Here is a 144,179-nt window from a genome sequence, read left to right on the forward strand (position 1 = left end):
CAGACACCTCACCTGTAGCAGCACCTGTACCTGGGTCTGATATTTCAGCAGTGATTGGCTCTTTCTCACACAGTACTCCGCACCCCTGGATCTCAGACACCTCACCTGTAGCAGCACCTGTACCTGGGTCTGATATTTCAGACCTGACTGGCTCTTTGTCACAAAGTACACCGCACCCCTGGATCTCAGACACCTCACCTGTGACAGCACCTGTACCTGGGTCTGATATTTCAGCACTGACTGCTTCTTTCTCACACAGTACTCAGCACCCCTGATCTCAGACACCTCACCTGTAGCATCACCGGTACCTGGGTCTGATATTTCAGCACTGACTGGCTCTTTCTCACTCAGTACACCGCACCCCTGGATCTCAGACACCTCACCTGTAGCAGCACCGGTAACTGGGCTAGATATTTCAGCACTGACTGGCTCTTTCTCACACAGTACACCTCACCCATGATCTCAGACACCTCACCTGTAGCAGCACCGGTACCTGGGTCTGATATTTCAGCACTGACTGGCTCTTTCTCACACAGTACACCGCACCCCCTGGATCTCAGACATCTCACCTGTAGCATCACCTGTACCTTGGTCTGATATTTCAACACTGACTGGCTCTTTCTCACACAGTACACAGCAACCCCGGATCTCAGACACCTCACCTGTAGCAGAACCTGTACCTGGGTCTGATATTTCAGCACTGACTGGCTCTTTCTCACACAGTACTCCACACCCCCGGATCCCAGACACCTCACCTGTAGCAGCACCTGTACCTGGGTCTGATATTTCAGCACTGACTGGCTCTTTCTCACACAGTACTCAGCACCCCTGATCTCAGACACCTCATCTGTAGCATCACCGGTAACTGGGTCTGATATTTCAGCACTGACCTGGCTCTTTCTCACACAGTACACCGCACCCCCGATCTCAGACACCTCACCTGTAGCAGCACCGGTACCTGGGTCTGATATTTCAGCAGTGATTGGCTCTTTCTCACACAGTACTCCGCACCCCTGGATCTCAGACACCTCACCTGTAGCAGCACCTGTACCTGGGTCTGATATTTCAGCACTGACTGGCTCTTTGTCACAAAGTACACCGCACCCCTGGATTTCAGACACCTCACCTGTGACAGCACCTGTACCTGGGTCTGATATTTCAGCACTGACTGGCTCTTTCTCACTCAGTACACCGCATCCCCGGATCTCAGACACCTCACCTGTAGCAGCACAGGTACCTGGGTATGATATTTCAGCACTGACTGGCTCTTTCTCACTCAGTACTCCGCACCCCCGATCTCAGACACCTCACCTGTTACAGCACCTGTACCTGGGTCTGATATTTCAGCACCGGCTGGCTCTTTCTCACACAGTACACCACACCCCGATCTCAGACACCTCACCTGTAGCAGCGCCGGTACCTGGGTCTGATATTTCAGCACTGACTGGCTCTTTCTCACTCAGTACACCGCACCCTCGGATCCCATACATCTCACCTGTAACATCACCTGTACCTGGGTCTGATATTTCAGCACTGACTGGCTCTTTCTCACACAGTACACCGCATACCGATCTCAGACACCTCACCTGTAGCAGCACCGGTACCTGGGTCTGATATTTCAGCTCTGACTGGCTCTTTCTCACACAGTACTCCGCACCCCGATTTCAGACACCTCACCTGTGACAGCACCTGTACCTGGGTCTGATATTTCAGCAGTGATTGGCTCTTTGTTAGACAGTACTCCGCACCCCTGGATCTCAGACACCTCACCTGTAGCAGCACCAGTACCTGGGTCTGATATTTCAGCACTGACTGGAACTTTCTCACACAGTACACCGCACCCTGGACCTCAGACACCTCACCTGTGGCAGCACCTGTACCTGGGTCTGATATTCCAGCACTGACTGGCTCTTTCTCACACAGTACACACCCCCCCGATCTCAGACACCTCACCTGTAGCAGCACCTGTACCTGGGTCTGATATTTCAGCACTGACTGGCTCCTTCTCAATCAGTACTCCTCACCCCGGATCTCAGACACCTCACCTGTAGCATCATCTGTACCTGGGAATGATATTTCAGCATTGACTGGCTCTTTCTCACACAGTACACCGCACCCCTGGATCTCAGACACCTCACCTGTAGCAGCACCTGTACCTGGGTCTGATATTTCAGCACTGACTGGCTCTTTCTCACACAGTACACTGCACCCTGATCTCAGACACCTCACCTGTAGCAGCACCTGTACCTTAGTCTGATATTTCAGCGATGACTGGCTCTTTCTCACACAGTACACCGCACCACTGATCTCAGACACCTCACCTGTAGCAGCACCGGTACCTGGGTCTGATATTTCAGCACTGACTGGCTCTTTGTCACTCAGTACCCAGCACCCCCGGATCTCATAGACCTCACCTGTAACATCACCTGTACCTGGGTCTGATATTTCAGCACTGACTGGTTCTTTCTCACACAGTACACCGCACCCCCTGGATCTCAGACACCTCACCTGTAGCATCACCTGTACCTTGGTCTGATATTTCAACACTGACTAGCTCTTACTCACACAGTACACAGCACCCCCGGATCTCAGACACCTCACCTGTAGCAGCACCTGTACCTGGGTCTGATATTTCAGCTCTGACTGGCTCTTTCTCACACAGTACTCCACACCCCAGGATCTCAGACACCTCACCTGTAGCAGCACCTGTACCCGAGTCTGATATTTCAGCACTGACTGGCTCTTTCTCACACAGTACTCAGCACCCCTGATCTCAGACACGTCACCTGCAGCATCACCGGTAACTGGGTCTGATATTTCAGCACTGACTGGCTCTTTCTCACACAGTACACCGCACCCCCCCCTCGATCTCAGACACCTCACCTGTAGCAGCACCGGTACCTGGGTCTGATATTTCAGCAGTGATTGGCTCTTTCTCACACAGTACTCTGCACCCCTGGATCTCAGACACCTCACCTGTAGCAGCACCTGTACCTGGGTCTGATATTTCAGCACTGACTGGCTCTTTGTCACAAAGTACACCGCACCACTGGATTTCAGACACCTCACCTGTGACAGCACCTGTACCTGGGTCTGATATTTCAGCACTGACTGGCTCTTTCTCACTCAGTACACCGCATCCCCGGATCTCAGACACCTCACCTGTAGCAGCACAGGTACCTGGGTATGATATTTCAGCACTGACTGGCTCTTTCTCACTCAGTACTCCGCACCCCCGATCTCAGACACCTCACCTGTTACAGCACCTGTACTTGGGTATGATATTTCAGCACCGGCTGGCTCTTTCTCACACAGTACACCACACCCCGATCTCAGACACCTCACCTGTAGCAGCGCCGGTACCTGGGTCTGATATTTCAGCACTGACTGGCTCTTTCTCACACAGTACACCGCACCCCTCATCTCAGACACCTCACCTGTAGCAGCACCGGTACCTGGGTCTGATATTTCAGCACTGACTGGCTCTTTCTCACTCAGTACACCGCACCCCCGGATCCCATACATCTCACCTGTAACATCACCTCTACCTGGGTCTGATATTTCAGCACTGACTGGCTCTTTCTCACACAGTACACCGCATACCGATCTCAGACACCTCACCTGTAGCAGCACTGGTACCTGGGTCTGATATTTCAGCACTGACTGGCTCTTTCTCACACAGTACTCCGCACCCCGATTTCAGACACCTCACCTGTGACAGCACCTGTACCTGGGTCTGATATTTCAGCTGTGATTGGCTCTTTGTTAGACAGTACTCCGCACCCCTGGATCTCAGACACCTCACCTGTAGCAGCACCAGTACCTGGGTCTGATATTTCAGCACTGACTGGCTCTTTCTCACACAGTACACCGCACCCTGGACCTCAGACACCTCACCTGTGGCAGCACCTGTACCTGGGTCTTATATTTCAGCACTCACTAGCTCTTTCTCACACAGTACACCGCACCCCCTGATCTCAGACACCTCACCTGTAGCATCACTGGTACCTGGGTCTGATATTCCAGCACTGACTGCCTCTTTCTCACACAGTACACCCCCCCCCGATCTCAGACACCTCACCTGTAGCAGCACCTGTACCTGGGTCTGATATTTCAGCACTGACTGGCTCCTTCTCAATCAGTAATCCTCACCCCGGATCTCAGACACCTCACCTGTAGCATCATCTGTACCTGGGAATGATATTTCAGCATTGACTGGCTCTTTCTCACACAGTACACCGCACCCCTGGATCTCAGATACCTCACCTGTAGCAGCACCTGTACCTGGGTCTGATATTTCAGCACTGACTGGCTCTTTCTCACACAGTACACTGCACCCTGATCTCAGACACCTCACCTGTAGCAGCACCTGTACCTTAGTCTGATATTTCAGCGATGACTGGCTCTTTCTCACACAGTACACCGCACCCCCCACGATCTCACACACCTCACCTGTAGCAGCACCGGTACCTGGGTCTGATATTTCAGCAGTGATTGGCTCTTTCTCACACAGTACTCCGCACCCCTGGATCTCAGACACCTCACCTGTAGCAGCACCTGTACCTGGGTCTGATATTTCAGCACTGACTGGCTCTTTGTCACAAAGTACACCGCACCCCTGGATCTCAGACACCTCACCTGTAGCAGCACCTGTACCTGAGTCTGATATTTCAGCACTGACTGGCTCTTTCTCACACAGTACACCGCACCCCTGATCTCAGACACCTCACCTGTAGCAGCACCAGTACTTGGGTCTGATATTTCAGCACTGACTGGCTCTTTCTCACTCAGTACTCCGCACCCCCGATCTCATATACCTCACCTGTCACAGCACCTGTACCTGGGTCTGATATTTCAGCACCGGCTGGCTCTCTCTCACACAGTACACCACACCCCGATCTCAGACACCTCACCTGTAGCAGCGCCGGTACCTGGGTCTGATATTTCAGCACTGACTGGCTCTTTCTCACACAGTAGACCGCACCCCTGATCTCAGACACCTCACCTGTAGCAGCACCGGTACCTGGGTCTGATATTTCAGCACTGACTGGCTCTTTTTCACTCAGTACACCGCACCCCTGGATCTCATACACCTCACCTGTAACATCACCTGTACCTGGGTCTGATATTTCAGCACTGACTGGCTCTTTCTCACACAGTACACCGCACCCCCTGGATCTCAGACACCTCACCTGTAGCATCACCTGTACCTTGGTCTGATATTTCAACACTGACTAGCTCTTTCTCACACAGTACACAGCACCCCCGGATCTCAGACACCTCACCTGTAGCAGCACCGGTACCTGGGTCTGATATTTCAGCAGTGATTGGCTCTTTCTCACTCAGTACACTGCATCCTGATCTCAGACACCTCACCTGTAGCAGCAAAGGTACCTAGGTCAGATATTTCAGCACTGACTGGCTCTTTCTCACACAGTCCACCGTACCCCCTGGATCTCAGACACCTCACCTGTAGAAGCACCGGTACCTGGGTCTGATATTTCAGCACTGACTGGCTCTTTCTCACACAGTACACCGCACCCCGGATCTCAGTCACCTCCCCTGTAGCAGCACTTGCACCTGGGTCTGATATTTCAGCCCTGACTGGCTCTTTCTCACACAGTACTCCACACCCCCGGATATCAGACACCTCACCTGTAGCAGCACCGGTACCTGGGTCTGATATTTCAGCACTGACTGCCTCTTTCTCACTCAGTACACCGCGCCCCTGGATCTCAGACATCTCACCTGTAGCAGCACCGGTACCTGGGTCTGATATTTCAGCACTGACTGGCTCTTTCTCACACAGTACACTGCACCCCCGAATCTCAGACACCACATCTGTAGCAGCACTGATACCTGGGTCTGATATTTCAGCACTGACTGCCCCTTTCTTGCACAGTACACCACACCCCTGGATCTCAGACACCTCACCTGTAGCAGCACCTGTTCCTGGGTCTGATATTTCAGCACTAACTGACTCTTTCTCACACAGTACACCGCGCCCCTGAATCTCCGACACCTCACCTATAGCAGCACCGGTACCTGGGTCTGATATTTCAGCACTGACTGGCTCTTTCTCACTCAATACACAGCACCCCTGGATCTCATACACCTCACCTGTAACATCACCTGTACCTGGGTCTGATATTTCAGCACTGACTGGCTCTTTCTCACACAGTACACCGCACCCCCTGATATCAGACACCTCACCTGTAGCATCACCTCTACATGGGTCTGATATTTCAGCACTGACTGGCTCTTTCTCACACAGTACACCGCACCCCCTGGATCTCAGACACCTCACCTATAGCAGCACCGGTACCTGGGTCTGATATTTCAGCACTGACTGGCTCTTTCTCACTCAGTACACAGCACCCCTGGATCTCATACACCTCACCTGTAACATCACCTGTACCTGGGTCTGATATTTCAGCACTGACTGGCTCTTTCTCACACAGTACACCGCACCCCCTGATATCAGACACCTCACCTGTAGCATCACCTCTACATGGGTCTGATATTTAAGCACTGACTTGCTCTTTCTCACACAGTACACCGCACCCCTGGATCTCTGACACCTCACCTGTAGCAGCACCGGTACCTGGGTCTGATATTTCAGCACTGACTGGCTCTTTCTCACACAGTATACCGCACCCCGATCTCAGACACCTCACCTGTAGCAGCACCTGTACCTGGGTCTGATATTTCAGCACTGACTGGCTCTTTCTCACTCAGTACTCCTCACCCCGGATCTCAGACACCTCACCTGTAGCATCATCTGTACCTGGGAATGATAGTTCAGCATTGACTGGCTCTTTCTCACACAGTACACCGCACCCCTGGATCTCAGACACCTCACCTGTAGCAGCACCTGTACCTGGGTCTGATATTTCAGCACTGACTGGCTCTTTCTCACACAGTACTTCGCACCCCCCAGATCTCAGACACCTCACCTTTAGCAGCACCTGTACCTGGGTCTGATATTTCAGCACTGACTGGCTCTTTCTCACACAGTACACCGCACCCCGGATCTCAGACACTTCACCTGTAGCAGCACCGGTACCTGGGTCTGATATTTCAGCACTGACTGGCTCTTTCTCACACAGTACACTGCACCCGCGGATCTCAGACACCTCACCTGTAGCAGCACCTGTACCTGAGTCTGATATTTCAGCACTGACTGCCTCTTTCTCACACAGTACACCGCACCCCTGATCTCAGACACCTCACCTGTAGCAGCACCGGTACCTGGGTCTGATATTTCAGCACTGACTGGCTCTTTCTCACACAGAACACCGCACCCCGATCTCAGACACCTCACCTGTAGCAGCACCGGTACCTGGGTCTGATATTTCAGCACTGACTGGCTCTTTCTCACACAGTACTCCGCACCCCGATCTCAGACACCTCACCTGTCACAGCACCTGTACCTGGGTCTGATATTTCAGCACCGACTGGCTCTTTCTCACACAGTACACCGAAGCACGATCTCAGACACCTCACCCGTAGCAGCGCCCGTACCTGGGTCTGATATTTCAGCACTGACTGGCTCTTTCTCACACAGTACACCGCACCCCCTAGATCTCAGACACCTCACCTATAGCATCACCTGTACCTGGGTCTTGTATTTCAGCACTGACTGGCTCTTTCTCACACAGAACACCGCACCCCTGATCTCAGACACCTCACCTGTAGCATCACCGGTACCTGGGTCTGATATTTCAGCACTGACTGGTTCTTTCTCACACAGTACTCCACACCCCCGGATCTCAGACACCTCACCTGTAGCAGCACCTGTACCTTAATCTGATATTTCAGCACTGACTGTCTCTTTCTCACATAGTACACCGCAACCCCCCCCGATCTCAGACACCTCACCTGTAGAAGCACCGGTACCTGGGTCTGATATTTCAGCAGTGATTGGCTCTTTCTCACACAGTACTCCGCACCCCTGGATCTCAGACACCTCACCTCTAGCAGCACCAGTACCTGGGTCTGATATTTCAGCACTGACTGGCACTTTCTCACACAGTACACTGCACATCGGATCTCAGACACCTCACCTGTGACAGCACCTGTACCTGGGACTGATATTTCACCAGTGATTGGCTCTTTCTCAGACAGTACTCTGCACCCCTGGATCTCAGACACCTCACCTGTAGCAGCACCCATACCTGGGTCTGATATTTCAGCACTGACTGGCTCTTCCTCACACAGTACAACGCACCCTGGATCTCAGACACCTCACATGTGGCAGCACCTGTACCTGGGTCTGATATTTCAGCACTGACTAGCTCTTTCTCACACAGTACACCGCACCCCCCCCCCGATCTCAGACACCTCACCTGTAGCAGCACCGGTACCTGGGTCTGATATTTCAGCACTGACTGGCTCTTTCTCACACAGTACACCGCACTCCCGGATCTCAGACACCTCACCTGTAGCAGCACCTGTACCTGAGTCTGATATTTCAGCACTGACTGCCTCTTTCTCACACAGTACACCGCACCCCTGATCTCAGACACCTCACCTGTAGCAGCACCGGTACCTGGGTCTGATATTTCAGCACTGACTGGCTCTTTCTCACACAGAACACCGCACACCGATCTCAGACACCTCACCTGTAGCAGCACCGGTACCTGGGTCTGATATTTCAGCACTGACTGGCTCTTTCTCACACAGTACTCCGCACCCCGATCTCAGACACCTCACCTGTCACAGCACCTGTACCTGGGTCTGATATTTCAGCACCGACTGGCTCTTTCTCACACAGTACACCGAAGCACGATCTCAGACACCTCACCCGTAGCAGCGTCCGTACCTGGGTCTGATATTTCAGCACTGACTGGCTCTTTCTCACACAGTACACCGCACCCCCTAGATCTCAGACACCTCACCTATAGCATCACCTGTACCTGGGTCTTGTATTTCAGCACTGACTGGCTCTTTCTCACACAGAACACCGCACCCCTGATCTCAGACACCTCACCTGTAGCATCACTGGTACCTGGGTCTGATATTTCAGCACTGACTGGTTCTTTCTCACACAGTACTCCACACCCCCGGATCTCAGACACCTCACCTGTAGCAGCACCTGTACCTTAATCTGATATTTCAGCACTGACTGTCTCTTTCTCACATAGTACACCGCAACCCCCCCCGATCTCAGACACCTCACCTGTAGAAGCACCGGTACCTGGGTCTGATATTTCAGCAGTGATTGGCTCTTTCTCACACAGTACTCCGCACCCCTGGATCTCAGACACCTCCCCTCTAGCAGCACCAGTACCTGGGTCTGATATTTCAGCACTGACTGGCACTTTCTCACACAGTACACTGCACATCGGATCTCAGACACCTCACCTGTGAAAGCACCTGTACCTGGGACTGATATTTCACCAGTGATTGGCTCTTTCTCAGACAGTACTCTGCACCCCTGGATCTCAGACACCTCACCTGTAGCAGCACCCATACCTGGGTCTGATATTTCAGCACTGACTGGCTCTTCCTCACACAGTACAACGCACCCTGGATCTCAGACACCTCACATGTGGCAGCACCTGTACCTGGGTCTGATATTTCAGCACTGACTAGCTCTTTCTCACACAGTACACCGCACCCCCCCCCGATCTCAGACACCTCACCTGTAGCAGCACCGGTACCTGGGTCTGATATTTCAGCACTGACTGGCTCTTTCTCACACAGTACACCGCACTCCCGGATCTCAGACACCTCACCTGTAGCAGCACCTGTACCTGAGTCTGATATTTCAGCACTGACTGCCTCTTTCTCACACAGTACACCGCACCCCTGATCTCAGACACCTCACCTGTAGCAGCACCGGTACCTGGGTCGGATATTTCAGCACTGACTGGCCCTTTCTCACACAGTACTCAGCACCCCTGATCTCACACACCTCACCTGTAGCATCACCGGTACCTGGGTCTGATATTTCAGCACTGACTGGCTCTTTCTCACACAGTACACCGCACCCCTGATCTCAGACTTCTCACCTGTAGCAGCACCGGTACCTGGGTCTGATATTTCAGCACTGACTGGCACTTTCTCACACAGTACACTGCACATCGGATCTCAGGCACCTCACCTGTGATAGCACCTGTACCTGGGACTGATATTTCACCAGTGATTGGCTCTTTCTCAGACAGTACTCCGCACCCCTGGATCTCAGACACCTCACCTGTAGCAGCACCCATACCTGGGTCTGATATTTCAGCACTGACTGGCTCTTCCTCACACAGTACAACGCACCCTGGATCTCAGACACCTCACATGTGGCAGCACCTGTACCTGGGTCTGATATTTCAGCACTGACTAGCTCTTTCTCACACAGTACACCGCACCCCCCCCGATCTCAGACACCTCACCTGTAGCAGCACCGGTACCTGGGTCTGATATTTCAGCACTGACTGGCTCATTCTCACACAGTACACCGCACTCCCGGATCTCAGACACCTCACCTGTAGCAGCACCTGTACCTGAGTCTGATATTTCAGCACTGACTGCCTCTTTCTCACACAGTACACCGCACCCCTGATCTCAGACACCTCACCTGTAGCAGCACCGGTACCTGGGTCGGATATTTCAGCACTGACTGGCCCTTTCTCACACAGTACTCAGCACCCCTGATCTCACGCACCTCACCTGTAGCAGCACCGGTACCTGGGTCTGATATTTCAGCATTGACTGGCTCTTTCTCACTCAGTACTCCGCACCCCCGATCTCAGACACCTCATCTGTCACAGCACCTGTACCTTTGTCTGATATTTCAGCACCGGCTGGCTCTTTCTCACACAGTACACCACACCCCGATCTCAGACACCTCACCTGTAGCAGCGCCCTTACCTGGGTCTGATATTTCAGCACTGACTGGCTCTTTCTCACACAGTACAACGCACCCCTGATCTCAGACACCTCACCTGTAGCAGCACCGGTACCTGGGTCTGATATTTCAGCACTGACTGGCTCTTTCTCACTCAGTACACCGCACCCCCGGATCTCATACACCTCACCTGTAACATCACCTGTACCTGGGTCTGATATTTCAGCACTGACTGGCTCTTTCTCACACAGTACACCGCAACCCCTGGATATCAGACACCTCACCTGTAGTATCACCTGTACCTTGGTCTGATATTTCAACACTGACTGGCTCTTTCTCACACAGTACACAGCACCCCCGGATCTCAGACACCTCACCTGTAGCAGCACCGGTACTTGTGTCTGATATTTCAGCACTGACTGGCTCTAACTCACATAGTACTCCACACCCCCGGATCTCAGACACCTCACCTGTAGCAGCACCTGTACCTGGATCTGATATTTCAGCACTGACTGGCTCTTTCTCACACAGTACTCAGCACCCCTGATCTCAGACACCTCACCTGTAGCTTAACCGGTAACTGGGTCTGATATTTCAGCACTGACTGTTTCTTTCTCACACAGTACACCGCACCCCCCCCACGATCTCAGACACCTCACCTGTAGCAGCACTGGTACCTGGGTCTGATATTTCAGCAGTGATTGCCTCTTTCTCACACAGTACTCTGCACCCCTGGATCTCAGACACCTCACCTGTAGCAGCACCTGTACCTGGGTCTGATATTTCAGCACTGACTGGCTCTTTGTCACAAAGTACACCGCACCCCTGGATCTCAGACACCTCACCTGTGACAGCACCTGTACCTGGGACTGATATTTCAGCACTGACTGCCTCTTTCTCACTCTGTACTCCGCATCCCCGGACCTCAGACACCTCACCTGTAGCAGCACCGGTACCTGGGTCTGATATTTCAGCACTGACTAGCTCTTTCTCACACAGTACACCGCACCCCTTGATCTCAGACACCTCACCTGCAGCATCACCGGTACCTGGGTCTGATATTTCAGCAGTGAATGGCTCTTTCTCACACAGTACACCGCACCCCCCCCCGATCTCAGACACCTCACCTGTAGCAGCACCGGTACCTGGGTCTGATATTTCAGCACTGACTGGCTCTTTCTCACACAGAACACCGCACCCCTGGATCTCAGACACCTCACCTGTGGCAGCACCTGTACCTGGGTCTGATATTTCAGCACTGACTGGCTCTTTCTCACACAGTATACCGCACCCCTGATCTCAGACACCTCACCTGTAGCAGCACCGGTACCTGGGTCTGATATTTCAGCACTGACTGGCTCTTTCTCACTCAGTATTCCGCACCCCCGATCTCAGACACCTCACCTGTTACAGCACCTGTACCTGGGTTTGATATTTCAGCAACGGCTGGCTCTTTCTCACACAGTACACCACACCCCGATCTCAGACACCTCACCTGTAGCAGCGCTGGTACCTGGGTCTGATATTTCAGCACTGACGGGCTCTTTCTCACACAGTACACCGCACCCCTGATCTCAGACACCTCACCTGTAGCAGCAGCGGTACCTGGGTCTGATATTTCAGCACTGACTGGCTCTTTCTCACTCAGTACACCGCACCCCCGGATCTCAAACACCTCACCTGTAACATCACCTGTACCTGGGTCTGATATTTCAGCTCTGACTGGCTCTTTCTCACACAGTACACCGCACCCCCTGGATCTCAGACACCACACTTGTAGCATCACCTGTACCTTGGTCTGATATTTCAACACTGACTGGCTCTTTCTCACACAGTACACTGCACCCCCGGTTCTCAGACACCTCACCTGTAGCAGCACCTGTACCTGGGTCTGATATTTCAGCACTGACTGGCTCTTTCTCACACAGTACTCAGCACCCCTGATCTCAGACACCTCACCTGTAGCATCATCGGTAACTTGGTCTGATATTTCAGCACTGACTGGCTCTTTCTCACACAGTACACCGCACCCCCCCCCGATCTCAGACACCTCACCTGTAGCAGCACCGGTACCTGGGTCTGATATTTCAGCAGTGATTGGCTCTTTCTCACACAGTACTCCGCACCCCTGGATCTCAGACACCTCACCTGTAGCAGCACCTGTACCTGGCTCTGATATTTCAGCACTGACTGCCTCTTTGTCACAAAGTACACCGCACCCCTGGATCTCAGACACCTCATCTGTGGCAGCACCTGTACCTGGGTCTGATATTTCACCACTGACTGGCTCTTTCTCACTCAGTACACCGCATCCCCGGATCTCAGACACCTCACCTGTAGCAGCACCGGTACCTGGGTCTGATATTTCAGCACTGACTGGCTCTTTCTCACACTGTACTCCGCACCCCTGGATCTCAGACACCTCACCTGTAGCAGCACCTGTACCTGGGTCTGATATTTCAGCACTGACTGGCTCTTTCTCACACAGTACACAGCACCCCTGATCTCAGATACCTCACCTGTAGCAGAACCGGTACCTGGGTCTGATATTTCAGCACTGACTGGCTCTTTCTCACTCAGTACTCCGCACCCCCGATCTCAGACACCTCACCTGTCACAGCACCTGTAGCTGGGTCTGATTTTTCAGCACCGGCTGTCTCTTTCTCACACAGTACACCACACCCCGATCTCAGACACCTCACCTGTAGCAGCGCCGGTACCTGGGTCTGATATTTCAGCACTGACTGGCTCTTTCTCACACAGTACACCGCACCCCTGATCTCAGACACCTCACCTGTAGCAGCACCGGTACCTGGCTCTGATATTTCAGCACTGACTGGCTCTTTCTCACTTAGTACACCGCACCCCCGGATCTCATACACCTCACCTGTAACATCACCTGTACCTGCGTCTGATATTTTAGCACTGACTGGCTCTTTCTCACACAGTACACCGCACCACCTGGATCTCAGACACCTCACCTGTAGCATCACCTGTACCTTGGTCTGATATTTCAACACTGTCTGGCTCTTTCTCACACAGTACACAGCAACCCCGGATCTCAGACACCTCACCTGTAGCAGCACCTGTACCTGGGTCTGATATTTCAGCACTGACTGGCTCTTTCTCACACAGTACTCCACACCCCAGGATCTCAGACACCTCACCTGTAGCAGCACCTGTACCTGGGTCTGATATTTCAGCACTGACTGGCTCTTTCTCACACAGTACACCGCACCCCTGATCTCAGACACCTCACCTGTAGCATCATCGGTAACTGGGTCTGATATTTCAGCACTGACTGGCTCTTTCTCACACAGTACACCGCATCCCCCCGATCTCAGACACCTCACCTGTAGCAGCACCGGTACCTGGGTCTGATATTTCAGCAGTGATTGGCTCTTTCCCACGCAGTACTCCGCACCCCTGGATCTCAGACACCTCACCTGTAGCAGCACCTATACCTGGGTCTGATATTTCAGCACTGACTGGCTCTTTGTCACAAAGTACACCGCACCCCTGGATCTCAGACACCTCACCTGTAGAAGCACCAGTACCTGGGTCTGATATTTCAGCACTGACTGGCTCTTTCTCACACAGTACACCGCACCCCCTGGATCTCAGACACCTCACCTGTAGCAGCACCAGTACCTGGCTCTGATATTTCAGCACTGACTGGCTCTTTCTCACACAGTACACCGCACCCCCTGGATCTCAGACACCACACTTGTAGCATCACCTGTACCTTGGTCTGATATTTCAACACTGACTGGCTCTTTCTCACACAGTACACTGCACCCCGGATCTCAGACTCCTCACCTGTAGCAGCACCTGTACCTGGGTCTGATATTTCAGCACTGACTGGCTCTTTCTCACACAGTACTCAGCACCCCTGATCTCAGACACCTCACCTGTAGCATCATCGGTAACTTGGTCTGATATTTCAGCACTGACTGGCTCTTTCTCACACAGTACACCGCACCCCCCCCCGATCTCAGACACCTCACCTGTAGCAGCACCGGTACCTGGGTCTGATATTTCAGCAATGATTGGCTCTTTCTCACACAGTACTCCGCACCCCTGGATCTCAGACACCTCACCTGTAGCAGCACCTGTACCTGGCTCTGATATTTCAGCACTGACTGGCTCTTTGTCACAAAGTACACCGCACCCCTGGATCTCAGACACCTCATCTGTGGCAGCAGCTGTACCTGGGTCTGATATTTCAGCACTGACTGGCTCTTTCTCACTCAGTACACCGCATCCCCGGATCTCAGACACCTCACCTGTAGCAGCACCGGTACCTGGGTCTGATATTTCAGCACTGACTGGCTCTTTCTCACACAGTACTCCGCACCCCTGGATCTCAGACACCTCACCTGTAGCAGCACCTGTACCTGGGTCTGATATTTCAGCACTGACTGGCTCTTTCTCACACAGTACACAGCACCCCTGATCTCAGATACCTCACCTGTAGCAGAACCGGTACCTGGGTCTGATATTTCAGCACTGACTGGCTCTTTCTCACTCAGTACTCCGCACCCCCGATCTCAGACACCTCACCTGTCACAGCACCTGTAGCTGGGTCTGATTTTTCAGCACCGGCTGGCTCTTTCTCACACAGTACACCACACCCCGATCTCAGACACCTCACCTGTAGCAGCGCCGGTACCTGGGTCTGATATTTCAGCACTGACTGGCTCTTTCTCACACAGTACACCGCACCCCTGATCTCAGACACCTCACCTGTAGCAGCACCGGTACCTGGGTCTGATATTTCAGCACTGACTGGCTCTTTCTCACACAGTACTCCGCACCCCTGGATCTCAGACACCTCACCTGTAGCAGCACCTGTACCTGGGTCTGATATTTCAGCACTGACTGGCTCTTTCTCACACAGTACACAGCACCCCTGATCTCAGATACCTCACCTGTAGCAGAACCGGTACCTGGGTCTGATATTTCAGCACTGACTGGCTCTTTCTCACTCAGTACTCCGCACCCCCGATCTCAGACACCTCACCTGTCACAGCACCTGTAGCTGGGTCTGATTTTTCAGCACCGGCTGGCTCTTTCTCACACAGTACACCACACCCCGATCTCAGACACCTCACCTGTAGCAGCGCCGGTACCTGGGTCTGATATTTCAGCACTGACTGGCTCTTTCTCACACAGTACACCGCACCCCTGATCTCAGACACCTCACCTGTAGCAGCACCGGTACCTGGCTCTGATATTTCAGCACTGACTGGCTCTTTCTCACTTAGTACACCGCACCCCCGGATCTCATACACCTCACCTGTAACATCACCTGTACCTGCGTCTGATATTTTAGCACTGACTGGCTCTTTCTCACACAGTACACCGCACCACCTGGATCTCAGACACCTCACCTGTAGCATCACCTGTACCTTGGTCTGATATTTCAACACTGTCTGGCTCTTTCTCACACAGTACACAGCAACCCCGGATCTCAGACACCTCACCTGTAGCAGCACCTGTACCTGGGTCTGATATTTCAGCACTGACTGGCTCTTTCTCACACAGTACTCCACACCCCAGGATCTCAGACACCTCACCTGTAGCAGCACCTGTACCTGGGTCTGATATTTCAGCACTGACTGGCTCTTTCTCACACAGTACTCAGCACCCCTGATCTCAGACACCTCACCTGTAGCATCACCGGTAACTGGGTCTGATATTTCAGCACTGACTGGCTCTTTCTCACTCAGTACACCGCATCCCCCCGATCTCAGACACCTCACCTGTAGCAGCACCGGTACCTGGGTCTGATATTTCAGCAGTGATTGGCTCTTTCCCACACAGTACTCCGCACCCCTGGATCTCAGACACCTCACCTGTAGCAGCACCTATACCTGGGTCTGATATTTCAGCACTGACTGGCTCTTTGTCACAAAGTACACCGCACCCCTGGATCTCAGACACCTCACCTGTAGAAGCACCAGTACCTGGGTCTGATATTTCAGCACTGACTGGCTCTTTCTCACACAGTACACCGCACCCCCTGGATCTCAGACAGACACCTCACCTGTAGCAGCACCAGTACCTGGCTCTGATATTTCAGCACTGACTGGCTCTTTCTCACACAGTACACCGCACCCCCGGATCTCATACACTTCACCTGTAACATCACCTGTACCTGGGTCTGATATTTCAGCACTAACTGGCTCTTTCTCACTCAGTACACCGCACCCCCGGATCTCATACACCTGTAACATCACCTGTACCTGGGTCTGATATTTCAGCACTGACTGGCTCTTTCTCACACAGTACACCGCACCCCCTGGATCTCAGACCCTCACCTGTAGCATCACCTGTACCTTGGTCTGATATTTCAACACTGACTGGCTCTTTCTCACACAGTACACAGCACCCCCGGATCTCAGACACCTCACCTGTAGCAGCACCTGTACCTGGGTCTGATATTTCAGCACTGACTGGCTCTTTCTCACACAGTACTCCACACCCCAGGATCTCAGACACCTCACCTGTAGCATCACCGGTAACTGGGTCTGATATTTCAGCACTGACTGGCTGTTTCTCACACAGTACACCGCACCCCCCGATCTCCGACACCTCACCTGTAGCAGCACCGGTACCTGGGTCTGATATTTCAGCACTGACTGGCTCTTTCTCACTCAGTACACCGCACTCCCGGATCTCATACACCTCACCTGTAACATCACCTGTACCTGGGTCTGATATTTCAGCACTGACTGGCTCTTTCTCACACAGTACACCGCACCCCCTGGATCTCAGACACCACACCTGTAGCATCACCTGTACCTTGGTCTGATATTTCAATACTGACTGGCTCTTTCTCACACAGTACACCGCACCCCTGGATCTCAGACACCTCACCTGTAACATCACCGGTAACTGGGTCTGATATTTCAGCATTGACTGGCTCTTTCTCACACAGTACACCGCACCCCCCCCGATCTCAGACACCTCACCTGTAGCAGCACCGGTACCTGGGTCTGATATTTCAGCAGTGATTGGCTCTTTCTCACACAGTACTCCGCACCCCTGGATCTCAGACACCTCACCTGTAGCAGCACCTGTACCTGGGTCTGATATTTCAGCACTGACTGGCTCTTTCTCACACAGTACACTGCACTCCTGATCTCAGACACCTCACCTGTAGCAGCACCGGTACCTGGGTCTGACATTTCAAGATTGGATTGTGGTGCACCCACCACACCTGACTTCCCCACACACATAAGTGCATAAATGGGACTAGTATGATGCAGCAATGTATTGCAAGTCCAGGAATTACATTACAGATCATATAATAACACTCACATGATGCATCCACAATTCATTTGCTCAATAATGGCCTGCCAGCAGATCATGGTGTGGACTTGTGTGGGTTTAGAAATGATATCTGCTTCCACTCCATGTGGGAACCTGCTCAGAGTCTGACAGTCCAGAGCATTCTAACACATGAACTGATGATGTACTGGAGCGTAATCTGTATCTGACTGAGACGCGCGGGTTCTATCTTCCTCTGCTGGAGACACAGAGTAGAAGGTTCTCTCTTTATAAAGCACCTGTAAGCTCCGCCCGCTGAGCCACGCCCCGTCCACCTCGAAGTAGGTAAAGGAATTCCCGCTTTTTACCAGGATGATGGACATCTTTCCAAAACGACCCCAATGCGTTTTACCGCCGATTCCGGTGGTGCGTTGTTGATGCTCAGAAGCACAATGACATCTCCACAAAGACGCACTAGTAACAATCACATTGCCAAAGGCACACAAGGTTGCTGGAGACGTTTACCCCGTGGCCCATCACGTACCCTTAGTGTACAATATAAACGGGGCGTATAAAACATGCTAGGTTACGCTTACTGACATACTCGTAGAAAATACTCCGGTTGGGTAGGCCACGATGCTCATTTTACAGAAACTAAACCTCAAAGGAAGCACTTACAAAATATAATCGTAGCAGGTGCCCCAGTTAAAGCTCAGCTTCTGGAAAGGACAAGCCACCCTAACTCTTGGGCTTGGCAAAGATAAAGCAGGGCTGTGCGCTCAGAGATCCCATAGCAGAAAATGATCTAGAATCCATCCTGGAGGTGAACTGATGATGTACTGGAGCGTAATCTGTATCTGACTGAGACGCGCGGGTTCTATCTTCCTCTGCTGGAGACACAGAGTAGAAGGTTCTCCCTTTATAAAGCACCTGTAAGCTCCGGCCGCTGAGCCACGCCCCCGTCCACCTCGAAGTAGGTAAAGGAATTCCTGCTTTTTACCAGGATGATGGACAGCTTTCCAAAACGACCCCAATGCGTTTTACCGCCGATTCCGGTGGTGCGTTGTTGATGCTCAGAAGCACCATGACATCTCCACAAAGACGCACTAGTAACAATCACATTGCCAAAGGCACACAAGGTTGCTGGAGACGTTTACCCCGTGGCCCATCACGTACCCTTAGTGTACAATATATACGGGGCGTATAAAACATGCCAGGTAACGCTTACTGACATACTCGTAGAAAATACTCCGGTTGGGTAGGCCACGATGCTCATTTTACAGAAACTAAACCAATAACAATAAAATACACACACACTCTTTTAAACCTGTCTGACTAAGTATTTTTTACCCATGATTCTAATTATGTATTCTATGTGCATATGTGTGTGTATTCATGTGTGTGTGTGTACAAATATATATATATATGTGTATGTATGTGTATATGTTGTTTCTGTGCCTGGCATGTTTGTGGATCATTGCATGGCTCCTGTTTTTTTGGGTTGTTATACTAGATATCTACGAATTTCTGCTCTCTTTTTATCACACTTATCTTCTCATCACTCTTATGTCATGTCTCTATCAAACTATCCTCCATTCTCACTCGGACTCATCCCAAATCCCTTCGACCACTTTCATCTCCTAAATATCTCTGCCTAAGCTCTTCCCTCCACCTCCACATCTAACTCACCAAACCTCACTCTACCTCTGTGACCTCCCACACAACCCTACTAAATTCTCCTGCATTCATCTCACCCTGCTACTATGCTCTCCCTAACCCTTCCACATCCTCTTTCCCCTCCGCTCCCCTTTTATTCATCTCAAGCCTTTGGATTGAGTAAATGAAGGATAAACTCCCAATTAACACTTCTGGATTTCTTTCCTCCTCCACCCCTCCATTACTCCAGTCAATCTAACTAACAAACTCTCATATCCGCAACTCGAATTAACTCATAATAATACTAAAACTGTACTCCTTATTAAATTATACTAATCCATCACTAATTCTTGTTGGGTACCGGAGTAGCGTGCTACTCATCGAAAAGCGCTTCGACAACTCGTCAGGGGTAGTAAGCGCTATATAAATACGATTACAATACAATACAATACATGCTATTGGAGGAATGACAGTTCTAGACCCAGGCCAGTCCACACTGTGTGCAAAGGTGCTCCTTATCAGACTATGGTACAGAGTCTAACTACAAGGTCTAGAATTAATCTCAAACCTGAACTTTCCTCAATCCCTAATGCTGCCCACCACTGGCAGAGTGTGGTCCTTGGTACATTGAGGGGATCCGTGTCATGACTGTGTCCATCTTTGGTAAAATGCCGGCCACACAATTATGGTAGCAAATGATGGCATATTAGGTCACATTGCACAATGGTTTAATGTTTACCCTGGTTTTCTATGGATAATTCTTGGCCTAATGTCAACGTTCATAACACTTTGGTGCCCACCCCTGATATAATATTGGCCATGGCATGAGGGCAGTCACGTTTTTCATTCCTGTGGGCATCCATTACATGTGCCACAATAGTGCCCACCCCTGGGAGAATACCTCCTCTAGTATAGTGATAGTAATTCTTGACATAAAATGGGCATCTTTTTTATATCGATGCCCACCCCTGACATAATGGTGGTGAAAATATGTGCCCTGCAAAGACATTCTTTTCACACGATGGCGATGTAACTCTGTCCACATGTGAGACACTAACTCTGAGGACCAAGCACATATGTACTAAAAAACGATTAAGAACAGTAGTTTAGGTAAATATGATTTTTTTCATGAAAAGAGCATGTTCTTATTTGAGCTGATTGAACTTGTTTTTCTCAAACAAGAACACATAATTGAAAGCAGAGTCTTCACATTTCCAGAGGGAGTGTGTGTGAGGATGAACTGAGTGCAACTCATGCTGAGCTCAGGGGACTAGTTGTTGGAGTTATTTTCCTTCGCATTTCCCTTTCATGATTGGTGAAGACATTTCATCAACTGTGTATATCACTCTTCTATTGACATTATGTAGGAAAGTACCATCTTGCCTGGCATATTACCCCCATATTTCACTGTATATATGTTGTTTTAGTGTATGTGTCACTGGGACCCTGCCAGCCAGGGCCCCAGTGCTCATAAGTGTGCCCTGTATGTGTTACCTGTGTTATGACTAACTGTCTCACTGAGGCTCTGCTATCCAGAACCTCAGTGGTTATATGGCATACTGGAACACCCTTATAATTCCCTAGTATATGGTACTGAGGTACCCAGGGTATTGGGGTTCCAGGAGATCCCTATGGGCTGCAGCATTTCTTTTGCCACCCATAGGGAGCTCTGACAATTCTTACACAGGCCTGCCACTGCAGCCTGAGTGAAATAACGTCCACGTTATTTCACAGCCATTTACCACTGCACTTAAGTAACTTATAAGCCACCTATATGTCTAACCTTTACCTGGTAAAGGTTGGGTGCTAAGTTACTTAGTGTGTGGGCACCCTGGCACTAGCCAAGGTGCCCCCACATTGTTCAGGGCAAATTCCCCGGACTTTGTGAGTGCGGGGACACCATTATACGTGTGCACTATACATATGTCACGACATATGTATAGCGTCACAATGGTAACTCCGAACATGGCCATGTAACATGTCTAAGATCATGGAATTGTCACCCCAAAGCCATCCTGGCATTGGGGAGACAATTCCATGATCCCCCGAGTCTCTAGCACAGACCCGGGTACTGCCAAACTACCTTTCCCGGGGTTTCACTGCATCTGCTGCTGCTGCCAACCCCTCAGACAGGTTTCTGCCCTCCTGGGGTCCAGCCAGGCTTGGTCCAGGAAGGCAGAACAAAGGACTTCCTCAGAGAGAGGGTGTTACACCCTCTCCCTTTGGAAAAAGGTGTCAGGGCTGGGGAGGAGTAGCCTCCCCCAGCCTCTGGAAATGCTTTGATGGGCACAGATGGTGCCCATCTCTGCATAAGCCAGTCTACACCGGTTCAGGGATCCCCCAGCCCTGCTCTGGTGCGAAACTGGACAAAGGAAAGGGGAGTGACCACTCCCCTGACCTGCACCTCCCCTGGGAGGTGCCCAGAGCTCCTCCAGTGTGCTCCAGACCTCTGCCATCTTGGAAATAGAGGTGCTGCTGGCACACTGGACTGCTCTGAGTGGCCAGGGCCAGCAGGTGACGTCAGGGACTCCTTCTGATAGGCTCTTACCTGTGTTGCTAGCCTATCCTCCTTCCTAAGTAGCCAAACCTCATTTTCTGGCTATTTAGGGTCTCTGCTTTGGGGAATTCTTTAGATAACGAATGCAAGAGCTCATCAGAGTTCCTCTGCATCTCTCTCTTCACCTTCTGCCAAGGAATCGACCGCTGACTGCTCTGGACGCCTGCAAAACTGCAACAAAGTAGCAAAGACGACTACTGCAACCTTGTATCGCTGATCCAGCCGCCTTCTCAACTGCTTTCCTGGTCGTGCATGCTGTGGGGGTAGTCTGCCTCCTCTCTGCACTAGAAGCTCTGAAGAAATCTCCCGTGGGTCAATGGAATCTTCCCCCTGCAACCGCAGGCACCAAAACACTGCATCACTGGTCCCTTGGGTCTCCTCTCAGCACGACGAGCGAGGTCCCTCGAATCCAGCAACTGTGTCCAAGTGGCCCCCACAGTCCAGTGACTCTTCAGTCCAAGTTTGGTGGAGGTAAGTCCTTGCCTCCCCATGCTAGACTGCATTGCTTGGTACTGCGTGATTTGCAGCTGCTCCGGCTCCTGTGCACTCTTCCAGGATTTCCTTTGTGCACAGCCAAGCCTGGGTCCCCGACACTCTAACCTGCAGGGCACGACCTACTGAGTTGTCCGCCAGCATCGTGGGACCTTCCTTTGTGACTTCGGGTGAGCTACAGTTCACTCTTCTTTGTAGTGCCTGTTCCAGCACTTCTGCGGGTGCTGTTTGCTTATGAGTGGGCTCCTTGTTTTGCTGGGCGCCCCCTCTGTCTCCTCACGCAATTGGCGACATCCTGGTCCCTCCTGGGCCACATCAGCATCCAAAAACCTTAATCGCGACCCTTGCAGCTAGCAAGGCTTGTTTGCGGTCTTTCTGCACGGAAATACCTCTGCAAGCTTCTTCACAACGTGGGACATCCATCCTCCTAAGGGGAAGTTCCTAGTCCTCTTCGTTCTTACAGAATACACAGCTTCTACTATCTGGTGTCAGCTTCTTTGCACCCTCAGCTGGCATTTTTTGGGCATCTGCCCACTCACGACTTGAGTGTGACTCTTGGACTTGGTCCCCTTGTTCCACAGGTACTCTCGTCTGGAAATCCATCATTGTTGCATTGCTGGTGTTGGTCTTCCTTGCAGAATTCCCCTATCACGACTTCTGTGCTCTCTGGGGAACTTAGGTGCACTTTGCTCCCACTTTTCAGGGTCTTGGGGTGGGCTATTTTTCTAACCCTCACTGTTTTCTTACAGTCCCAGCGACCCCCTACAAGGTCACATAGGTTTGGGGTCCATTTGTGATTCGCATTCCACTTTTGGAGTATATGGTTTCTGTTGCCCCTATATCTATGTACTCTCATTGCCATCTATTGTGACTGTACATTGCTTGCATTGCTTTCTATTGCTATTACTGCATATTTTTGGTATTGTGTACATATATCTTGTGTATATATGCTATCCTCATACTGGGGGTACTCACTGAGATACTTTTGGCATATTGTCATAAAAATAAAGTACCTTTATTTTTAGAATATCTGTGTATTGTGTTTTCTTATGATATTGTGCAAGTGACACTAGTGGTACTGTAGGAGCTTCACTCGCCTCCTAGTTCAGCCTCAGCTGCTCTGCTAAGCTACCCTTTTCTATCAGCCTAAGCTGCTAGACACCCTATACACTAATAAGGGATAACTGGACCTGGTGCAGAGTGTAAGTACCCCTTGGTACCCACTACAAGCCAGGACAGCCTCCTACACATTATGATTGCCTCTGTTGGAGTCCAGGGTATATGAAGGGTCCTCTTAAAGATGTGCATGCCATGCCTGTATGAAAAGTGTGTGTCTGTGTGTGTGTGTGTGTCTGTCTGTCTGTCTGTGTGTGTGTGTGGCTGTGTGTGCTGGTATGTGTGTGAGAGAGTGTGCAAGTGTGGGTCTGTGCATGTTTGTGTGTGTATTAATGGAATGACAGTGAGAATGGAATGACAGAGGGCATGAGTGGAAGGGGGGAGGAGAAGGTTCACCCGGAGGAGGGCTGTAAATACACATGTGCTAGTGAGAGAAGGGGGAGCGTTGAGTTGACGTGAATCATCTCAGAGATGTGAGCCAGGGCTGCCCTGATGGGTGAACGCTGACGAGGAGCTGAGGCTGGGATGAGCACCGAGGTACAGACAGTGTGTTATTGCAGAGGTTTCACAGCACAACATTCACACCACAAGGAGTCATACACTTGGACCAGGGTTGAGGTAGGGCTGGTGGAGGGAAGGGCGAGAGACAGATGGAGCCCGACCCCAACGCCCTCATACTGCACCCCAAGTAACGCTGTCCGTAGTCCGTCCGCAGTTTTTACATCCCAGGTGGTATATTCTCCTGAGCTGCCCTGCTCCTGATTTCCGCACTTCTGGCCGATGTCGTATGTTTCCTGCCCAGCAGGATCGTGCCCTGAGCTCCGGATGATACCATCTGTGGGCCCTGCAGAGCTCAGGGGTGGGATTTCTAATCCCCAGCACAGGGACTCAGTCTATGCACTGATAGGATCAAGACGTTCAATGTGACTGCAACCCATACTCAACCTGCCGAGCAATCCTGCACAGGGAGTGTCTCTGGCAATGATCAGTCCTAGAAGATTAGATCAGGGATGGAGTCCAGCACCAGACGTGCATTCAGTATTCACTAACGCACACGCAATCGCAGAAATAAAGAGGGGCGAGTATCTCTGATTTTTTTTATTTAAAATCATGGTTTAGTGCATAAACTGTAAACTGCCCCCACACCATTGCCTACAATGGCCGGCTGCAGCAGCGAGAACATTCCTCACCTGGTTATTGAGTCTTAACATCCTAGCGCCCAGAAGCCGTTTCTAGGGACGAGCCACAGCTCACAGAAGCAGCAGGGAGCCAGCCTGGGGTTTGACTTTCTTAAGAAGAATCTCTTCTTGTACCTGTTTTTGTTAGAAAAGTACCAATTCTCCATCAGCTTTACCTGGGAACGAATGACAGTGCTGGGCGCACCTAAGGCCGCCATGTCGCACTGTTCCCAACGTGGCCCCTGACTGAGGCTGGTGATGCCTCTGAACTGGCGCGAGCTGTGGCTTGATGGTCCCAGCGCGAGGCGCCTCCAGTGGATGGTCAGGTGCCCGGGCTTCTATGGCATCTGATCCCCAATCTTCTCCTTATGTGGATAAAACAAAGCTGCAGGTCAGACACTGACGTATCGACGACTCTAAAGGACCTGCGTCATCTCGATTCACATATTGATTATATTGTCCTATAACCAAAGACAATAAAAACACGTCACCTGTCATAGCGAGCGGTCATGATAATATGGCAGCGTCCAAAACCAAAAAACTGAAACATGCCAGCAGCCTAGATAGTAGGCAGATATGATGCCAACATCTCTGCATCTAAGAACTTCACACTCTCTAAAAGAGATGAAAGATTCTGAATGCAGACACGAGATGAAAATAGAGAAGGCATACATGGGAACTATCACAGTCTTCAAGCCTGAGAGGCCCCTTGGTGGATCTCTGCAGAATCCCGCGGAGAGAAACTCCGCAAGCTCCTCCCACCGCTTCTGTAGACCTATTGTGGCATCCTTGATGGAGCTGAAAACCTGTACCTGCTGACATTGGGATGAATGCATTTTTCCATAATTCATATTGTTATCATCTCACCAGGGAGACTTGAACAAAGGCTGATAGGCTGACCTACAGGGAATTTTAGTCTCTATTTTTTGACCCCTCCCATAAAAAAAGCAGCAAAAAAGTCTAATATTTCCCCAGTCCTTTCCAATGTTCATCTGGGTCACAATGTGAAAGTGACCACTTCAGACACGATTCCATTAGTGGCCACCGTGTGCGAGATTACTGACAGCGATGTCTAGAGAGCATCAGGCGTGGTAGCCAGCAGCAACTTAAAAAAGGCTTTGGATGCCTTTATACGGGTAATATATCCCAGCCACAACTGCAATGCCCTTGGCACCAAGGGAATGATATAAGTAATAAGTCTACCCAATGCCACATGAATTATCACTCAATTGTCAGCTTAAATATGTTTTCGAAATTCAACCATTTTTTCTGGAATTATGAGCTCTGAAACCACACTTGTTCGTCTCTGATACACAGCCTGATTTGGTATCTATATATTAGTTTAATCAAGCAAAAGCAACTTGTAGGAAAATGGAGCATTATGTAATGAGTCTGGTCAGGCTTCGCTATGCAAAACTCTTACAATACCTCGAACTGTCTGTTTTGGATTCACTCAATAGTCCCTAGCTCAGTCCTGGTATTATGGCTTAGAGCAGTCAGACTTTACTAGAGGAACATGTGCTAAGCATATCAGAGCACGATCATGGATGATAAGTAATAGACACAACAGGAAAAAAATCCGATACCAGTTCATAAGAGTAGAGCAGGATTTAACATAAATTTAGACACCAAACTTAGCACAGTTAGGTCACTATAACCAGAGATATGGATTTTAGAAGGACAAATAAATCAGTGAATTCACTACTGTAGAACTTTAACATTGCAGTCAAAGGAGAAAACGACTAGTGACAATTGGTCACTTGCAGGTCGAGTCCAGTGGAACCCACTCGGGGGTAAGGGGATGCGCGACCCAGGACCAAGCCGTGACAATCAGTTGAATGTTACGGGGCTCCTACGGCCCAGGTGCAGATTTCTCCTGACCGTCCTTAGTGCTGAAGAGGGAGCTGAGGGGGTGCTGGTTTTGTCACTTAGATGATGATGGTGAGGAGATGAATGCAAAGACTCAATAACGGGGCCAATGAGGTGGCTGGTTGCTACAAAGTTCCCTCAGGATGCAGCGTCGAACAAAGGCGGTGGTAGCATGGCCATCAACATGCCTTGGCAGAAGCAAACACAGCATACTGTTACTGCACCATCCTGGAGTCAGGAGGGGAAACAGTAGTCTTCTGAAAGTCACTGGAGTTTAGCACTACATTTCCCACAAAACACTAGATCATTTACTTTTGGGCAATTCCTTGGCAGGCCCGACGGGCAGTGATTCTTAGGCTCGGGAATGCGCTTGACCTGCGGGCTGCAGGGGACTAGTTCCACTAGTACCTCTAGTCCAAGGGGTCTCCGGAGGTGCTTTTGGTGCTCAGAGACATTCCCCTTAATGTTGGAGCTGGTCTCTGATCCAGGTCGAGTCATGACGTTGTAGTGTGGTAGTCAGAGGTGCGGGGTATCCCACCTTTGCTTTGTTCTGGTCTTGAAGTCACAGACTCAGGTCTCTTCTTTGTCCTTCATTGCAAGTCACATCAAATCTGAGGTTCTGGTGCAATGGGTGACCATTAAATTCTAGGTGTAGGGGCTTTAGGGGTGTGGGTGCAAGCAGCCAAGGGGCTACTAGCCCCCCCAGTGGCAAATCTGCCCCTGAGGTGACTATATCCAGGGGTGTGTGCCACCTTTCCTATCCAGAACCCTCTATTTTGCCATTTTAAAAATGGCAGAACCTTTCTTGGGCAGTACTCGGCAGGTAGCCCTCCGTAGATGTGTGGTTTGTCTTCTGGGGTGTAAGCCTCCTGACTACCTAATTGTCCCACCTGCCCGGGTGCAAATCTGCTTGGTGGCAGGGGATGGCTTTGTCCTCCTCTAGAGGGTACCCTACGTGCAAAACGGAGGTGGTATGGGCTTTGAAGATCACCACCTTGATGTGCCACTTCTCTTGCCATCCTGTCAGGGAGGGAGATTACACCTCCAGTCCACGCAGGCCTTTGCTTCTGCATCCTGGGAGTTTTCACACCTCCTGGCAAGGGGTCCAATGTCTGACTTGGTGGCAGCAGCTGCAGGCTTCCTGCCAGGGCTCAGAAGAGGCTGAGCAGCCAGGTGGTCAACCTCTAAGGTAGGCACCTGCCTGATTCCAAACATAACACTCTTCAGTGGGGCCATAACAGAGCTGGCAACCTCGAGATGCCCAGGTGCCAGCATATGTTAGCCTATGGCCCCCTGATCCCTTACAGTAGCACTTAATGGAAAGAGGCTACAATGGGGACATATAAGCTTGCACTTATATGTCCACACATTTAATATAATACACCCTGCTTCCTGTGCTCAGGGTGCCTACCTTAGGAGTGGCTGTCACACATTAAAAAAAGTGCTTTGACCTTGCAACACATGGTGAGGGCAAGGCTGAGTTTGAGCAGTTTGCATCACTCCTGCAGTCTGCAATGGCAGGACTGCTGTCATCTGTTTACTTGGGTCACTCAGTGTGGCTCGATCAGTGCTTAGGCCCTGGTGACTCCTTTGACTCCCATGCCCTCCCTGCGTACCCCTGGTACCATTTACCAGGGACTTATAAAGCCCTTGCCAGTTGGGGATACATCATATTTCGGGAGAGAGCACTGGCACTGAGGCCTGGTTAGAGGGCTCCAGTGCACTTTTAGAGTCATAACCATCAGCACTTGGGCACAAAAGTGGGGGGGGGGGGTAGTGACTATAAAAAAGGGCACTTCCCTGCACATCTTATTTACTAGGCTGGTCCGCACATAGGAAAAACACTTACAGGCCTTCGGAGAGCTGCCAGTAGCTCATGAACTACAAGTTGTAGAAGCCTGGTGTAGGTTAAGTGAAAGAGTTTAAGAAATAATTGTAGAAAGGATACACACAGCGAGTCATATTTCACTGTGATATCTACCCCGGCATCCAATCTGTCTACACCTCATGAGGAGAAAGCAGCAATGATAGCCCCTGTAGTCAACATTTGTCAAGGTCCAATACTGGACATTTTTCTGAAGACCATCTTTTACCGTCCATTGACAGACCATCAGTGGACCTTCAATAGGAGGGGGGAACCCAATCATGAAGAATTACATTTTTGGTGGGTGATATTCTGTAGTGGAAAGTGGAGTGTTATTGAGTTAGTACAGGTTCTCTCTGCTATGTACATATTTGTGTTTATTCCTGTGAAAAGTGCCTGTCTAAGTTCTGAGTGCTGCTGTCAAGTATGCCGAAAGCAACTGTTTAGTCTGACAGTTTTCACTGCAAGCTCAGTCCACTAGTGAAGAACACCCCAGATCCACAGAACTATATAAATATGGTAACTTTAATAAAATAAAATACATAGGATCTTCCTGTGAAAGGGCCCTTTTATACCTGTACTCTGGTGGAGGACTAACTTTCAGGAAGATATGAAGAAACCTCAGGGTGACACTAAGCATTTTATAAGCAATCCCAAGATTCTCTGCCCAGGTCAGATTTCCAAAATCTTTTGTAGCGTATTTACCGGGTCCCATGTGACGCACCCATGTAACTGGTCACCCATGTAACTGGTCACAATGAGGACCGCCTATAGATCATAAAAAGGAACTGTTGGACCCCGCTGAAAGATTATTTTTGAGTTAAGGTGCCCATTTCAATACTTTACTGTGTGTGGATGATTTAGTGTTGTTTGGGTGGTGTGTTGCTTGACTGTGGCATCAGTGAGCTGGGATTTCACCCCTGCTAGAACCAGACTTCCAGAGGATGCTGCCATGATCAATCACATCTTTGAAGCATTGTGGCCCGTGTTGGCCAAAGAGGCGGCCAGGTTGGGTACTGGACTGTTTCTGCAGCTCATTCTCACTGTGCCAGCTTAGTAAGAAAGCAACCTGAATATTAAAGTCAGAATATAGAGGGAGGCAAATATTGAGGACAAAAGATCAAATCCAAAACATCGAAAGGTAAGTATAAGTATACGAACTCCACATATCTGCACCTAATTATATATATATCTGCAAGGTACATAGATATTGAGTTAGGAGTAGTAAATCTATACTTCCTCTACATGCACTTACATTTCAATATTTTGCCCTTAAATATTTTTTCACGATATTCTCTTTCCACGATAGTCATATCCTCAATATTCAGTAGTACAAGCAAATCATTACCACAAAAGTCACAGCTACCTCGGAACTTTTCACACACATGACACTGTCAGTACTTTAGAGCAGCCATGCACACGTGTGTTCACTGAGATGCTCCAGGCCTGAATCTAGTCTGTAAAGTTGCATGATTGCATACATCTTGTTGCTTTAGGCATTGATTGACTAATCAGAATTGTTTATCTATTGCTCTACTATTGAACCAACTTGCCAATAAAACCTTTTTTTTCAAAGACTTGGATCTGAGTAGATATTCAGAAAATTGTAAACTAATGATTGTGTTGACTTTACCCGGGGTCCTTGCCCTGCATTCTCTTTGAAGAGTGAGCTTTGACCTCCTCACAGAACCTACCGTCTGAGAGGATTCCCTAGTACCTCAGAACCTGTTTGACACCCTAACTGCAGAATCTCTTTGCCCTCTTCACCCTCTCCCTATCAGTAACATACATGTCCATCCATGACCTCTCACCGTTTCCTCTCCTCTCACTGCCTCCTTGATGCAGCCTCATGTCCCCCCTTCCTCGGCGTCCGATTGCTGCCTCTTTACACCTTATTCACCCCCTCTCTCTGCATACTCAATGAATAACCGTGATCTTTACCTGTAGTCTCCAGTACTCCGAACCCCCTCCCCTCATCCTTCCTGCCTCATGCCTGTCTGCTTCTCCGGCCTCTTTGGCTGTGTTAGACACAGGCTGTGACCCACGTATTGATCCCGGAAGAGTGAATGTAAAGGATTTAAAGCTCCAAGTTTGAGACAAGAGCTTGTGTCTTCTGCCTCAGCAATGCACATCAATCTTCCAAGTGCCTGAGAATCATCCTTTTGGCCCTGATCACAACCATGTGTTTTGATTGATACTGGTGGTTACTGACTCTGGGTGGTCGCCTGGCACTGCTAACGAGTCTCAGGGACAGCGTTCTGTTTAAAAGGTATATGCAAATCAGTAAAATTATAATTGGCTCTGACAACCTACCTATAAGTCCCTAGTCTATGGTAAGGCATGTATGTTTAGGGACCCCAGTGGAGTTAGGGCACCCATGGGTGCACTGCTGTTGTGTCTGGTGTCATTTTAAAGGCAGTCCTGCAGAGCTGGCTGCTTTTAAGTTAAAGTTAACCCCAAATTCAACTTTGCAATTTAAAGTACTTCCAAAGTCATAAACTATTTTATTTTTATATGTAAGTCATCCCTAGGGTCTGCCCTATGTGCCCCAAAGGGGGGGGGGGGTGCAGTGTAAATATAAGCAGGGACATTATAAAGGATGTTTTATAAGCCACATTCATTTCCCCCCATTTTAGTACATTGGCTCCATAGGCTGAACCAAGCTACCTTCATGAGAAGTGAAGTGGCCTGGGCTGAAACAAAGGAAACATCTGGTGGGTGGAGAACTGCTGTAGCAGATGGCAAAGGAGGAAGGGGGTAGAGAGGCCAAAGTGGTTTTCAAAGGAGGGAAAGCCACCTGGGACAGAAATGAAACATCCCACTTTCCTGCTCCCCCAGCCAGATGCCAGCCCCAGTAATTAGATTGGGAGAGGAGCTTAAGGGGGTGTGCTAGGGTAACAGCCACACCAGTGGGTGGGCTCAGCCACATGCAACCTCCAAGGAGAGTTTCTCCATCTTCAATTTTTAAAGAATGTTGCCTTCTCAGGTTGATTTTTGCCACACTTTGCAGAAAGTGGTCACCCTAGAGGATGACACCCTTCACCCCATTGGTCAGGGGCCGTGCCCCCTGATTTGCAACCCATGAGCAAGAATAAATATGGAAGAGCTCCCAGCAACTAAGATATCTGCTAGAAGAAGAACAGAAGAAGAAGGAGTGCGCTACTGAACCCCTGGTCTGCACTTGAAGGACTACACCCTCAAGGAATGCACCCTCGGCACACTCTGGGCTTGACCACAAGAAGGATTTTGCCTTGCTTCTAAAGATTCAGGAGTGGACTCCCTGTAAACAGCTGGCACAAAGGAGCTACCAAGAGTTCCATGCATCAGGTCCTGCAAGAAGAGCCCAGCTGACCTGCGTCCAGTGGCCTTTTGAGGATTCTGGCCAGGTGCATTCTGGGATTTGTAGTCCTAACTCCCAAGGAGCAATGCAGAGCTTCTGGAACCTTGTGTCAAGTTTGTAGACACTGCAAGACCACAAAAAGGACTTCTGGGAGAAGGTCCAGAAGTTCAGAGAAGTGTGCAGCAACTTTGGCAAAAAAGCTCCATAAGGTGAGAGACTCGTCAATGAGAGTCAAGCCGATGATGTCGAACCGCAACTAGGCCTCAATTTCAGGTTTGTCCAGATGAAGCTCCGGAGCATTTCCCCGGTGACTAGATTACCATAAGTTGACTGATACCTCATGCTTAGCCAAGCCGATGACGTCACATCGTAAGTCAGCCTGAAGAAGAGCCTTTCTCGATGATGAGAGAAAAAGCTCCAATAAAAAGTCTAAGGGGCACATTTAAAAGCCCTAGCACCACCTTAGTGTCATTATTTTTTATTTTTATGCTAAGGCGGGGCCAACCAGTCCCCCACCCTGCCTCATATTTACAAAGTGGGGCAATGCAAACATTGTGCCACTTTGTAACCCCTTGCAAGGCAGGCATTCCCTCACAGGGAGGCCCAAAAAATGGCGCAGTGAAATTTAAAATATTTCACTGCACTATTCTAGCGTCATTTTTTAAAGACTGTTCAGGGAAGGCGTTAACCGGTTCTGTGCTGAAGACGTAATGGTTATGTCCTGGGGCACAGTGCTGCTGTGCCCAGGACGTAACCATTACGTCCTGGGCACCCAGCCCAGAGAGAGCGCTAGCGCTCCCTCTGTGGGGTTTCCTCCCACCCCCCCAAGTCAGGGATGGAAGGGGAAGCCCTTCCCCTTCCACCCCGACCCCTCCAAGCTCCCCTGCGCGCTGATTGTCACAATGCCTCCTCCTTCGCGCTGGAAGCTCAGCTTCCAGCGCGATGATCGGAAGAGAAATGCAAAGTATTTCTCTTCCGATCACGTGGAGGAGGCAGAGAGGCTTCAAAGGGAAGGAAATGTATTTCCTTCCCTTTGAAGTCTCTCTCTGCGTTTTGGCAGCCGGATTGAAAGCAATCCGGCTGTCAAAACGCCCACTAGACACCAGGGATGTCTTTTTCAAAATGGAAATGGACATAAGGGAGCGACCCCTTGTGCAAGGGTCGCTCCCAGGGGGTGCGTTTTTTTTTAAGGCCTTTTCTGCCCCCCTGGGGGCAGAAATCTCTAGGCACCAGGGATATATTTATTTTTTTTGGTTTTAGGTGTGGGGAGCGACTCTTTAGGCAATGGTCGCTCCCATAGGGGGGAAATTATATTTAGGCCATATCTGCCCCCCTTGGGGGCAGATTGACCTATTTTCATGAGGCCAATCTGCCCCCAAGGGGGGCAGAAACCACTAGACACCAGGGAGGTTTTTTTTTTGTTCGTGAATTTCATGTAAGGGGAGCGACCCCTTAGGCAAGGGTCGTTCCCCTGGGGGGGCACATTTATTTTAGGCCATTTCTGCCCCCCAGGGGGGCAGATCAGCCTATTTTAATTAGGACGATCTGCCCCCAGGGGGGCAGAAACCTCTAGGCGCAAGGGCTAATTTTTTTGTGTGGTTTTTTTTTTTGTTGTTGTTTTTTTTAGAGTTGGGGAGCGACCCCTTAGGCAAGGGTCGCTCCCCTGGAAGGGCAAATTGTATTTAGGCCATTTCTGCCCGCTTTGGGGGCAGATCGGCCGATTTGAGGTCAATCTGCCCCCAAGGGGGGCAGAAACCACTATGCACCGGGGATTTTTTTTGTTGTTGTTGTTTTACAGATGGGGAGCAACCCCTTAGGCAAGGGTCACTCCCCTAGAGGGGCAAATTGTATTTAGGCAATTTCTGCCCGCTTTGGGGGCAGATCGGCCGATTTAAGGTCAATCTGCCCCCAAGGGGGGCAAAAACCACTAGGCACCAGGGATCTTTTTTTTTGCGCCGTCAGGCAAGGGGAGCGACCCCGTAGGCAAGGGTCGCTCCCTGGGGGAGGGGTGAGGGGGCACATATATGTTTAGGCCATTTCTGCCCCCCTTGGGGGCAGATCGGCCTATTGTTATTAGGCCGATCTGCCCCCAGGGGGGCAGAAACCTCTAGGCGCCAGGGCTAATTATTTTTGTGTGTGTTTTTTTTTTTGTTTGTTTGTTTTTTTAGAGATGGGGAGCGACCCCCTTAGACAAGGGTCGCTCCCCTGGAGGGGCAAATTGTATTTAGGCCATTTCTGCCGCTTTGGGGGCAGATCGGCCGATTTCAAATCAATCTGCCCGAAACTATTAGGCACCAGTGATCTTTTTTTGGCACGTCACGCAAGGGGATCGACCTTGTAGGCAAGGGTCGCTCGCCAGGGGGGGGACGGGGGGAGATTTATTTTAGGCCATTTCTGCCCCCCTGGGGGCATATCAGCCTATTGGTATTAGGCCGATCTGCCCCCAGGGGGAGCAGAAACCTCTAGGCGCCAGGGCAATTAAAAAAAAAAATTTTTTTGTTTGTTTGTTTTTTTAGAGATGGGGAGCAACCCCTTAGGCAAGGGTCGCTCCCCTGGAGGGGCAAATTGTATTTAGGCCATTTCTGCCCACTTTGGGGGCAGATCGGCCGATTTTAGGTCAATCTCTTGGGGGCAGAAACCACTAGGCACCAGGGATCTTTTTTTTTGCGATGTCACGCAAGGGGAGCGACCCCATAGGCAAGGGTTGCTCCCCGGGGAGGGGGGGAGCAAATTTATTTTAGGCCATTTCTGCCCCCCTGGGGGCAGATCAGCCTATTGTTATTAGGCGATCTGCCCCCGGGGGGGCAGAAACCTCTAGGCACCAGGGCAAAAAAAAAATTGTGTTTTTTTTTTTTCATTGTTTTTTTTAGAGATGGGGAGCGACCCCTTAGGCAAGGGTCGCTCCCCTGGAGGGGCAAATTGTATTTAGACCATTTATGCCCCCCTTGGGGGCAAATCAGCTGATTTTAGGTGAATCTGCCCCCAAGGGGGGCAGAAACCACTAGGCACTGGGGATCTTTTTTTTTGCGCCGTCACGCTAGGGGAGCGACCCCGTAGGCAAGGGTCGTTCCCCGGGAGGGGGGGGTAAATTCATTTTAGGCCATTTCTGCCCCCCCTGGGGCCGGCTGAGCCAGAGGCCAAAATCCACAGGTAGGCACTTTGCAAAAAACACCTCTGTTCTCTGTGAAAAAATTTGATATGTCCACGTTGTGTTTTGGGCCATTTCCTTTCGTGGGCGCTAGGCCCACCCACACAAGTGAGGTACCATTTTTATCGGGAGACTTGGGGGAACGCTGGGTGGAAGGACATTTGTCGCTCCTCTCACATTCCAGAACTTTCTGTCACCGAAATGAGAGGAAAAAGTGTTTTTTTGGCCAAATTTTGAGGTTTGCAAAGGATTCTGGGTAACAGAACCTGGTCAGAGACCCACAAGTCACCCCAGCTTGGATTCCCCTAGGTGTCTAGTTTTTAGAAATGTGCTGGTTTGCTAGGTTTCCTCAGGTTGCGGCTCAGCTAGAGGCCAAAATCCACAGGTAGGCACTGTTTTCTGTGAAAAAATGTGATGTGTCCATGTTGTGTTTTGGGCCATTTCCTTTCGTGGGCGCTAGGCCTACCCACACAAGTGAGGTACCATTTTTATTGGGAGACTTGGTGGAACGCTGGGTGGAAGGACATTTGTGGCTCATCTCAGATTCCAGAACTTTCTGTCACCGAAATGTGAGGAAAATGTGTTTTTTTAGCCAAATTGTGAGGTTTGCAAAGGATTCTGGGTAACAGAACCTGGTCAGAGCCCCACAAGTCACCCCATCTTGGATTTCCCTAGGTCTCTAGTTTTCAAAAATGTGCTGGTTTGCTAGGTTTCCCTAGGTGCCGGCTGAGCTAGGGGCCAAAATCTACAGGTAGGCACTTTGCAAAAAATACCTCTGTTTTCTGTAAAAAAAAAATGGGATGTGTCCACGTTGTCTTTTGGGCCATTTCCGTTTGTGGGCGCTAGGCCTACCCACACAAGTGTGGTACCATTTTTATTGGGAGACTTGGGGGAACGCTGGGTGGAAGGAAATTTGTGGCTCCTCTCAGATTCCATAACTTTCTGTCACCGAAATGTGAGGAAAAAGTGTTTTTTTAGCCATATTTTGAGGTTTGCAAAGGATTCTGGGTAACAGAACCTGATCAGAGCCCCACAAGTCACCCCATCTTGGATTCCCCTAGGTGTCTAGTTTTCAAAAATATGCTGGTTTGGAAGGTTTCCTCAGGTTGCGGCTCAGCTAGAGGCCAAAATCCACAGGTAGGCACTGTTTTCTGTGAAAAAATGTGATGTGTCCATGTTGTGTTTTTGGCCATTTCCTTTCATGGGCGCTAGGCCTCCCCACACAAGTGAGGTACCATTTTTATTGGGAGACTTGGAGGAACGCTGGGTGGAAGGACATTTGTGGCTCATCTCAGATTACAGAACTTTCTGTCACCGAAATGTGAGGAAAATGTGTTTTTGTTAGCCAAATTGTGAGGTTGGCAAAGGATTCTGGGTAACAGAACCTGGTCAGAGCCCCACAAGTCACCCCATCTTGGATTTCCCTAGGTCTCTAGTTTTCAAAAATGTGCTGGTTTGCTAGGTTTCCCTAGGTGCCGGCTGAGCTAGGGGCCAAAATCTACAGGTAGGCACTTTGCAAAAAATACCTCTGTTTTCTGTAAAAAAAAATGGGATGTGTCCACGTTGTCTTTTGGGCCATTTCCGTTTGTGGGCGCTAGGCCTACCCACACAAGTGAGGTACCATTTTTATCGGGAGACTTGGGGGAACGCTGGGTGGAAGGAAATTTGTGGCTCCTCTCAGATTCCAGAACTTTCTGTCACCGAAATGTGAGGAAAATGTGTTTTTTTAGCCACATTTTGAGGTTTGCAAAGGATTCTGGGTAACAGAACCTGATCAGAGCCCCACAAGTCACCCCATCTTAGATTCCCCTAGGTCTCTAGTTTTCACAAATATGCTGGTTTGGAAGGTTTCCCTAGGTGCCGGCTGAGCTAGGGGCCAAAATCTACAGGTAGGCACTTTGCAAAAAAACACCTCTGTTTTCTGTAAAAAAAATGGGATGTGTCCACGTTGTGTTTTGGGCCATTTCCTTTTGTGGGCGCTACGCCTACCCGCACAAGTGAGGTATCATTTTCATCAGGAGAATTGGGGGAACGCTGGGTGGAAGGAAATTTGTGGCTCCTCTCAGATTTCAGAACTTTCTGGAATTCCACAGGCAATGGGATAGTTCCTGCGTGCTGAAGCATCTTCTCATTCTGAAGCACAGGGCTCCGCTCACCTTCTCTGCACCTCTCAGTCCATTGTCCATCAGTCATATTCAGATGTGGCTTCAGGTTCTGTGGGGTGCTTTACAAAAAAACAGCTGATAAACACATAATAAATATAGGCCCCACAATCAAGCAATCAGCCTCAGCCAACAGTACATCCCCCAGTGCTTGGTGTAAGTGCCCCTCCCACAAAGATGAGTGGTGTACAGTCCTTACAATGCTCTGTAAAGCCTAGATGATGCTGATGTGTCCCTGTGTTGCTGGGCTGCGGATGTTCTTGGCTCCAGGGCGTGCTGTGTTCCTAGAATTGCCCTCCATGTTAGGCTGTCTCCATCTGCTAAGCTTTGGGTCTCTCCTCCAGGTCAGCTGCTGTCCTCTCCTGGGCTCTCAAGCAGCTTCTCTTCCATTTAGGCTACAACAGCTGGACTTCACCAATGCCCTGGACTCAGAAATCACTTAGATGAGACCTGCAACAAGAAGCCCTGACGCGGCCATGGTCCGACTGAGCTGGGTCACAGCTCTCCTTTCAAAGTCCACAGAAAGTAATAAGACCCGACTCTGAGTTTGGAGGGCCAGTTCCTCCCCAGTCCTAGGGCCACAAGTGTGAGGGAATAAATAAGAGCGTTTGTCGTGTTGAAAACAGGGGTAGGTGGTAAACTCCAGTGGCAGAGCGCAGAGTTCTGGAAAAACTCTGTCAACAGCCATGTGGAAAAGTTTTTTCCTGCACATGGTTTGCCAACATTTAGTTGGCAAGCACAAGCAAGAAAAATAAGCGCTTGACTACCTCCCAGCAAGATTTCTCAACACGAGCAGTCTCAGTAAGTCGCTGCCTCCTGCATTGAAAAAGCTGCCGCTTTAGTAGAACATCTACTTGAGAAGTGGTCCGTCTGGCATGCAACCTGGTACTGTTCGAACTGATTGTGCAGTGCAGGATAACCTCTTGGCACTAACAATCAGTGCCAGCAGCCTGACGTACAGAATTCCACTGCTCGCCGAACTCTACGGAATCTCGCAGAGTTTTCAGCTATCTCCGCGGAAATACGCGGAGTGAAACTCTGTGAGTTCCACCCGCTCCGAGCTGAGAATTCATAATTATATTTGTTGCGTCGAGACTTCATAATTCGAATCAGAGCAGGGCATATCTTCCTCACTGGAGGAGACGTCGCACAGGAGCAGACTAAGGGAGTCTGTATTGGATAAATACTGCAGAGTATTGATAAAACGTACTCCTGTATTCCTCGTGATTTGATGCATTTGGCACCTGTACGTCACAACTTGCAGTGATGGATTTGATAATCAAATATGAATGTTGTTGTTTTGTTATTTATCTGGAGTGCCCTTTAATTTCCAGACATCTGCTTAGTTCCCTGACTCTGGTGGACTAGAGGCCCTTGAATTTGAGGTAGTTTATTTGCATATATCCCTCCATCTTGCAGGAATGTGTAGCCACGCCCTCAGTGTTGTTCACAGGAGGCCTGATTCTTAGAAGTTAGGGCCACGTGTACAACAATTCGTTTTTGCGACTCGCAAACTGCGAGTTTTAGCGACTAGGAATTTGTGACTCGCAAAACTGGATACTTTACACTGTTTGCAATTCCCAATGGGGTCGCAAATGACCTACCTCATGAATATCCATGAGGTAGGTTGTGACCCCATTGGGAATGGCTGCCCTCACAGGGACGGAGGCCTGCTGGAGACAGCAGACCACCAGTTTTTTTAATGCAGCCCGTTTTCCTTAAAGGAAAACGAGATGCATTTCAAAAACAAAAATGAAAAGTTTTCTTTTCATTTTTTCGGATCAGGCAGCGGTCCGTGGGACCACTGCCTGCTCTGAAAAAATATTTTCGCTGCCATTCACAAAGGGGAAGGGGTCCCACAGGGACCCCTTCCCGTTTGCGTATGGGTTAGCACCAGATTGAAACTGGTGTATTATTTTGCGACCACATTCGCGGTCACAAAACAATCATACATACCTTTTGGATTTGGTATTACGAACGGACGCCCTTGTCACGCCTCTTCCTAATACCAAATCGCAAAAACCCAAACTGCGATTCGGAAACAAGTTACCGAATCGCATTTTGGGCTTTGTACTTCCCACAAAACATTTTTCAAGTTGCAAACGGGCCAATTCTGCGAATTGGCCTCTTTGCGATTTGAAAAATGCTTCATACATCTGGCCCCCAAAAGCGTCCGCAGTGTGCTTATATATTGTATCTTTTTCAAGGATATCTTGCATTATCTCTGTTATCTAAGTTTTGTTGGAAGTAACGAGTTTCTATCATGTTTATGCTTAATATGTTTGCAAATAGAGATGAATGTGTTCTTGGCCTTAGCTTTCCAAGCTCCCACTGGCCCTTTCTGTGCGAGGATTCTGGGGGTCGAAGTGAGAACTGTTTCTTCTTTATTTCTCTATTTGTTTGCGCTGCTTGCTGTTTTTGCACATCACACGAGTTAGACAGTACAAAGACCTTTGTACCAAACAGTATCTCTTGAATCCTCCATCACTGCTTCCATCAGAGAGGCCAGTGGGGCTGAGGCGGGATCAGTCATCGCATCTCTATACAGACAGAAGGGGCTGGCCCTGCTGTGACGCTCCTCTGTGTGTGCTGATGGAAGGGGCTCTGGCAGTGCTATGTCAATATCTAGCAAAATATTCTATTTAAAAATAAATACAATAAAACTGTTGTGAAGGAAAATATTCATTGGTCAGTACAGACTGACTATACTTAGCTGTGCAAGCATATGTTACATACCCATCTTTAAGGCACTTTTATGTGGAGTTAAGTACAGTAAATCTATACTTACTTTCATGACACTTTGGTAGTCTATACTTAGTTTATAATATTTTGGTTCCACACGCTCTCTACCACTCTTCTTAGTTGCTGTAAAGTATACAAATATTGATAATTGAATGCTTGTATTAATCTCAGCCATTGATAATCACTCAGGCCTCATCCCAGTCCATCGTTGTTTTGCACACTGTGCCACCTCAGTTTGGACCCACCGTATGCAAATCAGTCTTAATTGCCAGTAGCTGAGATTAATTCAAGCATTCCATCCACCACTTTTTAGTATACTTTAGCGGATCTCCTTCGATGCGCACTACCTTTCATAAGATTTATTCCATTCTTAAATCACCCCTTCATGCTGGTTCCCAAACCTTGGACACCCGCTGCCCTGATGCTGTGTGTCAAACAGCGGTTGTGCCCTCCTCATGTCATGTGCCAATCCATGCCCTATGGGCGTCCTCTTCTTCCATCCTGTGAACCCATGGTGCCCTCAGGGTGCTGTCGCCCCTCCACGGCACTAGGCATGGCTCAGGACCCTCTTGGAGCTGTTCGCCGGTCCATGCCGACGACTTCACAATGCTGCATCCAACACCATGGCTGCATCCTGATGGTATGTTATATGGAATATCTCTTAAGTGATTTCCAGGATAAGAGCTGAGCAGACAGACAGCATGTGAAGTTACAAAATATAAGATTTCCCTCAATATACGCAAATGTTAACATATCTTTGAAGTATAGTGCCCCTGTTTACCTGTGGGTGCCGTGTTTCACTATATTTGGCTGCTTAATTTGCTAAAATGCGTCCCGCAGCTAATTATGAGTCTATCTTTATCAGGTAACAAATGTGGAAATATGTCATTTTACCACTAATATATTCCAATAAGATGGACAAAAAATAAAAATTGATAAATACAGATGGAAATGTTACAAAAATAAATACCATCAAACCGGGAGCATTGGCTATGTTATCTGGTGTTATTTCATTTTGTGTTATGTTGCTATGTTATGTGGTGTTATTTTATGTTATGTTGTATTATGCCATGCCATTTTATGTTATGTTATGCTATGCTATGTTATGTCATGTTATGCTATGTTGTGTTATGTTACACTACGTTGGGTTGTGCTATGTTATGTTGTGTTATTTTATGTTATGTTATGTTATGCTATGCTATGTTATGTTATGCTATGCTATGTTGTGAGATGTCATGTTATGCTATGTTGTGTAATGTTACACTAGTTTGTGCTGTGCTATCTTATGTTATGTTGTGTTATTTATGTCACGTTATATTATGCTATGCTATGCTATGTTATGTTATATGTTATGTTATGTTATGAGATGTTGTTATGTATTCTATGTTGTGTTATGTTACATTATGTTATGCTATGCTATGTTATGTTAGGTTATGTTATGCTATGCTATGTTTTGTTGTGTTATTTTATGTTATGTTATTATGTTATACTATGTTTTGCTATATTATGTTATGTTATGTTTTGTTATGCTGTGCTGTCCTCTGTTGTGGTATGTCATGTTATGCTATGTTGTGTTTTGTTATGTTATGCTGTGCTACGTTTTGTTACGTTATGTTATACTATTATGCTATGGTATGTTATTTTATGTTATGTTATGTTATGCTATGCTATGCTATGTTATGTTGTGCTATACTATGTTATGTTATCGTATGGTATGTTATGTTATGCTATGTTATGTTAAGGTATGTTATGCTATGCTGTGTTGTGTTATGTTATGCTATGCTATGCCATGTTATTTTTTGTTATGGTATGTTATGGTATCTTATGTTATGTTATGTTATGCTATGTGATGTTATGTTATGCTATGTTCTGTTATGTCATGTTATGTTTTGCTATGTTGTGTTATGTTACGTTATTTTAGGCTATGCTATACTATGTTATGTTCTGTTCTGTTATGTTAAGTTATGTTATGTTATGTTATGTTATATGTTGCTATGTTATGCTATGTTATGCTATGTTATGCTATGTTATGTTATGTAATGTTGTTACGCTATGCTATGTTATGTTGTGTTATTTTATGTTATGTTATTATGTTTTGTTATGTTATTTTTTATGCTATGTGGTGTTGTGTTATGTTATGTTATGCTATGCTATGTTATGGTATGTCATGTTATGCTATGTTGTGTTTTGTTATGTTATCCTGTGTTACGTTTTGTTACGTTATGCTATGCTATGCTATGCTATGTTATGTTACGTTACGTTATGTTATGCTATGTTATGTTTGTAGGAAAGTACCATCTTGCCTGGCATGTTACCCCCATATTTCACTGTGTATATGTTGTTTTAGTGTATGTGTCACTGGGACCCTGCCAGCTAGGGCCCCAGTGCTCATAAGTGTGCCCTGCATGTGTTACCTGTGTAGTGACTAACTGTCTCACTGAGGCTCTGCTAACCAGAACCTCAGTGGTTATTCTCTCTCTGCTTTCCAAATTGTCACTAACAGGCTAGTGACCAATTTCACCAATTCACATTGGCATACTGGAACACCCTTATAATTCCCTAGTATATGGTACTGAGGTACCCAGGGTATTGGGGTTCCAGGAGATCCCTATGGGCTGCAGCATTTCTTTTGCCACCCATAGGGAGATCTGACAATTCTTACACAGGCCTGCCAGGGCAGCCTGAGTGAAATAACGTCCACGTTATTTCACAGCCATTTACCACTGCACTTAAGTAACTTATAAGTCATCTATATGTCTAACCTTCACCTGGTGAAGGTTGGGTGCAAATTTACTTAGTGTGAGGGCACCCTGGCACTAGCCAAGGTGCCCCCACATCGTTCAGGGCAAATTCCCCGGACTTTGTGAGTGCGGGGTCACCATTACACGTGTGCACTGTACATAGGTCTCTACCTATGCACAGCGTCACAATGGTAACTCCGAACATGGCCACGTAATATGTCTAGGATCATGGAATTGTCACCCAATGCCATTCTGGCATTGGGGGGGACAATTCCATGATCCCCCGGGTCTCTAGCACAGAACCCAGGTACTGCCAAACTGCCTTTCCCGGGGTTTCACTGCAGCTGCTGCTGCTGCCAACCCCTCAGACAGGTTTCTGACCTCTTGGGGTCCAGCCAGGCCTGGCCCAGGAAAGTAGAACAAAGGACTTCCTCAGAGAGAGGGTGTTACACCCTCTCCCTTTGGAAATATGTGTCAGGGCTGGGGAGGAGTAGCCTCCCCCAGCCTCTGGAAATGCTTTGATGGGCACAGATGGTGCCTATCTCTGCATAAGCCAGTCTACACCGGTTCAGGGATCCCCCAGCCCTGCTCTGGTGCGAAACTGGACAAATAAAAGGGGAGTGACCACTCCCCTGACCTGCACCTCCCAGGGGAGATGCCCAGAGCTCCTCCAGCGTGCCCCAGACCTCTGCCATCTTGGATTCAGAGGTGTGCTGGCACACTGGACTGCTCTGAGTGGCCAGGGCCAGCAGGTGACGTCAGAGACTCCTTCTGATAGGCTCTTACCTTTCTTACTAGCCTATCCTCCCTCCTAGATAGCCAAACCTCCTTTTCTGGCTATTTAGGGCCTCTGCTTTGGGGAATTCTTCAGATACCGAATGCAAGAGCTCATCAGAGTTCCTCTGCATCTCCCTCTTCACCTTCTGCCAAAGGATCGACCGCTGACTGCTCAGGACGCCTGCAAAACCGCAACAAAGTAGCAAAGATGACTACTGCAACCTTGTATCGCTTCATCCTGCTGGCTTTCTCGACTGTTTCCTGGTGGTGCATGCTCTGGGGGTAGCCTGCCTCCTTTCTGCACCAGGAGCTCTGAAGAAATCTCCTGTGGGTCGACGGAATTTTCCCCCTGCAACAGCAGGCAACAAAAGACTGCATCACCGGTCCACTGGGTCCCCTCTCAGCACGACGAGCATGGTCCCTGGAACTCAGCAACTCTGTCCAAGTGACTCCCACAGTCCAATGACTCTTCAGTCCAAGTTTGGTGGAGGTAAGTCCTTGCCTCCCCACGTTAGACTGCATTGCTGGGTACCGCGTGATTTGCAGCTGCTCCGGCTCCTGTGCTCTCTCCCAGGATTTCCTTCATGCACAGCCAAGCCTGGGTCCCCGACACTCTAACCTGCAGTGCACAACCTTCTGAGTTGTCCTCCGGCGTCGTGGGACTCCCTTTTGTGTCTTCGGGTGAGCTCCGGTTCACTCCTCTTCCAAGTGCCTGTTCCGGTACTTCTGCGGGTGCTGCCTGCTTTTGTGAGGACTCCCTGACTTGCTGGGCGTCCCCTCTGTCTCCTCATCCAAGTGGCGACATCCTGGTCCCTCCTGGGCCACAGCAGCATCCAAAAATCCTAACCCCGACCCTTGCAGCTAGCAAGGCTTGTTTGTGGTCTTTCTGCATGGGAATACCTCTGCAAGCTTTTTCACAACGTGGGACATCCATCCTCCAAAGGGAAGTTCCTAGTCCTCTTCGTTCTTGCAAAACACCAAGCTTCTTCAATCCGGTGGCAGCTCCTTTGCACCTTCAGCTGGCATTTCCTGGGCATCTGCCCACTCTCGACACTGTTGCGACTCTTGGACTTGGTCCCCTTGTTTCACAGGTACTCAGGTCCGGAAATCCACTGTTGTTGCTTTGCTGGTGTTGGTTTTCCTTGCAGAATCCCCCTATCACGACTTCTGTGCTCTCTGAGGGTTGTAGGTGCACTTTACACCTACCTTACAGGGTCTTGGGGTGGGCTATTTTTCTAATCCTCACTGTTTTCTTACAGTCCCAGCGACCCTCTACAAGCTCACATAGGTTAGGGGTCCATTCGTGGTTCGCATTCCACTTTTGGAGTATATGGTTTATGTTGCCCCTATACCTATGTGCTCCTATTGCAATCTATTGTAACTTTACACTGCTTGCATTACTTATTTTTGCTATTACTGCATATTTTTGGTATTGTGTACATATATCTTGTATATATAACTTATCCTCATACTGAGGGTACTCACTGAGATACTTTTGGCATATTGTCATAAAAAATAAAGTACCTTTACTTTTAGTATATCTGTGTATTGTGTTTTCTTATGATATTGTGCATATGACTCCAGTGGTATAGTAGGAGCTTTGTATGTCTCCTAGTTCAGCCTAAGCTGCTTTGCCATAGCTACCTTCTATCAGCCTAAGCTGCTAGAAACACCTCTTCTACACTAATAAGGGATAACTGGACCTGTTACAGAGTGTAAGTACCCCTTGGTACCCACTACAAGCCAGGCCAGCCTCCAACAATGTTATGTTATGCTATGTTAATGTATGCTGTGTTGTGTTATGTTATGTTATGTTTTTATGTTATGCTATGCAATGCTATGCAATGCTTTGCTTTGTTATGTGCCTTTATGCTATGCTATGTTATGGTATGTCATGTTATGCTATGTTGTGTTTTGTTATGTTATGCTGTGTTACGTTTTGTTACGTTATGCTATGCTATGCTACGCTATGTTATGTTATGTTACGTTATGTTATGTTATGTTATGTTATGCTATGTTATGTTACGTTATGTTACGATATGTTGAGTTATGTTATGCTGTGTTGTGTTATGTTATGTTATGCTATGCTATGTTATGTTATGTTTTTATGCTATGCAATGCTATGCTTTGTTATGTGCCTTTATGCTATGCTATGTTATGGTATGTCATGTTATGCTATTTTGTGTTATGTTACGTTATGTTATGCTGTGCTATATTATGTTGCGTTATTTTATGTAATGTTATGTTATGCTATGCTATGTTATGTTATGTTATGGTTGGTCATGTTATGCTATGTTATGTTATAGTATGTTGTGTTGTGTTGTGTTATGTTTTGTTATGTTGTGTTATGTTTTGTTACATTATGTTATGCTATGTTATATTAGGTTAGGTTATGCTATGCTATGCTATTTTGCATTATGCTACATTACGCTACACTACGGTACGTTACACTACGATACGTTACATTACGTGGTGTTATTTCATGTTGTGTTATGTTGTTCTATTATTTTATGTTGTTAATTGTGTTATTTTATGTTGTTGTGCTATGTCATGTCGTGATGTTATGTTATATCATGATGTTTGACAAGAGTGTTGAGCTTCTTCGCTTCCTCTCTGCCTCCCCCCCAGCCGTGTCCTACCCCTCGGCGGCGGGTACCGACCCTCCCTGCGGTGCGTCCCCTCCCTTGCAGAAACCTCTGGACTGTGGGCACTTGTTCCCTCCTGTGCCCGTTGCACTGCCCCTCCTGCACCTCGCTTCTTGGCATGGGGCTTTCAGTGCAGTGCCCCCACCTCTAACTCATCTGGGGGGCCCTGGCACCCCACCTCACCCGGAGTCAGCCTCTCCCATGCCACAGGGAGCCCCCCTCTCTCTCTGTGAGCCCCTCTCTGTGCTGCACACCGCCACAGCGCCACCTAGTGCTCAATTGGGGGACGAGCAGGAAGGAGCAAAGATCCAGTGGTGAGTGGGAGACTTGGAGAAGGCTTGGCCTATTTTATTTTTAATACTTTTTATAATCATTTTAAACCCAAATATGTGAGGACTAACATATAACTGCAAGAAGCGTGTAGATGAAAATGAGGGACTGCATTCATTCAGCATCTTACTACATGACCCAGCTGCGATGTAAGATTGTAGTGGTCACTGGTGCCTTGGAAGGGAGGTAGCAAGTCAAACACTTCAGTCTGCTCCTTTGCACAAGTTACACTAAGGAATGTCAACGGACCTGGCCCGATTCACAAGATAAATTGCACATTTGCATAATTTACACTTCGGAGTAAGTTTACTACTTACAAGATCTGTTTGGGAATTTCCTCCAAAAGTGTATCTTGGATCTCCACACCAAGTCCAATGGTCTGGGACTCTTCACAAACCGCGGGGGCTACTCACAAAAGCCATCTGCACCTCTGAGTGAATTACACATGTAATTTACTCTTACACTTTTGAGTAACTTTACACTCTGCTTTTCTGACTTGCCAAAAGTGGCAAAGTTACTCTGGAGTGCAAGAGTAAATTACATGTGTAAATTACTCAAAGTGTAAATTACCTTTGTGAATTGTACTAGGCACATACTACAAAATGCAGTTTGTGAATACCCCCCTCATTATGGCGGAGGCATGTAAGTTACACTTTTGGAGTACATTTACACTTGCATTTTGTGAATACAAAAAAAAGGAAAGCTCACTCTAAAAGTTTAACATACTCACAACGTTAAGTTACCTTTACGAATCAGGTCCTTAGACTTCTGGGGAAGTAGGTGGGGGGGGGGGAGTGGTGGTGCCCTGAAGTGTGTGGGTGTGTGTGGGGGGGTGCTCTTTTATTTCTAAGTAACCTGTCTGGTAGACACTCGCTCCTCAGAGCGTCACGTCTAATGAAGCCTCAGTTAAAGTTGATTTTATTCCTGCCTATTTGCTGCCAGATGAGTGTTTTTTAGGTCTGCTATTTTAGGTAGCGGGGGTATCATTTATTTTGGTCTGTCTTCAGGTGTGCCCGTCTTCAAGCCGGTTTTATAATGTGATATACTTGTTCGTTTCAGCTCCGACTGATTTTTCGTCGCCAATGAGTTTTTTCCTTAACAGTTTTTAGCAAATCTAATTGTTTAAGCAACAATTTGCGTCCCATTATGTACATTAATTTAAATGTGTTTTTTCGAAAATTGCCTTGTTTCATTAGAAATCGATTTTTCTTTCATAAATCGATTTCCTGCTGTTGCAAATACATTTTGTTGTCGGAAAGTTGAAACGCGTCTGCGCTTTGAGCGCCGCCTTGCAGCATCGAACACAGGACATTAGACTCCTGCTTATTAAGACTCGCTGTGAAATACATATGTGTGTTTCACGAGTCCTTGGCTCACAAAGTGTTTCTGCCTCAAATTGTATTTAGTGTCCTCGAGCCACAGGGGTGCGCGCGTCAGGACCTCTTGCTGTCTAATCTAAAAGGGACTGGCGCAGTTTGCTCTGTCTTAACTCTACTCTAAGACATATTGACAGTTGAATGGACATTTCTTAAACTCTATTTTCAGTTCAAGCATCAGCCGAGGAATTTTTGCACTTGGTAGCAGCGGCGCAACGAAACTTGAAGGCCCCCTTGCCAAGAACATGGAGCCCCCCATCTGGACTCACTTGGAAGCTCTCTGGCCAGGGTGCTATGCTAAGGGGCCCCCTGGAGCTCGCCCCCCTCGCACTGGGGGAGGCGTGTGATACTCCACTGGCTGGTGGGTGAGAAGGACCTCTGTAGTTACTTTCAGTGCCTGATCCAAAAATTGGACTTACCTCTGGGACTGCGGCAGCTGTGGGGAGGGGTCAGCAAAGCTGTAAATGTGCTTTTTGCGACAGTGTCTAGGGTATGAAGTAAGTTAGAAATGGGGTCTTTGGTTGGCAGTCAGGTTACCCCCTGTCCAAGCAAGGACCCTCACTCTAGTCGGGGCAGAGGAGAAACACACCTGGTTAACCCCCACTCATCCCCTTGGTGGCTTGGCACGAGTAGGCAGGCTTAACTCAGAAGCAATATGTAAAGTATTTGTCCCAACACACACAGGAATACAGTGAAAACACTACAAAATGGACACCACACCAGCTTAGAAAAATAGGTACGATGTATCCAAATCAAACAAGATCAAAATTACAAAAATTCAACATACACAAGTTAAAATATGAATGTTCAAAAGAATAAGAGTCTTACTCCATAGCAAACAATGGAAACGATGATTTTGCACAAAGTACTTGGTTAACATCAAAAATAAAGCTGCACGGGCGAGCATGTGTCAGAAAAAGCAGCGATGCGTTGATTCTTTACTCACAAGGGAGGCCGTGCATTGTTTCTTCTCCGTTCGGGTAGGCGATGCATCATTTTTCTCCCTCGCAAGAGAGCGATGCGTCGATTTTCGGATGGGACACTTCTGATCCACGCAGAGTCGGGTTGACTTTGACGCCCAGGGATGATGCGTGGAAAATCCTGTTGCACGGTGTCAGAAAACCGTGCTGAGTGGGGTTTGCGTCATTATCATCAGCCGCAAGTGTGTGTTGCGCATCATTTCTCCAGCCGTGATGCATCGATCTCCCAGCCGCGATCCAGGTGGAGCGTCAATTTATCCGCAAAGCTGGTGGAGCATTGTTTATCATTCACATTGCAGATAATGCATCAAAAATTTCCCTGCACAGCGTTCTGTGTGTGGATTTTCAGCTCTTGTCTGCCAACTCTACCTTCCAGGTGCCCAGAGACTGGATAGGACACCACTTGGCAAGGCAGGAGTCTCAGTGGAGAGTCCACATGTTAGTAGAGGAAGACTTTGATGGCCCTGACACTTCAAAACAGGAGACAAGCTCAACTCAAGCCCTTGGAGATTCTTCACAAACAGGAATATAAAACAACGTCCAGTCTTTGCCCCCTTTCACAGGCAGAAGCAGCAACTGCAGGACAGCTCCACAAAGCACAGTCACAGGTACGGCAGCACTTCTCCTCAGCTCTTCAGCTCTTCTCCTTGGCAGAGGTTCGTCTTGAATCCAGAGTGGTCAAATTTTCAGGGGGTTTGGGTCCAATACTTATACCCCTTTCTGCCTTTGAAGTAAGCCTACTTCAAATGAAAGTCTGTGTTGTTCACAAGATCCTGCCTTGCCCAAGCCAGGCCCCAGACGCACACCAGGGGGGATGGAGACTGCATTGTGAGAGGGCAGGCACAGCCCTTTCAGGAGTGAGTGACCACTCCTCCCTCCACTCTAGCACAGTTGTCTCATCAAGATATGTAGGCTACACCCCAGCTCCCTTTGTCTCAATGTCTAGAAAGGATTCCCAAACAGCCCATCTGTGAAACTGACCCAGACAGACAATCCACAAACAGCCAGAGTCACAGAATGGTTTAAGCAAGAAAATGCCTACTTTCTAAAAGTGGCATTTTCAAACTGACAATCTAAAAATCAACTTCACTAAAAGATGTATTTTTAAATTGTGAGTTCAGAGACCTTAAACTCCATATTTGTATCTGCTCTCAAAGGGAATCTACACTTTAATAATGTTTAAAGGCAGCTCGATGTTAACCTACGAGAGGGATAGGCCTTGCAACAGTGAAGACTGAATTTAGCAGTATGTCACTTTTAGGACATGTAAAACACATCAGTACATGACATGTCCCACCTTTAACATCAATGCGCCCTGCATATGTAAGCTACCTAGGACCTACCTTAGGGGTAGCTTACATGTATAAAAAGGGAAGGTTTAGGCCTTGTAAGTGGGTACAGTTAGCAGTTTAAAACTGCACACAGACACTGAAGTGGCAGGTCTGAGCCAGGTTTACAGGGCTACTAATGATGTGGGTGGCACAACCAGTGCTGCAGGCCCACTAGTAGCATTTGATTTACAGGTCCTGGGCACCTCTACTGCACTTTACTAGGGACTTAGTAGCAAATTAAATATGCCAATCATGGATAGCCAATTACACATATATTTTACATAGGAACACTTGCACTTTAGCACTGATTAGCACTGGTAAAGTGCCCAGAGTATCAAAAACAGAAAACACAAGAGTCCAGCACACATCAACAACCTGGGAAACAGAGGCAAAAAGTTAGGGGAGACCCCGCCAAGGATGTCAAGTCTAACAAAGTGCTATACAAACACAACACAATACAATACCATCTCAACATTGTTCTAGTAGAATCTATTCCAGTGCTGAGGCTGAGACAGCATTTTCAAGCTTGCCCTGGGGAGATCCAGACTGCACAAATATGAATGTACAGTGCCCTGTTGGGTGTGTGCCCCTACATTGACGTCACGCATCCCTGCATGGATGTCACACACCCCTGCATGGACGTCAGAAGTCAAGCCAGCGGAGTTCAGCAACATCCAGCAATCCTACCTCGTGCCACAGCTTCCATCTCATACTATATCACTTATTGCCTGGAGTCGGCTGATATTTCAGTTATGAGACACTTAGGCCCTCATTACAAGATTGGCGGCAAATGCCGCCTACCGCCACGGTTACGGCAGCCAACATACCGTCTCCGTGGCTACCGACCGTCCATCGAAATATGACCGTAGCTGGAATTCCGCCAGAAGGCTGGCGGAATTCTGTCTACGGTCATGGTGGCGGATGGTGGTAAGGTGGCACTGATGCCAGCAGCAGTGCCACGCCAGCAAAGCGCCGCCAGGCCGTATCATGGGACATGATACGGCCTGGACGTGTTTTGCTGACGGACGCTGTTGCTGGCAGCAGCTCCGCCTCCCGTCTCCTGCCCCTGCAAGCAGGTAAGTCAGGTTCTCCGACAGGAGAGGGGGGTGGGGTGTTGTGTGCGTGTGTGGTGGGTGTGTGACTGTGTTTGAATGTGTGTATGCATGTGTAATGCGTGTGTGCATGAGTGGGTGTGTATGTACGTGCATGTTGTGTCATGTGATTGCATGTGTGCCTGGATGTATGTTCGTGAGTGTTGCTGTGAGTGTGTATGAATGTATGCATGCTTGGGTGAATGTGTGAATGTGTCTATGTGTGTGTGTATGTGCGTGTATGTGTGAATATGGGGGGTCCGGAGTGGGAGGGAAAGGGAGCGAGAGGACTCTGGGGAGGCGGAGGGGGACGGCGGAGACCCTTATCAGTGCCAGTGAAGGAATTCCCTGGCACTGATAGTGCCTACTGCCATGGTTTCCGTGACGGTACAGAAACCACGGAAACCATAGCGGTGGGCGGGATCAAAATGCCATGGGCGGCCGAGTGACAGCCGCCGGGCTGGAGACTGTAGTCTCCAGCCCGGCGGTCGTTACCCCCATGGCGATCGGTGTGTTAACTTGGCGGTTTGGCTTTGGCCAAACCACCAATGTCATATTAGTGGTGGCATGTACCGCCACTATTACACCGACGGCCGGGGTCATAATGACCCCCTTAATGCCTGGTTCACAGAGATTAAGAAAAACTCAAACTTGAGTCAGGAGTATGTTGTAACAGCAAGGTCACCTGTAACTGACATTTAATCAATTAATCAAAGATGTATGAATCACGCGTGAGGTTCTCAAGGCGCTGGAAGTGTTCACTGCTTTGTGATGATCTGTTCATTCCAAGAGCCATGTCTTGAGTCCTATCCTGAATTCCTGGAGCGAGGCCGTGTTCCTGAGATGCAGGGGAAGCTTGATCCAAGCTATGGCTGCCAGGTGTGGAAGGAATGTTCTCGGATGTTGCCTCCGCACATTCGGGGGGGATGTCTGCAAGTATGAAGGAGGCGTATCTTAGGTGTCTGGTCAGTTGTTGTAATGTCATGCGTTTGTTTAAGTCAGGAGTAAGTGATTTCTTAGTCAAAATTTGCTCACCTGTATAAAATAATTTAGTATTTCTAAAGCGTAAACCTAGGTAAAAGGCAACAGAGCACCATACCGGGTCAAAAAACTAGCATAAAGTCAACTAGTGATACGACAGGTTTGTGAATGGTTAATACATTGCAATGTAGTATCTTTAAAGAGGCGAGTATTTAACTCTTTCCTATGTTGGAGCAGCGTTGGATAGGGGGTTGTAGTTTCAGATCCTCATGCTTTTTATACTTTTTACACTTCTTACTCTGCAGTCTGATGGTGTCCTGGCTGCGGGTGTGTTGGGAACCAACAGAGATGGTGAACTTATCTGCAAGATAAGCAGGGGTGCTGGCCTTGAGTAACTTGCATGTAAGTCAGGAGTAAGATACAGCAGAATCAGAAGTAAGTCCTATCCAAGTCATTAGTAAATCAGAAGTATGTCACAGCTAAGCATGAAGGAAGTCATATCTTAGCAGTAAATCATACTAAAGTCAGAGGTAAGCCACTCCTAAGCCTGGAGTAAGTCACACTTCAGTGAGTAGCAAATCACTACTATGACAGGAGTAAAGCACAACTAATTACAGATAATGCTAGCTGAATATGTCCCTAGGGATCATGTGCTACAGATAGCTGGCCTCAGTCCATGCTCAGTCATTACCTCCCTGCCAAGAAAGCCTGAATATTGCCAGGCAGCGCTTTCAGACTCCAAGGAGTAAACAGTTGAGGTGATTTCAGCTCAAGGACACCAGCCTGCGTCACAGCATTGGCAACAATTCTTCTTTCTGGAAATACCTGGCAGTGTGTTCGAGACACACCGTCTCCAAAGGGAGTAGGTCAAGCCCTGGAACAATATGATTTCCTGAATTTCTATCGAGGAGGCAGATATACTGAGTTACCAAAGGAACAGGCTAAGTAGGCCTGGCTCACAGTCAGATGTCCCTTCAGCCCCCCAGGATAGGATAGCTCCATAATGTTTATTCCAATGCTGCTCCAAGATAGATTCCATGAAACCTTTGTTACCCCAAATTATACCCACAAACCCCCACATTTAGCTTGACCATCTCTCAATGTGGCCTCTCCTACTAATTAAAATCTACTGGAGAATTATGCTAAGTTTTTGGTAAAGCTGGTAATATGGTAAACTAGCCGGTTTAAACCTGATATAGACAGAGAGACCAGTCAGCTAGGACCACCACAGAGAAGCTGTAGTTACTGATATTGTGACCAGCTGACTCCAAGTACACGGATTTTGGGGTGGCCCGAGAGCAGTGCTTAATTTGAGTCGGTGGTTTCTGGTGCAGGGTACCACAGTTATTTTTGAGGGCTGGCACTTATTTCCTGTCTAAAGCACTTACTGAGAGAAAAGACACATATGGGAAAGACGAGAAAGAGAAAAATGAAAAAGCGTCACACGGGGAGAAAGCAGAAAGCTGCAAGAGTAAGCAGAAGGGGCAGGGAGTAGTTGTAAATGGATTCAAAATGCCTGAAATGGCTTCAGGATTACGCTGCCTCAGTATTCCGTGTTTGCACATTTAATTGCAGCAACCACGTGTTTCAGAGGAGGGCTGTGGGCACCGGCATGTTTCTATTTACAAATTAAGCATTGCTCAAGAGCCAATCCTTCTAAACAACTCGCAGGAAACCCTACGACAAGCAGAAGACACTGAGCTCAGAAGGGCATCAGCGGGAGCGAAAAAGCAGACTTTGCGTTTTGTCAAAAAAAGTGTCAAACATGGGCTTAAATCAACATGGACTACCAGATCCAACAAAGAGTTCTGTGATTGGTATGGAAATTGATCAACTAGCAAGTCCTTTTCCACCTGTCAGACCTCCAGGGCTGTGATGTGAAAGCGGTTGGTGCTATCTGCCCTAGACCCCACTCTCTTCAGGCCCTAAGCTTTACCTGCTACATATATATATATTTAATACCAAAGGAAGCCTGGCCTACTTTTGTGTGTGGTACATTCATGGTGAGGCAGGTCACACCTACCACTGCTAATTTCTTCTATATTTTGGTGCTACCTCTGAACTAATCAGGGATGTTGTATTCCTTTTGAACTAGTGCCTTCTGCACCAGAGAGGGGCCCTTCTAGGGCCCCACATAACACCTCATAAAAGCTTCCGACAGGCCTGCAGACCTCTCCGATTTCAATAACCAGTCACACACCTGTAGTCCTGATGGAAATTGGTTATCCTAAAATTTTGCTTCGGGAAATAGGGAGGCAGGTATTTAAAAGTGGCAGTAGCAAAACTCTGGAACAATATCCAGAAAAACATACAGCTAGTCAACAACTTGACCAGCCTAATTGTTAACTAAGTCAGCATCTAAGGGTATAAGTAGCAGGAGTGTAGTTGTCAGTGGTGCAGCCAGTGCAGCGGCACCAGGATCCAGAGGTGGGAGAAAGGGCCAGTCTGCTGTGTGTCAATCTCTGTTAGATTAGAGGTCACTGTCTTTGAAATATTTAAAAACTGAGCCTGCCTCAGCCCAGGCACAGTTTATTCTGGGATGCGGGGCATGGCACTGGAGTGGATGAATTACAGAGGTGAGTTCAGAGTATACGTGAGAGTACCCTTCCCACTGGGTGACAAAAGCAAGCAGCAGGATCAAGACTGATTTGCATCTGGCTGGGACCAAACTTGGGTGGCATGGTGAGCAACCAAAATGATGTATTAAACCCATATCTCTTACTGGGGGTGAATGTTTGATCTGTTCAGCAATCCATCACCATCTGTTCTTTTTGCTTTTGTCACCCTAAGGTGGAAGGGTATGCCCAGACGTGGGTCCTGTGCTCACTGTGCTACTGGATTGAATCTACCCTGGCTGATGAGGGTTGGTATCTCAAAACTTGTCCCAGGATACCTGGTTCTGGTCCAAGTAGGACCTGGCTTTTTCAATTTGGGCTGGACTGGTCCCATGGGTAGCATGGTCAAGACTGATTTATATATGGCTGGGTCCAAACTGGCGTGACCTGGTGAGTACAACAATGATGGATGAAACTCAGATCTGTGATCAGGGGTGAATGTTTGATTTGTTCAGCATTCTATCCATCATCTGTTCTTTTTGCTTTTGGATGGGCATCAGGGCATCCACCCATATTTTTAAAAAAGGCAGGCTCCCACCCGGGGAGCCAGCTGAGAGTGCATGGGCCCTGTGTCTCCCCGGCACCCCCCAACAAAAATTGGAGCTGTGGGTGCTCTGAGTGGGCACCCACTTCATAAAAAACATGTTGGTTCCATCTGTACCCGCTAATACTAATGGCTGTGGAGCCAGCTGGGGCCACGCCGGCCTTGGGGATCCCACACAGCCCCAAATAAAACGTGTAATGTGGGTGTTAAGGGTCGGCACCAGGACCCCCACGCAGCAGCATGTTTTTTAACAAAGTAGGAAATAAATGAGAGGCAGGAGCTACTAATTTATTATTCACTGCCCACTGAAGGAGTATCCCATAATGCACCACGAGGGCTATTTATGTATTTTTTAGCTTGGTGATAGACCTAGAAGGAGCAGGGTCACCACCAAGCACTTTTAATGTTTTAGGGGGTTTCAGGGAGTACCACAGTGCCCCTGCAACATTAAAAAATGGTAAGTCTTGTGGGTCATTAAATGCATGATGCTAGGGGAACTTACCATATATCTTAAAGCACTCCTACCTGAAGCTTTATGCCCTTCAACTGGAGGGCAGGGCCCCCTTGTGGCTGTTTTAATAATTGCATTTTGTTGCCTGCAAAATGTTAAAAGACTCAAAGACATGTTAGTTTTATTTAGTTGGTTGTAATTCTATCTTACTTTACATTAAAAAAAAAAAACATTCACTTGTGCCACAAAGTAATTATAGCTTGCACCCTTGCCATGCACTGCTAATAACCCACATATTACATCACTCATGACATGTTCTGACATCACTAATACCATCACTGCAACGTCTGAAATGTATAGAAACTCACACATCTATGTTCAATGCTCATATATCTGTAGCTCCAAGTTACGTAAATGTAGTACTAGGAAAAGTAAATCTGCACTTACCTGTATATACTTACCTTCACACTATTGTGGTACGCTGGCTACAATGTGTTGTAGTTGACTACTATTGTGCACATGTTTTCACATACAACCTGCAGCAGTGTTAGAGTCTGTCAGAAGCATTTCCAGGTGCTGCAGCTAATGTAGTTTACAGATGCCACAATATAGCTCACTCTTCAAAGACTGGCCAAGCAAAGCAGAAGCAATAACATATTGATGTTTTGACTCATAAAGCCATTTGTATGAGTAAAACCAACAGGTCTGTTGAATTCACTTGTGTAGGAGGCTGGCCCTCTATGTAGTGTACAAAACTAGGTACACTGTGTTTGGTGGTCCAGGCACCCACACATTGGTTTCCAGAAGCAAAAACTAGATCACCCAGTGCTCTAATTTTTTAGGTAGCTTGGTCGAGCAGTTAGGCTAATCTTGGAGAGGTGCAAAGCATTTGTTGTACTCACAGTATCCATCATGCATCTCACACATTCAAAGGAATAATTTGAGACCAATTGATGAAAATACTTCAAATTTTTATATAGATTTTAAGACCACGATTATCAAAATTGGTTAAGTACTTTTTGAGTTATGAATTTTTGAAGTTTTAATAAATGCAGTCTTTCTGTGTGTAATTACGCACCCTAGGAATGAATAGGCAGGCACTTTAAAAATGCATATAAAATCGCAGAGTTATGTTACCAGGTTCCGCTTTTGCAGGTTGGTCGCGGGCATCAGTGGCACACTGTGCCAGCTGGAGAGACTCAGTGGCTCCCGGTTCCGGTGTGAGCAGCGCTGGAAAGTCTCTTAGAGTAGGGACAGGGTCATTAAGGGGGACCACTTGGAAAAGGGTGGTTCTTACAAATGTAAAGGTGGTGCCTTGTGTCCCCTTTTGGTGTTGAAGTTGCAAGGGGTGTGGGATCCTGGGGGCACAGCTGGTACCTCACTGCAGTGCACTGGGTGGCCGGGTGCAGGGCGAGTTGTTGATCCAGGAGCTGTGAGCAAAGGAGAGCCTTGGAGCTGGAGATAGGTCTATTTGAGGGCAGCTTACAAGACAATGGGGGCACTCTGGTTGGAGGTCCAGGGTGTTCCTGAAGTCCCTTAGCTGGGGCTTCCTCCTGGTCTTTTTTCAGCTCTGGGGGAGCTGGTTTTCTTGTTGTTCTGTGTCACCTGGTAAGTACCCAGTGTACTGGTACAGTACGGCCACCAGAGGGTGCAGTGCCACCAAACTTGGCACACCTTCAGGGTTTGTCCTGGCAATTGTCAGTGTGTCGTCGGATCTGGCTGCAACTTCTGGTTCGGGAGATATCGGCCAGTCAGTGAAGTGACCCTCACTGACTTGTTGGTTCTTTGCTGGTTGCAGAGTGGTACCTCCACTCAGAAGGGAGATCTTGGGTGATTTGTGAAGCCTAGAGATCCTCTGAGTTTCTTGAGGTCAGTCCAGTGTCCAGCTCCTCTGCAGTGACGATTGTTGGGTCCTGGGTGCAGCATAAAGGGTTTGGCCCCTTTTGCTAGTGCAGCAGGTCCTCAGTTCTTCGTGCCTTGGATCTTCTTTGGGCTAGTCTTCTTTGTCCTTTAAAATCTGACATCTTGGTCTAGAGGTGCCCACTAAATACTGTATTTAGTTGGCATTTTAAGGGGACACTTGTAGTGTCCAATGGGACACCTACCTTTGGGTCGCTACACCCACTATAGTGGCACTTCCTGTGGAAAGGGTCACTGGCCTAAACCTAATTGGCTACTTTCTCTCCACTCAAGATGGACAAAAATGTAAAAGAGGGTCCACCTCGCAGGCAACACCTCAGGGGTGGTATATGCCAGGTGAGGCCACTCCTCCTACCCTTTGCTCACACCAAAAGTGGGGGTTTGCAAAGGGGGATGCCATCTGCTACTAGCAGCGGGCTTGGGTGTTGGGTTTCAAGGGCGGTGGCCCTTTGAAGCTCACCGCCAGGACAGTGCACATTCCTTAGGGAGAGGGCGTTAGCTCCTCCACCCAGGATGGGCATTATCTTACAAACCGGAGAGGCAGGGCTCTTCCCCAAGGTTTGTGTATTGGTCGTCTGGAGGTGGCAGCTGGATAGGACCAGTCAGTAACCATGCCAGGATAGTTAGCTTTTGCAGGGGGTACCTCTAACGTGGCCCTGGGTACATTTAGGGATAAATCCAATACTGGTACCAGTTTGGATTTATCATCCTAAGTTGTTTGATACCAAACAACCCAGGGTGCAGTGTGGCCATCATGTAGCTGGGGAACGCATGTTTGATAAGTGTCCAGTACATGCATAAAAATGACTGCTCTGTTCACTCACTATGTCCCAGGTTTGGCAAGGACACAGTGTGGGCATATTGGTCAGGCAGCTATGCCCTCACATATAGTATGATGCACCGTGCCTTAGGGCTGTAAGGCCTGCCAGAGGGGTGTCTTACCCATGGTAAATGCAGTGTATGGTGGACAGGCACACAGGTAGTGCGCCATGTCGAGTTTATGTTTTAGGTATGCCCCAGAACACTCAGCCTGCAATGGCAGTGCTGGGTGCATCTGGATGCATGGCCCTAGAGGGTGGCACAACCAGTGCTGCTGCCCTCAGGGGCCGACCCATAGTACCCCGTGCCCTGGGTATATAGGTACCCCCTTACTCGGGACATATAGTGATAGTTAAGGTTGTATCTAATTGTGCCAATGCATCACAATATATTTAGGGAAAAGAGCTCTGGCTCAGGGAACCTGGTTAGGAGGGGCCCTGGGCACTACAATGTCTAGGACACATGAACATCAGACAAAAAGTGGGGGGATAACCATGTCATAAAGAGGCCCTCTCACAACCTGTAAATCCATTTACCCAAGTGCAATGCAAGCCCTGCTGGTGTAACATGAGGTACTTAATAACCAGAATTCCAGGGTTCATTCCGGGGGGGTTTCAGAATGGGGATGCCTTAGAAAGTTTGGGGCCACCTACAAAGCCAAGAGTTTGAAATGCAAACAAACTTTTTATTTCTCACGATTTGTACCTTGGAAATAGTAGATTTACTGTTGTTCAAGGTGGGGTTAATTCAGTTTCAAGGTGGTAATGGGGTTGGATCTCTCCCAAAACTAGTGGTAGGGTAGAGAAAAGGGTTTTACACAAGGAAAAATATGTTCCCTGTAGGGAAAAAAAAAAATTCAGTTGCCCAAATGTGATGACATTTGCCCATGAGCAATAGTACACGGTGGACAATAACAAGTGAAGAAAGCCCTTCACATTTTCATCAATCAGAATTTACAAAACATTTCCAGGAGTACTTCTGGATAACGGTAACCATCATGTGTTTATGGAAATATTTTTGAAATCCTTAGTGATTTCCTGGTATTTCTAAATTTTAATCCAATCAAGATCCTAAACTTGTGGGAAAAGATTTAGAAATAAACTGGCCTCTGTTGTGCCGAATAGGCCTGAGAGAACTTTTAATTACGCCAGAGTAATTTCAATAATTATGCATTAACCCTGTAATGTGAGATTACTGAAATTACGCGATTATGCCAGTGTGAGTAATTTAGAGCAATTTGGGGCAAAGATCCTACTGCAGAAGCATGAACAATTAACTAAGAGAGACTGAGCGGCTGCGGCTACTTCTGCTCGGGTCCTGTAGAATGTAGGCCCAGATCTGCAAGGTCCTGGCCCCTCCTCGGACCACATTAGCACCATTTGTTTTACGCTAATGAGGTGCGAGCAAGGCATTTCTGATGCCCCATATTTACAAGGTGGCACAATGCTAACATTGCGTTACTTTATAACCCCTTGCGCCACCTTAGCGCTTACATAGCATCATTTATTCTATGGTAAGGTGGCGCTGAGGTTGCTCTTCTGCTGAGCCATATTTACAAAGTGGAGCGATGCTTGCATTGCATCACTTTGCAAGCCCTTGCGCCACATTATGCCTGCGCCAGGCATAATGTATGCAAGAGCAGCATACCCCGCAGGGAGGCCACAAAAAATGACGCAGTGAAATGTACAAGATTTCACTGCCTAATTTTTTGTGTAATTTTTGACAACTGCACATTGGAGGCGTTAAAGAGACAGGCCCATAATAGCCTCTGGACCTCCCTAGCGCTTGCTGGGCTAGTGCCATAATTAATGGCGCTATTCCGGCAAAGCACCAGAATGGCGTCATAAATTCTCACGCTATTGTGTTAACGTGCGCCATGGTGAGCTGGAATGTAAATACGGCGCTGCCGTGTTGACGTTAGGGGGACTAAGGGCGGCGGAAGTAAAGTGGTGCATCAGTCCCGATGCGCATCTTTCTTGTAGATCTGGCCCTTAGCGTTATTTTATTAGCGCAAAATGCATCCTCAGGCCCATTTTGGAGGTTTGGGTGCATTTCTGAAAATAGCACAAAATGCTCAGTTAGACTTCTCAGGTAATTATGTATAATTTTGAGTAATCTTGCAGTGATCACGAATAATTGAGCTAGAGAGAATTACGCCAGGCATGTGCACATCTGGTGTAGCCCTGAGGCACAAACACCAGGATGGCGAAGCTTAAAGATGTAAAGTGTCAGCAACTTGCTGGAACCCGAGGCAACTAAGGCACTTGGAGCAAAGAGTGAGTAGCCACTCAGAAGGCAGACACCAGCCAAGCAGTGACTTGTTGAACTGACCCCAGCCTCTGCAAGTCCAAAGATGGGCGATGAGAGGGCTCAACCCCCAGGCCTTGGTGTCTAGGCCAGTGGTTCCCAACCTTTTGTCTTCTGTGGGCCCCCACTTTATCAGTACTGGAACCCGGGGACCCCCAATGAATCATTACTGGAATCCAGGGAGCACCCCCCCATGAGTCATTACTAAAAGCTGGGGACCTAATCTGTTAATATTATTACATTTCCTAAGCAGTCACGGACCCCCTGAGGAGGCTTTGGGGACCCCCAGGGGTCCCCGGACCACAGGTTGGGAACCACTGGTCTAGGCAATGGAGTGAGGAAAGTACCCTGGCATCTAAGGGCCGACTGCATCTCAGGTGGTGAGCAGTGGGCACCCCCTGAGGCCTCTCCACATCACATGCATGTGGCCTCCGTGGTGGACACCTCAGAGCCACAGTGAGGGGCCAGGGAGAGGGTTCATGGACTGGTGTCTTTCACTTAAGTGACATTACCAAACTATTTCTGGACTGGGAACTTGGCTGATCAATTCACTTTAATGAATGCCCAGCTACATTGCTTTTAGGCGCTATCTGGAGTAGCAACAGTAAATCACCTCCTGGATGTTGTGTCCGGTATGGAGTCCAAACAAAGAACTGTGACATCAGCTGGGGTCGTGTGAGAGCAGCTAGCCTGCCTTGTGATGGCCTCTGCCCCAGCCCTCCCGGTCTGTCATGGACATCAGCCTAGTGAGCAGATGAGTATCCAGGCGCTATCCCAGCCACACATAACAGGTTTCTTTTCTGCACCGCTAAAGGCCTCCTTGCAAGACCCGGATGTATGTCTCAGATCACACCGATCAGTCCACAGACCTGAGAAGAAATGACCCTAGTCATCCTCTTCAGCCCCCACCCTCCTCGTCCTCGGTGGACACGAGCCTCTTGACTTCAAGTGAGAGACGGCAGAGAGGCCTGTGACCCTCGGCTGAAAGGAGAGAGTGTCCCCTTGTGGGAGGAGAGTGGCTGGGACGCGGGTCACTGCCTTTCCCAGGCTCTGCACCCGGTCCCTGCCGCAGAGGCTGCCAACCTCCCGCCCGCTGGACCCGGACCAAGGGACGAGCGCCAGGAAGCAGCATAAACCCTGCGCGGCGCTTCCTTCCTTCCTGCGGATAAAAGGAAAATGTATGAGCGACGAGGCGCTATGAGTGGAGGACGCCCTTGATGTTCAGAAGAGGCGCTGTCCGCAGCGCTGGGAGTGTCCAGTGAGTCACCGTGTGAAGGCCTTATAGGGACAGAGTAGACTCAGCCATGGACTCTCTGCCCTCCGTCAGGGCTCAGGCGCCTGTCCTCAGTGTGAAGACACTCCCGGCCTGTCCAGTGAGGCACCGTGTGAAGGCCTTGTAGGGTCAGAGTAGCACCAGACATGGACAGTCTGTCCTCAGTGAGGGCTCAGGTGCCTGTCCTTAGCGCTAAGACACTCCCGGCCTGTCCAGTGAGGCACCGTGTGAAGGCCTTGTAGGGTCAGAGTAGCACCAGACATGGACACTCTGCCCTCAGTGAGGGCTCAGGCGCCTGTCCTCAGTGTGAAGACACTCCCGGCCTGTCCAGTGAGGCAGCGTGTGAAGGCCTTGTAGGATCAGAGTAGCACCAGACATGGGCAGTCTGGCCTCAGTGAGGGCTCAGGCGCCTGTCCTCAGTGTGAAGACACTCCCGGCCTGTCCAGTGAGGCACCGTCTGAAGGCCTTGTAGGGTCAGAGTAGCATCAGACATGGGCAGTCTGGCCTCAGTGAGGGCTCAGGCGCCTGTCCTCAGTGTGAAGACACTCCCGGCCTGTCCAGTGAGGCACCGTGTGAAGGCCTTGTAGGGTCAGAGTAGCACCAGACATGGACAGTCTGGCCTCAGTGAGGGCTCGGGCACCTGTCTGCAGCGTTAGGACAGGACCTACAATTGGCATGCCCTTACTTCAGCCACCTTTCAGTCAGAGGTATTTTTTAGTGGTTTTACTTTCGAGGACAGTCATTCAGATTAATATAATTAAGGTTGCTAAACGGTTATATTGGGAACTTCAGCATTCCCTAGTTCCACCCACCCCTAGACAGTTAAATCCCTCGCCACTCTAAACTTTGCCAATCACTAGACCCTAAAAACTGCTCACCACCTCTAAATTCCACCCATTCCCGAACCCTAAAACCACTCAACACCCCTAAACTTCACCCATCCCAGGCCCACAATACTGCATCACCATCTATAATCTCCACCCATTCCAGGCCCCTAAAAAAACGCGCACTATCCCTAACGCCGCCCATACCCGGCCCCTAAAATCCCATCACCAGCTCTAAACTCCACCAGTCGTTGAACCCTAGAACCCCGCACAACCCCTAACCTCTACCCATCCCTGGCCCCTAAACATCCATCACCATCTCTAAACTCCACCAGTCGTTGAACCTTAGAACCCCGCACAACCCCTAACCTCTACCTATCCCAGGCCCCTAAAATCCATCATCATCTCTAAACTCCACCAGTCATTGAACCCTAGAACCCCGCACAAGCCCTAACCTCTACCTATCCCAGGCCCCTAAAATCCATCATCATCTCTAAACTTCACCAGTCGTTAAACCCTAGAACCCCGCACAACCCCTAACCTCTACCCATCCCAGGCCCCTAAAAATCCATCACCATCTCTAAACTTCACTTATTCATGGCCCCTAAAACTGCATTACACACTAAACTCAGCCCATCCCTAGACCCTAAAAAGTGCTAACCACCCCTAAATTCCACCCATCTCCAGTCTTAAAAACATTCACCATCTCTAAATTCCACCAATCTGTGGCCCATAAAAACACATCATCACCCTTACACTCCACCCATCCCAGATAAATCATCCTGCACTTGTAAAGCTCAGCTAATCACCCGTGGGGGTCCCAAGATACCACATTGTAGGAACAGGGAGGTTAAGTTAGTTGCCCAGAATCACAGCATGTTGAGCCAACACCAAGACTCGAACCTGGAGCCCCAGCTCTAAAGTCAGCGCTGAGGCCATTAGCCACATCCTCCCATCCCTGAACACTTCTCACCCCTTAAACTCCACCATTCCTGAGCCTGAAAAAGCCCATCACAGCCCCTAACCTCCAACCATGACCTCTAAAAATCCATCACCCCCTAAACTGCACCCATTCCAGACACCTAAGCCCCTCTCTACCTCTACCATTCATTCGCCCTGATCCCAAAAAAACTCACCATTCCTAAAACTCCAGCCAGCCCCCCACCCTTAAACCCCAGCCACTCTGAACCCTAAAATAACTTTTAAAATATTTTCTGCCTTTGAACTTCACTCATCCTTGATGCCTAAAAACCCCTCCCCTATTCCTGACCTATAGGAACCCCTTATCACTTCTAATCCATGCCCATCCCTCAAAACCCTATCCTGCCATGCATGCAGCTAATCTCTGACCCCTAATATCTATCTATCTATCTATCTATCTATCTATCTATCTATCTATCTATCTATCTATCTATCTATCTATCTATCTATCTATCTATCTATCTATCTATCTATCTACCTACCTACCTATCTATCTATCTATCTATCTATCTATCTATCTATCTATCTATCTATCTATCTATCTATCTATCTACCAAAAAAAGCAAAGGTTAACATTGTGTTATAGTTAGGAATTGTAATTATATCTTTCTTTACATTAAAAAATCCTTAGAAATTCACAGAAAAACAAAAGGTTACAGCTATAGTTACATATTTTTCATGGTGAGGGGGGCGCACAGTCCCCCTCCCAAGTCTTTACTGCCCTATGGACCCTATCCCAGAGCCCTAATGTGGGTGCCCCAGTGCCCACGTGGGGCATCCACAAGACACAATGGTGAGGCCGTGGGGGTGCCCCAGGGTGACTTTGGCCCACTGACTCCCTGCATGTACCCTTCCTGGGTGCGTAAGCCAGAATTGCTCCTGCCTGGTGGGAGCAGGTGCTTGGTAGGAGCAGGTTCCTTTCTCCGCTCCTGCTGGACAGAAGCAGGCTGAGGTTCCCTGCCTGCAAGAGCACGGGCAGGGAAACAAATGTCTGCTCCCACCCAGCGGGAGCATTTTTGCAGCTCCCTCTAGGTGTAAGCAGACATGTTTTCTCTACCCACATTATATATTTAGAATGATCAAAGTTAAGAATGTATTATTTATGCAATTTGTAGATTTCTGTTGTTTAAATTAGTTAGGTCAGCTTTTATTTTAATATATTTAATAGTGATTTACATAGCATGTTCTAGCAGGTAGGTTAGGCCTTGGCTGACAGTCAGACTTTCCTTGCTAGCATTTGGTGCATTTATTTATTTGTTTGGATGTTTACATTTCTGTTCTAGTTTTACTTCTTGGTAGCTTTGTTGTATTTTGAGTATTTCTAGAAATTGGTCCAGGGTGGCTTCCTCCTAGAGTTCCATGGGGTGGATTTTGCCACCCTTCCTCTGCATTCTTAGTTTTTTCTCCTTGAGAGATGTTGCTGTTGTAGACAATCCACTGTGGGGTGTGAAATTAGGGTTGGCACCTGTGTACTGATTCATGCAGACAATCAACCCAAGTGCCTTTAAAATAGTTCATTGGTTGTGAGAGTTTGTTTTTATTTTTTAGTTGCATGGCGATCCTATGAGCGTCTTGTGGTGTTTGGTTAATTCTGTTATTTTTTATTTTATTTTGGAGGCCAACTCTGCTTCTTTACATGTATTACATGCTAAGTGTATATTTGAAGGTGCCTCGAGATACTTTGGTTGAAGTGGTTGTAGCATCCTTGTATTGCTGCATCTGGTTAAATGGTTAGGATAATAGAAATCATAGGGTGGTTGAGGATGGTAGTTATTTGTTTTTGTTTGATTAGTGTTAAGAGCTCATTTTAGGTTGCACTCTGTGCATTCGGCAGCGGTGCATGTATTAAAGGGATGTTTGTATAACAGTATTGTCTATGGATACTGTACATTTGTCTAACTTTTGGTGAGCAGGATTTAAGTGCCTCTCCCATCATCTATGTTTTGCACTGTTTAGGATTAGTAAATTATTGTTAGTTGCATATACAGTTGTTATGCTTTCCTCATTTGCAGTGTCATGCTGTAAGACATCTTGGCTAGTATGTGTTATTTTTTAATTTTGGGGGATTCGTATTTCGTCGGATGCTCTGGGTGCTCTTGATGTTTCCTTATTAACCCTCCTTGTTCTTATATAATTCTTTTGCGGTTTTCTATGGCAGGGAGGTACCCAATTGCTTTTTCAGCAACTTGGGAATTATATTTTTTAATATAGTTTTTGTGGGACTTGTGAACTTGTGCTTGCTTCTCTTAAGACACGCAGGCCATTCCTACTTTGCAGTTCAGAGACATTTGGAGGGTTATTGTGTTCCCTTACACTTTCAGCAATATCTTCTGTGGTGTTAACTTTGCACAGTATGCAACAGAGCAATATTTAGTGCATTTCCAATTGGTCCATTCACTGAAAGTGCTTTCTTTTCTATAGGTAAATAATGGTAGTTTCCTCTTTGTGATTTGATGTTTGTTGCAGTTTTTGACAATATCTGTGGATTACACAACTATTAAAATACATATTATTTTGATATGTACTATATGTTATTTAAAATTATCATATCATTTTTACAACATGTTTCACATGATCTACTTTTTGTTGTTTTATCTTTTTTGGGGTAAATTTGGTCTGTGTAATTTGATGGCTGTTCTTTTTTCCTTTCATTAATGTTCTTTTTTTTAAATTCTACTGTTGAGTAAAATAAATATTTTAGTTATTGTTTTCCATTTAATTTTGCAGATTTTTTACAGTTTTTACCTATCACTAAATGGAAAACATGTTATTATTATTTTCTTCTAGTGGCTAAGTTTTCATTTCTCTATTATTATCCTTACATTTCTTTCCTCTTCGTAACATTTAATTTTGTAATAGTTTTGTGGCTGGCTTTTCTTTGTGCCTTTGTTGGTGTCATTTTTGATGGCCATAGAACTTGTGTTTTATAGATATGCATTCAAAATAATTGTTCTTTAAATGTTTGTGTATTAGAAGATTTAAATTCATGTTGCTGCTAAGTTTAAATTACATTCTAATTCAGCATTTACTTTGTAAATGTAAGGGCCTTATTTTTGGAACGTGTTGCAACTTTTCAGTGATGTTTTCCAGACATGGTGGCTTCTTCTGTAGCAGTTACTTAGAGATTTGTTTTAACTTTTTAGGTGTTTTTTGGGAAATTGCTTAATTTGTTAACTGTTTTTAACTTTTATTTCATTGGCAGTTGGTTTAAGTGTTTGAAATGTTCATTTATACCTTGTATGACAAATTCTTATAATTTGTTTCTGCTGTTATATTTCACTTAATTATATGTATTTAAAGAAAATATAAATATAATAATTTTTAATGATTTATAGAGACACTGTGTTAATGCGTATTGTGTTTTACTGCAATCTCAATATTTCATATTTCATAGTTTTGTTTTCAATATTTAGGTATTTTAGCTATTTTTGTGTTCCTGTGTTTTAATGTATAGGATGGCAATATTTTTGAGTTCTCAGTAATATTTTACATATCAATATTATTTATGTTGATATTCTGTCCTAAATGCCTACACTAAAGCGGTGTCTTACATTCTTAAATTCATACAAACCGGGTTTACATTCCTAACTGTAAAGTAACCAGGTTAGTTAGAATCTTAACGCTATACTGACCAGATATGTTATATTTCTAACTATGCTAACCAGGCTTGTTAAAATCCTAAATGTATACTAAATGAGTTTGTTACAGTCTCAACTCTATGATCACCAGTCTTATAACAATCTTAACTCTATACCAGCTTGACTTGTTGCATTTCTATCTGTATAGTAACCAAGCTTGTTGCATTTCTAGCTTTCTCTAAAAAGGCTTCTTCAGATAATATCTCTATACTAAAGAGGCTTCTTACATTCCTAACACTACATTAACCAGGCTTTGTACATTCTTAACGCTTTATAATCTGGGCTTGCCTTCCCAACTTTATAGTAACCTGCCTTTTTTCAATTGTCTTGTTACAGTTTTAACACTATACTAATGGGGCATGTTACATGCCTAACTGTATACTACTCAAGCTTCTGTCAGCCTCAGTGACTTGCTAATGGGGTTTGTTATAATTTAACTCCATACTAATAAGGCCTGTTGCATTCCTAACTCTATTTTAATCATTGTTGCCATAATCTTTACTTAAAGCTGCTTTGTTAAATTCCTTAATTTATACTAATTGGGCTAGTTGCAATCTTAACTATATAGTCCCAGGGCTTATTGCATTGCTAACTCCATACTAACTGGGCTTCTTACATTCTTACTTCTAAAGTAAGTGTCAATTTAACATCCCAAACACTATAATAACCAAGATGGTTACATTCTTGACTCTACACAAACCAGGCATGTCACAATATTGACTCTATAGTAACAGCTAGTTACAAAGGTAACTCTGTTCTAGATCAGTTCTGACATATTGTCAATTATGTATGCCATATGTTGTTGCACTCTTAAATATAAAATGACGAGGCCTGTTACACTGCGAACTGTCTACTAGCCAGGCATGTTACATTCTAGATCCTAACCAAGTTTATTACATTCATACCCATATACTATATACTAACCGAGTTTCATACATTTCTTCCACTGTACTGTTGTAGCATGATACATTCCTAACTCTATAATGCATGCACTTGTTGTATGACATGATTCGGAATGTACTCAGGACAAGGAATGCAGGTTACATTACAGTCCTAACCATATCTTAACAATGGTTATTAAATTGCTAACCATATACCGATCAGACTAGTTACATTCTTGTATTAACCAGACTTGTCTCATTTCTAATGCTTCATTAACTGGTTCTGTTAAATTGCTATTTTTATCCTAACTGGGTTTGTTACATTTCTTACTATATGTAGATCAAGCAGGTTACTTCCCTAACTAAATACGGAATCCTAATCCTATAGTGTTCTTGGATGAGGCTACGCCTCCCTTGCCAAGGACTGTGACGAAGAAGATGGATGGCAATTTCAGATTCTTTGGAGCCTTCATTGAATTCCATAGCCCATCCCTCAATATGAGGTGGTTTATATATTACTTAGGTTTCCTATGTCCAAGTACAGCGTGCAGATTTAGAGTGCACCCACTCTTCTTTACAAAATGTTTGTGCTTCGACATTCCAAGAGTTTAAAATGGGAAAAGGCCACTGCTTACTATTGAGGTACTTGCCCCCGTTGAGAAGGGTTGACATTGCCTGGTAAAGGTATAGTAGGTCTACTGAGAAGCACTGGCACTGTCTGATAAAAGCATTATGGGTTTGCTGAGAAGTGTTGATGCTGTCTAGTAAAGGTCAAGGGTTCTGCTGAGAAGTGATGATGCTTTCTAGTAAAGGTATGGGGGTCTGCTGAGAAGTGTTGATGCTTTCTAGTAAAGGTATGGGGGTCTGCTGAGGAGTGTTGATGCTGTCTAGTAAAGGTATGGGGGTCTGCTGAGGAGTGTTGATGCTGTCTAGTAAAGGTATGGGGTCTGCTGAGGAGTGTTGATGCTGTCTAGTAAAGGTATGGGGGTCTGCTGAGGAGTGTTGATGCTGTCTAGTAAAGGCATAGGGGTCTGCTGGGAAGTGTTGATGCTGTCTAGTAAAGGTATGGGTGTCTGCTGAGAAGTGTTGATGCTGTCTAGTAAAGGTATAGGGGTCTGCTGAGAAGTGTTGGCAATGTCTATTAAAGAGTACATTGGTTCTTTTAAGAAGTGTTGGAGCTGTCTATGAAAGGTTTTCTGAGAAGTGCTAGTTTTGCCTATTAAAAGTCGAGGGTGTCTGCTGAGAAGTTCTGGTACTATCCACTATTTATTACTTTATTTATTCCAAAATTCCTTTGTGAATTGACCCCCTAGTAACATAGAAACAAAGATATACAGCAACAATCACTAATGCACATAGTTAAGTACAGTGACACAAATGCATTATTGACATAAAGAATCATGGATCAAAAAGCCAAATACAAAAAACACAGAAACATGCAGAAACATAAGCATATAAATAAAAAGGTGAAGGGCCAGATGTTCTAAACCATTCAGTGATTGTAAACCCTGCGACTTGCAAAATTAGAGGGTTTGCGACTGGAAAATGGTTTTCTAGGATTCACAAAACACATTTTGCAATTCAGTAAAGTCTTACCGAATCGCAAAATGTGTTTAAAAATGGATATCGAATCACAATTTGCAAGAGTCTTGTGTAGCCTCCAATCCAAATTGTGTTTCAGTATTAGATATATTAACAGATTGCTACTGCAGTTCTGGTCACAAACCATTGAAAAGTTACTGACACCTCAATAGACCTGTGAACTGCTTAGCAAAAGGGACCCTCCCCTTTGTGAATATTAAAAAAAGTTTGCTTGGGAGTTGGCAACTATGTACAAGCCCACTACCGACTCTCAAACTGTAAAATTAAACTTTTCTTTTAAAATCAGCCGCAATTCTTTTAATGAAAACAGCCCTCAATGAAAAAAAAGACTGACTTTATTTAAAGGTGATCACAGACATGGTGGTCCGCTAACGCCAGCAGGCTACCATCTCTTTGACGGTAGGTTGGATTGCGATCCACTCTGAATGCAAATTTTTTGAACCGCCCTATTAGGTCATAGGTTGGTTTGCAAAGTCAGAAGCAATTCGCAAACATTTGGTGCACAATTTGTGAGTGCTTTTTGCAAATCAATTCATCGTGCCTGGCCTATGGAAGAACACATCAGGGCGTAATCACAAACTGTATTTTGTAGTACGTTAGTAGTACTATAATAGTATTACTAGCGTACTATTAAATTCTCTGCACATACTCCTCTGCCCCTTCTATCTTTTCTGTCTGGAGATCTCCACCAGGGATGGGTGAAAAAGTCCGGAATCTTGTGGAGTTTTTATGGAACTCTGCAGAATTCCACAGTGTGAAACTCCATGAGTTCGCCCACCCCCAATCTCCACACACTTAAGCATAATTTTTAGTAGTAAATGTGAGCGGTAAACGTGAGAAAATGGGTAATAGTTATTACTAAAGAGCAGGTGTTAAGGGAGGAGTAGGGAGGGGTTACGAGAGGGTTAGGGAGGTGTTTAAGAAGGGCCATGAACCCACGTAGACAAACAGTAACCCATTGCGAATAACACATTGCTATCTTTATGACAGCCGAAAGGACCCAAAGCCATTGTAAATGTACTCCAGCTCAGAGCTGGAGTAATCCAGTGCACCACACCTGGCCGACCACTGGTACTGCAAGACTGCCTATAGAAAATAATGAGGGTAGTGTCTTAAAATAAAAGTCCATAGTAATTCTAGAATAAATTACATTTAAACTACCTAAGAATCTAAAGACATTTATGTTAAGGTGTATCATATTTGGGATTTTTAACTCTCTCCACCTCCTATTTCACAATACAAGGGAAATATAAATATCATATATAAATACATAACCCAAACCTGCTCACCTGACAGTTATATTTAGAGGGCTCCCTAAAAAACATAAAATAGCAGGATCAAATGTCAGAAGCCCCCAAAAAGGTGTCTAAACCCAACGTGTCTCCAAAATGTGGTGGATGTTTGTGCACCCTTGAGCGGTGGAGGGTGGAGCACTCCTCACGTCTCTGCCCAGACCCCTCCTTGACCCAGACACCGCTAGTCTCCAGGCAGACATAGCCCAAGTCTCTGTAAGGACCCACAGCTCCCTGTCTGATTCCTGAGACAAACTTAATACTTGAACCTTGCAAGAGGTGAAGATATGATGCAACAGGATCCAATTTTTTTATAAAATGAAGACATCAACCTCCAGACTAAGAGTAGTATGGTTTTAATGCAAGCATTAATAATGGGTGACTAAGATAAAAAAAAATCCTAGACTCCATCACAAATAGGCATCTGGTGAAGACAGTGTGTTACAGTCTCAATAAAACTTTATTATGGTGGTGGTTAAAATCTGTGAGCGGAAGAAATAATATCAGACAAATGAGTGTCATTATGTGTCCGAGGCAGGTCAATATGGAAAGGCTTGCTGTGGAGGCCTGTGGGTAAGCTCAGTGGGGTAAGGCTTGCTGTGGAGGCCTGTGGAGGCCTGTTGGTAAGCTCAGTGAGGTAAGGCTTGCTGTGGAGGCCTGTGGGTAAGCTTGGTGGGGTAAGGCTTGCTGTGGAGGCCTGTGGAGGCCTGTGGGTAAGCTTGGTGGGGTGAGGCTTGCTGTCGAGGCCTGAGGGTAAGCTCAGTGGGGTAAGGCTTGCTGTGGAAGCCTGTGGAGGCCTGTTGGTAAGCTCAGTGAGGTAAGGCTTGCTGTGGAGGCCTGTGGGTAAGCTTGGTGGGGTGAGGCTTGCTGTGGAGGCCTGTTGGTAAGCTCAGTGAGGTAAGGCTTGCTGTGGAGGCCTATGGGTAAGCTCAGTGGCGTAAGGCTTGCTGTGGAGATGTGTGGGTAAGGTCTGAGGGGTAAGGCTCTGTTGACGCTATCCACAGGATGTTCGGGTTGCCAGTCTCTGTTACAAAGCCACATGTGAAATTCAGTGGGACAGGGCTCTATTGTGGAACCCCTCTTGATGTTCAATGGGACAGGGGTGTGCTGCAGAGCCCCCTGAACATGATCAATGGTGCAAAACTCTTTTGTGGAAGCCCTGTGAGAAGATCAGTGGGGCAAAGCTCAGTGGCTGGATCCCACATGGTGCTGAGGAGGGCAAGGGTCTTTTCCAGGACCCCTGAGGATATGTAGCATGGCAAGGATTTGCTGTGGAGCGATATAGGGGCAAGGCTGTACTGGGAACCCTGTGGGATGTTTACCGGGGCAAAGCTCTGTTGGTGAGCCCCATGGGGATGTTAAGCAGGGCAAGACTGTGTTACTGAGATGTTAATCTGGGCAAGGCTCTGTTGTAGAACCCTGTGGAATTTTCAGTGAGGCAAGGCTCTCTTACAGTTTCCCTTGGAATGTTCAGGGGGGCAAGGCTTTCTTACAGAGCCCAAAGGAATGCTCAACGGAACAATGCTTTCTTGTAGAACCGTATGGGATGTTCGGTGGGGCAAAGCTTTCTTACAGAGCCCTGTGGAATGTTCAGTGGGGCAAGGCTCTGTTGTAGAACCCAGTGGGATGTTCAGTGGGGCAAGGCTCTGTTGTAGAACCCAGTGGGATGTTCAGTGGGGCAAGGCTTTCTTACATAGCCCACAATGTGTTCACTGGGTCAAGGCTCTGTTACAGAGCCCTTTACGGTGTTCAGTGTGGCAAGAGTCTATTATGGAGCCATGTGGGAGGTACAGCGAGGCAAACCCCTGTTGCTGAGCACCACAAGGTGTTCAGTGGGGCAAGGTTCTGTTACAAAGCCCTGTGGGATGTTCAGCAGGGCAAGGATCTGCTGTGGAGCCCTGTGGGATGCTCAGCAGGGCAAGGATCTGCTGTGGAGCCCTGTGGGATGTTCAGCAGGGCAAGGATCTGCTTTGGAGCCATGTGGGATGTTCAGCAGGGCAAGGATCTACTGTGAAGCCATGTGAGATGTTCCAGTGGGAAACGGATCTGCTGTGGGGCCCTGTGGGATGTTCAGAAGGGTAAGGATCTGCTGTGGAGCCCTGTGGGATGTTCAGTGGAGAACGGATCTGCTGTGGAGCCCTGTGGGATGTTCAGCGGAGCAAGGAACTGCTGTGGAGGCCTGTGGGATGCTCAGCAGGGCAAGGATCTGCTGTGGAGCCCTGCAGGATGCTCAGCAGGGCAAGGACCTACTGTGGAGCCCTGTGGGATGTTCAGGTAGGAAACGGATCTGCTGTGGAGCCATGTGGGATCTTCAGCAGGGTACATATCTGCTATGGAGCCCTGCAGGATGCTCAGCAGGGTAAGGATCTGCTGTGGAGCCCTGTGGGATGTTCAGCGGGAAATGGATCTGCTGTGGAGCCCTGTGGGATGCTCAGCAGGGCAAGGATCTGCTGTGGAGCCCTGTGGGATGTTCAGGTAGGAAACGGATCTGCTGTGGAGCCCTGTGGGATGTTCAGCGGAACAAGGAACTGCCGTGGAACCCTGTGGGATGTTCAGCGGGGCAAGTCTCTGTTAAGGAGCCCTGCTGGGATCGTCACTGGGGCAAGGCTGTGGTGTGACCCATCATGTATCTCACTGCAGTGGACCTGAAACGTTATGGACACGGCCATTTAAAACATAATTATGCAGTTACTGCTTTTTCTACAACATTATGGAAAATCTACACCCAATGGGGAATTTTTAATAAAATATACTTAGGGCATGATATTTATGTTAGACATCATTTCTGGTCCTGTACTCTAGAATACAACGCAGTGTTCTAGAACGCATGAAGAGCTATTATAATCGCTGAACCCTGTGTGAAAATGACAGACACTTTACTGAAGTGTTATCTTGACCTTTCACCTCTAGATTGCTACAGCCTGACATTTAAGGAGGTGACAGTGTTGCCCAGATTGTGAAAAAATACCCGTGTGATTGTCTTAGAGAACGGCCCTTGTATGCAGCAGAAATCAAACATGTTAAATACTCAAATGTGATTCCACCTGAGTGGGAACATAATTTCATTTTCATATAAAATATGTTGTTAAGCTGTTCAAAGAAATTCATATTTAAGTCACAGGCCCTTCTCTTAAAGTCGTAGTTATGTCAATTGGACCACAGAGTACATACTAATATAGGCACATACATGATAAGTTTACATGTACAGCGCCCCCCGCAGGGCTCCTTCTCCCTAGAAGAAGCTGCTCCCAGGGGCCTGTGCATGAACACAAGGAAACCAAAGACGGAAGAGAACTGAGGGCATTACTACTATTCAACGAATAAATGCGGAAACCTCTCACTGCAAGGAGTGTGTAGCTGTAGGCCTGTGCACACTGTGTGTGTTTTACACACTCTGTTTTACCCGGGAGGTAGAAAGGACGGTCTTAACAGAATGAAACCCTTCTGCCTTCATCCCAGACACAATTTTTCGTGAATTCTATTTAGCTGTGTTTAACCTGCTCGATTTTAGCGCACTGGTGTCAGTGTCGTATTTTTGTATCTGTGTGTTCACATTTCATCATACTATAAAGTGCCACAGAACGTGGTACATAAGTTGCCTACTGGATCACCGTGCTTCACGAACGCGTGTGCACTGAAAATGTAGGTACAAGTGCGAGGATCCTAGTGCTTGTGTCCAAGTTTCAAGGCGCTTTGAGAATAAGGTAAATGAGTATCAAATGGAGCCTTTATTATTGTGTAGGCCCTCATTACGAGTTGTTGGGATGTATACACAAGCCAGATACCCCTTCTGACTACTAGTAAGTCCAGTTTTCTGGACGCGAAATTGTCAGGTCTGGAAATTCTTGTGAACTCCTGAAGGGCGGTGCACGTGCAACCACCAGGGGTAAACACACCCCACGCCTTACCCAAGCCCAGTTTGAGAAGAGCGCACAAGGGAAAGCGGGAAACGCCTGGTTTCTGCCCTCGGGAGCATCTGCCCCGGAGCCCACACCCGAGCTGCAGAAACTCTCGTTTCCACGGTGGCCCTGGCGCACTTTGGCGGTGCCAGGCTCGAGTCGAGCCCGCCTCCTTCCGCTGTCCTAAAATAAGCCCTGAGAGGCATCCATTATTCAAGAGTTCACCTTCGCAGCTGAAAGCACCGGTAACTCTACGCCACAGGCGGTAAAAATAGACCCCAGGGCGAGGAGAGGCCCGACCGCGGCACAGGGAAGAATATCCAGCCACCGGCATCCTTCCTGGAGACCTGCCCTACTGCCATGGGTGGCACAGTACCCACAGGCATCCTTCCTGCAGACCTGCCCTACTGCCATGGGTGGCACAGTACCCACAGGCATCCTTCCTGCAGACCTGCCCTACTGCCATGGGTGGCACAGTACCCACAGACATCCTTCCTCCAGACCTGCCCTATGGGTGGCACAGTACCCACAGACATCCTTCCTGCAGACCTGCCCTACTGACATGGGTGGCACAGTACCCACAGGCATCCTTCCTGCAGACCTGCCCTACTGCCATAGGTGGCACAGTACCCACAGACATCCTTCCTCCAGACCTGCCCTATGGGTGGCACAGTACCCACAGGCATCCTTCCTGCAGACCTGCCCTACTGCCATGGGTGGCACAGTACCCACAGGCATCCTTCCTGCAGACCTGCCCTACTGCCATGGGTGGCACAGTACCCACAGACATCCTTCCTCCAGACCTGCCCTATGGGTGGCACAGTACCCACAGGCATCCTTCCTGCAGACCTGCCCTACTGCCATGGGTGGCACAGTACCCACAGGCATCCTTCCTGCAGACCTGCCCTACTGCCATGGGTGGCACAGTACCCACAGACATCCTTCCTCCAGACCTGCCCTATGGGTAGCACAGTACCCACAGGCATCCTTCCTGCAGACCTGCCCTACTGCCATGGGTGGCACAGTACCCACAGACATCCTTCCCACAGACCTGCCCTCTTGGCATGAGTGTGGCAGTAACTACCAGGACTCCTCCCTGCAGACCTGCTCTCTTGGCATGGGCGGGGCAATACGTAGCAGGACTCCTCCCTGCAGACCTGCTCTCTTTGCATGGGTGGGGCAATACGTAGCAGGACTCCTCCCTGCAGACCTGCTCTCTTGGCATGGTGGGGCAATACCCACAGGCATTCTTCCTGCAGTCCTGCTCTCTTGGCATGGTTGGGGCAATACCCACACACCTCCTTCCTGCAGACCTGCCCTATTGTCCTCGTGCCACGGGTGGGACAATACCTACCAGGCCTCCTTCTTGCAGACCTGGCCTCTTGGCATGGGGGTTACAGTACCTACCTGGACTCCTCCCTGCACATCTGCCCTCCTGCCGTGGGTGGGGCAATACCCACAGGTCTCCTCTCTGCAGACCTGCCCTCCTGCCATGGGTGGCAGAATACCCTCAGGACTCCTTCCTTCAGACCTGCCCTCCTGCCATGGGTGGTGCAATATCCACCAGGCCTCCTTCCAGCAGAACTGCCCTCATGCCATGGGTACACAATACCCAAGGCCTCCTTCTTGCAGACCTGCCCTCCTGCCATGGGTGGTGCAATATCCACCAGGCCTCCTTCCAGCAGAACTGCCCTCATGCCATGGATGGTGCAAAACCCACCGATCCTCCTCCCTGCAGAAATCTCTCCTGCATTGAGTGGCAGAATACCCACAAGCCTCCTTCATGTAGAACTGCCCTTCTGTGATGGGTGGCACAATACCCGTCAGGTCTCCCTCTTGCAGACCTGCCATCCTGCCATGGGTGGCACAATACTCACCAGACTTCCTTTTTGCAGACCTGCCCTCCTGCCAACGGGTAAGGCCATACTCAACAGGCTGAGTTCACCACATCGAGTCTGCTAGCAGTGCCTCCTTGCCACAGACATACACTGTTGGCTTCCAAAGGATAAACCACACCCACAAGGCCCATTCTACCAGTGATGACACCTTCTTCCATTAGATCTTCCTTCCTGTTGCGTGCACCATGCACACCAGGCTCGGTGCCATATCCACCAGGGCCAGCTTACCTCGTCACTGAAGACTATCCTCCTACCATGGGTGGTGCCACACCTTCTAGGCTTGGTCTACAAGAGGTCTCTCCTTATTGCAGACCTGTCCCACTGGTTTTCAAGAGCTGAGTCCACCAGACCTAGTCTGCCAGAGGTGCCTCCTTCCCGCAGACCTGCCCGCTGGCTTCCAAGAGCTGAGTCCACCAGACCCAGTTTGCCAGAGGTGGTTCTTTCCCACAGACCTGCCCACTTGCTTCCAAGAGCCAAGCGTGCCAGACCTAGTCTAGCTCTATAATTCTACTGCACATAATGCTTTGATTTTGTCTACCGATGTGACCACACACCCAAAATGTAAAGTGTTCAGTGCTCATGGTATACCTCGCCTGAAGCACAATGGCTTCACCAATGTGGCTGAGCTTAATTTCTCTGTGGCCCTGACATGAGAGCATTAAATGTCTTGATTCCTTCGGCAGCATCTGCTGAACTGTAAAAAGGGGACGTTGCAGCAGTTACTCACCACACACAGCACGCCTAATGTGCACCACAGTATGACTATTGTTGCCTACCTGAACCGACTTTCAAAACATAAACTTCATTTATCACATGTGCCACCTCCTCGACCAGAGGTGCCTCTCTGTCACTTTGCTCCTTCCAGTGGTGCTTTACTGAACCCCACCTTTGTATTATTTGGCAATAAAAACACTGTTGCCTTACGTTACTGTACCCTAGCTGTAACCTGCTGCAGCCAGATGTGGGGATATAGTCTACAGTGATGTTGTGAAACCCTACAGGATCTACAATAGAAAGACACAGCTGAATTGTAGTCCAAATCCAGAAAGACAGAACAAACTTTTGGGTTATTTAAAGATGTTCTGTCCTCCTCTACGATTGGTCTGCCTGATTATCTAAGCCTTTCATGCTATACTGCCATGAGGGGACAGAATTCACCCTCTAGGTATTGATGGAAGAACATGGTCACAAAAACAAGCCATGTGCTTATAACTCTGGAGCCCGTGATGCTGTGGTGACAGACCTGTCTGTGTGCCAAGGATTTTGGGATCACATCTTACTGTCGCTGTGCTTCATGTTCTGGTTGGTTTATGACTGCCCACTAAAACCCAGCCCCTACAAATGTGCATGTTATCTAAATAAGGCATTCTCTTGTTTTTTGTCTCACAAGTTACCTTGGTTGAAAGAACTTTCTTAAATCCAGCCTGGTTCGGTTTGGCCACACCTCTCTCTGGAAGCTTGTTTGGAAAGTTAATCATGTGGCTTTGTCAGGAGGGAGTCAGCGGTGGGCTCGAACTAGCCCATCACACAGAGCCAAATGCTTTTCCTCAGAAGAAGTAATCAATTTCCAAAGACAATACTTTCCTACAAGTCCCAGATTAGTACAAAGAGGACCTAAGCCTTTCTTCATACTGGCTGTGTGCTCTCTGACTCCTTTGGGGATGCCCCATGTGCCCACTGATTCCCAAGGGTGTTTTGCCCATGATCTCAGTTCCTTCTGGTGGGCAGTAAACACTTCTCACCAGCGTAGTTCGCAGAGTTTTGCCCACTCAGTGCTCCGCTTTGAGTGCAGAGTTCAGGATAAACTTCACCAACCACCGTACAGCAGAGCTTATCTTACACCTGACTCACCACCGTGAAGGTGGAAAGCAAGAAAAAAAAAACACTTGACCGCACCCTTCTCAATGCGGGTGGTTCTTGCAAGTCACTACCGCTCGTGTTGAGAAACTTTCGGCTCACTCTGCGAAAGCTGCCAGTCGATTAGAATGTCTACTCGAGTGGCTGAAAGAAGCAGCTCCCTGTGACGTGCTGCATGGCTCCATTTGCACTGATTTTACAGCACAGGACAAGCTCCCAGTGCTAAAAATAGGCAGAACAGCATGAAATGCCATTGCTTGTGGAACTCGGTGGAATCTTGCAGAGTTTTTAGGTATCAATCTATAGAGTAAAACTCTGGGAGGTCTGCCCACCCTTAGCGAACAATGCATTGATCTGGACTGTCATGGGCACTTTGTTCCTCAATGGTTTAATTATACCACTCGTGTTACGCTCAAAGACTTGACACTTCCCCTATCTAATCAGATTTTATCCCATGCTGCCCATTTAGCACCAGCTGCCCTAAGGCAGAGCTTTCATGGGGCATAGTAAATGGCACATGACTATACCACAAATGCACACACCCAAATCCCTCTCAAGTTTTTACCTAAGTTGACATTACAAAAACTATTTTTACCCTCTGGTTTGTTGTTTACATGAAGTCATATCTGTGATCAACCTGGAAGTTTCTATTCTGCAGAAACAGAGCTTATGACTCCCTGGCACAAAGAATTGTAATTTTGCAGAACAGAATGGCAGTCAATTGTACAGTAGTGTCTAATGCCTGAATTTGCCCAATTTTTGGGGTTGAATTTGGCACCTACATCCCTGACACTTTTGTAGGGATTCGTAAGCATAGTATTATGCGAGAAAGTGTCAAGGACTGTCATACAGTGGGATCTCCTGTCCTGGTTATAAGGTATATTCAGAGACTGTGAAATACAAATATTGAGGGTTCTCCTGCAGATATACGTTCTCATCCAGGTCTGTATTTATTTTATAGGAAGTTTTCCCAGAAGTAAAGGAAACTTCACAACTTATTTCCTAATGGCCTGTGATGATGGGGATGATGATACGTTCTAAGAGGGGAGCGTATGAAGCAGAGCAGATGGACAGAGGCAGGAAGTTCTTGGACCCATGAGTATTGAGCTGTCTTGATGATGTTTATGACTGTGGAGTGAATCAGCAGGTGAGGGTCTTACATTAACCTCACTGTAACCTGCTGCAGCCATGTTTTCCTGCTCATGCTAACTTGTCCTACCTGGGGCTATACAACGTGTCCCAGGGGTGTAGCGGGCACGTGCACCTGCTTTGCATGCCCGAGGCACTTTGGTATCACAGAAAGGGCTGCAGATGCTTGCGCGACCCTTTCTGTAATACAGATGGCGCTGGAGTATTTATAGCGCCAGTGCTATCGCCAGAGGGTGTCCCTTCATTCGCACCAGGCCGTGGAGCCATCCAAATGAGGGAATCCCTTTGCCTCTGCACTGCGCCATATTATAGACATGGGTGCAGAGCCAAAGAAGCTGTTGGGGGCGCACTGACAGTGTGCCATCTAAAAGCTAGCCCCCTGGAGGGTGGAAAGGGGATCCTAGGGTCCCTCCATACAATCCCTTGCAGGCAGGTGCAGTCACTCGCTGCACCCGCCTGCAAGTGGATCTCTAATCCTCCTTAAAAGTGCAGGGGTTGCTGCCTGCACAGTGAAACATGGAGAGGATGCTTCAAAGTCGCTCTATTTTTCACTTGAATGCTTGCCGCCAGGGCAGGACAAGTTCACAGATGACCTGGGGGCAGCACATTCAGTGCAATAGGGCACACTTTCTCGCTATCGCTCCTGTTTTAAGGAGCGCCATGGCACAAGCAGAGAAAGTGCACCCTATATGTAATAGGTCCCAGATGAGTCAGCCTCCAGGAGAAAGCACAGGGCCCATTCCTTGCATCTGAGGGTGAACACCTGTAAACCAGTTTGCTCAGCTGAAAGCAGTGTACCTTTTTACTACCCCTGAAGGGCATGCACTAATTCTCATTCTCTCAGCCAGGCATCTGCTGATGTTTCTGGTAAGAATGGAATCATATGAATGAGATCTGAAGCTGCACGGAGTAAGGTAGTCTAGGAGAGCTTGCGTCCATTGCTGATACATAATGTACCACGAGGTCATTTCTGTCTTTCACAGACCGATTGTTTTTGTGGAAGAAATTTCACAGGCTCCGCCTAACGACAAGACAGAAGTGTGCTTATCTTCACATTGGAGAAAGTACATGGGAGTCATTACACTGAATACGTTTGAGTCACTGCTTTCCAGCTAAGTACCAGTAAGTATTAAAAAATTAAATTTACTTAACTTTTTACAAATATAATAAATATAGATATATTATAAATGAAGATCGCAGTGATCAAGACTCCTTGGAGAGTCAAAACGCGTAGGTTGTTGTTGCGTGCAATAAAATACACGTGCGATTGAACCTCATGGAGTGTGGTGAAATTCTTTGTTTATAAAATATTTTCGAGATTGGTCTTCTCCATCACTTTGCACCGGCAGTGGAGTGCGCCGCCCAGTAACCCTTCGACCACATTCTTTTCATATATATATATACATATTCACTGAAACAAACACATTTAACTGCTGAGTTAAGGTTCTGGCTTAAGCGTGGAAAACGATTTAAATTTTCCAGTTACGGTTAACAATGAATACCTCGGCGCCCCCACTATTATCATCATAGGCTCCAGCGCGCAGTGTTTTTTGCAGGTAAGGTGGGGGACACGAGGGTGGAAGACAGGAGTACAGGGGGGGCGTAGCCAGCAAAGATTAAGCAGGAGGCCCGCAGAATTGCCCAGTTGGATTAATATCCGATTATAGGGTTGGAGCGGGGCTTGCTTGGCATGCAAGTGGTGGCAGGAATTTTTAAAGCAACCAGAAGAGGATAAATATATATATATATATATATATATATATATATATATATATATATATATATATATATGTATATACATGTAGATAGATAGATAGATAGATAGATAGATAGATAGATAGATAGATAGATAGATAGATAGATAGATAGATAGATAGATAGGTAGATAAGAATAGAAGAGCTTTCTAGATTGCAGAATTGTTTATGTGATCAGCACGCTTTGTCTAGATAAGCGGCATTAACACGTGGAAGGACTGATAGAAAGCAGGCGATGCCCTGATTCTCAATGTGTAATTGTCTTTAGTAAATGGAAGTGCCATGAATTTGTTTGGGTCTGGGTTATATTTACAGTGGGGTCAGAGCTTGTTTGGCCCCATTCTTTATGCATGCTTAGGTCACCAGGTCATACCCGGTTGGCTTGGTCAGCTTCCACCCACTAACAAGTGTTTATGGGCTGATGGCTTGGATGGTTGGTGGGGCTGGGCTAATAACAAGATCAACATTAAAAAAATATATATACATGAGCTGGCATATATCTCAATATGTATTACAATGCTGATACCCTGCCACGTTGCATGCTGCTCCATATGTGTATGGTGTTGTTTTACTGTAAACATGCAATTGGTTGCTTTTGTAGCACAGAGGAGGTTGGTGAGTACCCCCCCCCCCCCAGTACAAGTGAGTCTTTTTTTAATGCATACATGTGATTACATGTAGAGCGCTAAAGGGGGGGTTGGTGAATAACGCCCCCCGGCTGCAATTGTGTGTTGGGTGACCAGGTTTGTTAAGCATGCTGGTTTGATGAAGTTCGGCAAAAGGGGAGTTGGTGAGTACCCCCAAGGGTGCAGTGGTCGTATGTCAACCTCGGGCGGTGGGTGCAATTTTTGGCACCGGGACATATCTAATTCATCCTTCTCTCCTTCTGTCTAGTTAACCCACGCCTAAGCGGGATAGCGCAGTCATGGCAATCACCAATTGCTTCTGTTAGCATGGACCCCAAGCGTGCTCGATCAGCATCCAACACCATCATGTCAAAGGAGGACTTACGCTCACTCAGCGAGCTTTGGAGGATGGCCAAGACCCATAGCATGGACTGGGCCCTACAGAAGCTGTCGGGAGCGCCTAAAAAGAATCCGCAGTCTGGACAAGATCACCCCTTCCAAAGCATCAGAGAAAGGTCCCAGCGCATTACAGGGATTCCTTTTCAGGGCCTACAGCGACATGCAGCACTCAACCAAAGGACACAGCTACTCAGGGAGAGTCCACAGGGCATCCCCCAGCAGAAGTCTGCAAAGGGACGGGTGGTCAATGCTACCCAAGCGGCCAAGGCCCAAAGTAATCCACGTGAGCCGGGCCCCCAGGAGGGTCTTTCCCTGGGGCAGACAAGGCTCAGATAGCAGTGCAGCCCCTAGGGGGGCTCAATACACATCAATCTATTTCAGGTGTTCAAAGCACAGCAATAGGTTCCTTAGCGTAAACCCTGGAACAGGTGGTGGTCGAGCAGGTGGGTTTGATTCAGTCCCTTATTCAGGCAAATTCATCAGGCGGGCAGGCATGTGCGGCGGTGCAGGTATGTGTGCCACTCTCAGGGATAAATCCCTTGGTCCCAACCACCCCTGTCCAGTCTCCACTGTCTACCAGCCCATTGTTCCTGCGGCAATTGACTGGCACGTTCCTGCGGAGACTAGGGAGAAGATTCATAAAGGAGAATACATAGACGTATTTGACTTGATTAACTCGGATGTAGTCCCAGGGAAGGCTAGATCAGGAAAAGATGGGGAATTCAGATTGAGAAAGGTTTGGATAGAGTGGTCCCTGAAGAATTGGGTGACAGGGTTTTCCATCTACGCAGTGATCCTGATAGAGATATATCCATCCTTGGCCCCTCAGCTGTTTTCATACAACTCGCTTATTCATAGTGCAGCTTTGGAATTTTAGGGTTCTGCTTGGCTTCAGTATGCTGTTAAGTTCAGGCAGAAGAAGGTGGTCAGACCAGAAATGGCGTGGGGCCAAAGGGAGATTAATTTGTGGCACTCCAAATTCACTCTGTCCCCCTATGGAGCAAAAGCAGGGCAGCCCTTTCAGTCAGATAGGAGCACGGGGGACAAAAAACTTGCCTGCTGGCAATATAATGAAAAAGGAATGCAGTAGGGAGCCCGCCTGCAAATACAAACACATGTGTTCGTTCTGTGGGTCTCAGGGACAACTCAAAGCCAAATGCTTCAAGAAGCATGATAAGCCAAATGAATCACAGCCGCCCAAAAACAGACAGTAGCAATCATACTGGTCAACTCCCTACACCCATATGTCTCCACATTCTGGCTCATCTGCTCAGTAGATACAACAATGCAAAAGATGCCTGTAACCCATACCACGGTTTTAAAGAGGGTTTCAGCATACCTTCTAGTGCCCCCCATATCCCAGTCCCAGCTAGGAACCAGTTATCAGTCCTGAGACACCACATATAGGACAGAAAAACATCAGGAAAGAAGTTCAGGCGAGGAGGGTGGCAGGCCCCTTTCCATTCCCACCTTGTGAGGGATTGGTCCCAAAAAGAGAGCCAGAGAAATGTTGCCTTATCCACAATCTATCATTCCCAGAAGGTACATCGTTCAATGATGGATTAGCCCAAGACCGATGCACTGTGCGGTACACCATTTTTGATGAAGCTCTAGGAAAGTTGCAGAAACTAGGGAGGGGGCTTTGTTGGCCCAAGCTAACATCAAATCGGCCTTTTGCCTCCTGCCAGTGCACCCAGAAGATTCTTGCCTACTGGGGTTCACATTTGAGGGGCAGCATCATTTGGATCTCTGCATGCCCATGGGATGTTCCATTGCATGTTCGGATTTTGAGTCTTTTAGTAGGTTCCTTAAACTTTCCAGGTATGGTTACCAAGTATTGCAACAAATGCTTGGTTTGAACATGGCAGGCATGTTTTGTGTGCATTGGAAACCATAACTGGCCAAATTTCACTTGTTTTCTGTGTTTGAGTCACAACAATAATTCATTTTTAACTGTGTTTTTTCAGTAAATTTCATTATTTGAAATTTTCAACCCCTCCTTTCACTGTGCAAGGCATTTCATCATGCTCAGTGAAGGTTGATGCTCGCAGCAGGCAGCAGAACCCCCACACATGGTCAAAGACTGTGCACAGCAGGAGTTGGCAGAAAGGCTTGGCACACAGTAAGGACCTGCACACATATTGGTGCCAACAGCCAACCAATGGGGTGAATGGCCATTTCCCATAAATACTGGGGGATGGACAGCCTAAAGCCAGGTCCTGCACCAGAATCATTGCATGCAGCCACCCTCTACTGTACATAAAGGGTAGCCCATGGACTTTATCCTTCATCTTGGTGTTATTGATTCTTTTTTTTGTTTCGTAGGTTCTATTTTGGAATCTCAAATCCAGGGGTGCTGGAAACCCAGGGCAAGTCTCACCCATACCTCCCTTTGGTTTGCTGTTCCAAATCCCTATCAGAAAATCCACAATAGACGCGGTATGGGTTGGAGAAGCTTGTCTTGAATTCATGGTGCCCAGTCATGAAGCTTGCCTTGGAGTCACAGTACCTATTTATGATCTCTGGCATCATTAATCCCAATTGGCCTTAGGTACATGTGGATCCTGAAAAGATACCACTGACCATATTTTATCTGAAGGACCTTTAGGGACCCACCCATGTTTGACTGGAGGCCACGGTAGGTCTACCTTGGGCCTTTTCATGGCCTTTTATTTTTTGTTCAAAGAATGGGAACTGCCCCTCTCATCCTAAAATGGCTGCTGCAAGAGAAGTTGTTCTCCTGTGGCAGCCTATCAGATCACTCAAATCCACAGCACTAACTCTGAAATCACTCAACCGAAAGGGTTGATGAAAAGAAATGTTCCCTCGCCAAATTGGATTTCTTTGCTTTTTGAATTCTGTGACTCGTGGAGAAGTTGCGAATTCCAAACACCACCAATATACTAAGGTGTGTTATTTTAAAGTCATCTTTGTAACTTATTTAAATACTTACACCTCAAAAACTTCAGAACAGACTTAATCTAAACCAGCAAAAGCACAGAATCTAAGTGAAGGTCTGTTTTCATGCAAAGTTTGGCATCAATCTGTTCAGCAGTTTGGGCTGTAGACATGAGTAACAATGTCTATGGGAGCTAAAATGGAAAAACACATTTATTTTCACTCCACCCTTTAAAATTGCCCCCTGTAGGGATCTGCATGAAAATTGGCATGCAGGTCCTTAGCTGCCTATGGCAAGTGATTAATAAAATTATGTAAATCCATTTATATGATCTAAAGTTATAGGAAAACCAAAAAAATGACTTTTCAATGGAAAGTGCAGCTGAACCATAATTGCTCAATAATGACCTCCACTGTGTAATATACATATATTTGTGTGTGTGTGTACACGTAGATATATAGAACTATTTATAGATCAAACATTCCTGCAGCAAGGCAGGTCAGTGTGAGGAGTGCTAAATGCACCATCCAACTTCACACACACAAAGGAAGTGCTTCTGATATCTCTCATACAGAAACTACTTGCACTCCAAAGGTGTTGCTGTCTCAAAATACATTTATTCCACCACAATGGTCATCACATTTTGGCCATGTTGGCATGTTCAGACATCACAAGCAAGCGCTGTCTGTTTGGGAGTTAGCAGAAGTACCTTCAATATATTTAATATTTTTGCCATCAATGAGTATACAGGTTTGTGCACACATAGAGGCATTTAGATGAAAAACTAAATTTTAAATTATAGAAGAAACAACAACATGTTTCATGTGATAGCAATGTGAACCGTTTCGGTCCTCTTTCATGGACCTTTCTCAAACAACTTTGCACTGTATTACTTCCTCAAAGAAATAAAAAAAACTTCATATGAGTGAACGCTCATTTTTTTAAAAGTGAAGAAAGACTTTTCTACATTGTCTAGTCATGCAATGTATTCTGAAAAGACCATTCAATTGAGTTCCTGCGAATTTATTAAATACAGGCAATAATTAATGTGTTTTAAATTTGTGACATATAATTAACACAATTTTCCAAGCCACATTTCTTATCTAACGTATAAGAATAATCTCTCACTTGTTGTTTATTTTGAAAATCAACCAGTGCATCCGATGTGTGCCTGATTTCATTTTATACATGTAAATATTGAGTTCCCACATTAAATGAAGCAAAAATACAAGAAATTCCGATGAATGGGCATAATCAGCATAGCCTTCACAATTCTTAGATTGACTCACAGTTATTAATATGTTTCTAAGAGGAAAAGTTTCTTTTTGACAAATTGTAAAACGTTTTGTGACAAAGCAATAACAAAGTTTTATAAAAAAGTTAGAAAAATAATACAAAACATTTAGCTGGTAAATGAGTCACACGATGTCTCTCATAATCTGTCATAAGTGAACACTTTTTAGAAAGGATGCACATACAGTTCTTCCTAGACATTCAAACACATTGGATGTTTATGTTTTCAAGGGATTTCACCATGTCAGTCCCATAAAAGGAGGATAAACCAGAGTAACTTTCATGTTTTAAATGGAAATGACAGGCTACCAGATAGGTTAAATCATTGCTCTTGATATTAAGCGTGTTCTCCATAATCTGTTTTTTTGTAGTGGGAAAACGGTACTTCTTATATATTTTGGTGGCAGCTTTGAGCCAGCAAGAGCTCCGTGCCACAGATCTCTTTGATAGTAGGTGTATCTAAAAAATAGACACTGTAAAAAACGAATATATGTGGACATGTGCATCCTGATCACGGAAATTGATTGAGTCTTAAAGACAACCAGACCCCAAGATCAATGAGATGATTAGTCAGGCATTTGCTGAACAAGGGGCCAGACTCATACAGGTAACTTGACATGTTTCCTCCCTGTGGTAGAGCCTCCTACAACAGGATTTGGTTCTAATAACCTTTCAAATATAGGTAGAGATCCTTCTTACCGGGACAGAGAGCAGCCTGTGGGAAAATACAGCAAAATATTAAAATGTATTATTGTCTAAAAAACAGCTCAAATATATTTCAATGTAAAATATGAATGTAAAATGATATAAAATATTTATTATACAGGTAGAACTGTTAAATTAAAACATTGCAACCCACAACCACATGAAATAAATGTGTATTTAATCATTCATTTGTTAAGATAGGTTTATTTAATTTATAAATAATATGCTTTAAATAATCATTTTTACAACATTCTCACCTAGAGGAAAAGCTTTATTTTGCTTAATATATATTACATTTTGTTTAAAGTTTCCATAGAGTTAACTTAAATCATTTGTAATGTAACACAAGTTTAATAGATGAATTTCATTTTCTTTTGAAATTGCATTTATTATTACATTATTTAATATTTAAAAAACAATTCTAACATTAAATTATATATATACATATATTACCCAGTGGTAGTCGCCACTGCATAGTTATAGTTAGGACCACATTTCTATAGTAAACTCATTTTTTGTTTACCCAATAACTTTGTCCCCATTTGTTTAATCTTCACAAAATAAAAAGAATAAAAACTTTTTTCCACCTCACCTCCTTCCTAGAAAATTTCAGCGTAAATCGTCAAGCAGGTGTCATGAAAAAGGGGGCAAAAACATGTTTTTTAAATTAATTTTTTCATAGGAACTTGGGACACAGTCCAAACCGCTGAACAGATTTATACCAAAATTGGCAGAAAGCTAGATCTCGGTCCAGAAAGAGTACTTTGTGATTTGGTGTAAATTATTTCTTCAGTTTCTAAGCAATTAATACTCTCACTTTGTATATATCATGCCTTGGAGGATCTACAGACCTGACTGATCTCAAGATGAGATGCGATTGGCTGCCACCACATCTACAACGAGGCGGAAGCTATCTTAGGACTCAGTATTCAGTCCTGAGTCCTATGAAAAACATAAAAAAGACATGCAGGGGCAGAGTAAAGATACCCTGACCTCCTATCCTTGGGACCAATAATTATTATTTTGTCACAAATTCTTGAAGCATCTGCCAATTCTGCTGTAAATGCTTTTTAAAAATGTGGAATCCCGCCTGATAAAAAACAATACAGTTGGGGCAGCCCAGAAGGAGTTGGACATGTAATTTACGAGGAAAAGGGTGAATGGCCCCCCACCCCAAGCTAAAAAGGCCCAGGACCCCATCCCCTGGAGCTGTGTCAATAAATAAGGGGAGCAGACAAATATCCCCCTCCCTGAGCCTCTGACGGTCTCATGGACCTTATTCCCCAGGCCCACTCAATTACACTTTCCCGGGAGCCCACCTGAGGACAGAGTAGTTTTTCTGCCCACATCATTACGGGGAGGCAAACATATGTTTCTCTCCGATCTGGCGGGAATATTTAAATCTCCCACCAGGTGGCAGCAAGCACGCCTTCCCTGCTTGCAGCAGTGCATGTCTCCTCCCAGCCGCCAGGAGATTGAAACATGATCTGCCAGTTGGGAATAGATTTCTGTGTTCCTGCCCACACTCCTTCAGGCAGGGAAACATATATTGGTCCTGCCTGTAAGCAGCAAGCATAAATAGATACTCCTTCTGTGTTGGAGGAATGCTACCTCCCTCAACTTGCAGAGAGCTGGCTGGGGCCATGTGGTCCTGGGGCTCTCCACAAACCCTCCAACTTGTGGTTTATGGGTGCCCTGAGTGGGCACCGGTGTGCCTACCTCTGGCCCCAATCGTTGGGGTCCCTGGGCCTGAGAAGGCTTGGGGAGAGGGGCTGTATTCCACCCTCCCCTTAATAATGTCATGTGAACCCAAGGTTAGGGACCCAGGGACCTAATAACTCTCAGGGAGGAGTATTAATGTTGGCCTCGGGGAATGGGGTCCTGGGAGCTTAATAAGGCTTGGAGAGGGGGGCTGTCGGTCATCCCCTCTATTATTAGTGATTGGCCATGGGGAGATGGAGTCTCTGGGCCCCTTAAGGCTTGGGGTTGAGAGCCACATTCCCCCTTCCATAATTAACGCAATTCAACCCCAGGATGGTGTCTCTGCGGACTAGTAAGGCTCAGGGATGTGGTATGCGTAGCCCCACTACCCTTTTTAATGACATTCAGTCCCAGGATGAGGCCACTATTGACTTGGGGAAGGGGTCTGGTGGTGGTTGGCTGGCTCATGCCCTAAGGTAACTTTAGCTCGAGCCATGCACTGCTAATTACCCCACATATGACATCACACATTACATTACATCGTCTATGACATCATTAATAATATCGCTGTAACATTTGCAGTGAAATTATTGATAAGAAAACCGTGCATGGCGGAGGCATGAGTTCTGCTTATAGTTACCTTAGGACATGTGTTATATTTACCATAGCTAACAATAACTGATTAATTTTAGGGGTTTTGTATATTTAAAATGTTGTGCTGTCACTGAAATTCTTTACAGGGACGTTATAGTTAGGCTCACATTTTAAATGTAACAAAACAAAGAAATTCACATATTTTAGTTAGAGTTATATCAAGTAACTATAACCCATGCCCTAAGGTAATTATACACAAAGGTATCCAATCAGACTAAGGTGGAATTATACACTATTTTATTTGTGAGTTTCTAGGGCCATTCAATGTACAGCTTTCTGTCACAATCTTTAAAATTTCATTATCTGTAACAAGATCAGATACGTGGAGCAGCCTGTACTCTGCAGGTGTTTCTGTGACTATCTGACCAATTATAACATTCCATGTTAAACAGGCTAAAAGGAAAACATTTCACATGGGAAAAAAAGCAAAAGAACATTGTCTTTGTTGATTAATACTTCAGTTTTACCTAGAATTAAATTGTTGATGTGTCACAAAGCAAGATGGCACCCGGGACAAGGCCCAGGGTTGTGGCGGTCCACAGGGCCATCAGTGGCTCCCTAGGGCTGCTGGGGTCCGAAAAGGACCCCCTTTTCTTGTTTTAATGTTTGCCTCACGGAAGTGGTGGTACCCGGGGCTGGGGGGAGGGGGGCCACATGGCCCCCTACACATATGACAGAAATGCCCCAGGGATGTGGTGGTCCCCGGGGCTGCGGGAGGGGCCTGCGGCCCCCCAGCATCACTTTACTGTTTGTGCCCCAGGGAGGTGCCAGTCCCAGGGGCTGCAGGAGGGGCCAGCGTCCCCTGGATTACTTTATTGTTGGTGCCCCAGGGATGTAGAGGTCCCCGTGTCTGTGGAGGGCTGGGTAACCTCCCCCACACTGAATTTGCTGTGTGCCCCAGGAGATGGCAGTCTCCGAGGCTGCAAGGGGGCCACACGGTTCACCTTCATTGAATTTACTGTGTGCCCCGGGGAGGTGTAAGTAAATATTTAATGCCCCCTGGACCTGGCCCACCCAGAGGCTCCAGAATTAACAAGCAAGGGAACCTGTGCTTTTTATTTTTAGTATTTTCACTGGATATGCTACAAATTGTGACAAAAAATGCTTTTAAGCAGGTGGGGTGTAAGAAAACTGGGCTGATTGCAGAAGCCCCTTAACTTTTTATCCACATTTTTCACTTTTTGCTGGTGTTTTCCTGACTCCGACGGTGACCTGGGCACTACTAACCAGTCCCAGGTCCTGTGCTCTGATTAAAATGAGTATGCAAATCAGGCTAAGTATAATTGCCAGTATCAACCTACCTATTAGTCCCTAGTATATGGTAGGGCATGTAAGTGTAGGAACCTCAGCATAAGTAGTGCCCCCATAGCTGCTCTGCTGAGGTGCACAGGGTAATTTTAAAGGCAGGCCTACCTTTCTGGCTTCTTTTAAATTAAAGTTACATGCAAATCCAACTTTTGAATTAAAAGTACTTCCGAAGTCTTAAACTTCCTTATTTTTACGTATAAGTCACCCCTAAGATGTGCCCTAGGTGCCCCCAGGGTTGAGTGCAGTGTAATTATAGGCAGATAACTCATAAAGTATGTTTTATAAGCTCTGGTGACGAAAAATAGCCAAATTCATTTTTCTCTCATTATAGTGAATAGGCTCTATAGGGTAATATGGTGAGACTTTATTTTAATTGATAAAGTCTCCAAAGGAGCTAGATATGTCAAGTTTGGTCTCAAACCAATTGTTATCATACATACAACAACTTGCCATTGTTGGAGTTAATATTAATAGTTCAGGGAAAGAGTTTTAGGACTCTTCCTAAAAGTTACTAGTTTCAGCTCTGTAGTGCTCTTCTCTGATTGGCCAGTCTCTGACAGCGTCGCCAGGCTACCTTGATGAGGTGTGAAGCGGTATGGACTGAACACAATGAACCTGCCTGAGGGAGAAGATCTACCTCAGCAGATGGCGAAACAGGATGGGGGAGAGCAGCCAAACTGGTCTTCAAAGGAGGAAAGGACATTTGGAGCAGCCGAGGACCTCCCCAATCTCCTGCAAACCCAGACAACGAGATTCCCTCTTGATTAGATTAGGAGAGGGGTGTGTTAAGGATTTTTAGCCACACCAGTGGGTGGGTTTAGCCAGACCTAACTTCCAAAACCCTGCCTGACTTGCAGGTTTGTTGTGCTGAAAACCTATCGAGTCCCAGAGTTCCAGGATTTCACAGGGGGCTCCTGGAAAGGTGATTTAACAACCTTGCATCAAAATTGGCTTGCTGAGGAGGGTCGAGCCCTGTCGGAAGGAAAAACTCCCAAAAAGTGACAAAGTCCGAACGTAAAATGTTGACCGGGACGTCCCACGCAGTGTATCCGAGAAGGGCTCCAGGGATGTCAAATCAAGGTTTAGCTTTGGCCCGGACAAAGATTTCCATCCTGAAAAATTGTCTAAGTCCAAAGGTAGAATTCTTCACTAAGGCCTTCTGCGACTTATTCAAAGAGACCTCTAGGGAGGTCAGATCGGATTGGTGACTTTGTCCTGCTGAAGAAAATTTTCAAGAAAAAGACCAAGGGCATCATCTTGAGTTTGGCTCATTGGGCTGGAAAATGCCACTCCGGTTTTCCCCCTGCTGGCCCTATTACGAGTTTCCCTCTGGTGGGCTAGAGGAAACTCACCACAGCATTGATGCCGGCTCAGAATGTTGCGGTGTGTCGTGTGTGACTGTAATTCAGGCAGTGAAAAGCGCGAAGGAGCTGGCCATGTGGGCCCCTGTACGCCGCCTCTGCTAGCCTTTGCATGGCAGTGTAACCGCCATGCAAAAGCTGGCAGACACGGGGTTTGGAATCCTCAGGGCAGTGCTGGTAGCAGAGCTGCCCTGGCAGATTAAGACCACAGGCACCGCCAGGCCATCGGCTGGCCTAAAAGTGGCGGTGCGGCTCGGTCTGACCGTGGCTCCTTAGCCACGGTTGTAATTTGAAGGTCGGACCTCCAGTTGGGGGGCGGTCTGACAGCCACCGCGAGTGTTGTGGTCTTAAGACTGTCACACTCGTAATGAGGGCCTAAGTCCGAAGGTAAATCTTTGACCGAGGCCCCCTGGTCTGGTGCTCAGATTGGCCACCCAAATACAAAACAACACAACATTGGCCTAAATGAATATCACACACCTGACGCTGATGCACACACCACACCCACCCACCCACAGCACTATAAAACGCACACCCACATTACCCACAACCCTTTACGAACACCAATAATTGCCACAAGACTAACACAAAGACCACTGAGACAACTGTACACACACACCACGAACACCCCTTCATCCGTCATACATCCCACATCCCACACCCCACCACATTACTCAACACCCTCTGCACAACCCACACCACACAACACCCATGTCCCCTCTAAGGCACCCCCATTTCACTGATGAGGAGTTGCGGGTCGTGGTGGAGGAAATAGTCAGGGTAGAGTCACAGCTGTTTGGAGCACAGGTCCATCAAATATCCATTGCCAGGAAGATGGGACTATGGCGGAGGATCGTGGACAGGGAGAACACAGTGGGACAGCATTCAAGAACAAGGAACGACATCAGGAAGAGGTGGAACGACCTACGGGGGAAGGTACGTTCCGTGGGAGCAAGGCACCAGCTCGCAATCCAGAGGACTGGCAGTCGACCCACCTCCTTCCCCACAGCTCACAGCATGGGAGGAGCAAGTCTTGGCAATACTGCACCCTGAGGGCCTGGCAGGAGTAGCTGGAGGACTAGACACTGGTGAGTCAATATTTACTACTTACCACCCCTATACCTGCATGCCATCACACCCCCTCGCCCTCACTCTCATCACTCCACTCCATCTCACGCACTGCACCTACACATCTAACTAACCCCAATGCCAAGCCCTGCATGCTATACCAATGCATGGACGGCCCTCCCAGCCCTGCATGTACACCCATCACCAAAGCATGCATAGCATGGAGATCTAACAATCCCACAATACATCACCATACGCAAACAAAGGTGGCAGGGTGACAACAACGATAGAGGGGAAGCTAGGGATGTACAATATGTCACAGACATGAAGCATAATACATCACTTACATACCCACAGGTGCCCCAGCCAATGTCAGGAGCAAGGAGGTGCCATGACTATCCAGTCCCCCGACAGAAGATGCCCCCAGTGATGACAGTAACACTGGACTTCAGGATCTGGAAGAACTACCTGGCCCATCAGGGAACACTGGTCAGTCGGCCACCCCAGCCCACTCACAGTCCACCACAGAGCCTCCCCATCAGTATCCAACACCACAGCACCCACCTAACGTCCCCACACCTCTGTCCTCGGGACACATCAATCAGCAGTGTGCCCACCTGCACAGGGACCCCAGTTTACACCTCACCCCCAAGACAATCAGGAACCTGGGGTCAGTGGCAGAGGGCACACTGTTTGGGGAACCACAGGCCCAGGTGAACAGGGACACTGGGAGGACCGTTGTGCACCAGGGGGAGGACAGGCCCAGGAAACCGACTATCCAGGAGGCACTAACTAATGTCCTGGGGGCTTACCCTCCTGAATGTCCCCATTGTGTCCCACCCTGTCTCCTTGTCCACTTTGAACTGCCATTGCTCCCCTTCCTATGGTCCCTTGGACACTGGACCTGTGCTACTAACAGACTGGAACAATACCCTGGACTTTCCTCTACCATCACTCCATTCCATTGCACTTTTCCGTCAATTACTTGCACTACAATAAACACCCTTGAACACAACTTGAGTGATAGTGTTTTAGGTGAGGAAAATGTGCATTTATGGAAACAGTTACATCTTGTGCAAATGATCTGAACACTGTGATAGCATACAAGTAATGATCTGTAGTTGTCTGTAGTCATCACATCAGTACACAGTTGTTATATCACCAACATCTGCAAAATTAGAAGGCATAGGTGACAGTAAGTCGAGATGCAAAGGAAGTGAATGCCATCCTGCTACTGCACACAGAAAATATCAATATTCAGAGGAATGGTCAGTTCCACTGTCTCACCTGTGCCATCCTGCTACTGCCACACAGAAAGTGTTTCTTTGAAAGTATTGACGTACAACTGTTGTTCTGTTGTCTACATCCTCATCCTCTGCCTCCTCATCCTCACTGTCCTCAGGGTCCACTGCTGCCACAGGCGCATCTCCAGTACCCTCCTCCTGCAGAAAAGGTGCATGCTGTCCAAGGGCAAGGTTGTGCAACATGCAGCATGCCACTACCATCTGGCAGACCTTCTCGGGTAAGTAGCACAGAGATCCACCTGTAAGATGGAGGCATCTGAACCTGTCCTTCAGGAGGCCGAAGGTCCTTTCATTAATTTTCCTGGTTCACCCATGAGCATCATTATAACGATTCTCAGCCCCTGTCCTGGCAATCCTCAAAGGGGTCGTCAGGAGCCACAATAGGTTTGGGTAGCCAGAGTCACCTGCAAGTATTGAGGGACAAACATTAGCCTTACACAATGGTATGGGGTTACCATCAAAAGGCATACACTGACATACATTGGATGGGGACTCAGGCTCACCTATTAGAAACACCCAGTACCTCTGTAGTTGTGCCATCACATTTGGGACGCTGCTATTCCTCAGGATGAAGGCATCATGCACTGACCAAGTATACTTGGCAGTGACGTGGGAGATGCACTGGTCCACTGGGCATACAAATTGCACATTGAATGAGAGGAAACTCGTCCGATTCCTGAACACCTGTTCATTGTGGCGGGATGGTCAAACGCAATGGGACAAACGAAATATGTGTACCATCAATCGCCCCAATAATATTGGGTATATGTCCCATTGCATAGAATCCTGCCTTCACAGTGGCCAAATCTTCCACCTGGGGGAAAGCAATGTAGCTGCACATGTGTTTGACCAAGGCAGACAAAAACCTTGCCAGCATGATTGAGAACATTGGCTTTGACATTCCTGCTGCCAAGCCCACTGCCACTTGGAAAGAACCAGTTGCCAGGAAATGGAGCACTGATAGAACCTGCACAAGAGGGGGGATCCCAGTAGGATGACGGATAGCTGATATCAGATCAGGCTCCAATTGGGCACACAGCTCTGTGATTGTGGCCCTGTCCAGACTATAAGTGAGTATTAAGTGCCTGTCCTCCAGTGTAGCCAAGTCCACAAGGGGTCTTTACCGGGGGCTTGTCTCCTCCTCCTATTTATCCGCAGTTGTAGGTATCTAAGGAACAAAAGAGTGAATAGGCTGTCACAATTTGAACAATGGAACCACCACCTCAGTGTACATTGAGCATTGATGTGATGGAACAATGGAAATGGCAATGTAGGTGCAAATTGTAGCAGTGATGCAGTTATAGATTATCTGAATGTTATTCACCACCAATAAATGGTGACCACCTGTCCTGTATCTAGGGACAGGTGGAAGTGAGGTAACTCTGCTAAAGTTGGGCGTCATGGCAGAAGGCGGTCTTGCACCGCCGTGCAATTCCTCATTGGCTAATAATGGGCGCAATGGAGTACACTGGCCAATAGGGATCAGCGGCGGTGGTGACGGTGTACACATCCGCAGACGTGACTGCCATTTTCTACCTAATTCCTCACTTGATTCCTGACTTTCCACAGGACAACACCTACACTGCATGTGCTGCTATGACCTGTGTCTGGAACCTACCATGTCCGTGTGACCGGGGAAAGGGCCCCAGCCTTCACTTCTGAAGACTGGTGGATGGGGTCCTACCCCAGTACAGACTGCTGTATGGGCCTCCAGACCAACAGGTTAGTACACTGTGGGTACGATGCATGTGGCATGAATACATGGAGATGTGTGTGAAGGCATCGTGTAAGGGTGGGTGGGGGATGGAGGGTGGGGCGATTGGCTATTGGCGATGAACATGTTGTGAGCTGGCCTATGTGTGTTGCAATGGTGCTGGGATCGGGTATGGTGGGCCATGTGTGTGACAGGCTGGACTGTTTGTTCAATGGTGTTCTCCTGTATGTATTACCTCTGCAGGTCAGCGCCCATCAGAAGAAGGGATTGTGGCATGCCATCGCCAAGGACGTGCGGACCCTGGGGGTCTACAGCAGGTGGCGCACCCACTGTAGGAAAAGGTGGGAGGTCCTAAGGCGCTGGGCACGGAAGACCGTGGAGGCCCAGCTGTGATGGCCTCCCAGTGAGGAAGGGGTTCCCGTCGGAACCTGACCCCCGTAATGGCCTGCATACTGGCGGTGGCCTACCTAGAGCTGGAGTTTGATGGCATCACCGCAGCCACAAGGGGGTGAGTATAGTGGGCATTACAACAATAATAGGTAGGTGGCATGGGATCTGGGTGGTGGGTGTGAGTTAGTGGGTGCCCCTTAATGCCAGGTAAGACATTGCAGCGTGATCCAGCTCAAGGGTAATGGGTGTATAGCAAAATCAGGTAACCTAGCTAGGTTGCATTCCATGTCAGACAGGGCTTAGTGGGTCCCAGGAGTGGTTCGGGTGGTGGTGGTTGGCCCTCATCTTGCTGTGGCACTTAGCCAATCGAATGCCAGTGTGGTGCATAGTGCTCAATCTTGATCCCTGTGTGTGATGGTAATGTGTATGGCAACTGTGGTGTTGGTGCTGTAACTGACCCAGTGCTCCCTTTCTCTCTCTCCCCCTTTTTTCTTCTTTCATCCTGTCCATGTGTGCATTATAATCATGTAGCAGAGGAGTAGGGGCACGGCGACACAGGGAGCTACATCCTACAGGAACCGGGAGGCAGAGTCCACCGATGCCGAGGGCACAAGTGGGACGGAGGGCGAGGCAAGCACCATGGCGGAGAAGGGGCGGTGACAACATCTGATTCCTCCTCCGATGACAGCTCTCTGGTGGTGGCAGACACCTCTGGGACCACCCCAGCTTCAGGTACAGCCACCACCCCCTGTACCAGCACCACCCTCCCAGTAGCCCCTCACCGAGTTGCCCGTGCCCGCTCAACCAGGAGGGTGGGCATCTCCTTCGCCCCAGGCACCTCAGGCCCTGCCCCACATACCTGCATGCACTGCTTCAACAGCCATCACCACCATCACCACACCAAGCAGCACACACACTTCACTAACAGACACCTCCACAACATCCATCCACGCCTCCCCTGTGTCCTCTCCCACCCTGTCTGTCCCCCCTCCTAAGGGACACAAACGCACGCACTCAGACACCCAACAGCCATCCACCTTAAATCAGCACACTGCCAATGCACTTGCACACAAATCCAGCAGACTTTCACCTCCAACAATTACACCCTCAACCTCCACACCCATCCCTCCTCTCAAATCCCACCCCAACGCCCCTAAGAAACTTTTCCTTGCACCTCTTGACCTCTTCCCACCCCCTTCACTCCCCCTTTCTACCCGAAAGAGCAAGGTCCCAACGACCCAGCCCATCACCTCAGCCAAACAGTCTGCCACTGCTCCGACCAAATCAACAGCTGCTAGCGTGAAGGGGCCCCACAGTGTGATGGCTGGCACTCCTACTGTGAGCACACCTCCGCCTAAGAAAGGGAGGACTAGGGTAGTGAAAAGCAAGGGACATGAGATCGGGACAGTGGAGGCACCTCCTAGTCGTGGAGGCAAGAAAGTAAAGGATCCCACTCCACCAGCCAAGAAGGGGAAGGATCCCACTCCACCAGCCAGGAAAGGGAAGGTTCCCACTGAACCACCAATGAAAGGCAAGAGGCCCACTCAACCACCAATGAAAGGAAAGGTTCCCACTCAACCAATGAAAGGCAAGAGGCCTACTCAACCACCAATGAAAGGAGAGGTTCCCACTCAACCACCAATGAAAGGCAAGAAGCCTCACCTCCCGCTGAGACACAGCAGCCCTCATCTCCAGCAGAGGCTGCCAAGAAGACACCTCCACCAGCAGAGGCAAATCAGCCCTCACCTCAAGCTGAGACAAAGCAGTCCTCACCTCCAGCAGAGGCTGCCAAGGAGACACCTCCACTGGCAGAGGCAAAGCAGCCCTCACCTCCAGCAGGTGGCATGTAGGCCACCCTCCAGGGACGGTTGTACAAGGAGCCCACTACAGAACCAGTGGGCAAGTTCCCCACCTCGGAGGCTGTGACCTTGCACTCCCTAGCATTGAGAAAAGGGCCTGAGGTACCTGCCCACTTCCAAAATGATGCCCCTGCACAGTTTAGTGTGGAGATTGCCAGGAACAAGTTGGGGCTTGGACTGTGCCCTGTGGCCATGTGGGTCTTTTGTACTTTGGGCTGGCCATTGGCCCTTTCTGGACATTTACTCAAAAATACTTTTTATCACATTGGAACATATGGTGGCTGTTGGCATCAAATTACAATATCAGTAATGCCTATTTGTTGTCCTTGCATTATTATGATGTGTGTCCTGTGACATTGGGTTTCCTCTGCAGTTGGTTGTGTGTATGGTGTGTGTGTGAATGGTGTGTGTTGTGCATGTGTGTGTCACTCTCCTTTTCCTCCCTCCCTCCCTTGTGTGCTTGGCTGCTGTACTCACCGTCGTGGTCTTCGTTGGCATTGGTGTTCCAGGTGAAGAATGGCATAAGATGAGCATTGGGAACACTTGGAGTTCCGGTTCCACGGCGGCGTTGACCTTCTCTGTGCCTCTGTTGGTGAGTCTTTGGTCTTCTGTGTTCTGTTTCCGCCAGGCTTTTGATGGTGTTGGTACTGCCCCTGAAATCGTGGCGGTTTGCTGTGTCATGATATGGTGTGCGGTATCATGTCTTCCGTCTGGCTGTTGATGGCTGCCTCTGTGCTGAGTGGTATTAAAGCCCCGGTGGATGGTGTGGTATTTTGGCTGCCTATGGGAGTTATCACCACCATGGTCATAATTTGGCGGTAATTACCGCCAGTCGGTTGGTGGTATTACTGCCACTTTAACAGTCACCGCCAATGTCCAAATGACCACCTCATTCTTTAAAAATTCATATCTCCGGTTCCCCTTATTCGATTGTTATCGCTTTGGTGTAATTTTAAAGATAAAAATATATTCTATTCTTATAAATTGGTGTTGGATTTTTATTGTGTTTTATGTTTGACTTATTCAGTGTTTTGTGATTTTAAAATGCTTTACACACCTGTCTCCTAAATTAAGCCTTGATGCTCGTGGCCAAGCTACCAAGTGTTGAGCAGCGCAGGGATTCATTTATTGAGATCTGACTGGACCTAGTGGGGATTAGTGGCCTATTGCTAAGCGTAGGTACGTACGTGCCCTTACCAATAATCAACTTTCCAACAGAGTCCTTCTGGAATCCCAGCACCAAACTAAGGGGGTCAGGGTGACTCTACCCTGGCCCCCCCCCCTTTTTTTTTTTTTTTACATTTTTCTCTGGGACTCGGTTGAAGTCCCATGGTGGCTGCCAACACTTCCTGATTTGGCCAACCGTGGTGGTCTCAAATCACATCAGTTGGGACACCACACCACATTAGACAGTTTGAATACCCACACCTGACACACATCCACATACTGACACACCTATACACTGCACTCTAAAACACACCCCTACACAACCCACAATCCTTTGCAGCCAGAACACCACACACAGCCAGAGACAAGCAAAAAATGTATAGATATAGCAAAATAAACAATAGGTACCCCTACACATTACACTCAGCACACATCCCGTACTTGCACAACATACACAACACACAATTTTCCAACCCACACAATACACAACCATCACCCACTTACATCACAGCACCCACACCTCATCACAAACTTTTGTCATCCTTTTTTCACTACCTCATAGTCTTTACCACTTCTACAATGTCCCAACAAAAACATCCAGGCTTCACTGATGATGAGTTGAGGGTCATGGTGGACAAAATTGTCAGGGTAGAGTCATACGTTTTAGGAACATCCACAGCCAGGAAAATAGAATTGTGGCAAAGGATAGTCGACGTGTGAATGCAGTAGGCAGTTACCCACGCACAAGGGAGGACATCAGGAAGAGGTGGAACGACCTCAGGGGGAAGGTACGTGCCATGGTATCCAGGTACCAGTTGACTGTCCTCAAGACTGGCGGTGGCCCCCACCTCCTCCCCCACAGTTCATATCATTGGAGGAGAAACTCATGGACATCCTGCATCCTGAGTGTCTGACAGGAAAACCTGGAGGAAAAGGAGTCAGGTAAGTCACAACAGCATTCATGTCACCAAACAGTCTTGTCTTGCATGCTCACTCATCACCTTTCCCTGCCCCAGTGACCAAACCACCTACCAGCCTTTTGTCCAAAGCTCAAAATTCCCCTCACTACCATGCCATATGTTAGGTAAACTCACCTTGGGCCACAGTGTTTGGCAAGGGCATGGGAAGTCCTGGGAACTGACCGCACTACAACTTCCAGAAGGCACTGTTTCACCATGAACAAAACCAGAACAGTACACTAAATGTGAAATGTCTTGCATGTGAAACTAACAATCAACGTAATCCATCATGAATGGTCTAACATTTAATAGTTCATAGCAATGACAGCTATGCAATGACCCACTACCGGTACCATTACAAGCAAATCACAGCTACAGCAGTGTCCCATACTAAACTGGACTCTGATATAACCCCCTAATAATGCCAAATACTCACCTGGGGGGACACCTAAATGGCAAACTGGACGTACTTGCAGCACATCCAGACAGAGGGCCACGTCAAAATGTAACACCATTATTGTGTGCCAGCTCTGACTCCATTGTGCATTGTTCAGCTCTTAGTTGACTCAATGCAGCCATACACCTAACTAGGAGAGGAATGTACATTTTCATGTCTTCACTCAAACAAGAAATGAGGATAATAACAGCCATCTCAACACCAACATATTCCAAGAGCTTGGAGCATGCTGTATGCATTTCCAAATCTATGTGTCCCACATTCCATTAACCCAGATTAAGTAGCAGCTGGCATTGTCATGTCAGGAGATCGTGTAAAAGCAATGTGTGCATTTCACACACTGTGTTTAGTTGTCTAATTTATACATCACTTGTTGCATCACTTACAACAACTCTGTGTTCCACTTCTCCTACAGGTAACCTTGCCATCTCCAACATGGAGAGGACACAAGAGACTGCCACTACACCTCTGGATGAAGGCCCCAGTGAGGAAAACACCCCTGGGTGTCTGGACACTGAGGACGAAGCTGGCACAAAAGGGGCACCTGGTCAGTAAACAACTCTCAAAAACAACTCTCAGCCTCACCCTTCTCACAAGAACTCCTCCCAGCCCAGTTGCAACTACATCACAGGCAACCATTCGCCCCCAAACCTTTGTACCTAGGGCAGTCTCATCCATTGTGTGCTCCCCAATACAGGTACCTGAATCTCCTAATGTCACCCCTGACAATGATGATCCTGCCACCAGTAGGAGTGGGCACACTGTGCCAGGGGTACAGGTAAGTGGGGGTAGGGTGCATGGGAGAGGTGGTGTGGGACAGAGGATTGGGGCTCCAAGGGACACAACTGACCAGGAGATCATCTCTAGCCTACCTGAATTCACAAGGCAGGATAGGCCAAGTATGATGACTATGATGGGGAAGATCAGACAGCTGCAGAGGGACAATCACCAGGAAGCCATGCAGCAGTGGCAGGGACAAAATGCCATACTGGCTACCATTGCATGGGTGCTGAGGGACAAGAACACTTCACTGAGTAGGTTTGGCACCCAAAATCAGGACTCTTCCACTAACAATGAGACATCAGGCCCCTCTACATCTGTGGCTTTTAGTGGAATCGGGGCACTGCCAGGGGAAGTGAATGCCTCAGACACCCCACCGTGTGTAGCAGAAGAACCTCCCCGCAAATGTGGATGTCTACCCTGACATCCAGGAGGAGCAGATGCCAAGATTAAACCCACTGCCAGGAAGTAAACCACTCCTGATTGGTCCCCTTTGTGTGCCACAATTATGCCATGTTGACTGTTCTGATAGCTAACTTAATTTTCCTATGGTGCAAGGACACTTGACTTGTGCCTCCAAATGGTGTAGCAGCTACTCTGATGATTTCATCCACCATGAAAGAACCATTCACTTTTATCTACTTTTCTTTTGGGACATATCACCATCCTAAGAAGCAGACAGATAGGTTCAATATATCATCAGCTAAAGCCTTAGCACATACCCAATACCTTATCCTTCCAAAAAAAACATACCCCATGAAAAAGGCAGAGGTCAGTACTAATCTCCCCAGTCAAGGAATCTTCCACTTACCATGGGGAAGTATCTGTAGGCTTGTCACTCACCTATGTCAGTCTTCAGATACATGCACATTGGTCTGCAATGAGGAAACACACTGACAGCTATGCACAAGTTAGGTCACATAGAATACAAGCCATGATGATGTTAGAGGATCTGGATACCACATTATGATGTGTGAGACACAAATGGACACACACATCGCACCATTTGAGCCACCTCCAATAGAAATAGCAAAATAGCAAATTTGCCTCCAATAGAAAATAGGTGTTTTTGGTGGAAAATTACACTTACAAAACACTGTACCGACAGCCTGGACATGAAACTCACACACCACAAATCTAATGCTGAACAGTACGTGGTTTGATCCATGTCCACTTCTCATGTCAGTCTGCAAATCACATTGCCTGTGACAATGTCTGAGATTGCCAGATGAGGAACAGCCAAATAGCCAATCTGCAAATCTGTGATAAGGTATAGGCCATACATCACATTGTCAATTCATAACTACAAATGTTACTTTGATTGTGCATTTCCTAAGCAATGGACTATGTACATACCAGTTATGTACACAACATCCAAAGAACAATACAAATGCATATATGAGTCATGGGCTTTGGAGCCACTTAAGACCACAATGATGTTGGTAAAAAGAACATTAGCTGCCATGCGTAACTTTTGAAAATCTCCCATGGGATCACTATTGTAACATCACATCACATATCTTGAGTCAGTTGAAGTACTGATTGATGACATCTGCCCTGATGTATCCAGCTTCATTTTCATCATGCTCATCCTCACTTGGCAAATCTGCATTTCCACCCACAGGGTCTGTTGGCTCCCCTCATCTGGTATAAATGGTATCCGACGTCTCAGGTCAAGGTTGTGGGACATGCAGCAGGCAACAATTATTTGACATACCTTGTAGGGTGAGTAGAGAAGGGCTCCTTCAGTTTTGTCTGTCCTGCAAAATCTTGCCTTCAGGAGCCCAAAAGAACGCTCCACGACATGGCTTGTCCTTCCATGGGCCTCATTGAAGTGGACTTTCCCTGGCGTGGTTGGGTACCTCACTGGTGTCAATAACCAAGAACGGTTTGGGTAGCCAGAGTTCCCTGTAAGGTATAGTAATACCAATCCAAACATTAATCTTGGACATCCACACATATGGAAGCTAGAAAATAGTTGCAGACACACATGACATGAATGACTTACCAACCAGCCAGGCCCTCTCTGTGTATAGTCATGTCATCAGCAGTGGGACTTTGCTGTTCCACATGATGAAGGAATCATGGACTGATCCTGGATGAATATGTGACGGAACGACTAGGTCCTAAACAATGATAGCCTAAACCACTACTGCTAAACAACGACAAAGCCTGAACAACGACTTTTTCAACAACGACGTCTAAACAACGAAAAAATACAATTAAAAGAGTATACCTAAACAACAACAATTGCCCGGCAAACCAAAACCACTACATTAATAGCTACAAAAGACAGAGAAAATAAAAAAAATGATGAATGAGTTAAAAAAACATTTAAAAAAGTAGCATACATTGAAAACAGCTTTGCTAAATACAACATTTAAAAAAATATAAATGAAAGAGTTTTAAGCAGTAAAATGAAATTGACAATAAAAACAATGTCAATAGTGCATGAAAACGTAGTCCTACAACACTTTCTACACCAGCATGGAAGTATTTCTTCCGTTCACAAACGATGTCAACAAGGAAAAGCATATAAAAAATGCAAACATACTAAATTTAAAAAATAAATATAAGTTCAGTCAGAGATAGAATTAGAACAAATATAAATACCCAAAACTCATTTTATCTTAAATGATAATATTACCCAAAAACATATATATATATATGTATATATATATATATATATATATATATATATATATATATATATATATATATATACACATCTGTATATATATTCTCCACCAAATGCCATAAAGTCATACACGGCACACACAGGAATCCTTATGTTTGCTGTTGATTCTAACAACAGAAACGAGTAACCCAAACACCACCAACGCGTTTCAACCACCAAGGTCTTGATCACGGTAATCACGGTGGTTTTATTTCTTTAAAATTACAGAGATCTCTTTGAAGAGTGTTAACAGTAAAAAATAGAACACCTTAACAATAAAAGGTAAATGATTTCTTTTTAAAAAAAAAGTTTGAATAAAAAGTTGAAAAACGTGTAAAAAAAATGAATATATGAAGATTAGTATTAGAATTGCAATGGTATTTAATTCATGTGTAGGTGAGCAAAAATAAAATTTACTACTAAATAAAATTCAAAGTCTGATTACTATTTACCTCAAGGCAGGTGCTGAACAGAGACCTGGGGAAAAAAATTGTTTACATATTCCACTGGGTACATACCTGAAACAGGTACAGGATACCAACTGGGGGAGATATTACTACTCTTATTCCGCTGGGTACTTACCTCAGAGCATGTGTGGGATAGCAACGGGGGGGGAAATTACTACAGAAATTCTGCTGAGTACTTACCTTAGTGCATGTTCAGGATGGCAACCGAGGGGAAAATTAGTCTTTCAACTCTACTGGGTACTTACCTCATTCAAGGTAATGGACAGTAGCCGGGGGTAAAATTAAATAAAAAAATCTACTGGATACATACATCAGAGTGGATGGTGCACAGCAACCAAACAATAAAAGAAAATGAAAAAAAAAAATATTACACTGTTTTCTGTTTATTTTTATAGATTCAAAATTAAAAAAAAATAACCACAGAAGGATATCAAGAATTTGAAAAACAATGTCTTGCAAAAATCAATTAAAGACCACCCTCCCAAAGAAAAGAAAAGTAAGTATAATACCAAAAAAGAAAAATTTCAATGCCATGTGTAATGTACACAAAACGGAGGGCAACAGCTGGACAGTGATCATATGGTAAAATTATTTTTCTAATTATAATAGATCTATACCTCACATTTACTGGACAGCAAAGTAAGTATTTTAACTTTGCAGGTTACTTACCTCAAGAAAGATGCAGAACAGTAAACAGAGGGCAAAAAAGTATTTTGACTTTGCAAGTTACTTACCTCAACAAAGGTGTAGGAGAATAACCAGAGGGGAAAATAAGTATTCAAAGTCTGCTCAGTACTTACCTCAGGGAAGGTACTGAACAGGACTTAGGAGAAAGAAATAGTATTCTAACTCTACTAGGTACGTATGTGAGGGCAGGTGCTGGACAGTACTAAGATGGCAAAAAAAAGAATCTAACTCCACTAGGTACTTACCAGAGGGCAGGTGCTGGAGAAGGAACAGGGAAAAAATGTGCTATTCTAACTCCACTGGGTACTTTCCTCAGGACAGGTGCTGCACAAGAACCAGAGAAACAATTACAATTCTACCTCCACTGCGTACTTTCCTCAGAGCAGCTGCAAGATAGCAACCAGGTGGCAAAATTACTATTTTAACTTCACTGAGTACTTACCCAAGGGCAGGTGCAGGAGAACAACCATGAGGTAAAATGACAAATCTAACTCAGCTGAGTACTCACCTCAGAGCGGGTGCAAAACAGTGACCATGGGAGAAAAATGCTAGTGTAACCCCACTAGGTACTTACCTCAGGGCAAGTGGAGGACAGTAACCAAGAACCAAAATTGCTATTCTAACTCCGCAAGGTACTTACCACATACTAGATGCTAAACAGTAAACAGGTAACAAAATGAGTATTGTAACTTAACAGGGTGCATACCTCAGGGCAGGTGTAGAACAATAAACAGGAAAGAAAAACAGTAGTCTAACTCCACCGGGTACTTACCTCATGACAAGTGCTGGACAGAAGCCAAACTATTAATAAAAAATGAAACACTAAATAGTGCACTGTTTACTTTTTTTAAAGATTCCAAATAACAAAATAACCACAAGAGGACATCAAAAGTTTTAAAAACAACATCTTGAAAAGTAAGGACCTCACAAACCAAAAAATAAAATGAAGTAAGTATAATATTAAAAAAAACAATTTCAATGGTAGCTCTAATGTAAACATAGCTGTACAACTTACCACAGGGCAGGTGTGGACAGTAAGTAAAGGCCAAGTTTACTATTAAAACTCAACCTGGTACTTACCTCAGGGAAGGTGCTGGACAGTGAGTAAGAGGCAAATTTACCATGCTAAGTCCACCGGGTAGTTTCCTCCAAGCAGGTTGTGGACACTGAGGAGAGATAAAATTACTATTCCAACTCCACCTCAGGGCAGGTGAAAGAGAGTGACTAAGGGCAAAATTACTATTCAGACTCCACCAGGAACTTACCTCAGGGCAGGTGCTGGACAGTGAGTAAAGGGCAAATTTACTATTCCAACTCCACCGGGTACTTACGTCAGGGTGGGTGCTGAACAGTGATTGAAGGCAAAATTACTATTCGAACTCCACCAAGTACTTACTTCAGGGCCGGTGATGAACAGTGACTGGGTGAAAAATTACTACTTAAACTCCACCGAGTACTTACCTCAGGGCAGGTGCTGGACAGTAAATAAAGGGCAAAATTATCTTTCCAGTTTCACTGGGTACTTACCTCAGGGTAGGTGCTGGACAGTGATTAAAGACAAAATTACTATTCCAACTCAACCAACTACTTACCTCAGGGCAGGTGATGGACAGTGACAGCGGACAAAATTACTACTCAAACTCCACCAGGAACTTACCTCAGGGCATGTGCTGGACAGTGAGTAAGGGGCAAAATTACTATTCCAACTCCACCAAATCCTGACTTCAAGGCAGGTGAAGGACAGTGACTGGGGACAAAATTACTACTCAAACTTGACCAGGAACTTACCTCAGGGCAGGTACTGGAGAGTGAGTAAAGGGAAAATTTACTGTTCCACATTCACCGGGTACTTACGTGAGGGTAGGTGCTGGACAGTGATTAGAGGCAAAATTACAATTCCATATCCACCAACTACTTACCTCAGGGCAGGTGATGGACAGTGACTAGAGGTAACATTACTATTCCAACTTCACCAGATACTTATGTTAGGGTAGTTGCTGGACAGTGATTAGGGGCAAATGTCCTATTCCAACTCCACCAAGTGCTTACCGCAGGATAGGTGCTGGACAGTCAGTAAAAGGCAAAATTACTATTCCAACTCCACTGGGTACTTACACCAGGGTAGGTGCTGGACAGTGATTAAAGACAAAATTACAATTCCAACTCCATCAAGTACTTACCCCAGGGCAGGTATTGGACAGTGACTGCGGATAAAATTATTACTCAAACTCCACGAGGACCTTACCTCAGGGCAGGTGCTGGACAGTGAGTAAATGGCAAATTTACTATTGCAACTCCACCGGGTACTTACATCAAGGTAGGTGTTGGACAGTGATTAGAGACAAAATTGCTATTGCAATTCTACCAAGTACTTACCTCAGGACAGGTGATGGACAGTGACTACGGCCAAAATTACTATTCCAACTCCACGGGGTACTTATGTAACGGTAGGTGCTGGACAGTGATTAGAGGCAAAATTACTATTCCAACTCCACCAAGTACTTACCTCAGGGCAGGTGCTGGACAGTGAATAGGAGCAACATTACTATTCCAACACCACCAAGTACTTACCTCAGGGCAGGTGATGGACAGTGACTGCGGACAAAATGACAACTCAAACTCCAACAGGAGCTTACCTCAGGGGAGGTGCTGGACAGTGAGTAAAGGGCAAATTTACTATTCCAACTCCACCAGGTACTTATGTCAGGGTAGGTGCTGGACAGTGATTAGAGGCAAAATTACTATTGCAACTCCACCAAGTACTTACCTCAGGGCAGGTGATGGACAGTGACTAGGAGCAAAATTACTATTCCAACTCCACCGGGTACTTACATTATGGTAGGTGCTGGACAGTGAGTAAATGACAAAATTACTATTCCAACTCCACTGGGTACTTACGTCAGGGTAGGTGCTGGAGAGTGATTAGAGACAAAATTAATATTGCAACTCCACCAAGTACGTGATGGACAGTGACTAGGGGCAAAATTACTACTCAAACTCCACCAAGTACTTACCTAAGGGCAGGTGCTGGACAGTGAGTAAATGGCAAAATTACTATTCCAACTCCACTGGATACTTACCTCAGGGTAGGTGCTGGACAGTGATTAAAGGCAAAAATACTATTCCAACTCAACCAAGTACTTACCTCAGGGCAGGTGATGGACAGTGACTAGGGGCAAAATTACTATTTCAACTCCACCAGGTACTTACATTAGGGTAAGTGCTGGACAGTGATTAGGGGCAAATTAACTATTCCAACTCCACGAGTACTTACCTCACAGCAGGTACTGGACAGTGAGTGAAGGGAAAATGTACCATTCCAACTCCACTGGGTACTTACATTAGGGTATGTGCTGGAAAGTGATTAGAGGCAAAATTACTATTCCAACTCCACCAAGTACTTACCTCAGGGCAGGTGATTGACAGTGATTATGGACAAAATGACTATTCAAACTCCACCAAGATCTTACATCAGGGAAGTGCTGGACAGTGAGTAAAGGATAAATTTACTATTCCAAATCCACTGGGTACTTACATCAGGTAGGTGCTGGACAGTGATTAGAGGCAAAATTACTATTGCAACTCCACCAGGTACTTACCTTAGGGCAGGTGATGGACTGTAACTAGGGGCAAAATTACTACTCAAACTCCACCAAGTACTTACCTAAGGGCAGGTGCTGGACAGTGAGTAAAGTGCAAAATTATTATTCCAACTCCACTGGGTACTTACCTCAGAGTAGGTGCTGGACAGTGATTAAAGGGGAAAATTACTATTCCAACTCCATTGGGTACTTACCTCAGGGTAGGTGCTGGACAGTGATTAGCGGCAAAATTACTATTCCAACTTCAACAAATACTTACCTCAGGGCAGGTGATGGACAGTGACTGGTGGCAACATTACTACTCAAACTCCACCAGGAACTTACCTCAGGGCAGGTGCTGAACAGTGTGTAAAGGGCAAAATTACTATTCCAACTCCATTGGCTACTTACCTTAGGGTAGGTGCTGGACAGTGATTAGCGGCAAAATTACTATTCCAACTCCAACAAATACTTACCTCAGGACAGGTGATGGACAGTGATTAGGGACAAAATTACTTCTCAAACTCCACCAGGAACTTACCTCAGGGCAGGTGCTAGACAGTGAGTAAAGGGCAAATTTGCTATTCCAACTCCACCGGGTACTTACGTAAGGGTAGGTGCTGGACAGTGATTAGAGGCAAAAATTACTATTACAACTCCAGCAAGTACTTACCCCAGGGCAGGTGATTGACAGTGACTAGGGGCAAAATTATTACTCAAACTCCAATAAGTACTTACCTCAGGGAAGGTGCTGGACAGTGAGTAAAGGGCAAATTTACTATTCCAACTCCACCGGGTACTTACGTGAGGGTAGGTGCTGGACAGTGATTAGACACAAAATTACTATTCCAACTCCACCAAGTACTTACCTCGGGGCAGGAGATGGACAGTGACTAGGGGCAAAATTACTATTTCAACTCCACCAGGTACTTACATTAGGGTAGGTGCTGGACAGTGATTAGGGGCAAATTTACTATTTCAAATCCACTGAGTACTTACCTCACGGCAGGTACTGGACAGTGAGTAAAGGGAAGATTAGCCATTCCAACTCCACTGGGTACTTACATTAGGGTACGTGCTGGACAGTGATTAGAGGCAAAATTACTATTCCAACTCCACCAAGTACTTACCTCAGGGCAGGTGATGGACAGTGACTAGGGGCAAAATTACTACTCAAACTGCACCAAGTACTTACGTAAGGGCAGGTACTGGACAGTGAGTAAAGTGCAAAATTATTGTTCCAACTCCACTGGGTACTTACCTCAGGGTAAATGCTGGACAGTGATTAAAGGCAAAATTACTATTCCTACTCCGCCAAGTACTTACATCATTGCAGGTGATGGACAGTGACTGGGGGCATTATTACTACTCAAACTCCACCAGGAACTTACCTCAGGGCAGGTGCAGAACAGTGAGAAAAAGGGCAAAATTACTATTCCAACTCCATTGGGTACTTACCTCAGGGTAGGTGCTGGACAGTGATTAGCGGCAAAATTACTATTCCAACTCCACCAAATACTTACGTCAGGGCAGGTGATGGACAGTGACTGGAGACAAAATTACTTCTCAAACTCCACCAGGAACTTACCTCAGGGCAGGTGCTAGACAGTGAGTAAAGGGCAAATTTACTATTTCAACTCCACCGGGTACTTACGTAAGGGTAGATGTCGGACATTGATTAAAGGCAAAAATACTATTCCAACTCAACCAAGTACTTACCTCAGGGCAGGTGATGGACAGTGACTAGGGGCAAAATTACTATTTCAACTCCACCAGGTACTTACATTAGGGTAAGTGCTGGACAGTGATTAGGGGCAAATTAACTATTCCAACTCCACGAGTACTTACCTCACAGCAGGTACTGGACAGTGAGTGAAGGGAAAATGTACCATTCCAACTCCACTGGGTACTTACATTAGGGTATGTGCTGGAAAGTGATTAGAGGCAAAATTACTATTCCAACTCCACCAAGTACTTACCTCAGGGCAGGTGATTGACAGTGATTATGGACAAAATGACTATTCAAACTCCACCAAGATCTTACATCAGGGAAGTGCTGGACAGTAAGTAAAGGATAAATTTACTATTCCAAATCCACTGGGTACTTACATCAGGTAGGTGCTGGACAGTGATTAGAGGCAAAATTACTATTGCAACTCCACCAGGTACTTACCTTAGGGCAGGTGATGGACTGTAACTAGGGGCAAAATTACTACTCAAACTCCACCAAGTACTTACCTAAGGGCAGGTGCTGGACAGTGAGTAAAGTGCAAAATTATTATTCCAACTCCACTGGGTACTTACCTCAGAGTAGGTGCTGGACAGTGATTAAAGGGGAAAATTACTATTCCAACTCCATTGGGTACTTACCTCAGGGTAGGTGCTGGACAGTGATTAGCGGCAAAATTACTATTCCAACTTCAACAAATACTTACCTCAGGGCAGGTGATGGACAGTGACTGGTGGCAACATTACTACTCAAACTCCACCAGGAACTTACCTCAGGGCAGGTGCTGAACAGTGTGTAAAGGGCAAAATTACTATTCCAACTCCATTGGCTACTTACCTTAGGGTAGGTGCTGGACAGTGATTAGCGGCAAAATTACTATTCCAACTCCAACAAATACTTACCTCAGGACAGGTGATGGACAGTGATTAGGGACAAAATTACTTCTCAAACTCCACCAGGAACTTACCTCAGGGCAGGTGCTAGACAGTGAGTAAAGGGCAAATTTGCTATTCCAACTCCACCGGGTACTTACGTAAGGGTAGGTGCTGGACAGTGATTAGAGGCAAAAATTACTATTACAACTCCAGCAAGTACTTACCCCAGGGCAGGTGATTGACAGTGACTAGGGGCAAAATTATTACTCAAACTCCAATAAGTACTTACCTCAGGGAAGGTGCTGGACAGTGAGTAAAGGGCAAATTTACTATTCCAACTCCACCGGGTACTTACGTGAGGGTAGGTGCTGGACAGTGATTAGACACAAAATTACTATTCCAACTCCACCAAGTACTTACCTCGGGGCAGGAGATGGACAGTGACTAGGGGCAAAATTACTATTTCAACTCCACCAGGTACTTACATTAGGGTAGGTGCTGGACAGTGATTAGGGGCAAATTTACTATTTCAAATCCACTGAGTACTTACCTCACGGCAGGTACTGGACAGTGAGTAAAGGGAAGATTAGCCATTCCAACTCCACTGGGTACTTACATTAGGGTACGTGCTGGACAGTGATTAGAGGCAAAATTACTATTCCAACTCCACCAAGTACTTACCTCAGGGCAGGTGATGGACAGTGACTAGGGGCAAAATTACTACTCAAACTGCACCAAGTACTTACGTAAGGGCAGGTACTGGACAGTGAGTAAAGTGCAAAATTATTGTTCCAACTCCACTGGGTACTTACCTCAGGGTAAATGCTGGACAGTGATTAAAGGCAAAATTACTATTCCTACTCCGCCAAGTACTTACATCATTGCAGGTGATGGACAGTGACTGGGGGCATTATTACTACTCAAACTCCACCAGGAACTTACCTCAGGGCAGGTGCAGAACAGTGAGAAAAAGGGCAAAATTACTATTCCAACTCCATTGGGTACTTACCTCAGGGTAGGTGCTGGACAGTGATTAGCGGCAAAATTACTATTCCAACTCCACCAAATACTTACGTCAGGGCAGGTGATGGACAGTGACTGGAGACAAAATTACTTCTCAAACTCCACCAGGAACTTACCTCAGGGCAGGTGCTAGACAGTGAGTAAAGGGCAAATTTACTATTTCAACTCCACCGGGTACTTACGTAAGGGTAGATGTCGGACATTGATTAAAGGCAAAAATACTATTCCAACTCAACCAAGTACTTACCTCAGGGCAGGTGATGGACAGTGACTAGGGGCAAAATTACTATTTCAACTCCACCAGGTACTTACATTAGGGTAAGTGCTGGACAGTGATTAGGGGCAAATTAACTATTCCAACTCCACGAGTACTTACCTCACAGCAGGTACTGGACAGTGAGTGAAGGGAAAATGTACCATTCCAACTCCACTGGGTACTTACATTAGGGTATGTGCTGGAAAGTGATTAGAGGCAAAATTACTATTCCAACTCCACCAAGTACTTACCTCAGGGCAGGTGCTGGACAGTGAATAGGAGCAACATTACTATTCCAACACCACCAAGTACTTACCTCAGGGCAGGTGATGGACAGTGACTGCGGACAAAATGACAACTCAAACTCCAACAGGAGCTTACCTCAGGGGAGGTGCTGGACAGTGAGTAAAGGGCAAATTTACTATTCCAACTCCACCAGGTACTTATGTCAGGGTAGGTGCTGGACAGTGATTAGAGGCAAAATTACTATTGCAACTCCACCAAGTACTTACCTCAGGGCAGGTGATGGACAGTGACTAGGAGCAAAATTACTATTCCAACTCCACCGGGTACTTACATTATGGTAGGTGCTGGACAGTGAGTAAATGACAAAATTACTATTCCAACTCCACTGGGTACTTACGTCAGGGTAGGTGCTGGAGAGTGATTAGAGACAAAATTAATATTGCAACTCCACCAAGTACGTGATGGACAGTGACTAGGGGCAAAATTACTACTCAAACTCCACCAAGTACTTACCTAAGGGCAGGTGCTGGACAGTGAGTAAATGGCAAAATTACTATTCCAACTCCACTGGATACTTACCTCAGGGTAGGTGCTGGACAGTGATTAAAGGCAAAAATACTATTCCAACTCAACCAAGTACTTACCTCAGGGCAGGTGATGGACAGTGACTAGGGGCAAAATTACTATTTCAACTCCACCAGGTACTTACATTAGGGTAAGTGCTGGACAGTGATTAGGGGCAAATTAACTATTCCAACTCCACGAGTACTTACCTCACAGCAGGTACTGGACAGTGAGTGAAGGGAAAATGTACCATTCCAACTCCACTGGGTACTTACATTAGGGTATGTGCTGGAAAGTGATTAGAGGCAAAATTACTATTCCAACTCCACCAAGTACTTACCTCAGGGCAGGTGATTGACAGTGATTATGGACAAAATGACTATTCAAACTCCACCAAGATCTTACATCAGGGAAGTGCTGGACAGTGAGTAAAGGATAAATTTACTATTCCAAATCCACTGGGTACTTACATCAGGTAGGTGCTGGACAGTGATTAGAGGCAAAATTACTATTGCAACTCCACCAGGTACTTACCTTAGGGCAGGTGATGGACTGTAACTAGGGGCAAAATTACTACTCAAACTCCACCAAGTACTTACCTAAGGGCAGGTGCTGGACAGTGAGTAAAGTGCAAAATTATTATTCCAACTCCACTGGGTACTTACCTCAGAGTAGGTGCTGGACAGTGATTAAAGGGGAAAATTACTATTCCAACTCCATTGGGTACTTACCTCAGGGTAGGTGCTGGACAGTGATTAGCGGCAAAATTACTATTCCAACTTCAACAAATACTTACCTCAGGGCAGGTGATGGACAGTGACTGGTGGCAACATTACTACTCAAACTCCACCAGGAACTTACCTCAGGGCAGGTGCTGAACAGTGTGTAAAGGGCAAAATTACTATTCCAACTCCATTGGCTACTTACCTTAGGGTAGGTGCTGGACAGTGATTAGCGGCAAAATTACTATTCCAACTCCAACAAATACTTACCTCAGGACAGGTGATGGACAGTGATTAGGGACAAAATTACTTCTCAAACTCCACCAGGAACTTACCTCAGGGCAGGTGCTAGACAGTGAGTAAAGGGCAAATTTGCTATTCCAACTCCACCGGGTACTTACGTAAGGGTAGGTGCTGGACAGTGATTAGAGGCAAAAATTACTATTACAACTCCAGCAAGTACTTACCCCAGGGCAGGTGATTGACAGTGACTAGGGGCAAAATTATTACTCAAACTCCAATAAGTACTTACCTCAGGGAAGGTGCTGGACAGTGAGTAAAGGGCAAATTTACTATTCCAACTCCACCGGGTACTTACGTGAGGGTAGGTGCTGGACAGTGATTAGACACAAAATTACTATTCCAACTCCACCAAGTACTTACCTCGGGGCAGGAGATGGACAGTGACTAGGGGCAAAATTACTATTTCAACTCCACCAGGTACTTACATTAGGGTAGGTGCTGGACAGTGATTAGGGGCAAATTTACTATTTCAAATCCACTGAGTACTTACCTCACGGCAGGTACTGGACAGTGAGTAAAGGGAAGATTAGCCATTCCAACTCCACTGGGTACTTACATTAGGGTACGTGCTGGACAGTGATTAGAGGCAAAATTACTATTCCAACTCCACCAAGTACTTACCTCAGGGCAGGTGATGGACAGTGACTAGGGGCAAAATTACTACTCAAACTGCACCAAGTACTTACGTAAGGGCAGGTACTGGACAGTGAGTAAAGTGCAAAATTATTGTTCCAACTCCACTGGGTACTTACCTCAGGGTAAATGCTGGACAGTGATTAAAGGCAAAATTACTATTCCTACTCCGCCAAGTACTTACATCATTGCAGGTGATGGACAGTGACTGGGGGCATTATTACTACTCAAACTCCACCAGGAACTTACCTCAGGGCAGGTGCAGAACAGTGAGAAAAAGGGCAAAATTACTATTCCAACTCCATTGGGTACTTACCTCAGGGTAGGTGCTGGACAGTGATTAGCGGCAAAATTACTATTCCAACTCCACCAAATACTTACGTCAGGGCAGGTGATGGACAGTGACTGGAGACAAAATTACTTCTCAAACTCCACCAGGAACTTACCTCAGGGCAGGTGCTAGACAGTGAGTAAAGGGCAAATTTACTATTTCAACTCCACCGGGTACTTACGTAAGGGTAGATGTCGGACATTGATTAAAGGCAAAAATACTATTCCAACTCAACCAAGTACTTACCTCAGGGCAGGTGATGGACAGTGACTAGGGGCAAAATTACTATTTCAACTCCACCAGGTACTTACATTAGGGTAAGTGCTGGACAGTGATTAGGGGCAAATTAACTATTCCAACTCCACGAGTACTTACCTCACAGCAGGTACTGGACAGTGAGTGAAGGGAAAATGTACCATTCCAACTCCACTGGGTACTTACATTAGGGTATGTGCTGGAAAGTGATTAGAGGCAAAATTACTATTCCAACTCCACCAAGTACTTACCTCAGGGCAGGTGATTGACAGTGATTATGGACAAAATGACTATTCAAACTCCACCAAGATCTTACATCAGGGAAGTGCTGGACAGTAAGTAAAGGATAAATTTACTATTCCAAATCCACTGGGTACTTACATCAGGTAGGTGCTGGACAGTGATTAGAGGCAAAATTACTATTGCAACTCCACCAGGTACTTACCTTAGGGCAGGTGATGGACTGTAACTAGGGGCAAAATTACTACTCAAACTCCACCAAGTACTTACCTAAGGGCAGGTGCTGGACAGTGAGTAAAGTGCAAAATTATTATTCCAACTCCACTGGGTACTTACCTCAGAGTAGGTGCTGGACAGTGATTAAAGGGGAAAATTACTATTCCAACTCCATTGGGTACTTACCTCAGGGTAGGTGCTGGACAGTGATTAGCGGCAAAATTACTATTCCAACTTCAACAAATACTTACCTCAGGGCAGGTGATGGACAGTGACTGGTGGCAACATTACTACTCAAACTCCACCAGGAACTTACCTCAGGGCAGGTGCTGAACAGTGTGTAAAGGGCAAAATTACTATTCCAACTCCATTGGCTACTTACCTTAGGGTAGGTGCTGGACAGTGATTAGCGGCAAAATTACTATTCCAACTCCAACAAATACTTACCTCAGGACAGGTGATGGACAGTGATTAGGGACAAAATTACTTCTCAAACTCCACCAGGAACTTACCTCAGGGCAGGTGCTAGACAGTGAGTAAAGGGCAAATTTGCTATTCCAACTCCACCGGGTACTTACGTAAGGGTAGGTGCTGGACAGTGATTAGAGGCAAAAATTACTATTACAACTCCAGCAAGTACTTACCCCAGGGCAGGTGATTGACAGTGACTAGGGGCAAAATTATTACTCAAACTCCAATAAGTACTTACCTCAGGGAAGGTGCTGGACAGTGAGTAAAGGGCAAATTTACTATTCCAACTCCACCGGGTACTTACGTGAGGGTAGGTGCTGGACAGTGATTAGACACAAAATTACTATTCCAACTCCACCAAGTACTTACCTCGGGGCAGGAGATGGACAGTGACTAGGGGCAAAATTACTATTTCAACTCCACCAGGTACTTACATTAGGGTAGGTGCTGGACAGTGATTAGGGGCAAATTTACTATTTCAAATCCACTGAGTACTTACCTCACGGCAGGTACTGGACAGTGAGTAAAGGGAAGATTAGCCATTCCAACTCCACTGGGTACTTACATTAGGGTACGTGCTGGACAGTGATTAGAGGCAAAATTACTATTCCAACTCCACCAAGTACTTACCTCAGGGCAGGTGATGGACAGTGACTAGGGGCAAAATTACTACTCAAACTGCACCAAGTACTTACGTAAGGGCAGGTACTGGACAGTGAGTAAAGTGCAAAATTATTGTTCCAACTCCACTGGGTACTTACCTCAGGGTAAATGCTGGACAGTGATTAAAGGCAAAATTACTATTCCTACTCCGCCAAGTACTTACATCATTGCAGGTGATGGACAGTGACTGGGGGCATTATTACTACTCAAACTCCACCAGGAACTTACCTCAGGGCAGGTGCAGAACAGTGAGAAAAAGGGCAAAATTACTATTCCAACTCCATTGGGTACTTACCTCAGGGTAGGTGCTGGACAGTGATTAGCGGCAAAATTACTATTCCAACTCCACCAAATACTTACGTCAGGGCAGGTGATGGACAGTGACTGGAGACAAAATTACTTCTCAAACTCCACCAGGAACTTACCTCAGGGCAGGTGCTAGACAGTGAGTAAAGGGCAAATTTACTATTTCAACTCCACCGGGTACTTACGTAAGGGTAGATGTCGGACATTGATTAGAGGCAAAAATTACTATTCCAACTCCAACAAGTACTTACCCCAGGGCAGGTATTGGACAGTGACTGCGGATAAAATTATTACTCAAACTCCACGAGGACCTTACCTCAGGGCAGGTGCTGGACAGTGAGTAAATGGCAAATTTACTATTGCAACTCCACCGGGTACTTACATCAAGGTAGGTGTTGGACAGTGATTAGAGACAAAATTGCTATTGCAATTCTACCAAGTACTTACCTCAGGACAGGTGATGGACAGTGACTACGGCCAAATTTACTATTCCAACTCCACGGGGTACTTATGTAACGTTAGGTGCTGGACAGGGATTACAGGCAAAATTACTATTCCAACTCCACCAAGTACTTACGTCAGGGCAGGTGCTGGACAGTGAATAGGGGCAACATTACTATTCCAACACCACCAAGTACTTACCTCAGGGCAGGTGATGGACAGTGACTGCGGACAAAATGACAATTCAAACTCCAACAGGAGCTTACCTCAGGGCAGGTGCTGGACAGTGAGTAAAGGGCACATTTACTATTCCAACTCCACCAGGTACTTATGTCAGGGTAGGTGCTGGACAGTGATTAGAGGCAAAATTACTATTGCAACTCCACCAAGTACTTACCTCAGGGCAGGTGATGGACAGTGACTAGGAGCAAAATTACTATTCCAACTCCACCGGGTACTTACGTTATGGTAGGTGCTGGACAGTGAGTAAATGACAAAATTACTATTCCAACTCCACTGGGTACTTACGTCAGGGTAGGTGCTGGAGAGTGATTAGAGACAAAATTAATATTGCAACTCCACCAAGTACGTGATGGACAGTGACTAGGGGCAAAATTACTACTCAAACTCCACCAAGTACTTACCTAAGGGCAGGTGCTGGACAGTGAGTAAATGGCAAAATTACTATTCCAACTCCACTGGATACTTACCTCAGGGTAGGTGCTGGACAGTGATTAAAGGCAAACATACTATTCCAACTCAACCAAGTACTTACCTCAGGGCAGGTGATGGACAGTGACTAGGGGCAAAATTACTATTTCAACTCCACCAGGTACTTACATTAGGGTAAGTGCTGGACAGTGATTAGGGGCAAATTAACTATTCCAACTCCACGAGTACTTACCTCACAGCAGGTACTGGACAGTGAGTGAAGGGAAAATGTACCATTCCAACTCCACTGGGTACTTACATTAGGGTATGTGCTGGAAAGTGATTAGAGGCAAAATTACTATTCCAACTCCACCAAGTACTTACCTCAGGGCAGGTGATTGACAGTGATTATGGACAAAATGACTATTCAAACTCCACCAAGATCTTACATCAGGGAAGTGCTGGACAGTGAGTAAAGGATAAATTTACTATTCCAACTCCACTGGGTACTTACATCAGGTAGGTGCTGGACAGTGATTAGAGGCAAAATTACTATTGCAACTCCACCAAGTACTTACCTCAGGGCAGGTGATGGACTGTAACTAGGGGCAAAATTACTACTCAAACTCCACCAAGTACTTACCTAAGGGCAGGTGCTGGACAGTGAGTAAAGTGCAAAATTATTATTCCAACTCCACTGGGTACTTACCTCAGGGTAGGTGCTGGACAGTGATTAAAGGGGAAAATTACTATTCCAACTCCATTGGGTACTTACCTCAGGGTAGGTGCTGGACAGTGATTAGCGGCAAAATTACTATTCCAACTTCACCAAATACTTACCTCAGGGCAGGTGATGGACAGTGACTGGTGGCAACATTACTACTCAAACTCCACCAGGAACTTACCTCAGGGCAGGTGCTGAACAGTGTGTAAAGGGCAAAATTACTATTCCAACTCCATTGGCTACTTACCTTAGGGTAGGTGCTGGACAGTGATTAGCGGCAAAATTACTATTCCAACTCCAACAAATACTTACCTCAGGACAGGTGATGGACAGTGATTAGGGACAAAATTACTTCTCAAACTCCACCAGGAACTTACCTCAGGGCAGGTGCTAGACAGTGAGTAAAGGGCAAATTTGCTATTCCATCTCCACCGGGTACTTATGTAAGGGTAGGTACTGGACAGTGATTAGAGGCAAAAATTACTATTACAACTCCAGCAAGTACTTACCCCAGGGCAGGTGATTGACAGTGACTAGGGGCAAAATTATTACTCAAACTCCAATAAGTACTTACCTCAGGGAAGGTGCTGGACAGTGAGTAAAGGGCAAATTTACTATTCCAACTCCACTGGGTACTTACGTGAGGGTAGGTGCTGGACAGTGATTAGACACAAAATTACTATTCCAACTCCACCAAGTACTTACCTCGGGGCAGGAGATGGACAGTGACTAGGGGCAAAATTACTATTTCAACTCCACCAGGTACTTACGTTAGGGTAGGTGCTGGACAGTGATTAGGGGCAAATTTACTATTTCAAATCCACTGAGTACTTACCTCACGGCAGGTACTGGACAGTGAGTAAAGGGAAGATTAGCCATTCCAACTCCACTGGGTACTTACATTAGGGTACGTGCTGGACAGTGATTAGAGGCAAAATTACTATTCCAACTCCACCAAGTACTTACCTCAGGGCAGGTGATGGACAGTGACTAGGGCAAAATTACTACTCAAACTGCACTATGTACTTACGTAAGGGCAGGTACTGGACAGTGAGTAAAGTGCAAAATTATTGTTCCAACTCCACTGGGTACTTACTTCAGGGTAAATGCTGGACAGTGATTAAAGGCAAAATTACTATTCCTACTCCGCCAAGTACTTACATCATTGCAGGTGATGGACAGTGACTGGCGGCATTATTACTACTCAAACTCCACCAGGAACTTACCTCAGGGCAGGTGCAGAACAGTGAGAAAAAGGGCAAAATTACTATTCCAACTCCATTGGGTACTTACCTCAGGGTAGGTGCTGGACAGTGATTAGCGGCAAAATTACTATTCCAACTCCACCAAATACTTACGTCAGGGCAGGTGATGGACAGTGACTGGAGACAAAATTACTTCTCAAACTCCACCAGGAACTTACCTCAGGGCAGGTGCTAGACAGTGAGTAAAGGGCAAATTTACTATTTCAACTCCACCGGGTACCTACGTAAGGATAGGTGCCGGACATTGATTAGAGGCAAAAATTACTATTCCAACTCCAACAAGTACCTACCCCAGGGCAGGTGATTGACAGTGACTAGGGGCAAAATTACTACTCAAACTCCAATGAGTACTTACCTCAGGGCCGGTGCTAGACAGTGAGTAAAGGGCAAATTTACTATTCCAACTCCACCGGGTACTTACGTAAGGGTAGGTGCTGGACAATGATTAGAGGCAAAAATTACTATTACAACTCCACCAAGTACTTACCTCAGGGCAGGTGATGGACAGTGACGAGGGGCAAAATTACTATTTCAACTCTACCAGGTACTTACATTAGTGTAGGTGCTGGACAGTGATTAGGGGCAAATTTACTATTTCAACTCCACCGAGTACTTACCTCATGGCAGGTACTGGACAGTGAGTGAAGGCAAGATTAGCCATTCCAACTTCACTGGGTACTTACATTAGGGTATGTGCCAGACAGTGAATAGAGGCAAAATTACTATTCCAACTCCACCAAGTACTTATCTCCGGACAGGTGATGGACAGTGACTAGGGGCATCATTACTATTCCAACTGGACCAGGTACTTACGTTAGGGTAGGTGCTGGACAGTGTTTAGGGGCAAATTTACAATTCCAACACCACCGAGTGCTTACCTCAGGGTAGGTGCTGGACAGTGAGTAAAGGGCAAAATTATTATTCCAACTCCACTGGGTACTTACATCAGGGTAGGTGCTGCACAATGATTAAAGGCAAAATTACTATTCCATTCCACCAAGTTCTTACCTCAGGGCAGGTGCTGGACAGTGACAGCGGACAAATTTACTTCTCAAACTCCACCAGGACCTTACCTCAGGGCAGGTGCTGGACAGTGAGTAAATGGCAAAATTATTATTCCAACTCCACCGGGTACTTACATCAAGGTAGGTGTTGGACAGTGATTAGAGGCAAAATTACTATTGCAACTCCACCAAGTACTTACCTCAGGGCAGGTGATGGACAGTGAATAAAGAGCAAAATTACTATTCCAACTCCACTGGGTACTTACGTCAGGGTAGGTGCTGGACAGTGATTAAAAGCAAAATTACTTTTCCAACTTCACCAAGTACTTACCTCAGGGAAGGTGATAGACAGTGACTGCGGACAAAATGACTACTCAAACTCCACCAGCAGCTCACCTAGGGCAGGTACTGGACAGTGATTAGAGGCAAAATTACTATTCCAACTCCACCAAAGTACTTACCTCAAGGCAGGTGATGGACAGTGAGTAGGGGAAAAATTACCATTTCATCTCCACCAGGTACTTACGTTAGGGTAGGTGCTGGACAGTGATTAGGGGCAAATTTACTATTCCAACTCCTCTGGGTACTTACCTCAAGGCAGGTGCTGGACTGTGAGTAAAGGGCACAATTACTATTCCAACCCCACTGGATACGTACTTCTGTTTAGGTGTTGGACAGTGATTAAAGGCAAAATTACTATTCCAACTCCACCAAGTACTTACCTCAGCGCAGGTGATGAACAGTGATTGCAGACAAAATTACTACTCAAACTCCACCAGGAACTTACCTCAGTGCAGGTTATGGACAGTGATCAGGGTAAAAATTAATATTCCAACTCCACCGGGTACTTACATTACAGTAGGTGCTGGACAGTGATTAGGGGCAAATTTACTACTCAAACTCCCCTGTGTACTTACCTTAGGGCAGGTGATGGACAGTGACTGCAGACAAAATTACTACTCAAACTCCACCAGGAACTTACCTCAGGGCATGTGCTGGACAGTGAGTAAAGAGCAAATTTACTAATGAAACTCCACCGGGTACTTACCTCAGGGTAGGTGCTGGACAGTAGCAAAATTACTATTCCAACTCCACCAGGAACTTACCTGCGGGCAGGTGCTGGACAGTGATTAGAGGCAAAAATGACTATTGCAAGTCCACCGAGTATTGACCCCAGGGCAGGTGATGGACAGTGGCCGGTGCAAAATTACTACTCAAACTCCACCGAGTACTCACCTCAGGGAAGGTGCTAGACAGTGAGTAAAGGACAAAATTACTATTCCAACTCCACCGGGTATCTACGTCATGGTAGATGCTGGAAAGTGATTAGAGGTAAAAATAACTATTGCAAGTCCACTAAGTACTTACCTCAGGGCAGATTATGGACAGTGGCCAGGGGCAAAATTACTACTCAAACTCCACCGAGTACTTACCTCAGGGCAGGTGCTTGACAGTGAGTAAAGGGCAAATTTACTATTCCAACTTCACCGGGTACTTAAGTCAGGGTAGGTGCTGAACAGTGATTAAAGGCAAAATTACTATTCCAACTCCACCAAGTACTTACCTCAGGGCAGGTGATGGAAAGTGACTGGGTGCAAAATTACTACTCAAACTCCACGATTACTTACCTCAGGGCAGGTGCTGGGCAGTGAATAAAGGGCAAAATTATCATTCCAGTTCCACTGGGTACTTACCTCAAGGTAGGTGCTGGACAGTGATTAAAGACAAAATTACTATTCCAACTCAACCAAGTACTTACGTCAGGGCAGATGATGGACAGTGAGTAAAGGGCAAATGTACTATTCCAACTCCACCGGGTACTGACGTCAGGGTAGGTGCTGGACAGTGATTAGAGGCAAAAATGACTATTGCAAGTCCACCAAGTACGTTTCTCATGGCAGGTGATGGACAGTGGCCAGGGGCAAAATTTCTACTCAAACTCCACTGAGTACGTACCTCAGGTCAGGTGCTGGAAATGAGTAAAGGGCAAAATTACTATTTCAACTCCACTGTGTACTTACCTCGGGGTAGGTGCTGGACAGTGATTAAAGGAAACATTTCTACTCAAACTCCACCGAGTACTTACCTCAGGGCAGGTGCTGGACAGTGAGTAAAGGGCAAAATGACTATTCCAACTCCACTGGGAACTTACCTCAGGGTAGGTGCTGGACAGTGATTAAAAGCAAAATTACTATTCCAGCTCCACCAAGTACTTACCTCACGGCAGGTGATGGACAGTGACTAGGAGCAAAATTACTACTCAAACTACACTGAATACTTACCTCAGGGAAGGTGCTGGACAGTGAGTAAAGGGTAAATTTACTACACCAACCCCACTGGATACTTACGTGAGGGTAGGTGCTGGATAGTGATTAGAGGCAAAATTACTATTTCAATTCCATCAAGTACTTACCTCAGGGCAGGTGATGGACAGTGACTAGGGGAAAAATTACTATTCTAACTCCACCAGGTGCTTACCTCAGGGTGGGTGCTGGACAGTGATTAGGGGTAAATTTACTATTACAACTACACTGAGTACTTACTGCAGGGCAGGTGCTGGACAGTGAGTAAAGGGCAACATTTCTATTCCAACTCCACTAGGTTCTTATGTCAGGTTATGTGCTGGACAGTGATTAAAGGCAACATTACTTTTCCAACTCCACCAGGAACTTACCTCAGGGCAGGTGCTGGACAGTGAATAAAGGGCAAATTTACTATTCCAACTCCACCGGGTACTGACGTCAGGGTAGGTGCTGGACAGTGATTAGAGGCAAAAATTACTATTGCAAGTCCACCAAGTACTTTCCTCATGGCAGGTGATGGACAGTGGCCAGGGGCAACATTTCTACTCAAACTCCACTGAATATTTACCTCAGGTCAGGTGCTGGACAGTGAGTAAAGGGCAAAATTACTATTTCAACTCCACTGGGCACTTACATCAGGGTAGGTGCTGGACAGTGATTAAAGGAAAAATAACTATTGAAACTCCACCAAGTACTTACCTCGTGGTAGGTGATGGACGGTGACTGGGTGCAAAATTACTACTCAATCTCCCTCAGGAACTTACCTCAGGGCAGGTGCTGGACAGTGAATAAAGGGCAAAATTACTATTCCAACTCCACTGGGAACTTAACTCAGGGTAGGTGATGGACAGTGATTAGAGGCAAAATTACTATTCCAACTCCACCAAGTACTTACCTCAGGGCAGGTGATGGACAGTCACTAGGGGCAAAATTTCTACTCAAACTCCACTGAATACTTACCTCAGGGAAGGTGCTGGACAGTGAGTAAAGGGCAAATTTACTATACCAACCCCACCGGGTGCTTACGTGAGGGTAGGTAATGGATAGTGATTAGAGGCAAAAATTACAATTTCAACTCCACCAAGTACTTACCTCAGGGTAGGTGATGGACAGTGACTAGGGGCAAAATTACAATTCTAACTCCACCGGGTACTTACCTCAGGGTGGGTGCTGGACAGTGATTAGGGGTAAATTTACTATTCAAACTCCACTAGGTACTTACGTCAGGTTATGTGCTGGACAGTGATTAAAGGCAACATTATTATTCCAACTCCACCAAGTACTTACCTCAGGGCAGGTGATGGACAGTGACTAGGGGCAAAATAACTATTCCAACTCCATCGGGTACTTACGTTACAGCAGGTGCTGGACAGTGATTAGGGGCAAATTTACTATTTCAACTCCACCGAGTACGTACCTCTGGGCTGGTGCTGGACAGTGAGTAAAGGGCAAAATTACTAATCCAATTTTACTGGGTACTTACTTCAGGGTAGGTGCTGGACAGTGATTAAAGGCTAAATTACTCATCCATCTCCACCAAGTACTTACCTCAGGGCAGGTGATGGACAGTGACTGGGGGCAAAATTACTACTCTAATTTCACCAGGAACTTACCTCAGGGCAGGTGCTGGATAGCGAGTAATGGGCAAATTTACCATTACAAATATACAGGGTACTTACCTCAGAGTAGGTGATGGACATTGCCTGGAGGCAAAATTACTATTCCAACTCCAACAAGTACGTACCTCAGGGTATGTGATTGACAGTGACTAGGAGCAAAATTAATATTCCAACTCCACTGTGTACTTACGTTAGGATAGGTGCTGGACAGTTATTAGGGGCAAATTTGCTATTCCAACACCACTGTGTACTTACCTCAGGGCAGGTAATGGACAGTGACTAGTGGCAAAATTACTATTCCAACTCCACCGGGCACTTACTTTAAGGAAGGTGCTGGACAGTGATTAGGGTCAAATTTACTATTCCCACTTCACTGAGTGCTTACCTCAGGGTAGGTGATGGACAGTGACTAGGGGCAAAATTACTATTTCAACTCCACGGGGTAGGTGCTGGACAGTGATTAGAGGCAAAACTACTATTGCAACTCCACCAAGTACCTACCTCAGGGCAGGTGATGGACAGTGACTGGGAACATAATTACAACTCTAACTCCACCAGGAACTTACCTCAGGGCAGGTGCTCGACAGTGAATAAATGGCAAATCTACTATTCCAACTCCATAGGGTACTTACGTCTGGGTAGGTGCTGGACAGTGATAAAAAGCAAAATTACTATTATAACTCCACTGGGTACTTACCTCAGGGCACGTGCTAGACAGTGAGTAAGAGGCAAATTTACTATTCCAAGCCCACCAAATACTTATCTCAGGGCAGGTGATGGATAGTGACTAGGGGCAAGTTTACCATACCAAGTCCACCCGGTAGTTCCCTCAGTGCAGGTGCTGTTCAGTGACTTAAAAGCAAAATTACTATTCCATCTCCACCGAGTTCTTACCTGAGAGCAGGTGATGGACAGTGACTAGGGGGATAATTACTATTTCAACTCCACCAAGTACCTACGTTAGGGTAGGTGATGGACAGTGATTAGGGTCAAAATTACTACTCCAATTACACCAGGTACTTACCTCAGGGCAGGTGCAGCACAGTTAATGGGGACAAATGTATTAATCCAAATCCATTGGGCACTTACACAGGGCATGTGCTGGACTGTGACTAAGTGGCAATTTTACTATCCAACTCCACCAAATAATTACAATTCAAACTCTACATATATTTAAGACATTTCTTTTTGTATTTTTTACAGATTTTGAAAGAATGGCGTCCCAGGGTGAAGCAAATTATGTCACCTCACGCACAGGACACCATCTTCTGAAATTTGAAGGGTATCTTTATTGCAGAGATATATTTGTTGAACTCTGGAGCCATTGGAGATGTGTACAGTACTTCTCTTTACATTGCAGAGGGAGAGCTGTTACTCTGGAAGATACCGTGGTTAGGACAACAGAACATAACCACTCTGCCTCTGCAATGGAAATAGAAGTGAGAGGAAATGTACAGAAAATTAAACATTTTGCAAACACCTCCAATGATTCCTGCGGGCAGATACTAAGGGAAGTAGCGTGAAGAATTCCCGTACAGGTCGCAGGTAGCATGCCTTCAATTCTGAATCTTAGACGAATGTTTCAATGTGAAAAACTGGCAAGTAATCCCCAACATGTAACACCACGATCCTATGAAGATATTAACATCCCCCCAGAATTAAAACTTACCTTCTCGAATGAAACTTTTTTCATGCATGACAATGAAAACCCTCATAAGAGAATTTTAATATTTTAGCCCAACCCGTAACTTAGTCATCCCAGAGAATAGTGAAACTTAGATGATGGATGGAATATTTAAATCTACACCCCAACCATTCACCCAAATGTACACTATTCGTGCAACAAAAAATAACACAACAGTCCCCCTAGTGTATGCATTGTTACCTGACAAACATTCCTCTACTTTCACTGAATTTGTACCAGTAATCAAAAACAAAACAATCAGTGAAAGACCTAGAAAAGTAATAATAGATTTTGAATTGTCAAAGATAAACACAACAATACAATTATATCCAAAAGCAGAAATACAAGGATGCTTTTTCCATTTTTCACAGACATATTGGCCTATAATTCAAAAGTCATCCTTGAGTATATTTTATTTCTCAAACTGCATACTGCAATTTGAATTAAGAAAACTAACTGCTTTATGCTTTGTACCACCTGACAAAATATATAAATATTACATATGTATCACAGATTCAAACTATTTTACGGCAAATGAAGACAAATTGGCACCATTACTAAATTACTTCGAAGAAACCTGGATTGGACACCTAAGCAGATCAGGTTGCAGGAGACAAGATTTCCAATAGAGTAGTGGAACAGCTACATGACCTGCTTAGAAGGTGGTGCAAAGACTGAATGCCATTGAGGGATGGCACAACTCCTTCAACAAAGCAATTGGAAAAAACCCATCCAAACCTATATCATTTCATGGAAATTTTGAAGAAGGAGCAAACTTTCCAAGATATGAGGCTTGCTCAGTCACTGTCAGGTAGCCTGAACCCACTCACATCCCAAAAAAGTAAAGAAATGTCAGAAAAAATGTTATCTAACATACAAGAATTTTCTTTAATGGTGGCTTCAGACTACCTTGACAGTCTAGCATATACACTAAATTTCTAACAACTACTAACCTATATCACCGTACTTGCAAGTTTTGAAAACAACATGAATTAAATTGAAATTTGTGAAATAATTTTGACACTAAATTATTCCCCCAAAAATAAAATCCCTACCTTTGGCAGTTGTCATGTCTTTATGCAATAATGGCAGCGTCTCTGCATCTGTCACTGTAGAGTTCTTCTTCCATGTTGATGTAGAAGAAGCATTTTACACTGCAAAATTAAAAATATTCATCCTGAAAATAATTCAAATTGGTCATACAAAATGGATGAAGGAAAAAAACCTTATATAAGAAAAAAACTTTACAAAAAAGAAAGTAAAACATTTTACATAATAGCCAAAATTACAATATTAAAACAAATCTGTAAAAAGACCCGAAAAAAAAATGAAACAATATTAATAAAAACATAAGTAAACATGAAGGTTTGTAGGATATGGTAAATACGTTTTTTTTTTAAACCATACAATTTGAAAAACCGTCAAGTACAAAAAGAAAAGGATTACGGTTGAAAATAGCACACTATATATATTTTTTTAAAAGCAGTACAATTGTTTAAAAAACGCAAACACTGCTAAACATAATTTTTTTAAAAACCAATACCATATCTAGGCAAACCTGTACGGGAACAAAAAATGAACATTACAAACAATCAAAACTTCCAAAAGCTACTCCCTACTTTAGAACTAGCTCCTGTCTTTAGCTCTTCAATAAATATATCCATAAACATACTCTAAAAACATTTTTAATTTAACTTACTCGACCGAGGTTTCTGCTTGCATCCAATGTTGACCGCGACGCTCCACCAACTGAAGAAACAGACGTCAAACCACGTAAATACCACTGAAAAGGGTTAAGAAAATGTAAATAAATTTGTAAAAAAATTGTAGAAATATGTAAATAATAAATTAAGAATACAAATATTTTTTTGCATTTTTTAAACTATTTTTAATAATAATAAACATTTTTTAAAAATCTGAAAAATGTGTTTTTAATTTTTAAAGACTAATTTTGCAGGAAATAATTGTTATTATTGGTGTAAAAATTGTTTTCAAATATATGTGAATTAAATAATTTTTTTTGCAAAAAGTAATTTTTCGGATTTTTTAATGTAATAATGCAATTAGTAAAAAGATATTAATATGTTTAAAACAAATCTGTTATTGTGATTATATATTTAAAAATAGCATTATAAAATACATAATACACACATATAAATATTTAAATTACCATACATTTTTTACCATTTTTAAGTTTATAAAAACACATTTAAAAAGTGTTTAAATTTATCAAAAAACTATTTACAAAGTTTAAAAATAAAAAATTAAGAAAAAATAATGTAAATATTAAATTGAACATATAAGAAAAATATATTTTCTTGTAAAATTAAGAATAGTATTCCATTTTATAAGTTTTAAAAACAATAAAGAAATAAATATTCCAATTATACATTTAATACTAAACTAGTAAACTAAAATACTCCAATAATACAATTGATACTATACTATTAATTCTCTCCACCACCCATTACCCCTGTATCCCTAACATTCTGTCCATAAAAAAGTGCATTTAATTAAAAAAAATATAAATATATATATATATATATATATATATATATATATATATATATATATATATATATATATATGTATTCTAAACAACTAATATTCCATTAAAACAAAGAAAACCTTACCTTAAAATTAGTTGTTTAGGGGTCGTTGTTCAGGCAAGTAGTGGTTTAGTCCTCGTTGTTCAGGATGTTTCCCATCCTGGATACCTAGCACAAACTTGTGAAATGTATAGGTAAGCCAAACAGACCACTTGGACGGTTTATGGAGTGGTAGTTTTTTTCAGGAAGCATCCCGAACAACAAGTCGTGAACCACGAAGTCATGGAAAACAAAAGCGAAACAACGCTTTAGTTTTCTGCGACTTGCTTGTTTTAGGGCCTTAACCATGCATGTGTGAACCACATACATGCGTGGTTAAGGCATAGAAGAAGGGAGTCGACGCGATCATGGAGGAGGTAAGTTGGGCTGGGACTGGGGCTGTATTTTTGGGGGTGGGGTGGGGGGCTCGGGATGAGTAAGGTTTAGGGGCGGGGAGGGGCGGTCAGTGTTTAGGTTTTAGGGGTGGGGTTGGGGGTTGGGGAGTTTTAGGTTTTAGGGGCAGGGGTGGGGAGTCGGGGTATTTTTAGTTTTTGGGGGTGGGGTTGGGGGCTTGGGGTGATTAGGCTTTAGGGGTGGGGGAGGGGGGTCAGGGTTTAGGTTGTAGGGGTGGGGTGGGGTGGGGGATTGGGGTGCTTTAGGTTTTAGGGGAGGGGGGTTGGGGTTGTGGTAATTTTGGGGGTGGGGGGTCGCGGTAATTTTTAGGGGAGGAAGGGCAGGGGAGAAGCATGCTGGAACCATGCATGCTGATCACTAATGCCTTTACTAGGAATGCCTTTACAACGAAAAATCGCTGTTAAGGCATTCGTGGTAAAGGCATTAGTGATAACAACGAGGTCATTGTTCCGACCTCGTTGTTCAGGCATGGGTGGTTGAAGCACTCGTTGTTTCGACATATAACAGTTTTTTTCTGTTCCTAAATACCTGTTTATTAGTACTTGGGGGACCAAAGGTACATGGGTGCTGTTAGAAATGGGTCTTTGGTTGGCAGACAGGTTAGTCCCTTTCCAAGCAAGGACACTCACTCTAGTCAGGGTAAAGGAGAATCACTATCATTTAACCCCCGCACACCCCCTTGGTAGCTTGGCACAAGCAGGCAGGCTTAACTTCAGAAGCAAAGTATTTGTACCAACACACACAGTAATACGGTGAACCACTACAAAATGACACAACACAGGTTTAGAAAAATAGGTAATATTTATCTAAATAAGACCAAAACGCCAAAAGTGTAACATACACAAGTCAAGATATGAAGGGAGTCATAATTACTCCGGCGGTTGGTGTAATAGTGGCAGTAGTACCGCCAACAGGCTGGCGGTACATACCACCACTATTATGACATTGGCGGTTTAACCAAAGCCAAACAACCAAGATAACACACCGACCGCCACAGTGGTAACGACCGCCTGGCTGGAGACTACAGTCTCCAGCCTGGCGGCCGTCACTAGGCCGCCCATGGCATTTTGACCCTGCCCAATTCCATGGTTTCTGTGGTTTCTGTACCAGCATGAAAACCAAGGCGGTAGGCACTATTAGTGCCAGGGAAGTCCTTCCCTGGCACTGATAGGGGTCTCCTCAACCCCCCTCACCCTCCAAAGAGTCCTCCCCACCCTCCCCATCCCCCTGCCAACCACCCCGACATATATACACTCACATACGTACACACACACATTCCTACATTCACCCACGCATGCATACATTTATACACACTCACAGCAACACTCACTAACATACATCCAGGCACACACGCAATCACACGACACACCATGCACATACACACACACGCATTCATGAACACATGCATAGCACACGCATGCACGGATACAAGCACAGTCACACACACATCCCCACACACTACACCTCCAGCCCCCTCTCCTGTCGGAGAAACCGACTTACCTGCTTGCAGGGAGTCCTCCGGCAGGAGACAGGACGCGGCGCTGCTGCCAGCAGCAGCGTCCACCAGCAAAACACCGCCAGGCCGTATCAAGGCTCATGATATGGTCGGCTGCATTCTGCAGGTGTGGCGCTGCTGCTTGCAGCAGCGCCACCTTACCGCCATCTGCCGCCATGACCGTTGATGGAATTCCACCAGCCTTCTGGCGGAATTCCGCCTACGGTCATAATTAGGTGAATGGTCGGTTGCCATGGCGACGGTATCTTGGCAGCCATCGCCGTGGTGGTAGGCGGCATTTGCCGCCATTGTCACGATGAGGGTCTAAGAGTCTTAATCCATAGAAAACGGTGAGAATGCTGTTGTCACACAAAGTACCTGGTTAGCGTAAAAAATAAAGACTACACAGGCGAGCGTGCACCGGAAAAGGGTAGCGATGCTTCAAATCCTTAAGCGCAAGGGAAGCCGTGTGTCGTTTCCTTCTCCGGTCGGGTCGGCGATGCGTTGTTTTTCCCCCTTGGCAAGAGACCGATGTGTTGATTTCTGGACCGGGCACCTCAGATCCGCAGGTTGACATGGATGCCCAGGGACGATGTGTGGAAAATCCTGTTCCACGGTGTTAGAAAACCACAGTGCATGGGGTTTACGTCGTTATCAGCCTCCGTAAGCGGATGCTGCATGTCGTTTCTCCAGCCGTGTTGTGTCGATCATCCAGCTGCGATGCAGGTGGACCTTCGATTTCAGCCGGGAAGCTGGTGGCACGCCGTTTATCACTCGCGTGGAGGAAGGTGCATCATAAATTTCCAAGAGGCAAGCTCAGTTTAAGCCCATGGAGATTCTTCTCAAGCAGGAATGCACAACAAAGTCCAGTCTTTGTCCCCTTTCACAGGCAGAAGTGGCAACTGCAGGATAGCCCAGCAAAGCACAGTCACAGGCAGGGGCAGCACTTCTCTTCAGTTATTTAGCTCTTCTCCTTGGCAGAGGTTCCTCTTGATTCCAGAAGTGATCTTGAAGAAATCTAAAGTCTGTGGTTTCGGGTCCACTACTCATACCCCTTTCTGCCTTTGAAGTACACAAATTTCAAAGGAAAGTCTCTCTTGTTTGTAAGATCCTGCTTTGCCCAGGCCAGGCCCCAGACATACACCACGGGGTTAGAGACTGAATTGTGTGAGGGCAGGCACAGCCCTTTCAGGGGTGAGTGACCACTCCTCCCCTCCGTCGCAGCACAGATGGCTCATCAGGATATGCAGGCTACACTCCAGCTCCCTTTGTGTCACTGTCTAGAGGAGAGGTGCAAACAGCCCAAATGTCAACCTGACCCAGACAGGGAATCCACAAACAGGCAGAGTCACAGAATGGTTTAAGCAAGAAAATGCCTACTTTCTAAAAGTGGCATTTTCAAACACACAATCTAAAAACAAACTTTACTAAAAGATGCATTTTAAAATTGTGAGTTCAGAGACCCTAAACACCACATTTCTATCTTCTCCCAAAGAGAATCTGAACTTTAATAATATTTAAAGGCAGCCCCCATGTTAACCTATGAGAGAGCTAGGCCTTGCACTGTGAACACCGAATTTGGCAGTATTTCACTGTCAGGACATATAAAACACATTAATATATATGTCCTTCCTTAACCATACACTGCACCCTGCCCATGGGGCTACCTAAGGCCTAAATAGGGGTGCCTTACATGTAAGAAAAGGGAAGGTTTAGGCCTGGCAAGTTGAATTGGCAGTTTAAAACTGCACACATAGACACTGCAGTGGCAGGTCTGAGCATGTTTACAGGGCTACTCATGTGGGTGGCACAGCCAGTGCTGCAGGTCCACTAGTACCATTTTATTTACAGGCCCTGGATTTACAAGTAAATCCAATCATGGAAATCCAATTACACATATATTTTACATAGGAGCACTTGCACTTTAGCACTGGATAGCAGTGGTAAAGTGCCCAGAGTAACAAAAACAGCAAAAACAGAGTCCAGCACACATCAACAACCTGGGAAACACAGATCAAAACATTCGGGGAGACCACACCAAGGATGCCAAGTCTAACAGGTGCCATCTATGGCTCCAACCACATGTGGAATGTGTCCCAAATCATAGAAATCCTCTCACTGGGGAATCAGATGTAGCTCTCCAGGTGTTTTAACAATACAGACAGTACAGCCTTCAAAACCAGACTGAACATCCCTGCTGTTTGGGCCACTGTATTCTGAAAGGACCCAGTGGCCGGGAAGTACAGCACTGACATGACATGAATGATGGGATGTATGCTATTGGGATTGCGAATGGCAGGCATTAGATCTGGCTCCAACTGACAACATAGATCCATAATTGTATGCCTCTCCAGGCAATATATTTGAATTACATGTCGTGCCTCCATGGTCTGCAGGTCTGTTAGTGGACGGTACACTGGAAGTTGTTTTTCTCTTCTCAGGCCAGCGTAACTGTGTGGGACAGCATCAGAATGTATGTGAATGACTCAATTTATACATCATAAGTATGATCACAACAACGTCACACATATACCTAAATTATGTCACATGAAACTGTGTAAATGTGGGATTCAGCGCATAGCGAGGCAAAATATGAAAGTGTACCAGCTTCAAATCCCCTAAACCCTTGCATGTTCTTTAAATGCAGATACATGTCACTGACAGTGAAAGTTACATCAACCTTGCTTACATGTAGCTCATATGTGTTGCACCTATACAATCTTCTTTTTTTTCATTTGTATGGTGACAACACTGGTTCATGTACATAACCCAAAATACCTCATTTCACAACCTCTACTAATGACATACCCACTGATATTTGTAAACAGTAATCCAGCACTTACCACATTGTCATCGATACACGTTTTCTGTATATGATGCAACTTTCATAACGTCATCATGCATATATGAGCCCTAAAATGGCAGATGCCTGATCTACTGTACAGGACAGCAGGAAGAGACCTGACTCCTCCGGTGTATGTCGTCATGGCGGTAGGTGGTCACAACCGCAGTGGACATTGCAATTGGAACACATTGCTGGCTTTGGCAGACTTGGGCCAATGGTGTCGTCCACCGGCAGTGAGGGTCTTGTATGTAGTGGGTGTGACCTCGATCTTCTGTACAATCCCTCACTTGACTCCTGACACTACTGCCAGCAAGACCTCCTTGACCTGAGCTGCTGTGTACTGCCTCTGTGAGCAAACATGCCACGTACTGCAGGTGAGTGGGCCCCTACCTTCACTCCGGAAGAGCTGGACAAGCTTGTGGAGGAGGTCCCACCCCTGTATGACCAACTATGTGGTGCACCAGAGGAGCAGGTGAGTCATATACAATACCAATGGGTGAAAAGTAGAGTGCATGATGATATAGATGAAATGTGCAGGAATGAAGGATTGGCTATTGTGTGGGTAGATGGTTATGTGCACATGTGCATAGAAAGAATGTTACCCCTGATACATAGTTGGTAGTGTGTGAAATATGTATCCTGATCCACAAATGTACATTACAGCATCAACATCTATGTTGGTGCGACAATTAGTTGTAGAGATGTACCATTTTAAGGACATACTTGTTGCCTGGTCATATGTTCCTACCCAAAACATGGTACTGGGTATGCATGTTGTATGCCTGACTCCACTTCACACATGGCCTGAATACAGAGGGTGGCTTGAAAAAGGGTTTGACATGTGAGGAAGGGTATATTTGGCTTTTGGTATGGGATCCTTTTGTTTGTACTGATTTAATTGTGTAGCAGGTGTGGTAGTTCACCTTCACATGTTGTTGGAATGGTATATGTAGTCAATAATTTGGCTTGCCTCAAGGTGTATGTCTCTATCATGTTCATCTTAGAAGTGTGTTGTGGCATTGTGATGTTCACATACAGATGTAAGATTGCTCATGTCTGAAGTGTGGAAAGTGATGTTGCCATCTGTATGATGGGCTGTTGTTGTTGCCACTCATCATGATTATTTGTACTGTATGTGGCCTTCATGCACATGACAGGTGTACATTCTATTTAAGTTGTTGGTATGGTACCTGGGGTTGCCTGAGGGTAAATCCTGTGGGCTTAGTTGGCTTCTATAAGTGAACATGACTTTGTTTACAGGTGGAGAATGACTGAGATGAGTAGCTCCACAAAGTATGTATCATCCTTTCCTACATGACTATTGGAACATGTGTTGGTGACGTGTTTTGACTCTTTCATACTCCAATTTGTGGAATGGTAAATATAGTTGTTGCATGTTTGCAAATGTCACTTGTGAAGGTTGTGAACTCTGTGACATGAAATGGTATTGTCTTGTATGCAAAATGCTGTCTTGTGTTTGGCATATGATGAGGTTCCATTCCTGGTACATTACATTAGATTCTGTGTATGTGGTATGTTGAAATTAATGTTACCACTATTTCCAATTGCTTGGTTGTTAGTTGACTATCTTGCTGTGGATAAGGACTCGTATTCATGTTAGCAAGTCAGGTTGTCATGGAATGCTTATTATGATAGCTCTACTGATATGATGGTATAGTAGGTGTGCAATAGGTCATTTAGCTGGTGTGTGACATTGTTGTGATGTAGGGGTATAGATGGTTTCTAGTTGTGACATGATGTTGGCACTAACCTGGTTCTACCTGGGGTGTAGTACAAGTGGTTGTAATGTGATTGATGTGTACAGTGTGATGTTAATGTCTCAAAAGAATATGATGACCATACCTCTGTTTCTGTTTTCTAGCATCAGCATCATCAGGCGAAGGAGATGGGGCCAAGCCAAGTGGGGAAGCTGCTGGCCACGGAACCTCAAGTCATGATGCCATCCACACCGAGGGACCCAGTGGCCCAGAGTGAGAGGGATTGCCACAGGGGAGACAGGATTCACGCCAACATCTTCAAAATCCTCCTCCAGTGGACACTCCCTGGTGGTGGCAGACCCATGTGGGACTGCCCCAGCACCATCTCTGTCTGCCACTCCCCTTTCTACCACCGCCCTCCCTGTAGCTTCCCACCCAGTTGGCCACGCCTGTTCACCCAAAAGGGTGAGCATCTCCTTTGCTGCATGCACCTCTGCCCCAGTCCCTGTTAGCTCTGCTGCCCTCAGTGAGGAGGCTATTGACCTCCTGAGGTCCATCTCTGTGGGTCAGTCAACCATCGTGAATGCCATCCAGGGACTGGCAACTCAAATCCAACAGAGTAATGCATTCCTAGAGGGAATCCACAGTGCACTGGCTGACCTACAGAGATTCTTTCAGCCTCTGGCCTCCACACTGATGGCAACCAGTCACCCTTTGTCTCCAGTCCCCCTCCATCTTCCTCTTCCCAAACCCCTCTTCCCAACCTCAGCCAAAGCACACAAACAGACAGGCATGCATCCACATCAACATCCAAGTATAGCTCAGACAAACACAAGCACCTCAAGACACACCGCAGGCATGCACACAAGCAACATACACCTGCACACAAAGCAACAGCCACAACCTGCCCTGGCACCTCTACCACCCCCAGCATCACAGACAGCACACCAGACACACCTACAGACACCACACTAACATTCACAGATCCAGCCACTACACCGATCATACCCACAGACAGCACCACAGCAGACCCACAGACATCCACCCCAATCACCACACCAGCAGACACCACATCACTGACACTCGTACATGCAGCACATCTACAATACCTGCAGTCACCACCCCAACAGTCACCCACCCACCACAGCATCCCCAGCACCTGCACCCTCCTCATTCCAAGACAAATAAATGCCATCACTCACCCATCCAACAGACACCCAGCACACACAAGCATACCTCACACAGAAATGCACCCAAGACATCCACACCTACACCTCACCTCTTACAACTACTCTCTCTCCCTCCATACGCAAACCCTTTTGCTGTGACTGTCCATGTGTGTCAAAAAAATCCTTCCTTTCGGAGTTTGCCTTTCTCCCTACTCAACTCCCCCGTGAGATCTCTAAACATTCTGTTTTCCTCCCCAAGTCTGTCCCTTTTACCTCCAAGGCCTCCACTGGCCCCCGCAAGTACCCATGCCCCCCCCTGCCAAGAAGTCTACCCTTCGCAAAAAATGCCAACCCTCTCCTAAGCCTAAACCCCTCCTCCCAAGCAACATCCAAAGGACACCCTCCCAAACCTAAGCCCAACACCCCCCCACCCATCCCAGATAACCCCTGAGGTGCCTGCCGGCCCCCTTGATGCCCCTACCTGTGGAGGTTACATGGCAGTCAAGAGTCAAGTTTGGGGCACACATATGTGCACTGTGTGCATATAGACTATTCTATTTGGGCTGGCCTATGGCCTTTGATTTTGACAAATCTAATACATTTTAATATATTTAAAACCAACCTGTTGTTGGTTTAGTGGTTACATCTTGACATGTATTTCTTTTCGTAGTGTGGAGTTGTTCCTGGCTGACATGGGTTGTGTGTCTGCATTTTTGTGTGCATGTGCTTCCTTTATTGTTTGGGCAGTGTGTGAGGTTGTGTACAGTGCTTTTATCCCACAGTGATAGGGTGTGTCTTGTGTGATGGGCATGTGTCTGTTCAACACATTTTGTTGTCATGATATTTAGTGGTGTTTGTGTTAACATGTGTTTGTTGCTGTGTTGTGTGGCTTGGTGTGTTTGACAGTGTGCGTTTGGGTGTTTAGTGCATGGTATGATAGATAAGATATGCTGTGTGTGATGTATATGTCATTTGGTAAATTGTATGGTTGTATGTATGTGTGTGCTCATTGCATGTTGGTTGTAGGTCATGTTGTATGTATGATGTGTCACAGGATAGTGTGTATTGTGAGTGCTTGCCACCATATTGACAATGGTTGTGGTGTTGTTGTGATATGTTGTGGTGTTGTGTGTTATTGTGTGTGACTGGGCCTGTGCTGTGTTACTGTGCGTAAGTGTGTGTTTTTGATGTGTGTGTGTGTGTTGGCCGTAGTGAGTGTGTACTGTGTATGTGTGTGTGTGTGACTGTATAGGGATGTGCGTGTCAGTGTGTAGTACTGTGTGGTTGTCGATCTCACAACCCCTTCCTGATAGTATGTTGTGTGAGTGTACATAAATTGGCAATATATAACAGTAGCAGGTAAGTGTGTGTACTTAGGGTTGCTGTTGTCATAGTCGGTGAAGATTCCATTGTCTTTGTGCTAGCAGGAGCAGCGTGATGTCGTGTGGTTCTAGTTCCATGGCAGCTCCGGGCGAATATTGCTTCCTGAAGGTGAGTGTCTCCTCTTACAGAGTTCATTTCCACCTGAGTTTACGTGGTGGTGTGACCGCGGTGAAAACCTTTGCGGTGTTCTGCCTCTTAATCTGTCCGGAGGAAACAGGGTATCCACCGGCCTGCAGGTGCCTTTCTTCTTCCGTTGCGGTCTGTCAGCAGTGGTGGTGCTGGTGGTGCTTTAGCTGTGTTCTGCTGGGAATACCACCAACGTCATATTTGGGGGCGGGGTCTTCTCCACCAGGCTGTTGGTGGTATGACCACCACCGCCAACATGGCAGTACTGTGACCACCAAACTCGTAATGAGTCTCTTAGTGCTATATTGTGCAGTGGTATATTGTGGTACCTTTGCGGCATACCACAGTGCATGGCGATGACGAAACACAATATTATTGGTCGATCAAATTCCTTGCAAAATGAAAAGGCAGCCATTTTGTTTAGACTGCACATTCTATCTGTTCTTTGTTTTTACGTAAAATATAGCTCAGTGCTTTTTGTGTGATGCATAGGAAGAAATGAGGCACTTTAGGAAAATCTGTGTAGTTTTAGAAAAGTACTTATATTGATTTATATATATTTTAAAAAGGTTCTGATGTACAGCAGAAGTTTTGTGAAATTTTCTAGAAAGTACGCCCCTCCACTTGAAGAGACTGTATGACATGCCACTCCACTCCACACAGCGGCATGCCACTTCAGTCTATGACATTCTACTCACTCCACAGCACTACACTCCATTCTCTGACATTCCCCTCACTCTATTCTATGACACATCACTCCAGTCAATCACACGCCACTCCACTATGCTCTAAGACATACCACTATACTCTATGTCCCTCTACTTTAGGTCTCTCCATGTTCTATTCGAGCCACTCACCTGAATTCCAGGTGTTCCGATAGGGTGATGACAATTCTACATTCCCAGTGAGGACCAATGTAACTGTGATAAAAGGTACGTTGCCCTCTTGCAAGTCCACAAGGGGAAGTGGGTTTTGGGAAGAGAAAAAGAGAAAATACCAGCTTCTGCTTCATCGACTGCCAAATCGGACTGCGGGACCCTGGATTGCGTGTTGTGTTGGGCGTGAGTACGTCAGCTTTCTCAAAATACTGGGTTCTTGGTTTTTAGGATTCTGGGCTTCAAAAGAATTACTTCATTAATTAACTGAACTTGCATAAACTATTGTACATTGCTTAATGTCAGTTATTGTTGACACATTGTGCATACGTTTCTATAATGCGCAAGTCTGTTCCTCTTTTTACAATACTTTCAGAGTCTCTGAAGCAATGTCCAAACTTAAAAACAATCAACTTAACTAAAGGACTTCTTTGTGTTCCTGCATAATCTCTTGCCAATAATAGTTTTGTTAAACTTGATTTAGTTCCAATCTCCTAGTTCACAGGGGATCGCTTGTTACAAGAAATACATCTTTCCTTAATGTCTGGTTAGCGGTATCTTGGATTCCCACCCAAATGATAAATCACGCTAGTTCTTATTGTCATAAATTATTTAAAAGACAGAGCTCTGTTTTATTTCATTTAAGCGATTATTCTTTCTCTACCTTGAAATTAAGTTACTTGCTTGAAAATTTCAGAAGAACACAAACTGGATTTTTTCACCTTTCTTATTTTCTCTCTTTTACAGGAGATACGGGATTGTCGGCAGTAGATAGAAGAGGAGAGCTGGGATTCCTCAGGAAGCCGACCTGAGGACAAGAAATGCTGGAACTTGACTGGAAGCTGGTTGGCAAAGGAGGAACACTGTAACTCGACTGGAGGTAGGCTGGAGAAAAAGGAACTTGGCTGGAGGATAAGGAACTTGACTTGACTGGAAACAGGTGAGCAGAGCAATAGTTATGAAACCAAGCAAGACCTCAAACTCACAAGCCTCCTTAAATAATCTAAAGTGTACATGTGCCTTTTGGCAGTTGATTGCTTGCTAAGAAAATGAGCAATTATCCTCCTGATTGTGGCACATGCTCAATACACATAAAATTTTGAAGAGCACATGTTTTGTCAGTTACAGTTCGAGCAGGTGGAATACAATGTGCATAATCAATAAGCATTAGTTATAATAAATGAGACATTTAACAAGCATTGGTTATTGCAAACTTAGGCCCTGATTCAGACTATGGCGGGCGGCGGAGGCCGCCCGCCATAGTCCCGCCGACAAATGACCGCACCGCGGTCAAAAGACCGCGGCGGCCATTCTTACATTTCCGCTGGGCCGGCGGGCGCTCTCCAAAAGAGCGCCCGCCGGCCCAGCGGAAATGCCCCTGCAACGAGGATGCCGGCTCCGAATGGAGACGGCGGAGTTGCAGGGGTGCGACGGGTGCAGTGGCACCCGTCGTGTATTTCAGTGTCTGCATGGCAGATACTGAAATACTTTGTGGGGCCCTCTTACGGGGGCCCCTGCAGTGCCCATGCCTATGGGCACTGGGCCCCGCGGCACCCCCTACCGCCATCCCCCTACCGCACCCCCTACCGCCATCCTGTTCCTGGCGGGAGACCCGCCAGGAACAGGATGGCGGTAGGGGGTGTCAGAATCCCCATGGCGGCGGAGCGCGCTCCGCCGCCATGGAGGATTCTGTAGGGCAGTGGTAAACCGGCGGGAGACCGGCGGTTTACCCTTTCTGGCCGCGGCTGAACCGCCGCGGTCAGAATGCCCTTGGGAGCACCGCCAACCTGTTGGCGGTGCTCCTGTGGTCGGTGACCCTGGCGGTCACCGGCCGCCAGGGTCAGAATGATCCCCTTAATATTCAAGGTTGTAATGAATATACCCAAATAAGTCTGAATGTTGCAAGCAACAGCATCTTACTGTAATCAAGCTCTTGAATGTGCTAGTATACCCACAACAGCCAACTCCAAGACACTTTACATGATGGCACTCTTTGGCACGCCACTCCCCTAAACTCTATGGTTTGTTGCTCCACTCAGCGCCACTCAACTCTACAACACACCTCTCCACTCTATGCCACTTTATGACACTCCACTTTATGCTACTCCACATTATTGTACAACATGGCCCTCCACTCTGCAACATGTCCTTCCACTGTGCGACACATCATTCCACTCTATGACACTCCATGCCACTCCACTATATGGCACACCACTCCACTCTTCAATATGCCGCTCCACTCTACGAAATGCCACTTCACTTTACGACAGGCCATTCCACTCTACAACATGCCACTCCACTCTATGCCACTCCATTGTATGTTCCCCAGTTTGATACACGCAACTCTGCTCCACTCCATGACATGCCACTCAACTATAGACGCGCTACTCCACTCTTTTACACTCCACACCACTCCACTCTAACAACACGCCACTCCATGCTATGACACACCTTTTCACTCTACAAGATGCTACTCCACTTACGCCACTCCACTCTACACTCCTTCACTCTACGACACTTTATGACATGCCGCTCTTGGACATGCAACTCTACTGTACTCTACGACACGCCACTTCACTTTATGACATCCCTTGCACTGTATTAGATACCACTCCATTCTATGACATGCCACGCCACTCTACAAGTCACTCCACTCTATTGCACTTCACTCCAATCTACAGCACTCCACTCCATTCTACTACATTTCATGCGACTCTGCTGTATGACACACCACTCCACTCATGATATGCTACTCCACTCTGCAACATGTCACTTAACTCAATGCCA

The sequence above is a fragment of the Pleurodeles waltl genome, chromosome 10 (assembly GCF_031143425.1).
Source record: "Pleurodeles waltl isolate 20211129_DDA chromosome 10, aPleWal1.hap1.20221129, whole genome shotgun sequence".
Lineage (NCBI taxonomy): Eukaryota > Metazoa > Chordata > Amphibia > Caudata > Salamandridae > Pleurodeles > Pleurodeles waltl.